Below are 144,179 nucleotides of genomic sequence, written 5' to 3'. Positions count from 1 at the left end.
GGATTTATGGAGAGATTAGTGCTGCCACCCCACCCTTTTCAGCACAATACAAACAATAAAAAGAGTTAGGCCTCACTCATATGGGTAGTGGGCTTTATATACTATTAAGAGACCAATGTGAAAACTTATGTGCCTTAAAACACACTACAGAGAGCACTTGGGCATCTTTTCTGGCGTCTTTATCGCCGCACTCGTAGACGCAGAAGCGGTTGTACAATGTACCTGGGTCCCTTTATTCCTGTTCTTCTTCTGCACTTACATGCAAGTAGAGGGCCTGTAAGTACCCACTCTCCATCCGTATGATGCTTGTAATGATACAAATACAACTTGAAGGAGAAGGAAAGGCTTTGTGCACCAAATGTTAGGCACCCCCGAGTGATAGTATTGACTTGCCTGAAACCCCCGGGCTGGTGTTTTTATCAGCAGAAAACTGCACCAGCCCCGGGTTATACCAGTGAGCACCACAAAATGATTCTCCTTTGTCTTCCACTTTCTTTGCGCGGCTGCACAGTAGACCGAAAAGCCGAACTTTAAAAAGTCGCCTATTTCGTTCAACTACGCATGCGTCTGCCCCGGGAAATTTGAAGAAAGAAGGAGCAGGAGGATCGCTCCGTGGTGCACCCTCCAAGTGCAGAAATTTGCCCCAAAGTTGGAAGTAGTATAAGAGTAGGGAATAGGGGCTCCATGCAACAAGAACTTTGAACAATGGAAATACTCTCTACAGAGTCTACACCATACTCAGAATCACCTCTGATGACTTGAAATAGAGATGTGCTCTTTTTGAACATGCAGTTGGTGTGGTTCCTTTATTTATACAGGTATGGGATCTATTATACGGAAACGCATTATCCAAAGACTCTGAAGTACAGAAAGGCCGCCTCCCATAGAGTCCATTTTATCCAAATAATCCATATTTTAAAAAATATTTTCCTTTTTTCTCTGTAACAATAAAACAGTTGCTTGTACTTGATCCCAACTAAGATATAATTAATCCTTGTTGGAAGCAAAACCAGCCTATTGGGTTTATTTAATGTTTATATGATTTTCTAGTAGACTTAAGGAATGAAGATCCAAATTAAGAAAAAATCCGTTAACCGGAAAACCCCAGGTCCCGAGCATTCTGGATAACAGATCCCATACCTGTCTATTGTCATTTTCATGATAAATGTGGCCCCGTGAAACGGGGACGAATGGTAAGCTGGCCATAGATGCAAAGATCCGATCGTACGAATCCTTGTTTTGTATGATTTTCGGACCGTGTGTGGAGAGTCCCGACATTTTTCGTCCCATGGAGATCGGTCGTTTGGTCGGACAGGTTAAAAGATTTCTGTCGGCTGCCGATAATATCTAAACTAAATTCTGGGATAAATCACTGATTTCCTACACATTCTCTCTCTGCCTCCGTCTGCTGCTTTGTTACAATCACACGTGTGATAAAATATACAGCTCTCAGGTCGCTTAGTCAGAAGTGTGGGTGTTTATGGCACGGAATAAGGGATTGTTCGTTCTGGCCAAAGAAAATATATTTTCACATTTTTCCCCAAACACTCCCTATCTGCTGAAGGTGAAAAAGACAACGTGTCTGCTCCCATGGATGTTGCACTCAGTGTCAGCCAATTGGATTGCTTTAACAGTGCTGAGATGGAATTCCTCAAATATATATCTCTCCATATAAGCTCTGTCTCTACAGACAACAATCAGCTATTGTCCCGTGTGTTTACTGTATGTTCTGTGTATTAGGACTGGATTTCTTGCTCCACTGTCACAGACGAACATCTGACTATTTCCAAATTTAAACATGTGCAGGTGCTGCTTTACTGATTTATATATATAGAAGCCTGACCTGAGTGATCACAAATATATGGTACCCATAGTCTAGCTGGCTGCTATCTCCCATAGTCCTTCTATTGTTCTTTGAATCCCAGGAAATGAGCAGGTTTATGGCATTTCTGTCAAGGGGCATAGATGGGCATTGGAATTATAGAAGTATATCAAAAATACCCTCAAATATGTTCATACAGCTCTTGCAAGTTACTTTTTCCAAATGGAGCTTACAATCTAATTATTCCTATGAGGTATAGTTCATTTTCAGGTATGCATAGGAATGGTCAGAAATGTTTCTGACATGATATGAGGTGAGAACCGACATGGCACGCCGCTAGACAGAGTCAGAAGGGTATTGGCTTGCGTAAGGCCAGTTTAATTTATTATTAAACAAATGTGTCCCTTAGGGCAGAGACACGCTCAGATTCGGGGAGATTAGTCGCATGGCAACAAATCTCCTCTTCTTTGGGGTGACTAACCCCCCAAACTGCCTCTTCTGCCGCCTAGAATGTAAATCGTCGGCAGGGTGGCACTCGGAGCACTTCATTTTCTGAAGTTGCCTCACGTGGAAACTTCGGGCGACTTCGGAAAATGAAGCGCTCCGAGTGCCATCCCGCAGGTGATTTACTTTCTAGCTGGTGGGAAGGCAGGGGAAGGTAGTTTGGGGAGATTAGTCGCCCCTGAAGAAGAGGAGATTTGTTGCCGGGCAACTAATATCCCCAAATCCGAGCGTGTGTCTCTGCCCTTAAAGCTGCATGCGCTTTCTGTGAGTACAGGGAACATTCTTGGGGGGCTGCTATTTGCTGCCTCTGCTCGAAGGCCACTATGTAATGCTATTTTGGGCTAAAATAGGCTATGTTCAGCTAATCAGTACAGCAAGGGTTACACTTGACTTTAACACACCAGGCAGGGCCTTCACCACGTGGAAGGTGTGAATAAATGGTGTAGTTGGACTTACTGCACCACAAGCCTAATCAAACAAATGATTTATGCTTTCAAAGTTGGCTACAGGGGGTCACCATCCTGTAACTTTGTTAAACATCTTTGCAAGACTAAGACTGTGCACATGCTCAGTGTGGTCTGGGCTGCTTAGGGATCGTCATAAACAAAGCTGCTTGAGTTCTGCATGGCTGGGAAGTAAGACGGGGGCTCCCCCTGCTGTTCATAAGTATGATTGTTTCCCTGCTCAGCAGTTAGGGACCGTCTGACAATTCCTATCCACAGCAGTAAATGAAGGGAGAATTTCACTGCATACAGTCAGGTTTCTTATAAAAACGGTACACATTTTTTAATCAAAGTGTATTGGAGATAAGTTTCTTTTTCATTAAAGAAAGTAAAAATGGGATTTTATTTTTATTATCCTAGTCTCTTTTCTCTGCATACTATACTCTAGTATTCCATTATTAAGCCTCTTTGTTCCCATAAAGAAATAGTGAATGACCAGTCCAACACTGGGTGTAAAAACCATCAAAACTGGATAGGTGGCAAACCTAGTTTGGGGATCTACCCCCTTTCTCAAGTGCTCTTGAAGGTGCACCTCTAGGATGGAATGCCCAGGCATGGTCCGGATCCATACAGGGAATAATCACTCAGAGCCTAGGGGAGAGCTACTCCCTACTACAATCCTTGTAGGAACACAGGCTGCTCATGCTATTTAACCTCTCTATCTCAGTCTCCTAGACAGTACTATGAACGGGAAAGCCGTTTGGGGAGATTAGTCTCCTGAAGAAGAGCCTATTTGTCGACGGGCGACTAAATCTCCCCCAACTTCTCATCTGTCTCTGCCCTAACAAGCCACAATTGCCTTTTGCTCTCCCACTCACCCCCCTGTAAGTCCTCTGTGAATAGTGCAGCCCCCCATCAGGGTAGGACATCTGCAAGAAACATGGCCAGAACAAGCAATCGGTGCTTCCAACTCTGTGGGGTGGGAGCTGCTCCATTGCAACACACTGGGACTGAGATCCAAAATCCGTCAGCACAAGACACGTGTGGAGCACTGCAGGGGGTTGCTTGGAAAGGGACTGATAGAGGAATAAATATCTGCCTGAACTGTCATGTTCCCACCCTTATAATGTATTTCATAGTGGGAAACATACATAAACATCAGACAATAATAATCTTGTTGCTGAATATTCTGACTTGTGGATGGGAAAGTCACAGCCGTGTAGCCTTTGGCTCTTGGTAGGGTGATGGGAGTTGTAGTCCAACAAAATTGTTTACCGAACCCTGCTTCAAATCAAAAAATTGGGAAAAAAGTAAGTGCAGATAACATGATTGTCTGCATGCTGGGAGTTATAGCTTAAAGGGCATGTAAAGGCAAAAAAAAATAAAATCCCATTTTTACTTTCTTTAATGAAAAAGAAACCTATCTCCAATATACTTCAATTAAAAAATGTGTACCGTAGTATATGTATGTATGCAGTGAAATTCTCTCTTCATTTACTGCTGTGGATAGGAATTGTCAGATGGTCCCTAACTGCTCTGCAGGGAAACAATCATACTTACGAACAGCAGGGGGAGCCCCTGCCTTACTTCCCAGCCATGCAGAACTCAAGCAGCTTTGTTTATGACGATCCCTAAGCAGCCCAGACCACACTGAGCATGTGCACAGTCTTAATCTTGCAAAGATGTATAACAAAGTAACAAGATGGTGACCCCCTGTAGCCAACTTTGAAAGCATAAATTATTTGTTTGATTAGGCTTGTGGTGCAGTAAGTTCATGTTTATATTTAGTATACAAAATACAGCATTTCTAGCCTTATTCTATTTTAGACTTTACATGCCCTTTTAAGTGGAGAAATAGCAGCACTCCCATCTTATAGAAATAAAACTACCTTTATTGTTTCACACGGCAACATTAGCAACATTTCGGACATTCCGGGTCCTTTTTCAAGCTGACAATGTATCAATTCTGAACAATTACAGCTTACGGGTATATGCTGAAGCTGTAATTGCTCATAATTGATACTGTGAGTTAACTTTTAGCATGATGTAGAGAGTAAAATTGTGAGACAATGTGCATTTGGTTTTCATTTTTTATTATTTGTGGTTTTTGAGTTATTTAGCTTTTTATTCAGCAGCTCTCCAGTTTGCAATGTCAGTAATCTGGTTGCTAGGGTCCAAATTACCCTAGCAACCATGCATTGATTTGATAAAAAGTAGCAATTACAATAAATGTGTAGCTTAAAGCTTTACAGAGCATTTGTTTTTAGACAGGGTCAGTCATCCCCTTTTAAAAGCTAGAAAGAGTGAGGAGAAGAAGTCAAATAATTCATAAACTATAAAAAATAAATGATCAAAACCAATTGAAAGAATTGGCCATTCTATAACATACTAAAAGTTAGCCTGAAGGTGAACCACCCCTTTAAGTTATAAGGTATGTGAAGGTGAACACATTTTTGCGTGCACCCCTCAGAAGAATATTTATAACATGTGCTGGAAGACTGTTGCCATGTGTGCTGGAAGTTATAGTACAATAACAGCTGGTTGGACGCTCTTGATATGTACATGTGTAAAACCTAGCATTTGTTACACAACGTTATGTCATTTATATTGTGTTTCCCCAAAGGGGCTTGTGAAATTAGAAGCCCAAAGCAGACGCCCTCTGTGCCTAACCCTAAATCCCAGGGGAAGGTTACCTTCCATGTCTCCCAAACTTGGAAAATACATTATATTGTACATTATTATATTTTATAAATCTACATAACTATTTAGTCAATAGAGGCCCCTCTTCTCCTCCCTCAACCTCTATTCTCCTAGTTTCTTTTCTTTACATACTATAATTTATTTTCCCATTGATTTAGCCTCTTTGTTCTCAGAAATAGGGAATGGCCATGAAATAGGCCAAATGTTTAGCAGCATGAGGGGCCACTGATACCTGGGCCCACCGGGAGTTTTCCTGGTATCCTGGTGGGCCAGTCCAACATTGTGTAACGTGGCAATGTGTCTTAACGAAAGGGGGTGCAGTAGAGGTTATGCTAGGGAACAATTTGCTAAATTTCACCAGAGTAAACCAAAATTTACCTCAATTGGTGCACTGCAAGCAGGAACCTGCAGACCACCCATACCCGCAGGTAGATGCCCCCCACACTTTTAAAGGAACTGTAACACTAAAAAAATTTTTATTAAAAAATCTATTTTACCCCCACTAATACTAGATCTAATCTGCACAAAATTTATTAAAAAAATACTGTTTGAAAAACTGCTTCCTGTCTACTGCAAAACGGCGATAGGTCGACTCACTCTGCAGATCTGCGCTCCATATCTTCCCCCTAATCTGACTTCTGCCAAAACCGGAAGCTAAGTGATACAACTGTGACAGCGGCGGGAAGACTACTGACAGCTCAAAAAGTTCAGCAGCACTAAAAACACTTTCTGTTGCCTCCAATTTCCAAGCTCTCTCTATGTAGCGCATTCTAACACAGCCTACAAGCTGGATTTTGCGGGAAGTAGCAGGATACCCTCTTTTCCCACAGCTTTCTTCGTAGTGGCAGGACTGTGGAACACTGAGCACTGCCCAGTGCTCTTTCAAATACTAGCAGGCTGACAAGCCCGTGGTACCTGAGGAAAATAAGAAGTCGGCACCTCGGCCCAACTCCTACCCCAACTCAGACAAGAGCCCCTCAAAGCTCCTGACTGCAAAGACCAAGGCGCGGATTACAACTTTCCAGGTATCAAAGATTGGTGAACCTAAAGGTGTGGACTGTGGAGCAACAGAAGACCCATGACAAAAGAGCTGGGAGCCGTCGCTAAACACAAGGAACGCCCGTTCCACAGCCCCCCAATTCCCCTAAGAATCCAGCCTCACACCTCAGAAGAAAAAAGCATAACCAGAGCCGGCAATTGCCCCACATTCCATTCAATAGGTTGTGCTTGATAAAGAAGAAAAATAGATGATGTTTGTTCCCTGGCAGTGTTACCGGACCTCCAACCACCATCAAATCCCAGCGTTCTATGACTATTACTCAACTACTGAGCTGAGCCTCAGACAGGGGAGTTTAGTGCAAATTGGATGAATGGAAGCCTCTGAACCATGGCCACTTCAGTGCCTTAAAGGACAACTATACCCCCCAAACAATATAGGTCTCCATAAAAATATGTTGCACAAAACAGCTCATATGTAAAACCTTGCTTCATGTAAATAAACCATTTTTATAATAATATACTTCTTTAGTAGTAAGTGCCATTGGGTGATCCGAAATAGAAAATTGCCATTTTAAAAAATAAGGGCCGCCCCCTGGGATCGTAGGATTCACTGTGCACACAAACAAACCATACATGTTAGGTCACATGAGCCAATTAACAGACAGAGTTCTGTTTTTTACTTCCGCGCTTCTTCCTGTTATAGTTAGAGCTGCAGTATTTCTGGTCAGGTGATCTCTGAGGCAGCACACAGACCATCACAAAATGGTGGCTCAAGGCAAGAGATGTATAAGGGCAATATTTACTTAATTATATATTCCAGTTTGATAAGATTCTTTAATATGTCACTTAATTTGATATAAACTATCTGTTGCTTAAATATTCATTTTGTGGGTAAAGTTTTCCTTTAAAGTGGCCTTACACAGGCCATGTCTGGGGCCCTCCCATATACTCACTTCCATTTACCCAAACTAGCAGCTTACATTGGCAACAAATTCAAATGAATGAAATTGAGTGTCATGAACCTTAATGTGGACGCCTCTAAGTTCTACTTTATTATAGCATTCACAACATTGCAAGTAAGGGCCAAGCTCTGCAATAGACTCACATTCTGCTGTGTCTGTTATATTATAAGCCATGGGGTCAAACGTAAAAAAAAATGCAAATTGTGCAACGAATATAGTTCCTGTAATAGAAGAAGAATAGTGCCCCCTATCAGAACATTATTGTGCAACCATGTAGTGCCCCGCCATGCAAGAAAATAATGAATATGCTATAAAGAAAGTTACACTGCACTCCCACCACCATGCCCCCTCCTTCATCTAGTGGAGCCCAAAGAGGCCAAAGGCTTAGATCCCCTCTTATTTATGGACTAGTGTACCAGCCCAGGTCAATAGTGAATTGGCAGCTTCCCACAGAACTTGTGGGGGACGCCTTCCCCGCTCCAAAACACATGTAATAAAAGTTGCAAAGAACAAAACAATTTGTATAAATGAGTATAAAAAAATTGCATTTTGCAATGTAATACTCTCCTTTAAACTGTTATTACATTAAGAATTTTCATTGCACATTACCCACTTTTAAAGGGCATGTAAAGGCAAAAAAATAAAATCCGATTTTTACTTTCTTTAATGAAAAAGAAACCTTTCTCCAATATACTTTAATTAAAAAAGGATGTACCGTTTTTATAAGAAACCTGACTGTATGCAGTGAAATTCTCTCTTCATTTACTGCTGTGGATAGGAATTGTCAGACGGTCCCTAACTGCTGAGCAGGGAAACAATCATACTTATGAACAGCAGGGGGAGCCCCCGCCTTACTTCCTAGCCATGCAGAACTCAAGCAGCTTTGTTTAAAGGTGTAGGAATCTTTTGGAGCAAACCTTAACAACTTTTTAAGTAAAATGTTTTATTACTTTCAATGCACACTGGCGCAACCTATAAAATTTGCAAACCTTCTGCCACTGTCGGAAGTGGTCGCTAAACAGTTTCCTGGGTTCGAATTCACGCAAAGGAAAATTTGTTCGCAAAGAGGCATCATTTCTAGGGATGTAGCGAACTGTTCGCCGGCGAACTAGTTCGCGCGAACTTCGACTGTTCGCGTCCGCCGCAAGTTCGCGAACATCGTGCGACGTTCGCCAATAGGCGTTCGCGTCAAAATCGTTCGACCATTCAACCATTCGATCGCTAAAATCGAACGATTTTCGTTCGATTCGAACGAAAATCGTTCGATCGAACGATTAAAATCCTTCGATCGTTCGAATCGAACGATTTTCGGATGTTCGAAGTTCGCGAACAGTTCGCGAACTGTTCGCATTTTTTGCCGGTGTTCGCGAACGGCGTTCGCGAACACATACTCGGCGGTTCGCTACATCCCTAATCATTTCTCGCATTGCAAATATTTTTTCCTTGCTGACTTTTATTACATTCCCCCAATGGTGTTTGGACCTACAGGCCCATCAAACTTCATTGTTTATTCTAAATTGCTAGGGCCCCATGCATGGACAATGTTTGTACTTCTTACTCACCTCTTCTGGGGAATTTGTTTTGGCTCTATAAATATGTGCACTGGTTTTATTGCTGCAGGCAAATCGGTTAAACACATGTTCAGAATAAACATTACTGATATTTGCACTTTCTAATGACCGACTTAATGTCTTCCAGCAGACACCTAGATCCTATGCAGTACATTGCTATACGCCAGAAGAGATTAGGTGGTAACTCCTACAAATATTGGGATGTTGAAATGAGCAGTGGTCTAGTTTTGTTTACTAGCCAAACTGAGAAACGGGGCCTGAAGGAGTGGGGGGGGGGGCAACATTAAGGCTAGCTAGGGTGTGATTTAGATATATTGCTCCCCTAGATACACATACTTCAGGGTATTGGTTTGGGTTGGACACATTTGTCTTTCTAAATATTTTTGGATTTATTCACACATCAGTGTTTACATATATTTGAACCCTTGTCATGATCTAATTGGGTGGCCCTGGCTTAATATTGGACCTAAAACTGGGAGGGGTATGCATCAAATAATGTCTGAAAATCTTTGCTCTAGTACAGTGATCCCCAATCAGTGGCACATGAGCAACATGTAGCTCACCAACCCCTTGATGTTGCTCCCATTGGCCTCATCACAGCACTACTTTGGCACCGTCATGAGCTTTTGTCATGCTTTTATTGCCTTGGGAACCGGGGCAAAATCCTGGAACCTATATTGCCCTGTGTGGACTGGTAAAACGGACTACCCCTATGCCGAGGTAATTTTCCTGTTTATTAATGCTTTTACTGCCCCCCAACTATTTCTTACATTTTAATGTGGCTCAAAGGTAAAATAGGTTGGGGACCCTTACTCTAGAGCAGCAATTATAGATCCAAAATGCCTTTCGGTATCATACCATATGTAGCTCATGAGAAGACAAGAACATCAGGGATCAGGTCAGGCCTTTTTTCTGTATAAATGTTCCTTCTTATATTTACAAAAGTTAATTTACTAAGGCATTTTTTGTGGAAGACAAGCTACACCTCCTACTGGCACACAATTCATGATAAGGGTTGCCACTTGTCCGGATTTTTGGAAGGGCTGCCCGGTGAAAAGGAAATTCGGACAGGACATTGAAGTGATGACATGGTGATCAGCCAAATGCTGATTGCCACGTCACCCGCCCCGCCCCTATGTCACGCACCCTGCACTCTATGTCACTCACCCCACCCCTGACATCACCCAGCCAATCCCCAACATCACCCAGCCCGCCCCCTGCCCATTTTCCCCAAACAAAAAGGTGACAACCCTATTCATGATGCTAAGGGAGGATCACCTGCAAAGTGCATCAAGAGTCCCATACTTAAAGGAGAAGGAAACCCCCTGGGCGCAAAACCCCTCCCCCTCCCCTGTGTTGCTCCCCCTCCTCCCCCTTGGCCTACCTGTCCCCCTGGGCAAATGCCCCTAACTTGTTACTCACCCCTCTGCGCAGGTCCTTTCCACGGAGTTCACAGTCGCCATCTTCTCCCACGCGCATCTTCTTCCTGCTTTGACCGGCGTCTTCTGGCGCAGTAGGAACAGATACCGGTAGGGATCTACTGCGCATGCGCCGAATGTCACAAAGTTTTCCGATTTCACTTCGTGACATTCGGCGCATGCGCAGTAGATCCATACCGGTAACTGTTCCTACTGCGCATGCGCCAGAAGACGATGGGGAGGAGGGAGGCGCGCCAACACAGGGGAAGGGGGAGGGGTTTTGTGCCCAGGGGGTTTCCTTCTTCTTTAATGCCTTGATTGCACCATGTTCTCCATGCTCTGCTACATGTAAAGTTGGCAGTGGCCAGAAGATACATTATACTACCAATAGTATCCTGGCACACTACATCACCAGAAGTATTCAGATAGTTTACTGTACCATTGAGTGGAATTGGAATTCTGAGTGTGATTCAGGCCTGACCCCCAACATCACTAATGCTCTTGTGGCTGAATGGAAGCAGATCCCATCCCACCAACACTGGAAACGTTCCCAGAAGAGTGAAGGCTAATATAACGTGGTGGGGTATTATAGTGATGTCCCAAGCTATTTAAGGTAAGACACACAAACATATTTCTATAAACACAACCATTTATTATGTCGTTTACAGAACATTAATAGAACTTAAAGCAGCATAAAATGATGTGATATAAAGCCACAGAAAGATACAATCAAATCAATTTATTGCAGAGATAAGACACATAGAAAAACATGAAAAATGTCTGTAGTTTCTATTTGCTGAGAGATGTAATTCCTGGCGGTGCAGTTAACAGCATATTGGTGAAGTGTTTGTGCCATTCTGTATTAGGGAAGCTTCTAGAATAAGAGGCTGCTAAAGATCTGCCAGTGATGTAAGGTTTGCACCTCATTCTGTCAAGCGGAGGGGCTTGGTGACTTTGTGGGGCTCCCAGATTGGCCAAACTGCATCACACTTTGGCTGCTATGGGTTGTACTTCAACGACAAATGAAGGGCTACAGTTTGGCTACACTGATATAAAGCATTACTGCTGCATCTTGCCCTACTTTATATGTTGTTCCTCATCCAGTGCTCTACAGGTCTACTCCATGTGCAGGGCTCTGGGCAGCCATCTTTGCTTGTTACCCCCTACCAAGAGTTCTGTATTCTTTTTGGGACAGGGTCCTGCATATCAGAGTTAAAAGTGACGAGACCGTCGAATATCTGACACATGCCCCCGTTCCAAGCAGACCTGAAATTCATGCATATTTTAACGTACAGGTTTATTATTTATTTTAGGGATGATAAAATCATGGTTATAAATGAACAGTAATAGGAAAATATATAAATACAGTGGCAGGAACGGAGGAATCACACAGTCTTGGGCAACAATTTGCACTGAATACACTACTTCCTGGTCATGGGGTTTTGTTTATCCCGGCTCATAGCAAGGGCTGGAACTAGGGGTAGGCAGGGTAGGCATGTGCCTAGGGTACAAAGCAAGAGGGGGCACCAGACATGCACCTTCTTTGCCTCCTACCCCTAGTCCAGTACCGTCTGGTGCTCTGGCCGGCCCTCGCTTCCTTGTTGCGTTTGCGCACATGCCCTATTCTCGTGTGTGCCCTTTTTACGCATTGTAGTTTTGCATGGGCACATTTTCGTACACGCGCGTGCTTATCAGGTGCTGCCACGGCCAGGGTGCCTAGGGTGCCTGCCTGGATTGGCCCGGCGCTGCTCATAGCTTATAAATATGATACATTATTATAACCTCCAAATATTATTAGAAACTGCCTTACTCACCATTTAATTCTATATAAATGACAGCACCTTGAATTGGGTTACCACCTGACTTGTATTTTACTGGCCTGGCCGGTAAAAATGATCTTTGATTCTATAGACTTCTTGGAGTCAGACAATGGCAGGAGAATGCAGATAGGACAGATCTAACTGATGTGCTTACCTTTTCAGCAAAAAAATGGCACTTTATTCAGAATAATGGACCTACTGTATAAGGCCATGACTGTTCCATTGAATCATGGTGCAAGTGTAAACGGGAATAGGGTTGCCACTTGGCTGGTATTTTATTAGCCTGGCTGGTAAAAATTATTCTTGATCCTAATGTTATTAAAAGGGAAAAAAGATAAATATGTAGGAAGGTTGGTATTTTTTTTCCAGAAAAGGTTTCATGACATTTGTGTCCTTATAAGGAGCTACTGAGTCTGAACTTTTATTCATCTTCATGTAAAACACACTGGGGCTCATTTATAAACACTGGGCAAATTTGCACCTGGGCAGTAATCCATAGCAACCAATCAGCAACCATAGCAACCACCTGCAGGTGGCTGAAAAATGCCACTAACTGATTGGTCGCTCTGGGTTACTGCCCAGGTGCAAATTTGCCCAGTGTTTATAAATGAGCCTCGTATACAATACCATTTTGTATACATAAAGAAGAACAGAGGCAAACTGTGAGAGTAGCGGCAAGACGTCTCATTCTAAAGAAACCATGACAATTTTCTGGGATATGTTTGTGGTTTGTCCTGCGTTTCTCGGACATTTCTCTGCCCTTCACTAAGCTTTGTACTTTCTCAGAAAACACATTAACAAGATCCAGATGTGAATGTCGTGACTCAGGCCTCTGGCCAACCCTGCAACCCCCAGGTTATCTCACTCATATTCCCTTTACTTTTATCCAATGTGCTGGCTTATGGGTCTGAGAAGTGCTGCTTAATACTGGTATATCATGTCAGCTGTGAAATAGAACTCCCAGCATGCTCAGCTAGCTGATTCAAAGGATGCTGGGTGTAGTGGAACCCAGGGTAGCAGGGAAATAGAACAAGTGCAAAGCTGCCCCATATCTAGTACCAACAGCAACCAATCAGATATCAGCATTCATTATTTAAATGATGCAACACAAGAACAATTATAGGAGAAACCCTTTGCCCTGGGACTCAGCATCAGTGATGGGCGAATCTGTCCCGTTTCGCCAGAAAATTCGCGAAACTCAGACAAAAAAAAGTGACAATTTTTATACAAGCAACTCTTTTGTCCAAATGCATTAAAGTCAATGGGCTTCCAAATAATTTTGACGCACGAAAATTTTTATGCTTCTGACAATTTTAATGCAAGTCTTTTTTTTGTTGCAGCAAATTTTCGCAGCAGTTTCACAAAAACATTTGCAGACGGCGAAGTGCAGAAATTCGCAGCGAATCCGTGCCTGGCGAATAAATATGCCAATCACTACTCAGCATCACAGGGGCTCCTTGGGGTAAGAACATAAATTAAAGTGCATAGAACTTGTGTAGCCATTGTTTGCCACCGGTCACCCTATGAGCAGCATTGGTTTTCCCATAGCACCAATCATATCACCCGCTCGCTGCACTGTGGAAAGTACCACCCAAGCCAGAGGGGGATTACAGGATGGTGGGCATTAGGTGGAATCTAAGGCTTTTTCTAAATCCACCCACAGCAAGATGTCCTAGCAAACTGCCTGTTCTGGTTTCATTTCTTCCTTCCCTGAAACCCGATAGAATTAGGAATTAAAATCCACCCATCCCCATGCAGGTTTTCAGATGCCACCAGCATGGCCACTGCATCAAGGTCGCTCTGCAACCAGATCAGCAATGAATTCTGTAACAAGTCATTGCTAATTCTGGAATTCCCAAACATACTGTAGTCCTTCCGGCTCTTGTTGATCTCCCCAATTCCCAGCATCCCCTGCTGGGAGTGGCAGTTGAACATTGGGAGGTCGGCGGATTGCACTTCCCTGCCTTCCAGTTAAACTCTGTGTGCTCCCCCACATGACATCAGACGGTCACAGTTGCTCATTATTTGATATTCTCTTTGGGGGTTTGAGAAAAGCAACAGATGCTGCTCAGCATTAGGGAACGGTCAGCCAGGCCATACATTTGCCTTGTGATAATCCTGCTCAGCTGGTGGGATCCTTGCTCTCTATAGGGGAGAGCTTGCACTTCATAATCATTGTTCCATAGCCTAGCAGCCTACTTGTATTCCACAAAAATTCATAGTTAAAGGCTAATAATCTTATAGACTAGCACTGTACCAAGGAAGGAAATATTAGTGTAAAACTGTCAGCATAATCAGCCACCCAGCTAGCTGAGGATTCTGGGAGACGCAGGCCACAACTGCAAGAATGGTAATGATGGATGGTCTCCAGAAGCTGGTGGTGGCCTGGGCAAATGCCTTCAATGAAGCTAGGAAAAAGCACGGTATTGTGGGGAAAAAAAACAACCCATGGCTGTTTGCATCAGTTTAAGCACTTTGCAGCATTTATATGTGTCTGTGTAATTGTAGCCACTAATTCTATGCAATAATACTTTTGGAGCTTGGGCAAAAATGTATGGCACCGTAGCAGGCAGGAATAAGTATCTGATAATATCCCTTTAAATTCAGTTTATTATATAAGTAATAGGAAAATAGCTAAACTATATCTTCGTGTATAACGTATAGAGTTATATATATTATAGCACTGTGTCTTATGAAGGCTTTAAATACGGGATTTCACTTTGGCTGCAGTTCATATCTGGGCTATGGAAATAACGGTATAATATATATATATATATATATATATATATATATATATATATATATATATATAACGAAATCGCAGATGATACCCGCACTCCTTCACATCTCGTTTTGCCGGGTGCTTGGTCAAAATTAGTTATATAAAATTGTAGAAAGGACCAGCACTCCGTTTTCCAAAAAATTCAATGATTTATTCAAAACTCACAGTGTCTCCAACGTTTCGGCCCTCTTTGGGGCCTTTGTCATCCTTGACAAAGGCCCCAAAGAGGGCCGAAACGTTGGAGACAACGTGAGTTTTGAATAAATCATTGAATTTTTTCGAAAACGGAGTGCTGGTCCTTTCTACAATTTTATATATATATATATATATATATATATATATATATATATATATATATATATATATATATATATATATATATATATATATATATATAGGGAAACAAACAACAGAAGGATATAATGTAACATAGAAATAATAATATCTTATAATACACAAAAGCCATGAATATCCTGTAAATGATATGCTTAATGATGTCATCAGTTATAAACGTAGCTTAGTGATGTCATTTTTGTCACATGACTCACTAAAACTTCTGTATTATAATAAATTATGTACCCCTTGTTGGAAAATATGAGGATATTAGAAGTTACCTCACAGTTCCATGACCTTTATAAAAGCACTCGGCCGAATTGAATTGTAATATCCTTATATTTTACAATAGGGGGTACTTTAATCATTATATCTATATATAGATAATAATGTGGGGGGCCATGTGAAGATTAAATAAATCCACTGTTTTTCTATGCCCGTGAGTGCTTCCAGTTTCTGCTGATATATATATATATATATACTGTATAAATGTATATAATTGCCCTCTTTCTGAATTCTGATATGTTATTGTTATGTTATTAAATTATTCGGGTACTGTATAGCGTGTAGTGTAAGTAAATGTGACCTTTATATTTTTTTATATCCTTATTGTATGGATTTTGGAATTCTATCACAAAGACCTGATAAATGTTATGTTTAGCTTCTATTTCTAACTGAGCTGAAATGTGACGACACCTGGAGAACTGGAAGATGGAAGAAGGAGGGAGGGTTCCTGCCACTCTATATACAGGGGCACTCGATGGCTTATCTGGAATTGCCCAATGATGATATGTTTTGGGTTGCCCTTATTACCATCTCTTTGCCAAGGTGCCCCACTCTCTACCTATGCTGGGAAATCTTCAAAAAGGTCTGAAACATAATCCACTATTAAAACACAGTGGGGGTCATTTATTAAAACAAAGCAGATTTGTGCTCAGACAGTAACCCCATAGCAACCAGTCAGTAATTAGTTCAGACAGCTCTGCCCATATTTCTTTCCTAACTGCCCACCCCAAACACCACATCCTCTGCCTTACAGCCCCCCGTCACTGCATCACTCAGTTCTCACTCAATGAACTGCTTTATCATAGTCCCCACCTACTACACTACTTTATTTTAATGTCCACCCCTGCAGCACTTCCTTAAAGGGGTGGTTCTCCTTTAAGTGAACTTTTATTATGTTATAGAATTCCTAGCAATTTTTCAATTAGTGTTCATTATTTAAAGTTTTTTTAAATTATTTGCCTTCCTCTTCTATATCTTTCTAGCTTTTAAAGGGCATGTAAAGACAAAAAATAAAATCCCATTTTTATTTTCTTTAATGAAAAAGAACCGTATCTCCAATATACTTTAATTAAAAAATGTGTACTGTTTTTATAAGAAACCTGACTGTATGCAGTGAAATTCTCCCTTCATTTACTGCTGTGGATAGGAATTGTCAGATGGTCCCTAACTGCTGAGCAGAGAAACAATCATACTTATGAACAGCAGGGGGAGCCCCCGCCTTACTTCCCAGCCATGCAGAACTCAAGCAGCTTTGTTTATGACGATCCCTAAGCAGCCCAGACCACACTGAGCATGTGCACAGTCTTAGTCTTGCAAAGATGTATAACAAAGTTACAAGATGGTGACCCCCTGTAGCCAACTTTGAAAGCATAAATTATTTGTTTGATTAGGCTTGTGGTGCAGTAAGTTCATGTTTATATTTAGTATACAAAATACAGCATTTCTAGCCTTATTCTATTTTAGACTTTACATGCCCTTTAAATGGGGATCACTGACCCCGGCAACCAAAAAACTGTTTGTCCATGAACTTACAGTTTTATCATTATGGTTACTTTATATTCCTTATCTTTCTGTTCAGACCCTCAAACCACTGCCTGGTTGCTAAGGTAAACAATACCCTAGCAACCAGATCACAGCTGAAATGCCAAACTGGAGAACTGCTGATCAATAAGTAACTAAAAAAAACACAAAAAAATAAAATAATGATAACCAACTGCAAATTGTCTCAAAACTGTATATGCACTACTACTACTACTACACTATTACTACACAAACTGTGTGCAATGAGTCACTACAGATTCTAGTTCTGGATTTGGTATGGGAGACTGATTCTGCTGAGGTCTGAGTGAAGGGCAGCAAATTACCAGCAATTCTTCTTATGGTGGGATGCTTATGCTGCCTATAACCCAAATATAAGACACATTTTGCAGGGGTGGGGTAAGAAAGCTTAGCAAACAAACCAAATCAGAAATATAGAAACAATGCATTTTATTATTTGGGTGGAGTACCCCTTTAATTCTGAGCTTAGGTTTTTATCCTTCAAAGGGTAACTATCGCGAAAATGACAATTTAATATAAGCTTCCTCATACTGAAGCAAGAAACTTTCTAAATACAATCAATTAAAAATTCTATACCGTTTCTTAAATAATCAAGATTATGTTCACTTTTCCTCTCTCAACATCTTTTTCTCTTCATTCTGTCTTCATACAGGAGTTGGGTGTCAGATGAATGATCCAATATATCTTACAGGGGGGCTTCCTTTCCTAGCAGATGTATTAAAGATCACTCAAATAACTGATTCCAGTACAAATCTAACACAATAACTGACTTTTGCACAAATTCTGCATGTAGAGAGACATGATGTCTGGTGATTTTAATAGAGTGAGCTCCTTTTGCCTAGAAGATGTATTAGAGCTCACTCAACTGATTCCAGTACAAATCTCGAGGATGGAAAAAGTCAGAATCCGAAAATCCGGCATCTCAGACCTGCTGAGGTTGTATATAAGTAAATGGGAGAAGTCCCGAAGATATCCTAATCTGTGCTGGGTTTCGTGCAATAATCCAAAAATTCTGTGGTGTTGCGGCAAAAATCCAAGAAAATAAAATTTGAGTTTTTGGGCGGAAAATTCACATTTTTCACAATTTTTTTTCCCCACACAGGAAATTTTCGGGAAAATGTATTGATAAATAATGGGAAATAGCTTGTGCGGATTGGGTCACACCATATTTCATAAAATAATGAGATAAATTCGGATTTTGATAAATTACTCACATGCTGTCTCTTGATTTTAATAGAGGGAGCTCTAATACATCTTCTAGGCAAAAGGAGCCCCCCTATAAGATATATTGGTTCTAACTGTCAATGACTATCTGACACCCAACTGCTGCATGAAGACAGAATGAAGAGAAACAGATGCTGAGAGAGGAATAGTGAATAAAAACTCGATTATTTCAGAAACTATACAGAATGTTTAATTGATTGTATTTAGAAAGTTTAATATTTCAGTATGCTGAAACTAAAATTAAATTTTCATTTTCACAATAGTTCCCCTTTAATGACAGAGCCATCATTTTGCTTGGGATTTGATAAATGTGGCCTGTATAGGGGGCAGCGAGTAGCGTGGCTTTTCAGTTAAGGGTGTTTTCTCATCCCTCCTGGCTTGCATCAGTCTCTGGAGTCATTACTTGCGAACGACCCTGGATATGTTCTGAGCTGCCACACAATAATAATGACTAAAACTTTCATGCCTGTGGCTGAAGAAGGGAGCAGTTTAGGGACCTGGGAGAGGCGTATGATTAAAAGCAGATTACAGGACTGCCCGATTAAATGACGTTCCATGACTTGGCTTAATATACAGGATAGGATGGGATGGTGCCAATTTTTTTCTATTTTTTTTATTTTTTTTTAAAAAGGACAAAGAAGTCAAAAGTATTTGAATCATACCTCCCAACAGGGATAAAAAAGTTGGAGTGTGGAGAGCGTCAAAAAATTTCTTGACCACGCCCATTTTTGTGGCCACTCTCCCTAATTACCATGTTCATTTTGCAAAATTTGGCAGGTTATGAAAGTCTGAACATATATCTGTGTTTTTTTCCAGTTATTACAGTTTTGCTAATGAAGGTGAATTGCCCTTTAAGCGGTGAGTCTAACTTCTCCCAAGGGACCTGTTATCTAAATTGTTACAATTGCTTATCTTGAAATTGTTACAAAAGTATTTTATAAGCAGCTATGGCTGTTCTGGGCTCTCTGCCAAAAGGCAATTAAGTTACAAACTTTGTTTCTTTGTCTGGCTGTTCAGTGCAGAGAAAAAAGGGACTTTCCCGTACAAATGAGGGACTGCAGGTTGAGCTGTCAAAAGAGGGACTGTCCCTCTAAAAACGGGACAGTTGGGAGGTATGTTTGAATTGCTTAGAGACCCTAATGTGTTTAGTGCTACTACTTGTTATAATCAGGTAGGTAGCTGATGGAGAAACCACATGGCATTATATTATACTTATTTTTTATATATATGTCATTATATCATACTTATTTTATATATATATATATATGGCATTATATTATACTTAGTGACCCATGCAGGGTGAACGGAGTATTTGGGCCAAAATGTGTATTTCAACATCAAAAATATGTTAAGGGCAATGGCTTGAAAGCACCAGACCTGGCACTTTTTAAGGAAACAAAACATTGTACAGGTATGGGATTGTTATCTAGAAACCCATTATCCAGAAAGTTCCAGTTACAGAAAGACTGTCTCCCATAGACTCCATTATAATAAATTAATCCAAATTTTTTAAAAATGATTTCCTTTTTCTCCGTAGTAATAGAACAGTACCTTGTACTTGATCCCAACTAAGATATAATTAATCCTCATTGGAAACAAAACCAGCCTATTGGGTTTATTTAGTGTTTACACCATTTTCTAGTACTAAGATCCAAATTACAGAAAGATCTGCTATCCAGAAGACCCCAGGTCGCAAGCATTCTGTATAACAGATGCCATACCTGTACCTTGTACTTGATCCCAACTAAGATATAATGAATCCTTATTGGAAGCAAAACCAGCCTATTGGGTTTATTTACTATTTACATGATTTTCTAGTAGACTTAAGGTATGAAGATCCAAATTACAGATCCGTAAAACCTCAGGTCCAGAGCATTCTGGATAACAGGTCCCATACCTGTATTGGAAAAAGACAAGGAAGATTTGGGGTATTTTGACAATGTGTTTTTGAGTGCCTGAAAACATGGTGAGCAACAGAAACCCGTAAAAAAGTGCCACGGGGTTTAGGTGCCATATTACTTCCCATTCAGCTTTATTTAAAATGTGTTAATTTTGTGCTGCGATCAGACTGTAGGGATGGGGCATATTATTTATTATAAACACAAGAATGAGCACCAAATGGCAATAGGCGTAGGGCAAACTCCTTCCACTCATGGGATAAAACTTGACGAATGGTATTTATATGAATATTTATGTGTATATATTTAATACCTCCTGGTTATATCAATATATGTCATATAATATTGTGGCAAACAGTATTGTACGTCGTTTTTAACAATAAAGCTTTAGGATAATCTACAGCATGATGTTTTTATTTACTCTAGCACCCCCTGAAGGCAAGTAAACCTCCTATTAGACTACCGAAAATATTTCTTCTTCATGTGGACTACAAGGCAATGGTAGCAGCTTAGCTCAAGGATCTACAGATCCTGCTGAACTGCTATTCCCAGCATCCTCCATTAGTCTTAGAAAGTAGAAAAATAGACAGCTTGAAAGGATAACTAAACTTTAATAATAAGCGAATGCAAAAACTTTTGCAATGTACATTTATTATCATTATTTTTTTAATTCCAAGATATTAAAGGATACATGTACTGTTAACATCAATACATTTTGTTACAGCAGCGCCACCTGCTGGCCAGGCAGTTTCCCACCAGTCTGACCACCAAGAGTCAAGGAAGTTGTCAGGAGAAAGAAAGAGGCTGCTCTGATGTTCTTCTGGTTAGAGAAAAAAATAGAAACCTTTCTCAAATCTTTCCTAAGCAGAAGAACATCAGAGCAGCCTCTTTCTTTCTCCTGACAACTTCCTTGACTCTTGGTGGTCAGACTGGTGGGAAACTGCCTGGCCAGCAGGTGGCGCTGCTGTAACAAAATGTATTGATGTTAACAGTACATGAATATCTTGGAATTAAAAAAATAAATAAATAATGAATGTACATGGCAAAAGTACTCTCATCAATTTTACATTCACTTACTTAGTTTACTTATCCTTGAAGCATATCTAGAGCCTGACAAAGGGGCCCAGAGCGAGTTCAGGGATTTGCAGCCATTGACACTCCCAGCATGCTCTGTAGTTCTGTATAAAGTGGTGTGCTAACATGATGTATAGTGCTGTTGTCATGGAGATTTTAGTGATGCCAAGCACAACTGGTATCACCTCTGAAAGCTTTTTACAGGTATGGGCAGTGTTGGACTGGGCCGATGGGACACCAGGAAAAAAACCCGATGGGCCTCGGCCCTCGTGGGCCCCACTGGCCCAGACACGGTCCTTTCGCAGAAGCCAGAAGCAGCTTCTAACCTCCCTACCTTGCCCCCGGTGCGATTGAAGGAAAAAGAAGGTAGGCGCGGGGGGCTGGAGGGAATTGTGGCTTGGGGAGGGGGGCCAGAGGGAACTTTGAGTCTAGGGGGCCCAGGAGTGGTGGTGGGCCCCTGAGGCAGCAGCCCCTGTGGGCCCCGGTCCCCCCAAGCTAATGCTGGGTATAGGATCCATTATCCAGAAACCTGTAATCCAGAAATCTTCGAATTACGAAACATCTCCCATACATTTTAACCAAATAATGCAAATTTTTAAAAATTATTTCCTTCTTCGCTGTATTAATAAAACAGTAACTTGTACTTGATCCCAACTAAGATATAATTAATCCTTGTTAGAAGCAAAATCAGCCTATGGGTTTTTTTAAAAAAAATCTTTAAATGATTTTCTAGTAGACGTCAAAAAGAATAATAATAATAAAAGAAAACACAATTATAAGCAACTTTCCAATATGAATCTATTAAAATTGTTAGTGCTTTGAAAGTTATTTGTAAATGTAGTTGTTATTGAAGTCAGAATTTGCTTAACTCCTGGTGCGGGCCGGGCCGATACCCGCGGGTTAGTCGGGTTTGAGCCGACCTCGCACTCCCATTTACGGTTAGTGGCGGGTCCGTGTCGAGCTCTTCTTCCTGCTCTCTCCGCTTGCCACTTTACACTACCGGCTTCCGAATTCTGAGTTCCGGTATTATAGCCGCGCGCCTGCTTGCCCGCCCCTTTTGTGACATCATCAGCAGGGCGGGTAGGCGGGTCTATAAAAGGAACCTGGAAGACAGGTGCGTGTGGTGGGAGGGCCGATATCGGGCGGGTTCGGGTCGGGAAAAATCCCGCACATCACTACAATACATATACACATAACTTACAAAAACCATTGAAAATGTGTAATGAATGTACAGTATATTGCAAAGTTGCTTAGAGATATGTTTTCTTTTACAGGTATGAGATGCGTTATCCGGAAACCTGTTACCCAGAGAGCTCTGAATTATGGGATGGCCGTCTCCCATAGACTCCATTTTATCCAAATAATCCAAATTTTTTAAAATGATTTCCTTTTTCTCTGTAATAATAAAACAGTACCTTGTACTTCATCCTAACTAAGATATAATTAATTATTGGATTCATGATTGATTTTGTAGTAGACAACGTATGAAGACCCAAATTACAGAAAGACCCGTCATTCAGAATAACCGAGGTCCCGTGCATTCTGGATAATAGGTCCCATACCTGTATCAGGCCAAAAAATTTTTTTTGGGGGTTGACATGTCCTTTAAGGTATGAACATCCAAATTATGGAAATTTGTTATCCGGAAAACACCAGGTCCTGAGCATTCTAGATAACAGGTCCCATACCTAAAAGGGATACCGGTTGAACAACACTGATATAAACTATAAAGTGTAACTGTTGCCCTACTGTACCCCCCAACAGATATGCCCCTACACCTCATGAAGCCCGAAATAAAATCAGAGAGAACATTACAAATGGTGCTCTTTGGGGCCCCAATATGTATGGAGCTCAGAACAGCCACCCCTCCTGAGCTCTGGTATTATATGTTTTTAGCTTCCACACCAAAAGAAAAAGGAACTACACAACCCTGATCATGTAAGTGACTTGAGTGCAGTTCTTTGGCCTTTATCAGTCACTCACATAGGCTCAATATTGCACACTGCCCCTTTAAGTAGTAGAGGAAGGAATAGCAATAAATATATGAACGTGAGCTTGCCTTGTAGCAGATACACACTTCTCCATAGCTTTGTGTTTGTGGGCTGATCCAGTTCTGCAAATAAAGCAACATACAGTGAGAGGTTATGGCTTGAGCCAGAAGGAACTGAAAGAAACCAGCTGACCATGCACATGTGGGACAGTCTTGTCTTCTCCGATTCTCTTTCCAGAATAACAAGAAGGATAATGAGCGGACAGTCAGCATGGGGAGTAGGAGTCCAGGAGAAGGGGCTAAAAAAGCAGCGCTTTCTTCTTGAGGTCATTCCTTTTCCAAAGCGCTAGGCGATCAAACTCCTCGATTGTCATCCCGAAGACATGCTTGAATTCCTCCACTGATAGGTGCCTCTATAGGGACATTGGAGGGAAAACATGTGAGAAAGGACACCATTTAAAAGTATTTATATATATATACATACAAATAATCATATATATACAGTACACCATAAGGCCAAATGTATCCAGACACCTCAAAATGCCATGTACTCATTGCAGGTCCAGTGTTACAATCTCTAGTTTCTGGTAAATGCCAGAGGAGCCATTGTAAGGAGCCATAGACAGTATTTATTGGGCCTTTTGGAGGCTGTTTGGGCCTCTGTGTATAAACGCATAAACAATGGTGTATGGATCTGTTCTTTAAACAAAAAAATCATAAATCAAAATAAAGAAGAAAAAAAGTTATAAAGTGACCTCTCCCCGGGAAAACCACCAGTCCAAGGGTTCGTTTTTAGAGTATACGGAAAATATAAAATAGGAAGAGACTCACTACTAGTGAAGCAGTAGCTGAAGTATTTATAAAGTTAAAAATACTTTATTAGGACGTACATTAGCCTAACGCGTTTCGTGCTTTGGAAAATACGGAAAATTCAAAATAGGAAGAGACCCACTACTAGTGAAGCAGTAGCCCAAGTATTTATAAAGTTAAAAAGACTTTATTAGGACATACATAAGCCTATGAGTTGGGCATATGAGTAAGTGCCCATTCAGGCACGAAACGCGTTTGGCTAATGTACGTCCTAATAAAGTCTTGGGCTACTGCTTCACTAGTAGTGTGTCTCTTCCTATTTTGAATTTTGGGCCTATTTTGAATCTAAGTCTGGACCTGTGTAGAGTTCCAAACTGGTTCTGCAAACACTGTCAGCATGAGATTTATTCTAAATGAGCATTGGGATTTTATGGGTGATCAGAGGCAAACAAACCTAACATCTCCATATGCAATGCCAACCATCCAAGGGACTGATATAAAGGACATGGTGCCATTTCAATATGGTTTTTGGCAAAGACAATTGGTTCCACTGAAAGCAGAACCTGGGCACCAAGTTTTCCCAGGTGCAGTGACCCATAGTAAAGATGTTTGTTTTTGAACTGGTGGCCAGTAAACTCTACTTACTGATTGGTTGTTATGGGCAAACGTGGTGCCTTTTATTGTATTGTCCTTTTTTTTTTTAATTCCAGGCATGGAGGCAAGTTTTGGTTGTATAAAAACTAGGGATGCACTGAACTGAGTCCTAATTTGCATATGCAACAAGGAAGTTAAAAATTGTTCCCCTTCCGAACCCTAATTTGCATATGCAAATTAGGATTTGGATTCGGTTCAGTATTCGGCCGAATCTTTCGCAAAGGATTAGGGGGTTTGAGCGAATCCAAAATAGTGCATTCGGTGCATCCCTAATAAAAACCAGTTGTACTGCCAAACAGATTTAATTGAATTTAATTTAATTTACTCCATTAATTAATTAATTAACTAATTAATTAATTACTATATACTATTATGAAGTAATTTACAGAGTGCGGAAAAGGAGATTCTTTATTTATTGAACCTATGAATTTCTTATAATCTCACGCGCCGCCTAAACAGGTTAAGTCATTTAGTAGTGTGCGTGGCCATCTCGTTATGTAGTACTGCCAAACAGAGCCTCCTGTAGTCTGACAGTCCACATAGGGGCTACCACATAGCCAATCACAGCCCTTATTTGGCTCCCCCAAGAACTTTTTTCATGCTTGTGTTGCTCCCCAACTCTTTTTACAATTGAATGTGGCTGACAGGTAAAAAACATTGGGGATTTAATTGTGTGCTTTTCAAGGCAACAGGGAAAACTATGCCAGGTATATAGAGTTGCCACCCTGCCGGTATTTTATTAACATGGCCTGTAAAAATAATATTTGATGCCGCTGTTATTAATAGAAAAAAAAAACAACCTATTTAGAAATGCTGGTATTGTTTTCACAGAAAGATTGACAACATTACAGGGATAACTAGCTGCAATTACATTGGAATTGTGTAATGTTGGGGGGAAACACTATATTCTTGATATAAAATAAGTAGGGATGCAAAAAATCCACTATTTTGGATTTGGCCGAACCCCCGAATCCTTCGCGAAAGATTCAGCTGAATCCTGAACCAAATCCTAATTTGCATATGCAAATTAGGGGTGGGAAGGGGAAAACATTTTTTACTTCCTTGTTTTGTGACAAAAAGTCATGTGATTTCCCTAGATTTGGTTCGGCCGGGCAGAAGGATTTGGCCAAATCCAAATCCTGCTGAAAAAGGCCGAATCCCGAACCGAATCCTGGATTCGGTGCATCCCTAAAAATAAGTTGCCTTGGACTCGATATTGCACTTAGAGCACCTTTTCAAATGGAATTCAAAATGTAAAATGTCGATTTGAATTCATTATGTGGGCTTTGCACAGACTTTAGAGCATTTGTCTCAGCCCACATTTACTACTACATGTAAATCTACAACCTGTAGCAACCAACCAGATGAGCCAAACAACATCTGACCAATGACAGCACTCCAGGAAAAAGGAGCGTTATCACATCATGTCCAGAACAGGCTCAGCTTTAGGGAAATATTTCTGGGGAAACTACAGTGAATTTTAAATATAATATGGTCAGAGTTTTATTTCAGTTTCCAAAACATACATATAACTGCCAAAAAAAAAAAAAAATACTAAATTGTAATGGATTCGTTTTTTTATATTGTTTTGCTTTGTGCTGGGATTGTTTTTATTGTATGAATCTCTATGCGGGATCATAAATAAAAGATTTGTCATTGGCCCAGGCTGTGAATGTGGAACCTGCTCAGAGCTTTTCCCCATGACTTACCCATTGACACTCGGGGGGGGGTAATTTATCAAAATCTGATTTTTTTTCTGATTTTTTTAATTAAATGAGTCCGACCAAACCAATCTACAATTTGACCTTATTTATTTATAAAAAAAGCAAGATTTAATCAGATCAGGGACAAACTCGATAAAATCTAGCGAAAATCAGAATAGTATGTTTTTTTTCGGACTTTTTTCCCAAATCGTACGACTTTTTCCCAAAATCTTTGCCCGGAAAGTCTGAAATAGTCGGATTTTCGGGGCTAATTTCAGAGCAGACCACAGAAACTTTCAAATAGGATAGGGACCTCTACCATTGACTTATATACAACCTCGGCAGGTCTGAGATGCCAGATATTCTGATTCTTTCCATCCTCTGGGTTTAATAAATCACAAAAAAATCTAATATTTTTTCCCACTAAAAATTCGGATTTTATAGTAAAAAAAAAGCCCTCAAATTTTTAGAGTTTTTGCTTTTCGGACTTAACCCCTGTATGTACACATACATAAATATATTATCTCTAAACAAAGAGAGAGGGTTGTGATACTATAAATTCCAATCGTGCCAAAGAACTGTAACACTCCACCCAAATATTCACTTTTATTGCCTCGGCTAAGTGTCTATAAAAACTGTTAGTTGAAACCATTTGCATCCCTATAAAAATTACTTCTACCCCTATCCAAAAGCAAACCGATAATAAGTTTTGCCTGTATATGTCAATTAAGGGCAGAGTTGTTCTTATTAGTACAAAATACCAATCTCTTTCAAACTATAGACGTGCCCATTGGCTGGGGGATTGGGGGGCTCCATTTATTAATAGTAAGTGCAGCGCTAGGTACACTCAGACTTGATCATGATCATACTCCATTTTCACATTAGCAGCATATCAAAAAACTCAATGGCTACAAAAGATAGACAAATACAAGAGTCCTCTGCACTACAAAAAGATAGCAATGCTGCCATAGGTGTCTATGATCACTTAAAGGAACAGTAACATTAAAAAAAATTAAAGTGTTTTAAAGTAATACACAGGGCCGGATTTACATAGCAGATGCCCCTAGGGCCACTGTCGTTCATTCCCCCCATCCCCTCCCCCTTCCTTTTCAGCATTGAGTCCAGAGTGCATCCAAACCAATATGGGTGTGCTTGGTTGGAATGCCGCCTCCTAAAACGCTTCTGCCCTAGGCCCGAGCATTTGTGGCCTTTCCACAAATCCAGGCCTGGTAATACAAATATAATACACAAACGCCTTGACTATCCTGTAAATTATATAAATGATATATACATCACGGCGCTTAGTGATGTCATCAGTTATAAACAGAGCTTTAGTGATGTCATTATTGTCACATGACTCTCTTAAAAGTGTATATTATAACTAAAGTACTCCTTGTTGGAAAATATGAGAATATTAGAAGTAACCTCGGAGTTCCATTTTATATGGTCATAGAACTCCTTTGTGACTTATAATATCCTTATATTTTACAACAGGGGGTACTTTAGTCACTATATAATGCAGTGTTGCCCTGCACTGGTAAAACGGGTGTATTTGCTTCAGAAACACATATCCGTGTATCCAATTAGTTATAGTGATGGGCGAACTTGCGCCGTTTTGCTCGCCCAAAAATTCACAATTTTTTTTTTGACCGTTTCTCGTCCCGTTTCGCGAATTTATTCGCCAGCGGCGAATCGCGCAAATTCGCCGCAAATTTTCGCCTGGTGAATAAATTCGCCCATCACTAATTAGCTATGCTTTCACAACTTCACAAGAAGTGCAACATAAACCTGATTCATCCTTAGAAATTCCTCCTCTGCATATAAGTCAGAACTATCATTGCTGGAAAAATAATCAAAGGCACGCAAAGAGAAAATAAATCAGAATATGTCAACACCTCGTTTTGGTTAAGATCAAGGCCATAAAAGCGAAGTAAAACACAACAAAATAAATATTTACAAGAGTTTTGAAAATGTAACTGCATGTTTGGCTGCAGAATAGAGTCTGAAACAATCTGAAAGTTCTGCAGCGCCACCTATTGACCAAAGTTGTCATATTTCTCTAAGAACATGCTCCTCTGACTATGAATGTGTATATATAAATATCATTTAACTTTAATATCTATTATAGATTACTTGTGACCCTCCAGCTGTTTACACAAAAGAGCAATATACACATGCTCAATGTAAGTGCAATAAGTAGGTTATGCGGACATTCTGACTAACCCTGTATGATGAACTCCTCCTTATCTGTTAAAAGGAGACAGGTTGTCAGGGTTTTTTTAAAAGAGAACTTCCTGATTTCAAGGTGTGGGAGATAGTAAGGGTAAAACCAAGCAACGAGCAGCATTATTACTTCATAATTATTAAATAATTTATTAAAAATAATAGATAAATACATTGTACAATTAAAGCCCTATTTACAAGGTATTTTCCTTTTGCTGAACATGTGCTTGTAGTGCCTCTTTCATTGAAGCATTTCTCTGCTACACAATTTAAAGCAGTAGATCATGGGCTTGAAACATGACTATTATAATTCAGTGCTACATCAGTTCATGAAATAAATGTATCTTGAAACAAGTGACTATTACAGTTCAGGGCTACACAATCTTCTAGAAAAATGTACAGGTTACAGACTGGAAGCATGTGACTATTACAGTTCAGTGATACACAATATGTATCTAATCCCAGGTTACAGATTTAAAGCATGTTATTATTACAAGTCATGGCTACACAAGCTTCTTGATAAATGTATCTATCTGCAGGTTACAGATTTGGCTGATACATTAGATAGGTATAAGAAGGGGTTGGATGGTGTTTAGCAAGTGAGGGAATACAGGGATATGGGAGATAGCTCATAGTACAAGTTGATCCAGGGACTAGTCCCATTGCCATTTTGGAGTCAGGAAGGATTTTTTTCCCAAATTGGAGAGGCTTCAAATGGTTTTTTTTGCCTTCCTCTGGATCAACTGGCAGTTAGGCAGGTTATATATAAATATAGAAAGTTGAACTTAAAGGGCATGTAAAGGCAAAAAAATAAAATCCCATTTTTACTTTCTTTAATGAAAAAGAAACCTATCTCCAATATACTTTAATTAAAAAATGTGTACCGTTTTTATAAGAAACCTGACTGTATGCAGTGAAATTCTCCCTTCATTTACTGCTGTGGATAGGAATTGTCAGTTGGTCCCTAACTGCTGAGCAGGGAAACAATCATACTTATGAACAGCAGGGGGAGCCCCCGCCTTACTTCCCAGCCATGCAGAACTCAAGCAGCTTTGTTTATGACGATCCCTAAGCAGCCCAGACCACACTGAGCATGTGCACAGTCTTAGGGGCCCATTCACCAAGTTCGAGTGAAGGATTCGAAGTAAAAAAACTTTGAATTTCAAAGTGTTTTTTGGGCTACTTCGACCATCGTATGGGCTACTTCGACCTTCGACTACGACTTCGAATCGAAGGATTCGAACTAAAAATCGTTCGACTATTCGACCATTCGATAGTCGAAGTACAGTCTCTTTAAGAAAAAACTTCAACCCCCTAGTTCGCCACCTAAAAGCTACCGAACCCAATGTTAGCCTATGGGGAAGGTCCCCATAGGCTTGGCTACATTTTTTTGGTCGAAGGATAATCCTTCGATCGTTGGATTAAAATCCTTCGAATCGTTCGATTCGAAGGATTTAATCGTTCGATCGAAGGATTATTCCTTCGATCGTTTGATCGAACTATTTGCGCTAAAATCCTTTGACTTCTTTTTTTCAACCTAATTTAATATTTTACTAAAAAAGTGACTATTTCAGTTCAGTGCTACACAACAAATGTCATCTAACTGCAGGTTACAGACTTGAAGCATGCGACCATTACAGTTCAGCGCTACACACGCTTCTAGATAAATGTATCTATCCACAGGTTACAGACTTATAAAGTGTAGGGGCAAATTCACCAAGGGTCGAATATCGAGGGTTAATTAACCCTCGATATTCGACTGGGAATTAAAATCCTTCGACTTCGAATATCGAAGTCGGAGGATTTTAGCGCAAATAAAATAATCCTTCGATCGAACGATTAAATCCTTCGAATCGAACGAAGGATTTTAATCCAACGATCGAAGGAATATCCTTCGACCAAAAAAACTTAGGAAAGCCTATGGGGACCTTCCCCATAGGCTAACATTGAGTTCGGTAAGTTTTAGATGGCGAACTAGGGGGTCGAAGTTTTTTCTTAAAGAGACAGTACTTCGACTATTGAATAGTCGAATAGTCGAACGATTTTTAGTTCGAATCATTCAATTCAAAGTCGTAGTCGAAGTAGCCCATTCGATGGTCGAAGTAGCCCAAAAAAACACTTCGAAATTCGAAGTTTTTTTACTTCGAATCCTTCACTCGAGCTTGGTGAATTGGCCCCTTACAGTTCAGCACTACACACACTTGGATAAATGTAATTGCAGTTGAATAAAAAAAGTCCTGATATAGAGGAGGCCATTAATAATAAGACATCCCTGGCTGATGGGAGGACTCCCAGTGTACACAGGGAAGCAGCCAAGATCTCAATAAACCTTCCAAAGCAAACAGAACATGTCCCAAACAAGATGAACTTCAGCGAGACTTGTAACCAGCAATGTGGCTTAGAAATAAATGATATTTTTAATCCATGCAGTCCAGACGTAGGAGACTTTTTTCTCTCAGTTATCTTTGGGCAAAAATTGATATTTGGAAATTTGGCTCGAAAAAAAAAGTTTCCACAATAATTAATACCACTTGTCTAGAAAGTAGATGCACATGTATAAACCCCATGGCAGTGCTCAGGTATCAGTTTGATCAAAGCTTGATCCGTGGGGCGACTAATCTCCCCGAACGACCTCCCGCCGGCTAGAATGTTAATCGCCGGCAGTGCGATTCGTTTTCCAAAGTTGCCTCACGAGGAAACTTTGGGCGACTTCGGAAAACGAAGTGCCATCCAGTTTGGGGAGATTAGTCGACCTGAAGAAGAGGAGATTTGTCGTCGGGCGACTTATTTCCCCTAATCTGACCTTGTGTCTCTGCCCTAAAGTGCTGCATACAACTAAGGTGCTATATAAATAAATATATACATACCTAATTAATATTTTCTTGCAGCTGGTGGAGAAATTAATTTTTCACAAAATATGAAAGAGTCATTGTGGGTTGAAGGGGTACTTGCAGGGCCGCTTCTGCCATGAGGCAAGGTGAAACCCTTGCCTCAGTCGGCAGCGAGCGGCCAGTTACAAGGGGCGGCAAAAAGCCGCCTCTTGTAACTTTAAGAGCCGAACTTCCGGGTTTTAACCCGGAAATTCGGCTCCGCTAGTGCAAAGAGCGCTCTAGCGCTCAATGCACTAGCGATACTGCCCCCTGAAACCCGCTCCGACGCTAATTTTTAAGCACGGAGTGGGAGAGGAGGGAGGCGGCATCTGGGCTGCTGCCTCAGGCGGCAGTAGCCCCAGAATCGACGCTGGGTACTTGAATATAACACATCTCACATGTTGGGTCTCCTAAAGGAGTCTCCAATGACTTAGGGGGTCATCTCCAATGACTTAGGGGTTCACCACACACAAGCTTAACTGCCCTGGTGGGATATTAGTTATTATATTGTTGGGAGCAGCCCTTGATGAAAAAAGAGATATATAACAGCCACTTCCTGCGCATGTTATGATTGGTCATTAACTTGAGGACATCAATGACATCATAAAACTGATGCAGGAAGCAAAATGTACTACTTGCTGGTGGTGAGAAGCCATGGGAAGAGAATGGGAGGCTGTTGAAAAGCAGTGTTGTCGTAGGCTCGGTACATTAGCCAATTTAAATATTAATTAAGTGCAATAGGATTATTTCGCCTCTAGTAAGGAATAATTACATTTTAGTTGGGATCAAGTTCAAAGTATAATTGTTGATTATAATGGAGTCTATGGGCGATGTCCTTCCCATAATTCAGAGTTTTCTGGATAATGTTTTTCCAGATAACAGATTCTATAAATGTATATATATATACATATAAAGCCCTTGACAACACAATATGGCGCCTCCCAACGCACCATGTTCCCTTACTTTACCGTCTGCTCAAATAAATATACTTGACAGATTTCTGTCCAATACTAAATACATTTTCCCCTCAAGACATGGACACACTATTCATGTTTTTACCTCCAGTCTGGCCCTGTCCACGTCCTTCGGCAGCTTCACCCTCACTTGGTTGGTGACGAGGAGCATTTCATGGGGATAGACCTGGGTCCAAACAATAACACAAGGGAGAACTCAGATACATTGAGGGTATATATCTTGGCAATAGAAAATATGACCACAAAATGTACATACTTGCATCTGGATTTGTCATATACAACATTGCACATGGAAAGATCAAGAGAAAGGTAGAGACAGTATAACCTTGTAAGGAGGGGAGGAGTTGGACTCGGTGTGCACCAGGCTGACGTCTCTTACCTTGTACTCTGTCAAACAAAATGGGCAAAGTTGACATTATTTGCAAAATGGGCAAAGTTGACATTATTTGCAAAAAGAAAAGAACTGCAACTTAGAGTGGGTATACAGCAGGGGGCAGATTTACATAGGGTCGAATATCGAGGGTTAATTAAACCTCGATATTCGACTGCCGAATGTAAATCCTTCGACTTTGAATATCGAAGTCGAAGGATTTACCGCATATAGTTTGATCGTACCAACGAATGAAAAATCGTTCGATCGAAGTATTTTAATCCATCGATCGTACGATTTTTCTTCGACCAAAAAAACATTAGAAAGCCTATGGGGACCTTCCCCATAGGCTAACATTGCACTTCAGTAGGTTTTAGGTGGCGAAGTAGGGGGTCGAAGTTTTTTTTTTAAAGAGACAGTACTTCGACTATGGAATGGTCGAATAGTCGAACGATTTTTAGTTCGAATCGTTCGATTCGAAGTCGTAGTCGAAGGTTGAAGTAGCCAATTCGATGGTCAAAGTAGCCAAAAAAATCCTTCGAAATTCGAAGTTTTTTTTATTCTATTCCTTCACTCGAGCTAAGTAAATGGGCCCCTAGGTGTCCCTCCCTCATCCACCAATAGCACAAGCCTTAATACCATATACCGTGTGGCTTATAACAACGTTATTTGTAGGCTTGGGCAAATTTGACCCTTTGTTTCACAAAAAATTTGCCACTGGCGAAATGTCACCGACGCCTATTAAAGTCCACGGGCATCCAAAAAATACAAGTCTATGGGCGTCATTTTCGAGGTGAAACAAGGCGAGTTATTTGCTATTTTAGTCAAACAAAAGATATAAACATTGATGGTGTACAAAGAGACACTGTACACAGTACAGGTATGAGACCTGTTATACAGAATGCTCAGGACCTGGGGTTTTCCGGATAATGGATCTTTCTGTAATTTGGATCTTCCTACGTTCAGTCTACTAGAAAGTCATACAAACATTAAATAAACCCAATAGGCTGGTTTTGCTTCCAATAAGGATTAATTATATCTTTGTTAGGATCAAGTACAAGCTACTGTTTTATTGTTACAGAGAAAAAGGAAATATTTTTTAAAAATTTGGATTATTTGGAGTCTACGGGAGACAGTCTTCCTGTAATTCTGAGCTTTCTGGATAAAGGGTTTCCGGACAACCGATCCCATACCTGTACTCCCTTAGCAAGTTGCTCCTCTGGAACAGGACACAACTAAAGTTTATCCAGTTTGGACGTCATGTGCCAATGTGTTGCCTTTAACATGAAACACGGCTCATGTTTTATTGCATATGGCACCATTTAATAGATCAACCCTCTTGTCTGATCAGCATATAATGCAGTTCAAATGTCTCCCTAGATTATATCTCAGAGACTTCACTGAATATTGTATTATTTTTATTTGATTTCTAGATTTACACCAGGGCCATTTAAAAGGGTTGTTCACCTTTAAATACATTTTTAGTATGATGTAGAAAGTGATATTCTGAGACAATTTGGAATTAGTTTTCACATGTTATTATTTGTGGTTTTTGAGTTATTTAGCTTTTTATTCAGCAGCTCTCAAGTTTGCAATTTCAGCCATCTAGTTGCTATGGTCCCCTAGCAACTATGCACGGATTTGAATAAGATACAGGAATATGAATAGGAGAGGCCTAAATAGAAAGATGAGTAATAAAAAGTAGCAATAGCAATACATTTGTAGCCTTACAGAGCATTTGTTTTTTACATGGGGTCAGTGACCCCCATTTGAAAGCTGGAAAGAGTCAGAAGAAAAGGGCAAATAATTAAAAAAACTATAGAAAATAAATAACGACGACCAATTGGAAAGTTGCACAGAATTGACCATTCTATAATATACTAAAAATTAACTTAAAGGTGAACCACCCCTCTCTGGGTTCCCTCTGTGAAAAAAAAAAACCCAGGATGATTTGAATGAGATATTGGGAGCAGCATGGGATCAGTAATACAAACATTGCATTTTTAACTGTACCTCTCATGCCCCAGCTGGAGTCGTCATCAAGATGAAATTCCCCAAAATCGGCAGCCTATAAAAAAGAATGGTCATTAAAAAATAAAAATCACTAAATACTCATTACAATAAAACTGAGGACTTTTCATCCCTTTACTCTACAATAATCATTTATAAAGATCCCAGACGCAAGTGAAAGAGCACTAAGGGTTTAAGCACACGGGCAGATTCGGGGAGATTTAGTTGACTAATCGTCTCTTCTTCGAGGCAACAATCTTCCCGAACTGCCTTCCCATTGCCTTCCACCTGCTCAAATGAAAAAACGCCGGCGGCAATCCACTCATGGCGCTTCGATTTGCGAAGTCCCCCGAAGTTTCCTTGTGAGGCAACTTCTGGCGACTTCGGAAATCGAGGCGAGTGCACTGCCGCAGGCGTTTTTTTTTTTCATTTTAGCAGGTGGAACGCAAGGGGAGATTGTCACCCTGAAGACGAGGCGATTAGTCGACTAAATCTCCCCGAATCTGTCCGTGTGCTTAAACCCTAAGAGATGCCAAAGCACCACCAGCACCAGGAATCTGAATGACATGTGAGTTATGAGATTTGGGGGGGATGCCTAAGTGTCTCCTTCCTCCTGTCCCTTATGAATACACTGATATTAAACACAGGCAGCAACTCCCATTTATTAATCATGCTGAGCAAGGGGTTTTCTGCCCCTTTAAACCAGAATACAAAAACATTTGATATTTCTCAGAAACTGTTCTGTGCAACTGCGAATAAGAAATGAACAAGCAGATGAATGAAGGGATATAGATTAGCGTATAAAGTGCTAGGGGCGATGTACCAGATTGCAGTCATTTCTGAATATATTAATACCTCCTATACCATCTGCTGAATTATTTATTGTGAACTGAGAAAATAAAAGAGAGAACAATCAACGGCAGAAAAAAGGAAAATCTGACATAGTCTTTCTGCGTTTCATCAGTGAAAATCCAAGGCGACTCATGGAACACAGCTTATTCCAGTTCTCGCAGGGGCCTATAATAATCCTTTAGTACAAAATGCAAAAAAGGGGGTTGTGGGAGCACTCCAAAGCTAAGTAAATATTTATAAATACAGGTATGTGATCTGTTATCCAGAATGCTCGGGACCTGGGGTTTTCCGGATTCTGGATCTTTCAGCAATTTGGATCTTCATACCTTAAGTCTACTAGAAAATCATGTAAATATTAAATAAACCCAATAGGCTGATTTTGCTTCCAATAAGGATTCATTATTAGTGATGGGAAATTTGCGGATTTTGACCCCCGCATCAATTTTGACGCCGCCGGCGGTGGACGAAACACGGAAATTCAAATTTATTCGCCCATCACTATTCATTATACCTCTGATTGGATCAGGCAAAAGGTACTGTTTTATTATCACAAAGAAAAAGGAAATTATTTTAAAAAATTTGGATTATTTGGATAAAATTGAGTCTATGAGAGACAGCCTTTCCGTAATTCGGAACTTTCTGGATAATGGGTTTCCGGATAATGGAATACAATGGAAGTGCTACTTATCTGGCCTAATTAACTAAAAGGGTGGATTGATCAATGCACACTCCATGGTCCCGTTTCTATCTAGTTGAGTATCTAAGCAAGTGCATTACAAAAATGGGAGTTTTAAGTTACAAAGTTATGATCATAAGATTGGTAAGCCACTATCAGTGATGCCGGCTAAATTTGCGAAACTGTGAAAAATACGCGAAACGCGAATCAATTTTGACGCCCGCATTAAAGTCAATGGGCATCCGAATAATGTTGACACGAGCAACTATTCTGACGAGCGTCCAAATTTTTTTGATGCTTGCGAATTATCGCCAATTTATTCTCCGCCGGCGAAACATGGAAATTCGCTGCGAATTCGCAACTGCCCGAATTTATTCGCCCATCACTAGCCACTATACCACTTCAAGGTCAACCCCATATGGTGGTCCCTAACTATTTACCTTGATCATAGTATTCAAAGGCTGGCATCTCCCTGTATGGTAGTGATGTGCGGGCCGGCCCAAAACCCGCTGGTTGGGCGGGTTCTGGCCGACTCCTGCACAAAATCTAGGGTCGCGTGCGGGTACGGGTCAAACTCTTCTCCTGTTCTCCCCGCCCGCGACCTAGCAGTTCCAGATCCGGCGCCGGAATTTATAGACTTCTGTCCGCCCCTTTTGTGACATCCCTGTGGGGCGGGCAAGGGTCTATAAATAGAGGGCTGCAGCGGGCCCGGGCTGGGTGCAGATTGGGTGGGGGTGGGTTAGGGGCGGGTGCAGGTCAAGAAATTCTCGACCCGCACATCGTTACTGCACGGTAGCATCTCTTGGTGTCTCCTGACCTGGGCATTGACCTTGACGTGGTTGGTGGCTTACCAATAGATAACTTTGTAACTAAAAACCCGTTTTTGTAATGCACTTGCACACAGGGCAGCCATCAGGGGGGGACAGGGGGGAGAGTTGTAGGGGGCCCCGAGGGTAAGGGGGGCCCAGCCACTCCACACTTTCTTGATTAGCCAGGCCCCCCTGCTTTCTGAGAGCTGCTGACTTCAGGAAGGCAGGGCGGGAGAACAAGGGGAGGTATCTTCTGTCCATTACTTCCCCTTATTGGTCACTGAGTTTAAGTCATGGTTGAGCTGCTCAGGGATTGGATAGCTGAGGTTTGAACTTCTCCTCCAGCTCATCCAATCACCATCCAGCTTTACCAGGACTTGAAATTCTGTGACCAATAAGGGAAGAAAATGCTGTCACTGGAAGAAGATGCAGCCACCTGTGCTCCCCTCCTCCCTTCTGTAGTTGGCAGCTCACTGACAGCAGGTGGGCCACACTAATGAAGTAAGTGTAACATGGCAGGGCCCCCCTAAAGGTAACCCTTTGTGGTCCCTGTTGTGTGGTGCCACCAAATTGTTTTTAAACTTCTGGGGGGGCACGTTTTTTACATTGATGTTTAAGGGGGGCCCTGACCACCAATTTTCTTACAAGTGGGGGGGCCATGGCCACCAATTGTTTTTCCCCATGTGGGGTCCTAGCCACCAATATTTTTTAATGGAGGGCCCTGACCACAAATGTTTTTTTAATGGGGGGCCCTGACCACCAATATTTTTTTTTTCTTTTATTAACATGTGGGAACAATAGCCACCAATGTTTTTGGGTTTTTTTAGTGTGTGGTGGGGGTTGGACCTGTAGGTGGGGGTTGTGGTGGGTGCAGCCCAGGGGGCCCAGGAAATTTTTTCATATGGGGCCCTGCGATTTCTGATGGCAGCCCTGCTTGCACATATACCAAATTACTCATGAAACGGGGCCTGGGAATGCGCATTGTACAGTTGTACAATTGTGTTATGCACCTTGAATTGTGTTTAATACTAAGATTAACAGCACCCTGGCATGGTGGGAAAAATAAGGCACCTGAAAATGAATGGGAGCTCTGGGCAGCAGTATAGGAGGTTCTCCAGAATCCGAGCTACATTCATTTATGCCTCTCTGACTGTCCTATAACTAAGCTTACAAACCTTTTAAATTCCATCCCCCCCCACCATGTTTTGGTTCAGTCCATTTAATTAGATCAAGGAGTAACCACACCACCAAATGGCATTTCCATTTGAAATTCACCTGATCTAATAAAAAGAAGCTGCCATTATGACAGCACACAAAAAAAAACTGTGCAGAAAAAAAATCATGACTATCACATAAAGGTCTAGTTACCCACAGCGACCAATCAGCAGGTAGCGGTTACTGGTCATCAGTTGGAAAACAAACATTCGCATTGTTGTTCTGGGTTACAAGAGTTGGGAAAAAATTTAGGGGGTTATTTATCAAAATCCGAAAAGTTCTCACAATTTTCTGAAAACTACTCCAACCAAATCCGCACTGATTTTTTCCTCCTATTTATCAATAAGTTTTCCTGAAAATTTCTTGTGCGGGAAAAAACTCTATAAAATCGTGAAAAAAATTTGACTTTTCGATTTGACGCCTGAATAACGCCACTTTTTCGGATTTGATGCCCGAATACCGCGAATTTTTTGATTTTCCGCCTGAATTCCGCAACTTCTTAAGGAAACCCAGCGCAAGTCAGGATATCTTCGGGACATCTGCCATTGACTTCTACATGAACTCAGCAGGTCTGAGTTGGAGTACTTTTTAATTCGGACTTGTAACACCATCGAGGTTTAATAAATTACAAAAAAGTTTTTTTTGCCATGATTAAATTGTTTTTCCCCTTTAAAAGTACAATCAGAAAAATAAATACATAACCCCTCAATATATAAGTCCATAATTGTCATTGAATTGTCTCATACATATGGTCACTTACTCTGTTGAGTCCATTCTTCCCATAGCCAGGAAGTGATGCAGACTTGGAATAAGGCAATCCTATAGGAGGCAAACAGTTACATGGCTTATATACATTGCTTATCTACAGTGTGTGTGTAATTAATATTAATAATGACTGCCAGGCATTGGGAATAATATAATAACATAATAATGTTAACATGGTCTGAGAAGATGTTTAGATCTATCCTTTTATATATATATATATATGGCAATTGTAACATATGCTTGTGATTGGTTTTATTAAGGGGAGGGACTACATGTGCTAGTACTTAAGGAACAGAGCAAGAGAGACTAGTTGGATTCTGCCTATGACTAAGTGCTGGGTAAGCATGAAACGCGTTAGGCGTTAGAGGGGATACTATCCATGTCTTTTAACTATTGATGTGAATAAAATATATTTTTTTACCTACTAGCATGCCTTGGAGAAATTATTGAGTTTATGGTTTTACCTCTGTTTGGTCACTAGAGGTCTCCGGCATGCTTACCAGTAATATTTATTGATTCTGCTCCCAATTTGATTCTAATAGATCTATCCTTTTGCCTAGAAGATGTATTAGAGCTCACTCAACTGATTCTAGTACAAACAAAATCTAACAAAATAACTGGCTTTTTGCACAAATTCTGCATGTAGAGAGACATGGAGGGTTATTTATTAAAGTCCGAATGCCAAAAAGTCGAAAATGTTTAGTTTTTTACTATAAAAAAACAGAATTTTTCGGGATTTATGATATCTCGAGGATGGAAAAAGTCAGAATCCGAAAATCCGGCATCTCAGACCTGCTGAGGTTGTATATAAGTCAATGGAAGAAGTCCCGAAGATATCCTGATCTGCGATGAGATAAATTCGGATTTGATAAATTACTCACATGTTGCCTGGTGATTTTAATAGATTGAGCTCTAATACATCTTCTAGGCAAAAAAGAGACCCCTATAAGATATATTGGATCTAACTGTCAATTAATATCTGGCACCCGACTCCTGCATGAAGACAGAATGAAGAGATGCTGAGAGAGGAATAGTCAAGATAAACTTGATTATTTCAGAAACAGTACAGAATTTTTAATTGATTATATTTAGAAAGTTTCTTATTTCAGTATGATGAAGCGTATATTAAATTTTCATTAATGTGATAGTCCCCCTTTAACCGTTAAAGGGCATGTAAAGGCAAAAAATTAAAATCCCATTTTTACTTTCTTTAATGAAAAAGAAACCTATCTTCAATATACTTTAATTAAAAAATGTGTTTCGTTTTTATAAGAAACCTGACTGTATGCAGTGAAATTCTCCCTTCATTTACTGCTGTGGATAGGAATTGTCAGATGATCCCTAACTGCTGAGCAGGGAAACAATCATACTTATGAACAGCAGGGGGAGCCCCCGCCTTACTTCCCAGCCATGCAGAACTCAAGCAGCTTTGTTTATGACGATCCCTAAGCAGCCCAGACCACACTGAGCATGTGCACAGTCTTAGTCTTGCAAAGATGTTTAACAAAGTTACAAAATGGTGACCCCCTGTAGCCAACTTTGAAAGCATAAATTATTTGTTTGATTCGGCTTGTGGTGCAGTAAGTTCATGTTTATATTTAGTATACAAAATACAGCATTTCTAGCCTTATTCTATTTTAGACTTTACATGCCCTTTAAACCAGAGGATGGATCAGGCATCATTTATACAAGTACATTTCTGTTAAAGTTGATATAAGTTGACGTGGGCCCCTTACCTGAGTACTTAGCATCTCCCGGAATCCTCTGAGACACATCCCTGTAGTTTCTTGTACTATGGGAATCTGTATCTGTGGAATTACTATCAGCATCAATCTCCCCTTTAAGAATCAGCCAACTAGTTTTTACCTGAACAGAGAAAATAATTTAAAAATGCCTGCTGATTTAACAGAAACCAATGATATATATATAAAAATCCCAAAAGACAGCACTACCAGCATATGTATAATATTAAATCATAAAATCCGCACCAAGGGTCTTGCAAAGTGATAAAAACTGATTGTTTTATTGCATAGTATGTATCACTGACGTTTCGGTCCCCATCGGGAAATGATATATATAATATATATATATGTATACATAAACCCAACCACCCAACCCAAATGATTTCAAGTTTTCCGTAATTTAGATCTTCGTATCTTAAATCTACTAAAAAAACATATAAACATGAAATAAACCCAATAGGCTGGTTTTGCTTCCAATAAGGATTAATTGTATCTTAGTTGGGATCAAATACAAGATACTGTTTTATTATTACAGAGAATTAAAAAAAACGGAATTATTTGATTAAAATGTAGTCTATGGGAGATGGCCTTCCCGTGATTCAGAGATTTCTGTATAACAGATTCCATTCCCGCGCCATAAAGGTTTCTGCCGACTTACTGGCAAAGTGGTTTAACTGTTTTTCCCCAGTTATCTATTGGCAGCAGCACTACATTGGGGAATTTGATGCCCTTCTCCTAGTTCATAAATAACATTTTTATCCCCTAATGCTCAATGGGCTCAGCCTTACAGTTAATGGTACAATGTGAAACCTCTATCTCAGAGGATTCATGGACATACACTGTGGGGCCGATTCACTAACTTCGAGTGAAGGATTTGAAGTAAAAAAACTTCGAATTTTTGTGCTCCTCGACTATCGAATTGGCGTAAATGCGTCTGAGTAGAATGATTCGAATAGATCGAGCGCAAAAACGCTGCGACTATTCGCCATTCGATAGTCGAAGTACTGGATCGAGCACAAAAACGCTGCGACTATTCGCCATTCGATAGTCGAAGTACTGTCTCTTTTAAAAATACTTCGACGGCCTACTTCGCCACCTAAAACCTACAGAATTGCTATAAAAGCCTATGGGAAAGTCCCATAGGCTTGTTTTCCAAGTTTTTGATCGAATAAAAAGGCATTCGATCGAATGGAAATCCTTTGTGGCGAATATTCGCCAATTCGACTATTCCCCAGCGCGTAAATTCACCCGAAGTGCCTATTCGATTCTATTCCCCAGTCGAATTCCGAGGGATTTAACCCCTCGAAATTCGACCCTTGATGAATTTGCCCCTGTGTGTGTGCGGCTGCTCTCTGCACTGTTCGGTTCTGCTGCCAGTTCCGGTCCACCACTATGGGCTCAGGTCGGGAGGAGCTTTTACATTTGCCCACTTCTGAGGTCTGGCTGACATACACAACGCGGTATGTTTTTAACCCTTTTCTACACACCAGGGTGTTTACATTTTACACTTTCCCATGCACTTTTGGCACCAAACTTTGAATAGTTAAAGCGCCATCTTGTGCACTGTTTGGTTTCTGTTCCCTGAGGAAGGTTCTAGTTAGGGATGCACCAAATCCTCTATTTTGGATTCGGCCGAACCCCCGAATCCTTTGCGAAAGATTTGGCCGAATACCGAACCGAATCTGAATCCTAATTTGCATATGTAAATTGGGGTGGGAAGGGAAAAACATTTTTACTTCCTTGTTTTGTGACAAAAAGTCCCACGATTTCCCTCCCCACCCCTAATTTACATATGCAAATTAGGATTCCGATTTGGTTCGGCCAGGCAGAAGGATTCGGCCGAATCCGAATCATGCTGAAGAAGGCCAAATCCTGAATGAATCCCAAACTGAATCCTGGATTCGGTGCATCCCTAGTTCTAGTATAGAACCAAAACGTCGGATAAAATAAACCTGATTTAATCAACACAATTGCTTTTTTGTTTTTGACTTCTTCTGGGAGTGCCGACATTAGCGCATGTATAAAATTGTTCCAGATATCGTACCGGCACCAAGACTTCTACATTTTTATGGTTGTGCGTTCCATTCATCAATTATATATATATATAACACAGTGCTGTTGGTGTCCGCACTCAATTCTTTATGAGATAGAGGTGCACGATCAATATGTTTGATACAGAATGATGAAGTATTAGCACACTCTTTGATTCTTGTGAATAAAGTGTTTATTTGTAACACAGCATTGTATCCGAAGTTTCAGTCATCATGGAGGATCCCAGGAGGGATCGAAACGTCGGATACAATGCTGTGTTACAAATAAACACTTCATTCACAAGAATCAAAGAGTGTGCTAATACTTCATCATATATATATATATATATATATATATATATATATATATATATATATATATATATATATATATATATATATATATATATAACGTAGACAGAGGATCACACTCATAGGACTTAATGCAAAAATTCTGGTGTTTATTGGAGCAAAAAGCATATACCTACTATACGAGTAGTGCCGGCATCCATTGCTCTCTCTCTCTCTCTCTCTCTCTCTCTCTCTCTCTCTCTCTCTATATATATAGATATAATCGTGATATAGCCAGCGGTGCACAATCAAAAATGCATGTACAGAGTAAAGAGGATCTGCACTCACTGTATTGAAGATGAAAAAAGAATCGCTTAATACAGTGAGTGCTGACCCTCTTTACTCTGTGTATATATATATATATATATAGCCAGAAAATATGGTACAATGTTCTCAGAGGATTGCACTCACAGGATATATATATATGGGATCCGTTATCTGGAAACCTGTTATACAGAAATCTTAGAATTACGGAAAGGTCATCTCCCATAGACTCCATCCAAATAATCCGAATTTTAAAAAATGATTTCATTTTCTCTGTAATAATAAAACAGTAGCTTGTACTTGATCCCAACTAAGATATAATTAATCCTTATTGGAAGCAAAACCAGCCTATTGGGTTTATTTCATGTTTACATGATTTTCTAGTAGACTTAAGGAATGAAGATCCAAATTAAGAAAAAATCCGTTAACCGGAAAATCCCAGGTCCCGAGCATTCTGGATAACAGATCCCATACCTGTCTATGACCTGAGTTAAGTAAGTTAGGGACCGCCATATGGGGTTTACCTTAACGTGGTATGGTGGTTTCTCAACTTTATGATCATAACTTTGTAACTAAAAACCCCTGTTTTGTAAACATATGCACTTGCATTTATATTGAATTACTTATGAGACAGGGGCCCAGGGAAGTGCATTGTAAGTAGCACTTCCCTTATACTTAAATATTATATTTTATATTAGCCTTAAGAGTGCTTCCACCGCCCCCCCTAGATTTTTATGATTTTTTAGTAGACTTAAGGTATGAAGATCCAAATTACAGAAAGATCCCTTATGTGGGGGAAACCCCAGGTCCCAAGCATTCTGGATAACAGGTCTCATACCTGTATATATATATATATATATATATATATATATATATATATATATATATATATATATATATATATATATATATATACAGATATATATATATATATATGTATATATATATATATATATATATACAGATATATATATATATATATATATATATATATATATATATATATATATATATATATATATATATATATATATAAAGGTCAATTTGTATATGCATTTTGATAAAGCTCAGATTGCTAACTGAAACATCAGGTCTTTCCTCACTTAAAATAAAAACCTTTTATTTACTTTATAAGTCCTGTGTGTATATATATATATATATATATATATTCGAAGGATTTTAATCCATCAATTGAAGGATTTTCCTTCGATCAAAAAAACCTTGGAAAAGTGATGGGGAAGGTCCCCATAGGCTAACATTGTACCTCGGTAGGTGTAAACTCCCAAAGTATGTAGTCAAAGTTTTTTTTAAAGAGACAGTACTTCGACTATCGAATAGTCGAATGATTTTTAGTTTGAATCGTTCGAATCGAAGTCGAAGGTCGTAGTAGCCTATTCGATGGTCGAAGTAGCCAAAAAAATACTTCGAAATTCGAAGTTTTTTTACTTCGAATCCTTCACTCGAGCTTAGTAAATGTGCCCCAAGTCTCTCAGCAAGGTTTTTGTAATTGATGTTACGGGACTGGTCTTACTGGGAACCCGCAAGAGTAGGGTGGGACGGATTCCCAAATCCGTAGGCCAGGTTTTTCAAGAGGCCCTAGGCCTATTAGTAGATCTGATGCTGAGCAGCAGGGCTGAATGTGTGTGAGACAAATTGCTGGTGTTCTCAGCTTCAGGAGAGAAAGCAAAGCATTTATTTTGTGTTAACTAGAAGGTTGAACTATTTTTTCTTCGCTTACCTTCCGAGTGAGAGTTTTGGAACAAACGCAGGCAGGAAGCCCTAAAAAATGATCGTGGTGTGTAAAGTCGCCTCATTTGCAGCCTACCAGCGAGTGAACCCCCACAATATATATATAGTCGTATTCCAAGGAATGACGCACTCCAGGACTTCATAATGAGATCAAGCAAAGTGAGTTTTTATTTGTCAACGTTTCTGGACCTTTCTCAAGACATGTCACATGTCATTCCTTGGAATACGACTATCTACACTATATATGACACTATATAAAACTCTGCTGGATTGGAGTGCACCACAGCCTGAACTGTGTGTGTATATATATATATATATATATATATATATATATATATATATATATATATATATATATATATAGGGTTAATTACCATACGAAGGGAGAAAAAAGTTTTGCCTATAAGGTGGGACAATTTGCATGTTTCTGGCTATAATTGAGGGATATTTTAGTTTTATTACATGATGTAAGGGCTTTATGATTGTGAACTTGAGGGAATTCACTTAATAACCTATAATCTTATCTCTTTTTTTAGATACTAAATGTACAGTAACATAAACTTTTAAATGAACAGCTGCGGCTAAGGAAGCAACAAATGGCCATAGAGGGCAGCAGAACGTTACTTAGTATTTGTTTTTAGTTTTTTAACAATGTATATTGGAGGAGAGGTTGAGTTTAAATGTTAGTGTACCTCTGCAATTACTGAAAGTGACATATGGAATGAGTGTATAGTCTTAAATATTTGTATGCTGATTATGTTACGTATTCTGATGATTGTACTGACACGTCTTTTCCAATCTGACTTTTTCCTGCCATTCTCTGTATTTAAAGCATTTCTGTAGCATCTATCAGTACTTTGAGAAAGGCCTCCGAAGAGGTCGAAACGTCAGTCTCCTTGTGAATAAAAACCTTTTATATTTTTCTAAGTCCTGAGAGTGCGGACCTTATTCTGTATGATATTGTATCTATTTTTGGACACTGCACCCGGGCATATTTGAATTCTGTGACGTGAGTGCCGACTCCTCCATGAACTATATATATATATATCTCTTTCACAGCTACAAAAACATTTTCAGGTGTCATGCCATTCTGCATCTTGGAAGGGGCAGCCCTGCAACAGTATCAGCTTTTCCAAGTAATACTTGGGGTTAGAGTAATAGCATAGATACAGCAGATTGTCCTAAAATGCACAAAGTTTAGTGGGTTGAATAAGTCTGATGGGAAAGCCAGTGAATCCTCTGCAATAAAGCATCTGACAAAGACACAAAGCTAAAGAAGAATAAAGGGTGGGGGAGATGACGCTGCACTTTTATAGAAACAAGAATCAGGTCACTGTAGCAGGAAAACTCAATAAAACAATATGCCTCTCCGTGTTGTGAATATTAAGAGGAAAAAGGCAGAAAAGATTCAAACAGGATAGTCGTGGTGCAGTGATGTTACTAGAAGTTACTGGGCCCCACAGAAAATTCATTTTAGAGCCCAATACATCCAGAGTTTGTCCTGTTTTGAAATTGCCCTTTATCTGGGCCTCATGGGGCACCTATATCTCCTGGGCCCCCTACAGCCGCAGGGTCTGCTTCCTCTGCATTTACAGCTCTGTTCCGGTGATTTTTACCTTCCTGCTGTCTGGATCTAAATTGATTTGGTCTCCCTCAGATCTTCTTGATGCTGAAAGAGAACACGTAGGAAGAATGAATCAAACAACAAGCAAATAACACACGGGAAAGAAGGGTTCATTAATGAAGTTTCTCTGCAAGTGATCTAGAGCAAAATCAGATTAACGATAGGTCATTTTATTTGGGGTATCTGTCCCTCCACCTGCAGGTATATTACATGTCCTACTTCTAGTAGTGCCGAATAGTGTGGGTTTCTGACTATATTAGTAACATTTGGTCATATGTTTACAATGGTAGATATAAAGCATCACTATAATTACTTTAATTTATAAGGCTGATGGAAGTCACAAGTCCACTATCAGTAAATATTGACAATACTATACCCTCTTCCTGCTTTGGCCAACAGAATGACCATATTTTTAAAGCCAATACAACTATCAGGCTTTGGCATTCTGTTGGTAACTTTAATGTGTGTTGACACCAGATGGCAGCATTACACGTTGGATCCAAAAGTCTCTCGGAGCCCAGAGACTGAGGTGCAGAGCACAAGCCTGGGCAAATGGAGCACTCTCTCACTATCCACATACAAACTTTACTGAGGTCAAGAGCATAGATAACTATGTGCTTACTAAATGAATCATCTTTCCCCTTAAACTGACTTCACATAACATCAATTATGAAAATGTCCTTAAAGGGCATGTAAAGGCAAAAATAAATGTACTTTCTTTAATGAAAAAGAAACTTATCTCCTATATACCTTAATTAAAAAATGTGTACCGTTTTTATAAGAAACCTGACTGTATGCAGTGAAATTCTCCCTTCATTTACTGCTGTGGATAGGAATTGTCAGACGGTCCCTAACTGCTGAGCAGGGAAACAATCATACTTATGAACAGCAGGGGGAGCCCCCACCTTACTTCCCAGCCATGCAGAACTCAAGCAGCTTTGTTTGTTTCCCTGTTTTAATCATTTATGATGTTTCCTAAGCAGCCCAGACCACACTGAGCATGTGTGTAGTCTTGGTCTTGCAAAGATGTATAACAAAGTTACAAGATGGTGACCCCCTGTAGCCAACTGGAAGGGTTAAAGAGAATATTCTTTGCTTCCTTGTTTGTGAGACCAAAAGTCTAGGATTTGGTTCAGCCAGGGATTGGATTGGGACAAATCCTGGAATCGGTGCATCCCTACTATACAGTACAACACCAATTACATTTAGTACTTAAAGTAACAAAAAAAATTAAAGGGCATTAAAGTAATGAAAATTTAATGTACTGTTGCACTGTACTGGTTAAACGGGCAGCCATTCAAAACTGAAAAAGGAGAAAAAGCACAGGATACACAGCAGATAACATAAGATCTGTAGTATATAAAGGGATTCTTCAGGACTTATCTGTTATCTACTGTGTATCCTGTGCTTGAATGGCTGCCCCCATGGCTACACAGCAGCTTGTTTATATAAACTATAGTAGTACTTATCTGTTATCTACTGTGTATCCTGTGCTTGAATGGCTGCCCCCATGGCTACACAGCAGCTTGTTTATATAAACTGTAGTAGTACTTATCTGTTATCTACTGTGTATCCTGTGCTTGAATGTCTGCCCCCATGGCTACACAGCAGCTTGTTTATATAAACTATAGTAGTACTTATCTGTTATCTACTGTGTGTCCTGTGCTTGAATGGCTACCCCATGGCTACACAGCAGCTTGTTTATATAAACTATAGTAGTACTTATCTGTTATCTACTGTGTATCCTGTGCTTGAATGGCTGCCCCCATGGCTACACAGCAGCTTCTTTTCATAAACTATAATTGTTTTGCTGAAATAAACATATCAGTTTTGCCAGTGCAGGGCACCAGTACATTATATTGTCTTTCCTTTAAAACACTTTAATTTTTTGGTGTTACTGTTCCTTTAATGTTTGTGAGAGAGGGCCCTTGATTTACTTTTTTCTGGTGGGCCCTAACAATATACCAGCCCATGGCAAAGGAACCCCTATAAATAAGCAATAGAAGTATGGAAAGTGCCGACTTAGGAAGTTAAAAAGGCAAAAAGGATGATTAAGTGGCTGGATAATAAGTTAGTATCTCCCATTGTGGTTAAGCGGAAGGAAAAAGAGGAGCAAAGCAGAAAGCAGACTGTACCATGCTGTTTGTAGATAGGGGGTTTCCTATAGATGTTATCTTTAACTCCAGAGTCTATAGAAGAGAAAAGGAAAGAATAAAAGTATGAGGAAAAAAAAGGCTGCAACTAATTTTCCTACCACAGCAAAAGCAAAGGCTGGTGATACATCACATGTGAAAAATGAGATATATTTGCTAAATCCGTTAGTACATGAAGGAAGCAGCAAAACTGTTACATACATGGCAACAATCCTGAGGGGCAATTGTGGCCCCCTTCCTTCAAAATGCCCCTTCATTTTTTGTTGTACAAATGGCATTGTTGACAGGTATGTACAGGCAAATAAAAAACAGGATAAAAAATATAGGTAAATAATTATGAATATCTCTATCAAAAGCAGGGGTGCACCAAAGCCACTATTTTGGATTCGGCCAAACCCTGAATCCCCGTGAAAGATTCAGGCGAATACCGAACCAAATCCTAATTTGCATATGCAAATAGGGGTGGAAAGGGGAACATTTTCTTGTTTTGTGACAAAAAGTCACACGCTTTCCCTCCCCGCCACTAATTTGCATATGCAAATTAGGATTAGGAATCGGTTTGGCCGGGCAGAAGGAATTGGCCGAATCTGAATCCTGCTGAAAAAGGCCGAATCCTGAACCAAATCCTGGATTTGGTGCATCCCCAATCAAAAGCCATATCTGAAGATGACTGGCCGGAAGTTTAGCAATTTGCTTGAGCAGTTCCTAAAGAAGAAGTAGACCCTGCAAATGCTGGGGGGCCCAGGAGGTAGAGGAGGCCAAGTGGGTAACTGATAAGTAGATCCAATATATATTTATGAAAACCTTTTTATTTCCATTGAAATATAATTTTGATATGGGGGCTCAGTAATTCCTAGCATAGGGTGAAATATAAAAGTTATATCAGTTGGGACTCGATGTTCTGGGAGGCTTGAATTCCCTGTAACATGAGTAAATTCCCTGTAATGAGTAAAGGGGCTTCCCATTTGAGAATTTACTGTGAGACCCAAGAGAAGAGCCTACAGGGAAATCCAGAAATGTTCTTACAGCAATAATTAACCTTAGGCTATGGGCACACGGAGCTTGTAGGCTCTGCTTTTCTCAGCCTGTGTATTGCAGATCAACTCTGTGCCCCATCTTAACTGATTTGGATGAAATCACACGCAGTGGAACGGAAGTAGAGGTCACCCTAAATACAAGGCAGAGGCATCATCAGGCTGACTCCCTCTTCACTCCGCAGTACATGACTACACAAGCACAAGCAGCTTAGATGAATGGAGTAGGGACATGGAGCACATCAGCTTCTCTCACCTTGTAAAAATATGTAGAGAGCAGCGGAGCCTACAGCCCGTGTGTTCACAGCCTTAGAGCAATGCTTAGCCCCTGCTTTTACAAAAAAAGTGCTCATTCAAAAAGCCAGGGTCAAGCAGGCAAGAGCAAGCCCTTTCTCATAGGGCAGATATTCTCTAACTTGAATGATTTAGGGGACATTTGGGAGATGCCATCCCCTGTCCTTCATGAATGCAGTGCTGATGAACACAGGCAATGATGTATTCATAACATCAATGCAGCTCTAGGTACAGAGATCTGTGGACACCGTGAAAAAAACATCACTAATTACATCCATTCTTTTGCACTCTGCAACCTGCCCTGCACTGAATTTAGCAAACGAGCCCCTTATTTTGGTACGGTGTGAAAATCTCTTCTAATTCTCTTTCCTCTGGTTTCTCCTGCCATCTGTTAGAACACTTGCTTATTAATTGGATAATTAAAAAAGGTAAAAAAAATAAAAACATCAATCTTATAAGATACTTCGTTTTTTCGACATAAGTAAAACTACATTTTTTCCCTTTTCCTGGGTGGAAAATCAAAGCTGTGAATTAATGGCCTACCTGGGATATGGAAATGCCTAGGCGCTTGCTGATAGGAAGAAGATGAAGATTTGCTGTCTGAACACATGGATAGACTGGGTGTGCTCCGGCCACTTTCACTGCCTCCAGTAGAAAAAAAAGCAAAGAAAAGAGATAAAAGCAAGGAGAGAAATAAAGTGCTTAGCAACGGGACCCATATAAAGAGGAAAGACCCATGGAAGGTTTCTCCCAGTGGGTAGGGTTGCCACCTTTTCTGGAAAAAAAATACCGGCCTTCCTATATATTTATCTTTTTTCCCTATTAATAACATTGGGATCAACCATCATCTTTACCAGCCAGGTGGCAACCCTACCAGTGGGCCTTACTGAAAATAAACAGACGTCTCACCGGGGGCAACTGAACCTGAAACTGGACAGAAAGTGACTTTTTCAAGAAGTAGAAGGGAGAGAAATGTTTCAATAGCAAATGACATAGTACATTTATCTTGTCTAATAACTAACATCAGGGGAGTTATTTATTGAAGTCTGAATGGCAAAATCTCGAAAAATTCAAGTTTTTTTTACTATAAAATCTTAATTTTTTGTGGGAAAAAAAACTCTCAAATTTTTCGAGATTTATTATACCCTAAGGATGGAAAAAGTCAGAATCCGAAAATCCGGCATCTCTGCCAAGGTTGTATATAAGTCAATAGGAGAAGTCCCTATCCTATTTGGAAGTTTCTGTGGTTTGCTCTGAAATTATCCTGAAAATACAACTATTTCTGACTTTTCGGACAAAAATTGGAAAAATTCAGGCTTTTCGGTAAAAAGCATGAAAAAATTGTATGAATCGGGTTTTCGCTCGATTTGATCACGTTCGTTCCCGATCCGATTAAATCATGATTTCTTAATGACTAAAAAAGGTCCGATCGTGGATTCTAGTTTGCGCTGACTTTTTTTATTTAAATACTCAGAAAAATTTGGATTTTCATAAATAAGGCCCCAGGTGTGTAACATCTGATCTACTACTCTACCACCTGAAGGCTACTGTGGGATTGAGAGTCACAGAGCAACAGGACTTTCATGGACGATATTATGATTGTTACATTCCCCTTGATTCTGCCTATGACTAAGTGCTGGGTAAGCATGAAACGCATTAGGCGTTAGAGGGATTACTATACATGTTTTTTAACTACTGATGTGAATAAAATATTTTTTTATTGAATAGCATGCTTTGGAGAAATTATTGAGATTGTGGTTTTGCCTCTTTTTGGTCACTAGAGGTCTCCAACATGCTTACTAATAGTATTTACTACTTCTGCTCCCAATTTGATTTAAATAAGACATTCCCCTTGGTGCCTGATTTGTCTAACACCAGCAGAATACTGTTAGACTTAGAAAATGAGCTGCTAAAGACTGTATTCCAGACTTCTTGCCATGTGATAATGACCCTACAAAAGCAAAATTCTACTTCTTTTATAACAAGTACATTAACCATGCACAAATAACTATTATCCATGCATTAGACTTCAACATACAATGTAAGTAATAGACACAAGGCATCTGTCTCTGCTTAGTACAAAGATCTAGAGGAGGATTCACAAAAGTGTCCGTAAAATAAGTAACCTAGAAGTGGCGGGTGAAAAATTTCTAAAATGTCATACGAATGGCAAATTCACAAGTGAGTGTTTTGAAAAGACAATTAGGGATGGGCGAATTCGACCCGTTTCACTTCGCCAAAAATTTGCCACCGGCGAAATGTCGCCGATGCCCATTAAAGTCTATGGGCGTCGAAAAAATTGTCGCGCAACGATTTTTTTTTCTTGACGTGTGTCTTTTCTTTTGTCGCACAACGCCATACAAGTTTATGGGCGTCATTTCCACTGCGAAAAAATTCGCCCGTCCCTAAAGACAATTTGACCGACATTTTTATTTTGGAGAGTCTAATGTGTTAGTAAAATTGTCAGCAAAACAAATGAGTTTACGAGCAATTCATAAAAATGTCGGGAAAAGTGGCGCAGAAAAAAACACTTTTAATGGCACTATTTCAAAGGCAGAAATGTAGCTCAGAAAAAGTTTCAAATTTGAGGCCTCAATTACCAAACATGGGGCAAGGTGCAAAATGTTTGTGAATAAGACCGACTACTTCTCATGGTGTAGGATAAACACTATGGGGCAAATTTACTAAAGGGCATCGCTAGTGAACATTCGCCAGAAATACCATCTGCAGGGACATCGCTTATTCAGGCATAGAGGACAGTTCGCTAGTGTTAGAGTACATCGCTAACGAAGTTTCATGCCCTTTCGCCAGGTGAATTTTCTCTCTGGCGAACGATCATTAATCCGCAACTAGTGATGCGTGAATTTGCGAAAAATTTGACGCCCGCGAAAAAAGAATTTTCGTGGGCGTTTTCACGAATTTATTCGCTGGCGGTGAATCGTGCAAATTCGCCGCAAATTCGCGCCTGGCGAATAAATTCGCCCATCACTATCCGCAACTCAAGAGTCAAAGTTACATCCTCCTCAATCTTATGTCAGTGACATCATATCCTGTATGTTATAAAGAAAAGAGACAAAATGCTGGCGTTTTTTGATTTTTTAAAGTGGGATTGTGTTTAAAAGTTGTAACTGTTAAATATTTTTGTTTTAATATTTTTTTTAACCATTTGAGGGGCATGGCACATTTGTTTTAGGGTGGGCTCATGTGTAGGACATTAGAGGATCTCTTTTGTCTTTATTTTGCTTCCCTTGTAATAATAAGTGGCCACTTCAAGCATTTGCACCAACATCTCTAATAAAGACATATCTACAACCTATATGTACCTGCCCTATTTAAACTGACCCACGCGTAAGAGTACTAACGAAGTTTTGTTAGGCAGAAATTAATGCTAACGAAAATTCATTATGAAATGCTCGCGCTGAGGAATTTACACTAGCGAAACTTCGCCAGCGTTTGGCTGCCAAGACGCAACTTTGCATTTTGATGAATTAGCGAAGTGGTAGTGAATTTGTGCCTGACGAAGTGGAGCAAAGTGTGGCGAAGCCTTCCTACGAGAAAATTCGCCCTTTAGTGAATTTCCCCCTATTTATGCAGTATTTTGGATAGGATTAGTTAGTTAGGAATGCTGATCTTTACTAATGGTAACCAATCTGCAGACTGGCTTTTATAATGTCACAGAGCTGGTTCACAGCCGATGCACAACAATTAGCCAAACTATATTGAATGGAATGGTTAAGGGCATAGACACACGCTCAGATTCGGGGAGATTAGACGCCCATCGACAAATATCCTCTTCTTCGGGGCGACTTATCTCCCCAAACTGCCTCCCTCCGGCTAGATGGCAATCGCCAGCTGGATGGCAATCAGTGAGCTTCGTTTGCAGAAGTCGCCCAAAGTTGCCTCACGAGGCGACTTCGGAAAACAAAACGCTCCGAGTGCCATCCCACAGGTGATTTAGATTCTAGCCGGTGGGAGGCAGTTTGGGGAGATCAGTCGCCCCAAAGAAGAGACGATTTATCGCCGGATGACTAAATCTCCCCGAATCTGAGCGTGTGTCTCTGCCGTTAATCTATCACAGTGCTAAAAGCTTTCAGGTGCAGAAAATGATCTTATAATAAAATTAGCTCCACACGTATAAGTAATTATCCTTTTTCTTAAATACTAAGAATTACTAAAAAAAATTCTATGGTGGATGTCCATTAATACAATCGGCCCACCACAGTGAATGACGGCAGCATTCTGTTCTAACCCTATATATTTTGTTATCTAATCTTAGTTCTGGGATTTAGTTGCCTTTTAGGATCAATATTTTCTTCATTGTTCTCTGAGCCCTTTAGGGCAATTTTAGATGAAGGAGATGAGTCTCAAAAGAAAACAACAGACAACAATAATGACATTGCTTGTTGAGACCAGAGGCAGAGGCTTCCCATGTTCTCTCTTGTCTACCATAAGTAGGGTGGGACAGATATCCCACAATAACTCTGGTTAGGATTCCATATATTATTAGTGTTGTTGGATGCAGCCTCACTAGTAAAATGGTTTTAAATCTGATCCACTTATAACATGAAACTGAAATATAGTTGGAGATTATGGCTAGATCTCCACATTGAAGTGGGCGATATCGGGCTCATCCGATCGTGGGAGAATATTCACCCTTTTTTATCAGGCAATGATGGGTTAATTTATTCGCCAGGCTCGAATCTGTGGCGAATTTCCAGGGGTACCTGACTCGACTTACAGAATGATTCATTATCTTTTTATATTTTCGTCTATTGTAATTGTTGGTAGTTGGTAGAAAAATAAAATCTTAAAAAAAGTAGATTGGCTATTGATATAACTGTATTTGTATTGTCACTTAACCAGTGCTATACATTAGTATATTCTCTCCCCCAGTTAATAAGCAAAAATGTAATATACAGGTATGGGATCTGTTATCCAGAATGTTCGGGACCTGGGGTTTTCCAGATAATGGATCTTTCTGTAATTTGGATCTTCATATCTTAAGACTACTAGAAAACCATGTAAACATCAAATAAACCCAATAGGCTGGTTTTGCTTACAATAAGGATTAATTATATCTTGGTCTGGATCAAGTATAAGGAACTGTTTTATTATTATTATTACAGAGATAAAGGAAATAATTTTTTTAAATAAATTTGGATTATTTGGATAAAAAGGAGTCTATGGGAGATGGCCCCCATGTAATTCGGAGCTTTCTGGATAATGGGTTTCTAGATAATGGGATCCATACCTGTATATATTAATAAAGTTCATTGTCTTATATGCTAATAAGACATTCTAAGATGCCAGGTGAAATGAAAGCAGGATGAGTACAGTGGCACCAAACTGACTGCCACTCCAAAAGCTGGTCTTAAATATTCCACAAATCCGCGATTAACTGTAGCGCTAGTCTACACCATTTGTACAAACTGATTATATATCTATACACTTGCCCAACCTGAACCCGCTAGGTGAGAGCCGAACCCGGACTCACTGGCCCTCTATAAATCCCTCCCTTCCCGCTGCTGAAACCTTCCGGCAATGCCCCAATCTTAGGCCCAATACCCACGAAACCCACGTCACTCCGGAGCACATATTAACCAGATATGGGGAAATCCTTATAATAAACAACAGGAGGTGAGGGGGAATGTAGCCTGGAATCAGCCCAGGTATCCAGACAGGGTTCCCGCAAACAGCCCGCGTTGTCAGGGGACAACGGTCTTTCCACCCAAAACACGACAACCTTGTGGGTATTACGCGGGTACCCGACACAATGCAGGACTCTAATCTCTAATACATGTACAGTATAATGGGGGTCTTCATTTCCTAACAGACAAATAAGACACTGGAAATAAACACTATACACAACACTAGTAATGGGCGACTTTGGGCCGTTTCGCTTTGCCGAAAAATTAGCGAATTTCCTGCAAAATGGGGAAACTTTGTGAAACGGAGCCGGCGTCACATTTTTTGCTGCGGTTTCACTAATTTATTCGCTGGCGTTGAATCGCGGGAATTTGCCAGGAATTTGCACCTGGCGAATAAATTCTCCCACCACTACACAATGCAGAAAGGTTGTAAGTGGCAGTTAATTATTTGTTAGAGACATCACTCCATTACATTTAGCTGGCAATCTGAGGTCCAACATGCAAGATTAACGCAGCATTTCATGATTATAAGGAATATTTAGGATGGCACTTTAAACAGGACAGTAGTTCTCTGACAGCAGGGCTGCTACTGCAATTGGGAAATTGGGATCACAAGTCTAGTAACAAATCAGCGTTTTGCTTGTTACAGCAGGACAGTGTATATTACATTCTAAGCAACTTTTCAATTGGTTTTCATTATTGATTTTTGATATTTTTATAGTTATTTGCCTTTTTCTTCTGACTCTTTGCAGCTTTTAAATGGGCGTCGCTGACCCCTTCTAAAAAACAAATGCTCTGTAAGGCTACAAATGTATTGTTATTGTTACTTTTTATTACTGATCCTTCTATTGAGGCCTCTCCTATTCATATTCCAGTCTCTTATTCAAATCCATGCATGGTTGCTAGGGGAATTTGGCCCCTAGTTACCAGCAGGTCTGGACTGAGAATAAAAATAGGCCCTGGCATTTCAGGTACACAGAGGCCCAATCAATCAGCCCACACAGAGGCTTAATCAGCCCCCACCAGCCCACTAACTAGTAAGTTTCTATGGGACTTTATAGCAGCCCCTCTGGCATTTGCCAGAAACCGCAGATTGCCAATCCGGGCCTGGTTACCAGATTGTTTAAGATGCAAATTGAAAAACTGCTGAATAAAAAGCTAAATAACTCAAAAACCTTCAATAACAAAAAATGAAAACAAATTGCAAATAGTCTTAGAATATCACTCTGTACATCATACTACATGTTATCTCAAACATCCCCTAAATACAGTTTTACTTTCTTTTAGACATTATGCGCTAAAACTTCTAACAAGAGGTTTGCCATAGAGGATAATTTAATAACAGTTGCAAAGTTTGCCCCAGGCCTAGGAACCCACAGCAATTAATCAGCAGGTACAATTTACCTGGTTACCTGTACTAAAAGAAACATTGAACAGGTTGCTACTACTAGAAATGGCACACATTTTGCTACTCTTATTATATCAGTAGCAATATAATAAATAGTGATGGGCGATTTTCTCCCGTTTTGCCGAAAAATGGCGGAAAATGCGTGAAACTCAATTTTGCCGCTTACGTCAATTTTGACACCAATGTTAAAGTCAACAGGCGTCCGAATTGTGTTGACACGCAACGTTTTTGAAGTGAGCGACTTTTCCGACACGCATCCAAATTTTTTTGAAGCTGACGAATTTCCGGCCGCCAATTTTTGCTGGAGTTTCTCAAATGAATTCGCCGGCGGAGAAACACGGAAATTCGCTGCAAATGCGTGCCTGCCAAATTTATTTGCCCATCGCTATATTAGACCCATAAGATGTTTTGGATCATCAGCTCTTTTCATCAGATGGAATCTACGGTGGAGAAAGGAATATCCGAAGCCCTAAATTGTGAAAAGGTTTATTAACACAGGTAACTATTAAAACAAAGGAAACGTTATAATAAAGACTGAACAAAAGGGATACTGAAAGTGTAATATCCAATTTATAAAACAGAATCCAATATTTTCACTACCAAAGTTAGAGGGGGGTTTGGCTTGACAGAAGACACAGAGGCAACAAATGTTGCTGATATTTTAAGCAGTGGCTAATGGGACCTACTGAAAAACTACATATCATCCCCTTTAATGTCTTGTTTGGATGTACAATCCAAAAGTGACCAGACAATGTAGAGCCCACCAAGAACTTCACAATGAGTTAGAGCATAGTTGGGTTGCAGGGCATTCTGATATTATTCAGTGTTTCCTTTATATTAACAATGACCTGCAGATAAAGCAAGAATTTCCACCCTCTGGTCCTCCACCTACTGGTCAACTGCACCTCCAGGCTGACTAGAAAGTCCAGGTGCTGTTGTTAAACCTCAAGAAGAGTTGCAACCTTTACCCATAGGAATATATACCAAATATCAAAGGTAGCAGAAGAGTTCAGAAAAATACTTTACTGTTCTTCTGTAGGACACCATGTCATGATGAAATAATTGTCCCACTATTAATGAATGAAATGTTGCTTTAATGAAAGTGGAAGATACTTAAGACAAGCTCACAACTTAAAAAAGAAGGAAAGCCACAGAGACAGTTTGTTGCCTATAGATTAGCCACAATAGTGCAAGCTATAACACTGTATTTATTCTGCAGAATGCTTTACCATATCTTAGTTAACTGCTCTAGAAGCTCTCTCTGTTTGTTTAGGATAGCAGCTGCCATATTAGCTGGGTGTGACATCACTTCCTGCCTGATTACAGCAGGAGAGGAAGGGAGGGAGAGGGAGCAAACTGAGCATGCTCAAGCCCTAGCCCTGGAGGTTTAAGCTGAAAACAGGAAGTCTGATACAGAAGCCCATGAGTACACAATAGAAGGAAAGAAATGTGGTGTTTCTTTTGACAAAGGACTCAGAGCAGCATTACTTTGAGGGTTTACTGGTGTATTTATATAGACCTTTCTGATAAAGATTACTTACTTTTAATCTTTCCTTCTCCTTTAAATGAAACACAATGGAGTAAAAAAAGGTGCAAAATCCAAGAGCCATGCAGCCACATAAATAAAAAAAAAGTCCAAACAGTGACAGGTTTACTACAGGAATGACATGCCAGGTAGCAATCCTGTCCTTACCTTTGAAGAAAGGGATGTAATGATGCCTGAATGTAGATGTAGGGCTTGTGTGTTGGGACAAGGAGATGCAGCTGCTGGTACCAAAAGGCAGGGTACCAGCTGATAAGGCAACAGAGAGTAAATGAAGAGAAAGGGTTTAGTTTCTTTGGGTGGAACCCATGCAGCACAGCTAGCAGAAGTATGTTCTACAGCAGGTAAAGGCAACCTTCCAGCTCTAGCTGTGGGGAGAACTGTTTCTGCAGCAGCCGGAGAGTGGATTATTGCCTGTTCTACAGCACTGGAAACAATATGGTGAGCAAAGGGTTCATCCAATCAAAATACATGGGAACATGCAGTATTTGCCAATGCCTTTTTAGCAAAATACCAGCATAATGTGATGACTAAGCTACAACATTGTGATATTTGATTAGTAACAAACTTTTTCCCTACACCTTGCAAAATTTCAAAATGTAAACCCCAACATAGGACACGAGATTTGGAGATAACGTCTACATTATCAATTGTTAATACATAGGAGTACTTCTTCGGCCCCTGGCTTAAGGCATAGAATATCCCCCTAAGAAGGAGGACCTAAGAAGACCTCAACGTTTATTATTAGAATCCTTTAGGTTATCAGTAAATTGCATTGAGTTAATTCTACTTCTTCCTGCCTTTACAATGTAGGTGGAACTAAAATATTCAAGTTTTTAACTCATAGATTGCATCTCCAAAGAGGCATCACCTGAAAATTGTTCTCTGTGTACCTTATTCAATCAGTGTGCTCATAAGTGCATCGTCTCTCTCTAGCTCAAAGCAACTTTCTTAGCCTTTCTTAAGGTGGCCATACACGGGCCGATAAAAGCTGCCGACAGACCAAGTCGGCAGCTTATTGGCCCGTGTATTGGGCCCCCCGACAGCTTCCCCGATCGAGACCTGGCCGAAAGTCGGCCAGATCTCGATCGGATGGGACAAAGAATCCCGTCGGATCGCGGCCACATCTGTTTGTTGATGCGGTCCCGCAATCCGACCCCCATTCCCATTCGTTAGGATCCGATTGTTGGACCCTAGGGCCCACGATCAGATCAGCCGATATTGCCCACCTCAAGGTGGGCATATCGGAGAGAGATCCGCTCGTTGGTCGACATTGCCAAACGAGCGGATCTCTCCGTGTATGGCCACCTTTAGACACACTGTTTACCCTAGGAATAAGTGCTTTTCTCCAGGTTAATGATCAGTATCAGGTCCATGACAAATGTACTTGATGGTACTCACTTTCGGCCAGAGACACACTCTCAGATTTGGGGAGATTAGTCACCCAGTGACAAATCTCCTCTTCTTCGGGGCAACTAATCTCCCCAAACTGCCTCCCACCGGCTAGAATGAAAATCGCCGGCGGGATGGCAATCGTTGCGCTTTGTTTTTCCGAAGTCGCCCAAAGTTGCCTCACGAGGAAAGTTCTGGTGACTTCTGAATCTAAAATCTAAATCGCCGGTGAGAGGCAGTTCGGGGAGATTAGTCCCCGAAGAAGATGCGATTTATCGTTGGGCGACTAAATCTCCCCCGAATCTGAGCGTGTGTCTCTGCCCTAAATCTCCCCAAATCTGAGTGTGTGTCTCTGCCCTAAGGGTCATTTTATAGCAGGCAAGTGAGAGCATTAGTTTATTACATATACTTATACATCACATAATCCAGTTATGATCCAGACAATATTTTTCAGCTCTCTGCTGTATGTGTGTCAGTAACAGAGATTGCATCAGGAGAGTTACATTCGTGAAGAGACAAATTAAATAAAGAGATTTAGGTGTTAGCAGTGCAATCTAATAGCCGGCAGGGACGGAGATTTATGTTTCTGCAGAATTTTATGGCGTGGAGAGCTTAATGCACCAATAAGACAACAAAAACATTAAAGGAAAAGTTTAGTAAAGTTACATTTTTTTAAAGCAGTACATTTTAAAGCAGCGGTAGCTGATATTAGTTTCTGCTAGCCTGAATACCATTGCTTTTCAAGGAATATTATAAACACAGTCTTACATTAATATTAATGGCCAACTCCATTTGCGCATTCTTTGTCGTGAAGGTGGCCATACACATAGAGATTCGGCTTGTTTGGCGATTTCACCAAATGAGGGGATGTCTCCCCAATATGGCCACATATAGGCGATATCAGGCTGATCCGATTGCGGGCCCTAGGGCCCAACGATCGGATCATTATGCAGGCAATATGGTCAGTCAGATCGTGGGACCGCTTCAACGAACAGATGCGGCCGTGATCCAATGGAATATTTAACCCTGCCCGATCGACATCTGGCTGACTTTCGGCCAAATATCAATCGGGGACGTCCGTCGGAGGGCCCCACACTAAAGTCCTGCGTGGGACCATTTTTTGGAACCCGACCCGTACCCGCAACCTGCAATCCGCAACCCGGACCCGCAACCCACATTCTTACCCGCTTGGACACAGTACCCGACCCGCAAGTACATTATCCGCAACCCGGACCCGCTGACTATCAAGAATCAGGAAGTGCTGTCATTGTAAACTGGAAGTGACATCATCAGAAGAAGGCGTCTCAGGAAAAAGGAGTCAAAATCGCTATTGAGAAGACCCGCGACCTGCAAACCCGCAGAACCGCGACCCGCGTCTATACCCACACCTGGAACTTCTACCCACAACCCGCAGGGTACCGCAGGTTTTTGCAGGTATCCCGCGGGTACCCAACCCGCTGCAGGACTCTGCCCCACACACGGGCCAATAAGCTGCCGGCTCGGTCTGTCAGCAGCTTTTATCGGCCCGTGTATGGCCAGTTTTAAGATCCCACACATTCCTAATGACATTTTAAGTGCAGCCATAGACAGGCCAAATGGAGTGCATGGATGGTGCATGGTCAGATAACTGTACAGGTATGGGACCTGTTATCCAGAATGCTCGGGACCTGGGGTTTTTCGGATAACGGATCTTCAGTAATTTGGATCTTCATAGACAGGTCTACTAGAAAATCATGTAAACATTAAATAAACCCAATTTGCTGGTTTTGCTTCCAATAAGGATTAATTATATCGTAGTTGGGATCAAGTAAAAGGTACTTTTTTATTACTACAGAGAAAAAGGAAATCATTTTAATTTTAGATTATTTCATTATAATGGGGTCTATGGGAGACAGCCATTCCATAATTCGGAGCTTTGTGGATAAAGGGTTTCTGGATAACGGATCCCATACCTGTATTTTAATTAGACCATTCACATGAAAGACCATAGAGCACTGATCAGTCCTTTTTGGCCCAAATTCATGGATTCTCTTCCTCCTCATCTGCCAATAATATATTTATGCAGCTCTACTCACCCCCATGGTGCTCTATAGGACCAGATGATCAGGAAGACTGAAATCAATCAAACTGGCCAACCCAAGTTGTGTATATGTGGCCATCTTTAACATTTTGTGTGTGCTAATCCTCTGATGTTATAGCAGCCTCCCAATGTTCATATGCTTAGGATGTGTCCGTTGGATACAGAGATTGTTTGCACAGGTTTGGCATGTGTTTTATAGACAAGGATTTCTGATGCATAAAGCAGACCTATCCAAGAATAGACAGCAAGGAAACACAAATGATATGAAATACCTGTTCTGCTGTAATGCTGCGGAGAATGAGAGGTGGGGGTGTAAGGACCACACCCCAAAGATCCGGTCGAGCTGGGGCTGGAAGCTCTGTACTGTTTAAGTGACCGATCATCTTGGTCTCCCTAATGACAACAAAGAAAATAATTCCACCTGGATTAGAAGGAATTCATTTGCTTTCTTTATGATTTATTTAGCTATGACTGTAAAAAGTATTTATACACTGCCATATTGCCTGCCTGAGGGATTCTGTATAGACTGCAAATAACAGGACATAAGGCTGTCATTATGTAGGTCTATGGAGAACACCAAGCATGTGGGCCACCATAATAGAAGTTAATATATAACAGCATGAACCATATTTACTCACAAACGTATCTGTTATTATTATTATTGTATGGAATAAAAATATGGAAACCCTAATAACCCTAAATAAATATCCATTTTTTTCAGAAGGCCTTCACTAGACAAAAGCAATGGTTGCTGGGGCAACAAAAATGTCAGGGCAAAATAATAGGGATAAATCAAAATGTAATCCATGATAGAAAAAAAACCTGCAACACATGGAGGAAGACAGTGTGAATCGTGATGAGAAACAGTTACAGGTATGGAACCTGTTATCCAGAATGCTCAGGACCTGGGATATTCTGGGTAATGTTTCTATAATTTGGATTGTCATTCCTTAAATCTACTAGGAAATTATGTAATCATTAAATAAACCCAATAGGCCGGTTTTGCTTCCAATAAGGATTAATTATATCTTAGTTGGGATCAAGTACAAGCTACTGTTTTATTATTACAGAGAAAAAGGGAATCATTTTTAAAATTTTGTAACATTTTATTATATCTATCTATCTATCTATCATCTATCTTTCCATCCATCCATCCATCTATAGTAAAAAGTGTCTGCACTCTTTTGTCCAAGGTGCATGGTTAAAATATGTACAGTTTTACATTTAGGACCAGCACACGCTGGATAAGTAAAACAAAAATATTCATATACCAATTGTGCCCAACGTGCAATTTTTGGGCACATCAGTGTGGTTTTTTTTTTCAATTAATACAAAGTTTTTAACCCAAATTCAATTGTCATTGTGGCCAAGATCTGAGTTTCACCAACTATTTTTGTGCCCAGTACATCAGAGTTAACGCTATGGCGCTTGCTCATTTTCACAAATTGGGTGCATCTATGAATTCTGGGCCCTATCTACCTTGAAATAAAAGGGACATTTCCTCTGTATCTTCTACCCTGAGGATGGGTCACTTGGTATGACAAGCAATACATGTATTCAGCAATCCAGTGTATTTCACTTTGCAGTAATGAACAAAAGCAAATTACCTCTGTAGGTGTTGGAGAGAACAACTGAGGTGACTGCAAACAGCAACATAAAATAAGAAATTAGTGACTGGAAACCATGCATTGCGTTATCTGATGGAAATACAGTAGGCTGTGGCATCTGGAATGGAAAGCAATTCAAATTAAAATGTATGACATATCTAGTTTTTCAGTAAGTAAACCCATTGGGTTGCAGGTAGTTGCTCAATACAACACACAAGGGCTCAATGTAGCCACGGACAGTGTCGGACTGGCCCACAGGTGTCAGTGGAACCTCATGCTGCTAAACATTTGGCTTATTTCATGGCCATTACCTACAGTATTTCTATGAGAAAAAGAGGCTAACTAGATGGAATAATGGATTATAGTAAGTAAAGAAAAGAGACTAGGAGAATAGAGGCTGAGTGAGGAAAGGAAGAATAATAGTACTGAGAGTAGGCCCCTGGTCTAAGGTTTTTTGGGGGGCCCCTGGTCTAAGGTTTTTGGGTGGGCCCCTGGTGTCCCAGTCCGACACTGGGCACTCCAATACTTGAACAACAAAGAGAAGGAGCTGCATCCATGGGGGGTCTTCATCAAAGTATAGTTTATTTATTCAACTGTTATTGCAAAAATATTGCCATTGTGAGCCCATGCTTTTATGAAGACCCCATTGATCTGGCTCCTTCTCTTCATTGTTCTGTTATTATACAGACCATTCAGTCTGGTGTATATTTAAGAGTTCTTTTATAATATAATCAAAAGTACTTCTACTCTCTAATTCTAGAAGCCCTAACCAAACAATCCCTGCTAGCAGAACTAAGGCCAGCCCCACAGTACAAGCTTTGCACATTTTTCCCCTGGGGTCATTGATGTACTTTATGAATTGGTTCCACAACCGTAATTTGCTCTGCTTTAAGAAGAACTTCAAAAGTAACAGTTTTAGCTGGACAAAGAGAAGACAATCAGTCTGAAGCAGTATTTTTTTCCCATTTGTAGCACGTTAGGTAAGAAGACACCGGCTCATGTCCTGTGATCTGTTCAGCTTGTTGTGCGCTTTCTTCTGTTTGTGCTTTGTAAAGGCTGAGCTCAGGAAAGACTCGTGTGGTTCACAGACAGATCCAGTTGCATGTTATTAAAATTTACTAAGGGCAAAAGCAGACACAAGGCAGGACAATCTCTCATATTTCTATCTGTTGGAGTCAAACAATGGCATACTGTTGCAGAATGTAAATGTGCAAAGATTGCTAGCTCAGGGAATCCCTGGAGAGACAAGAATGGCCTACAGCCGACATTGTTACTTTCACAGTACTGATATGTTAAAGGGCAGGAATCACTATTGAAATGTGCCCCTGTGGTGCTCTGTAGGCTATATAAATCCTCTTCCCCAGACGGCTACAGAGCAGAAGTGCACAATATTATATTCATCTCGTACAAACTCTGCCATAGGCATGGGGCAAAGTGTTGCACAATTATAAACTGCGATAAATCCTTTTTCATAGAGACATTATGCATAAGGGCTCTTTATTAACTCCATAGAATTATATTTGTGTGCACTAGTAGTGTTTCTATTACTTATTTAAAGGGGTGGTTCACCTATAAAGGGCACCTGTTGGGTAAAAATGTTATCCCCAACCAATATGTCCCCCCGCCAGTGCTACGCTACCCACAGCCATGTCCGGTCACTCGCAAACGCATTATGAAAAGCTGCCTGGAATTGCTCATTATGTGCAAGCTGTTATCCCCAACCGGAATACGGGCTCTATTAGCCCGCACCTTTGGTTGGGGATAACATTTTTACCCAACAGGTGCCCTTTAAGTTAACTTTTAGTATGTTTTAAAATGACTAATTCTAAGTAACAATTGATCCTCACTTTTTCTTTTTTTTATTGTTTTTGAAATATTTCCCTTCTTCTTCTTACTCTTTCCAGATTTCAAATGGGGGTCACTGACCCCATCTAAAAACAAATGCTCTGCAAGGCTACACATTTATTGATATTGCTACTTTTTATTACTCAACTTTCTATTCAGGGCTCTCCTATTCATAGTTCAGTCTCGTATGTTTAATAATAATTTGACCCTAGCAACTAGATTGCTGAAATTGGAGAGCTGCTAAATAACTCAAAAACCATAAATAATTAAAAGATGAAAACCAGTTGCAAATTGTCTCCAAATATCACTTTCTACAACTTACTATAAGTCAATTTAGAGATGAACAGCCCCTTAAGGGTGGTGGCACACGGGGAGATTAGTCGCCAAGCGATAAATCTTTCCTTCTGCGGGCAACTAATCTACCCAAAATGCCTTCATGCCGAAATGCAAGAATGAGAATCACCAGTGGTATGGCTTCAGCATCGCTTCGGTTTTCTGAAGTCGCCCAAAGTTTCCTTGTGAGGCAACTTTGGGTGACTTCGGGAGAAATGAAACGGTGGCAGGATGAAGTAGAGGCTGATCAGAGGAAACTCAGAGTGAGATTATGGAGGAACAAGGCACAAAATAGAGAACAATGGGGCAGGATCATTAAGGAGGCCAAGGCTCTTCAAGGGCTGTAGTGCCATTGGGTAAGGTAAATCAATATAAGCCTACTAAATAATCCCAAATAAAAATAAAAGCTAAGCCAGAAAACTGGGTTTATATAAGCACTCCACAGTGGTTTCTAAAAATTATCTGTAGAAGGTCTAAGGTCAGGAATGATGACTACTCACTGAAATGAAGTTGTTGCCTAAGATTGTGGACTGGGTCGAAATGCGCCAGGCCTTCATGGTGCTGTGTCAAATAGATATGGAGTGCCATATTGGTCAGTAAAGACACAAACACTACACCAACAGCAGATAAACTGCTGAAATACCAAACTGGTCCCTGACACTATGATAAGTGGTCTTTAGACAAACGGATATACAGTGTAACCACTTGGACCCAACAGGAATCCTTGGTCATTTTAGGTCTACATGCAACAATATCAAATCATTTTAGCTTGTGTGTGTAATGGAATCTACCTCAGGTCGTCAAGATGGCGTCCAAGATGGCGTCCAAGATGGCGACCACCTGCCTCACCACATGGCTCCTGCTGGGCACAGGTCTATGACCTCACCTTCTTCCCACTCCAGGATTGGTCGTCGGCGACGGAACGGACGCCGGCGTCAGAATCGGGCGCCGGCGTCGAGACGTCAGCGTGAGGACGCTGGCGTCTGCGTCTGACGCAAGCGCGTCAAAATTTGGCGCCAACCCAGAGACTATTTAAACCTACTTCCCCTTCCAGTCCTTGCCCAACTATAGGTTCCTGCTACTGAGTTCCTGGGTGTTATTATCTATATTTGATTCTTGTGTACCGATTCCTGCCTGTTCTTCGATTCTGCTTGTCTTCTGCCTGGTCTGACCTATTTGCCTGTATTTTGACGATTCTTTGGATAAACCCTCTTGTACCTCGAACCTGGTCTGGTCTCCTCTTTGGTCTACACTATTACTGTGCCTTCGGGCCCGTTACAGTGTGATACAAGAGTTGGTTTGTCAGAATTTGTTATTAGCAGAAGTTTTATTTGGTCTTGAACATTATAAAAAGTTGCAGTGGTGATAAATTTAGTGTAGAATGTTTAGTTGCAATCTCATATATTTGGAAGGATACAGAGGACTGTTCAATGACTGCTCAACGAGAAATAAATTCAAAATCAATGAACTGTTTCTGGGCAGTCTAGGTACCATCTGTAACCAGATCTATACTAGCATTCCTTGCTCCTGTATGGTCCGGACACTAAATACCCCTCTCTAGCAAATGTAACTGAACACTGAAGATCTGTGTCGAAGTCCAAGCCTGCTATAGATTCCTTAATCCAAAAGACTAGGTAGGATCCCCGTATGCTAATTGAAAGTTTTAAAGAAAAAAAAAACGATTGGCAAAAATATGGTTGTATATATTAATGTGGGGTTGACATAATGAAGATGATGGGGGGAGGGGTTACATTATACAAATTATTTGTGATAGGAAGCATAGTCCAGGGCCAGTACGAATTAGAAGACTGTGCCATGCACTTGACTATGGCTGAATAGATATTTTTTTAAAAGCTGTGTTGTTTTCGCACAATGAAGGGAAAGGCACACAGTCTCACAGCCCACAATAACACTAACATCTCTGTTAAAAATGAATCATTCATGGGTTAGATTCAAATTTTATGGAAAAAGAAAGGCCTCTGTTTCCAGTACCTCCCCAAAACTATGTCTGTCATCGGCAGAGTAACTGATATATGGAGAGTAGGAGATCATATCGGGACGGTCAATATTATAGATGGCTTTATTTTTAGGCAGGGCCGCCAAATCCTTGTAGTCAAGAATTTCATCCCCGAGTTTGGCCTAGAGAAGAAAGGGAATAAAGGGGTGAAAGACAGGCAAGAGAAAAGGAACAGCTCAAAGCACAAGGAGACGGGACAAAGAGCAATATAAAAATCACAAAATACACCATGGAAACCTTACAGATAACAGCAGGGATACTATTAATGGGGCTCATGCTGTTGCAATACAATTATTCCTAAAGCTCTCAGAGGATTCTGGGAGCTGGAGTTCTGAACAGCGGGAGACCACACATTTAAAATCCCTGAATTACATACAGAAGTAAAGGAATTGAGAATTTACAGAATGTTGGACAGGAAGTGGGAAGAATAATGGAGGATAAGACATTGTTTGGTAAAGGGGGCGCAACCACCAGATACCACCCTCTGATTTTTTTGGGCTGATTACTGAGCACTGGTTCAAACCCTGCACTGATAGGTCAATTAGCAAGCATAATCATTTGTAATAGCATAGTAAACCCTTGAACTGTCACAGCCAAGTTGGAAAGATTTGGCATTTTTTATAGCTTGTACAACTTTAAAGGTATTGTATTAAGGCAATGTAACATCTCTTGCAAAATATAGCTAGTGAAGGAAAGTTATCTGAAGTGCTTCCACGAGTTAAGGTGGCCATAGACATTACAATTACGCTCTTTCGTGGCAAAGATCTTTCCAGGAAAGATTGTTCGTTTCAATACATGTGTAGAGCTGAATGGTCAGATTTACAGGTGGAAACAATAGAATTCTACCTGTATCTGATGATTCAACACTAACATTGGACGATATTTGGGTGCCTTCAAAGGCGCCCAATCAAAATTTTCCGGCCAGCCTGATTGACGAGCTGATATTGATCAGCTCATCTCCCAACATACAAGCACCGATACGAAATACGAAAATGTTTTTAGCACAATATTATCGGTGCGTCTATGGCGACCTTTAGTCTTTATTCCAACCCATATGTAGACTTGTATCTTGCCTGACGGATCCAGCCACTTTAATATGGACTGCAAGTCCTGGCCTACAGTGCAGTTTGTTAAAGGAAAAAGTGGTTAACATCTCAAGATGTTTCTTCAAGCTACAGAAAGTGCTGGAAAGTCTCATTTGTTAACTTTGGCTAAAGATGATGAACATTGTAGTTCACATAAACTGCAGAGCCACGAGGTCCTTGTATAGTATCATGTGGAGTCTCTGTTGTTATTTGGACTACAGGAAGTCATGTAAGAAGAGTAAACATGGCCGCTTGCTGATTTCAGTGGTTATCCCAGGCCTTACAAATACAATTCTTTCATGTAAATATATATATTTTATATAATATATATTATATAAATATATTTTATTATTAATGTCAGAATAAGAATAAAAGAGTTAAGGTGGCCTTACACAGACACAATTAAAGGGCATGTAAAGGCAAAAAAATGAAATCCCATTTTTACTTTCTTTAATGAAAAAGAAACCTATCTCCAATATACCTTAATTAAAAAATGTGTACCGTTTTTATAAGAAACCTGACTGTATGCAGTGAACTTCTCCCTTCATTTAGTGCTGTGGATAGGAATTGTCAGACGGTCCCTAACTGCTGAGCAGGGAAACAATCATACTTATGAACAGCAGGGGGAGCCCCGCCTTACTTCCCAGCCATGCAGAACTCAAGCAGCTTTGTTTATGATGATCCCTAAGCAGCCCAGACCACACTGAGCATGTGCACAGTCTTAGTCTTGCAAAGATGTTTAACAAAGTTACAAGATGGAGACCCCCTGTAGCCAACTTTGAAAGCATAAATTATTTGTTTGATTAGGCTTGTGGTGCAGTAAGTTCATGTTTATATTTAGTATACAAAATACAGCATTTCTAGCATTATTCTATTTTAGACTTTACATGCCCTTTAAGATGCCGTTCAGGTCCTTTAGACCAATTCAGTGCTTATCAGCCCTCTGACAGGCCCATCTGATTTCTGGCCAAATATATAGGCACTTTATACTGTATTCAATCAGAAAAAGACAGATACTATCTAGACCGGATCTCCCATCACAAACTAGCAGCACAGTTGTTCTGTTATAATAATGTAGGTGAATTGCATCAAATAGAGACAACATATATTGCCTATTGTTCTGACTTAATAACCACCATCCGTCATTAATTCACTTTAAAGAAAAATAACCATCGATTTTATGGAGTTCTTTGAGGGCAGCTCTGTTACATTCTACTAGCTAGCTTAAGATCTAAAAGTATCAAAAATTCTGAAAAATCCCAAGAGCATGCATATTGTAGTAAAAATAGTTTATTAATACATATTAAAAAATAACAAAAAAGTATCAAAGTCCCCACAAGGATCTAAAAGTAGTCATAAAACAGCTGAGGATCTAAAGGTGACATTACATGTGCCAACATTTGCTGCTGACTTGCCAGACTATTGTCCTGTAAATTTAGCCTATTCATAGTAGTTCCGAACTACAAAACAAGAACAATAATATCTGTAATTCTTCATAGTGCCATAATAATACAAAAAGAGAAAATAAAAAATAGGGTGTAGAGCCCTTTAGGAGATGTGAAATATTTTGTTTGGGTTGAATTCATGTTGAAACAGACAAATACAGGTATGGGCTTATTATCCAGAATGCTTGGGAACAGATCTTCATATCTTACTAGAAAATCATGTAAATATTTAATAAACCCAATAGGCTGGTTTTGCTTCCAATAAGGATTAATTATATCTTAGTTGGGATCAAGTACAAGCGACTGTTTTATTATTACAGAGAAAAAGGAAATTATTTTTAAAAATCTGGATTATTTGATTATAATGGAGTCTATGGGAGACGGGCTTTCTGTATAACGGGTTTTCAGATAACAGATACCATATCTGTAGTAGTTTTAATGAAAGTCCTTTTGATTCACATATGTTTACTTGTTAAACTAGTTGCTGTACTACTAGGCAGTTATCTATACAACTTACATAAATGACTCTGCTCGGTGATCCGGATGTGCTTGATGCAGGTACTGAAATAATGCTCTCCGAGGACGTTCTTGTCTCCTAGGGGAGAATACATAAACATATACAATTGTCCAATAAACAGTTAATAGTCCCTTGTTTAGGTTTCAGTGCTAAAGTTGGAATAAACAAGAAGAAAAGAACAGGATTAAGTATATTTCCTTTCTGTGTCTCCTGTAGGAAGTGCCGTGTGTCGCCCTAGAATTTATAGCAGCTCATCCGCATTTTCACCATTGCTATCATTGGTGAGGCCACCCCTTTAGACTAGAAGAAAAGAACTTTCATTTGAAGCAACGTAGAGGGTTCTTCACAGTCAGGACAGTGAGGTTGTGGAATGCACTGCCGGGTGATGTTGTGATGGCTGATTCAGTTAATGCCTTTAAGAATGGCTTGGATGATTTTTTGGACAGACATAATATCCAAGGCTATTGTGATACTAAGCTCTATAGTTAGTATAGATATGGGTATATAGAATTTTAATTAAAAGTAGGGAGGGGTGTGTGTATGGATGCTGGGTTTTCATTTGGAGGGGTTGAACTTGATGGACTTTGTCTTTTTTCAACCCAATTTAACTATGTAACTATGTAACTATGTAATTTTGCTGAAATCATGTAAGAAGAAAGACATGAGCTCTTGACCTATCCCACAGTCAAGAAACTGCTAAAATCAAAGGCCAAATTTTGTCAATCCGTGAATATATTCTTTTATTAACGCAATACATCTACGTCAGCTTCTGAAATACAGTCTGAAGGACTGATGAGTAAATCTAATCTGTTGACTGAAGTCTTGAACAGCTCAATCATTCTAATTCAATTCAGCTGCAAAATAAACAAGTTAAAGGTAGAAAAACATACATGTAAATTAATACAGTGGAATATTTTTACCTTATTTCTTTCTTCTGTTTTGGCGGCCTGCCTACATATGGGATGCCATATTGAGTTTCCTGCATAAAAAAACAAAAAAACTTGTGAAATTGCTATAGTTATTTCTCATTTATTCACTTTTTCTAACATTACTGATATTAGAAATATGTAGCAGTGGGATACTAGTCTCTGGGAAGGGACAGAGGCTGTGGGATAGCAGGTATAGTAGGGAGAGATGTTGCCTATAGTAACAGTGGATAATAGTCTCTGGGAAGGGAGTGTGACTGTGGGATAGCAGGTATAGTAGGGAGAGATGGTGCCTATAGTAACAGTGGGATAATAGACTCAGGGAAGGGAGTGTGACTGTGGGATAGCAGGTATAGTAGGGAGAGATGGTACCTATAGTAACAGTGGGATAATAGTCTCTGGGAAGGGAGTGTGACTGTGGGATAGCAGGTATAGTAGGGAGAGATGGTGTCTATAGTAACAGTGGATAATAGTCTCTGGGAAGGGAGTGTGACTGTGGGATAGCAGGTATAGTAGGGAGAGATGGTGTCTATAGTAACAGTGGATAATAGTCTCTGGGAAGGGAGTGTGACTGTGGGATAGCAGGTATAGTAGGGAGAGATGGTGCCTATAGTAACAGTGGATAATAGTCTCTGGGAAGGGACTGGGGCTGTGGGATAGCAGGTATAGTAGGGAGAGATGGTGTCTATAGTAAAAGTGGATAATAGTCTCTGGGAAGGGAGTGTGACTGTGGGATAGCAGGTATAGTAGGGAGAGATGGTGCCTATAGTAACAGTGGGATAATAGTCTCTGGGAAGGGAGCGTGGCTGTGGGATAGCAGGTATAGTAGGGAGAGATGGTGCCTATAGTAACAGTGGGATAATAGTCTCTGGGAAGGGAGTGTGACTGTGGGATAGCAGGTATAGTAGGGAGAGATGGTGCCTATAGTAACAGTGGGATAATAGTCTCTGGGAAGGGAGTGTGACTGTGGGATAGCAGGTATAGTAGGGAGAGATGGTGCCTATAGTAACAGTGGATAATAGTCTCTGGGAAGGAAGGGAGTGTGACTGTGGGATAGCAGGTATAGTAGGGAGAGATGGTGCCTATAGTAACAGTGGATAATAGCCCTGGGAAGGGAGTGTGACTGTGGGATAGCAGGTATAGTAGGGAGAGATGTGTCTATAGTAACAGTGGGATAATAGTCTCTGGGAAGGGAGTGTGACTGTGGGATAGCAGGTATAGTAGGGAGAGATGGTGTCTATAGTAACAGTGGATAATAGTCTCTGGGAAGGGAGTGTGACTGTGGGATAGCAGGTATAGTAGGGAGAGATGGTGCCTATAGTAACAGTGGATAATAGTCTCTGGGAAGGGAGTGTGACTGTGGGATAGCAGGTATAGTAGGGAGAGATAATGCCACCGTCCTTCCCCATCATAGCCATCATAGATTTTCAACTTGCTGAAGTTAGATCACCCTAAGCACTTGAACTGAGGACCACTACTTGTGTCCCACTTACAGGCTCCATATGTGCTGACATGTCTCATTCATAACTCGGCAATACTTACAGTGCTGTTAAGCAATAATAATGAAATCATGTTTATTTAGAGGACTCCCAATATATGTTTTTATAAAATAAATATATCCGCTAAGGGCTTGCATGCTGAGATAGATATTCCTCTTTAATCAACCCCACCCCTACTCTCAATGAATGCCATCATGTCTTTGGAGTGGGAATCTCAGATGGATATTTATTCCTTGTAATCCTGACACAATGAACTCATTTCCATTGTTCTCTGCGTGACATGGACCAGGGACATTGTCCAAGCATCTATCTAAGGGCCCTGGTCAGATCCCTACATTATGGATATCCAAATATTTTTCATTCTCAGCTTTTATATTTCATTGTTTATATTTTGCTGGGCATGTGTTACAGAACAGCTGCTCCGTGGGGCTCTGAACAAATAATATTATTTGTTGTTCCGTCTTCTGCTGTGAGGAAGTTGCTTTGCCAGCACAAGTGACCTCTGGAGAGCAGCAATTTTCTCAAAAACAGACGGCAGCAACATTGATCGATTGATCAGCTATAGATACAATCAGGGCCGCCATCAGGGGAGCACAGGGGGTACAACTGTACCGGGCCTGGGGCTAAAGAGGGGCCCTGCTGTCATCCAAAGTTCCTGCACCGCCGAAGACCTGAAGCTGCGCCAAAGACCCAAAGCCACTCCAAAAAGACCCGAAGCTGCTCCGAAAAGACCCAAAGCCACGAAAAGTTACGAGGAGCCGAAGAAGCTAAAGAAGGTAAGCTCCACTGAACCAATGTTTTTCTTTTCTTTTAACTGAACCCCAGGCCACCCATAATTTTTTAAAGTATTCTATGGGGCCCCTGACCACCAATGTTTTTGAAAACTTTTATGGTGGGCGACCTGGCACAATTTTTTTTATTTATATATACATTTAAACTTGTAGGGGGGCCCTAACCACCAATGTTTTTGTAAAAACTTTTATGGGGGACCCTAGTGCAATTTTTTATTTTATTTGTAGGTGCGGGGGCTAACCACCAATGATTTTCTTTTTTAACTTGTAGGGGGCCCTGACCACCAATGTTTTTTTAAAAAAAACTTTGTGGGGGCCCTGGCGCCAATTGGTTTTTTTTTAATTATAAGGGGGCCCTGATCACCAATGGCTTTTTATAGTTTGCGTGTGTGTGTGTGTGTGTGGGGGGGGGGTTATCATATTTAGTGCTGGTGTCTGTGTTTAATGTGGTGTGTGGTGGGATCTGCGGTGGGGCTTGAGGGTGGGATCTGGGGTTGGTCGAGACCAGGGGGCCCAGAAAATTTTGCTGTACAGGGCCCCGTGATTTCTGATGGCAGCCCTGGTTACAATTCATACAAAAACTAACATAACAGGGAAAGCGATGATCTCTAGACTAAAGGAGATTTCCAGTGGCTTCTTTCCTAATGAATATTGGCAGCACCCAACTGCACTCTGTCCATGTCACCTATTGATTCCTACAATGAAATATTAGATTCCCCTCAAGTATAACAAGCCACAATATAGCCGGTTACATCTTGTTCCAGTGTGCCCTATAAGGACAGTGACACGCGCTCAAGTTCGGGGAGATTTAGTCGCACTTGATAAATCGCCTTTACTTAGTGATGACTATTCTCTTCGAACTGCCTCCCGCCGGCTAGAATATAAATCGCCAGCGGGATGGCACTCGGGAGTGCTTCATTTTCTGAAGTCACCCGATGTTTCCTCGTACGGCAACATCGGAAAACGAAACGCACCGATTGCCGTCCCGCCGGCAATTTACATTCTACCCGGCGGGAGGTAGTTCATGGAAATGATTTGCCCCGAAGAAGAGGAGATTTGTCGCTGGGCGACTACATCTCCCCGAATCTTAGCGTGTGTCTCTGCCATAATTGCCAATACCATTTGTCCACAACAAAAGCTCTGCTGGGACAGTGACTGATGTTTATGATGAACAATCTCTGGAAAGTGCTGCGTAAATATTTTGACGCTACTGTATATAAATAAAGTATACGGTAATAATAACTGGTACCGAATACAATAGCCTAAAAGGTATATCTGTTATTAGGTGTTTTTTTTAGATGAACGACTTGCTTGCATTTCCCTCTTAAAATAGAAGTAAAACCTAAAAATTAATGTGGCTAAAAATGCCATATATTTTATACTGAACTTATTGCACGAGGCTAAAGTTTGAGCTTGTCAATAGCAGCAATGATCCAGGACTTCAAACTTGTCACAGGGGGTCACCATCTTGGAAAGTGTCTGTGACACTCACATGCTCAGTGGGCTCTGATTGGCTGTTGAGAAGCTAAGCTTAGGGCTCGTCACTAATTATCCAGCAGAAAATGAGCTTCCCCTGTAATATAAGCTGATGCTACAGGTTTGCTGATTATTCAATTCTGATGCTAATTGCACTGGTTTCTGTGCTGCCATGTAGTAATTATCTGTAATTACTAATCAGCCTTATATTGTGACATTTCTATTCTATGTGTACTGTATATTGTGAGTGGGTCCCTAAGCTCAGTAAGTAACAGCAGCACAGAGCATGTGCAGTGAATCAGCAGAAAAGAAGATGGGGAGCTACTGGGGCATCTTTGGAGACACAGATCTTTACTGCTAAAGGGCTGTGGTTGCCTTGGGCTGGTACAGAAGCATAAAACATAATGTACAACATTTCTAGCTACTTCTTTAGTTAAGCTTTAGTTCTCCTTTAATAAAGGGAAACATATTAAGCAGCCTCATACCTTGCAGGTACATCTCCTCGCCTTCTGCAAACATCTGGCTGCAGCGGACGCACCGGGCGCACGTTGGGTGATAGTGCTTTTCTCCAGCCTGCATACACACATCAGGATTATATTTCATTCATTGTCACCATTCTGTTTTAATATCCTAATTACTGTACACACCACATTAGCTATAATTATTATTGATGCGTGGGTCAGGAAAAACCCTTACCTTCAAAACCTTGGAAATGTCAACCCCAAAAAACGATTTTTTGCCTAATAAAAAGGAAACTTAATTCTAAGCAACTTTGCAATATACATTCATTACCCATTTTCTCATGTGTATGTGTATTGCTATTGAAAGCAGTGTTTGTCCCTTTCTATTCTCTGCCCTGGTGGATCAGACAGTTAATACAATGTAAGACAAGGCGGCTGATTAACAGACCCCTTTGCTGCTGGGGAACTAAGACCTTTGTCTTAAAAATTGTTCAAAAAGCAACAACTGGGAGTAAAGCAAATGCTGCTTTCGATAACAAACATCTTTAAAAGCACTGAAAATTAGCGATGGGCGAATTGGTCCCATTTCGATTCGCTGTGAAATTCACAAAACAGGTAAAAAAAATGTGAAAAGTCAAAATTGACGCCGGCGTCAACTCCGTCACCATTGGAATTGGGATTTTTTGCACCAATTTCGCAAATTTATTCGCCCGGCAGCGAGCCGCAGAAATTTGCCATGGACTTGCGCCTGGTGAATAAATTCTCCCATCACTTCTGAAAATGTTAAATACATGTACATTGGAAAGTAGAATTATGCTTTCTTTTATTTTGGGGTTGACTTGTCCTTTAACTTGCAACCTACCCAAACCCACAAAATGCTGCCATTGTAGGACCCATGTAATGATGTCTGGGTCAGCCCCAAGCCTGCAAGACCGAGCTGGTTCGGCCCGACTTTCACACAAAATATTCAGGTGCTCCACTTCCGTGTCTGGAAGTCTATTTATAGTCTAAAGTCTATTTATAGATGCTCGCTGCTCCGCCCCCTCTGTGACATCAGAGCAGGGGTAACACTGCTGACGGGCGGTATGAAGATCCAAATTATGGAAAGATTAGTTATCCGGAAAGCCTCAGGTCCAGATCACTCTGGATAACAGGTCCCCATACCTGTATAAGTAAATGTGGAATGGCAGGCCAGGTCGGGTGCGGGTCCTAAAGACATGGGTTAGGGTCAAGAATTTGTCAACCCACAATGCTCTAGACCCAAAATCTATTAAAATATCGATTAAATATCTATAAAAAGCTGAGCTATAAGGGTAAGGGCAGACAAGAAGATTCAGGGAGATTTCGTTTCCTTGTGAGGCAACTTCGGGCGACTTCGAAAAACGAATTGCACCGATTGTCATCCGGCCAGCGATTTACATTCTAGCTGGCGGGAGGCAGTCCGGGGAGATTAGTCACCCAAAGAAGAGGTGATTTATTTGTCGCTGGGCGACTAATCTCCCCAAAATCTGAGCGCGTCTCTGCCCTGAATGTGAATGAAGCCCAAGGCTTGGGGGTAAGGGAGCCCTGTAGTTTACGGCTGCTGTATTACAACCTATATGAGCTTCACACAACCCCACAAGCCACCAGCCTCCAAATAATTAGGTATAGAAGGGCTATAGGAATGCAAGGATTCTGCACTTGTCTCATGGGGTGCAACAAAGAGCAAATGATCAGACAATGAGCAGACAAAAGGGGCAGTCAACTCGCTTGGGTTTGTTTATAAACACTGGAGAACACTGGGCAGTAATTTACGACAACCAATGAGATGTTCAGGCTGAAAAAAGCTAATCACTGATTGGTTTCTCTGTGTTATTTCCCTGACGCAACTTTGCCCGCTGTTTATAAATGAGCCCCACTTACTTCACTCATATCAGTCAGATAATGAAGAAGCTGGTAAATAAGAAATCTAATTATCACTTTAATTGACTTCCAGTACCATTCAGGGACACTCTTTCTGCTGCAAAGCATTAGGGTTGCAGCTTAATGACACGTTCTATTATAAGCACACTAAATATAAAATTCTGTGCCCCTGAGCCCAACATGTCAGCAATCTTAAACAATGTCACACTCAAAAATAAAGGCTATTTGTCGAGAGGGTATTAATAGAAATAAGGAGCTATTTCCAGCAGGACAGTGATGCACGGCTGATTCATCTCTATTCATTATTCAACATGAGGAAATGCTATAGCAGTGTCACGTTTGGCACCCTGAATCTAGAACCAATGCCAAGCACCCTGGTCTCGACTCGTGCTTCCGCCTGTAGCAGCCGCATTTGGCCTCGGGAGGAGCCCTCAGCTACTCAGATGCCGCCAGGTCTTAAAACGAGAGGTGCAAGGCGAAAGGTTCTAAACAAGATGAGGGGTACAACTGTAGGCAGAGTCTTTGCCCAGAGCAATGAGTGAGCAGGGAGAGACTCAGGCAGGAAGTGATGTCACAGCAAGCTAATATGACAGCTGCTATCCTAAACAAACAGAGAGAGCTTCTAGAGCTGTTTACTCAGGTATGGTAATGCATTCTGCAGAATAAATATAGAGTTATAGCTTGCACTATTGTGGCAAATCTATTGGCAATAAACTGCTTTGTTATCTTTCCTTCTTCTTTAAAGCAAGGGTGCCCCCTGTTTATTCTGACACAACCAAATGCAGGTGATGCTCAACTATAACTCGCCGCTTGTTGTAGCACTGGGTGAAAGCTGCTGGTCCTCCTGCCAGGGACCCACATATAACTCCAAGAAACACATGTTGCTTGAGAAAGGGCCCAAAACGTTTCCTAGTTTGTTGGCACCATACACCACTTTCACAGGATTCGGAGTGCTGCAGCGTGTGTTTCTTGGAGTTACCCTGTTTATTCTGACATTACTCCTTCATATATTGTAAATTAAAGTCACCAGTCTACTGTTTCCTCATAGAACGATGGCCAACAGAGGTCACTGTTTGACTGAGGCTGCAATCATGGCTGCTCCCACTGATATCATAAACTTTAACATCCAGATAAATAAAGATCCTAGTGCATGTTTTACTGATTGCCTATAAGCAGGGTATATTTACCTGATATTTTTGGCAAATTAATAAATGTGTTGAATGTTATGTAAAGCTGAACAATTAATTGCTGTACTTGAGTCGGCCGCTTTCCTCCCTTTAAATCATTTAGAACAGGACAAGCTTACTGGAGGCTCATGACTAAGGACTCCATTAACTTCCATTAAACAACATCCTCATTTTATAATCTGACCCCTGAAACAATGGCACAGCAGAATGTTGACCCTCTGCATGGACCAAATTAACTAAAAGATCACATGAAGGGCTGAACTTGCTCTATGTACATCCTATTTCAGTCTCAACCAGTGCCGGGCCAAGCCGACTGGGCACCCTAGGCAACCCGGCCAGCCAGCCCGCTCCACCCCCCCTCCTCACATGTCTATACATGAGTGCGTCTGGACACGACTGCGCCTGAACGCCACTGCACGAGACCGCAACTTGTGTGCGCATGCGCCTGACCTCAACCCTAGCACGCGTGTGCATCAGCACCGATTAGAGTGTCTGATGGGCGGGCAGAGAGGAGAGCGCAACACAGGCCAGTGAACAGGGACTAGAGGTAAGCAAAGGATTGTTTTCGAGGTATGTGCCTGGCGCCCCTCTGTTGTTGCGCCCTAGGCAGGTGCCTCTTCTGCCTACCCCTAGTTCCGGCCCTGGTCTCAACTACATTGCTATAGTAAGACTAGGGTTGCCACCTGTCCAGTTTTGGCCCGTTTTTTTCAAAACTGCCTGCCCGGTTTTCCAAATTAGGAAAACCAGACATGATTCCCTATGAATAACGCAGAAATCGCCCAATGACCAATTGTGGAGTCATAGCCCTGCCCCTGACATCATGGCCCGCCCCCCCACAGCATCACAACCCCGCCCCCATTGCATCACGGTCCCGCTCCCTGCCCAGATTCAACCGGGCCAAAAGGTGCTAACCCTAAGTAAAATGCTGATTATGTAAATAAAATTGTAATAACAATTATTTTACCTCCAACACTCGGCCAGTGATGAATTTCTCACAGTGGTCACATTTTATGCCAAAATTAGCGTGATAGTCCGTTTCACAATATGGAATTCCATCTCTGTAACAACAATATACAGAATATCAGTTCAGAAAAACTACCCTAATAACGCAATGCAATATGCCTCAGAATCCATCACTTTTCAATGGAACAAGGTGACGGATGGGTTGGCTTCTTTCTAGTGATAGGAGAATCTGATCTGTTTTGACAGCAGAAAAAAATTGCCAAATTCATTGCCAAAGTCAATGGGCGTTTGTTTTCCTGCAACAAATCGCAACGTCTTTTTAAAAATCGAGGTACATTTTTTTTTACTATCCAGTTTATAGTAATGGGCAAATCTGTCCCGTTTCCCTTTGCCGAAAAACTCTGAATAATCCACAATACGGCAAAAAATTTGCAAATTGCAAGTCAATGGGCGTCAAAATAATTTTGATGTGCGACAATTTTGACACGAACTACCATTTTTTTTAAGCGCCACTCTTTTGTCCAAATCCAAAAATTTTCGCCTCTGTTTCGCAGTAACATTCACAGGGGGCGAAATGCGGGAAGTTCTAGGTGAATCCATGCCTGCTGAATAAATTCGCCAATCACTACCAGTTTATGGTCATTTTTCGGGGGTTAATCGTGGCAAAATATTTCACTTTGAAATTCAGATATCCGGTAATTTAATTCTGTATTAATTAGTTTTACTGGGCAATGAACAATAATGGTTTGCAGCTCAGCAAAGGGGCACATGCTGCTTCCCATTATTGCAGGTAATGGTGTGCTAAATATAAACCCAATTAACTTTGGGATTTGGCCAAATTATAAATGCTCTGCCAAAAGATTTGGTTGAGCAGAAGCAAAATTCTATTGTCCCAATTCAGATTAAAGGGCAGTTGATGCAAAGCCATTATCTAGGAGTAATAAATTATTTCAAATGCTTCACTTCCTCGTGACATTTTGCAAGGTATATTGAGGTTTGACTAAATCCCCAGTTTAAAGGGGACCTGTCACCCAGACATAAAAGCTGTATCATAAAAGTCCTTTTCAAATTAAACATGAAACCCAAATTCTTTTTTTTTGTTTAAAACATCTATACCTATTATAAACTCGTTTAAAAGTCTCAGCTGTCAATCAAATATTGCCTGCCCCTCCTCTATGCCTTAGGCATAAAGTCAGGGCAGGCAATTACTTTCACTTTCCATTCAGCACTTCCTCTGTGTCATTACACTCCCGACATTCCCCTCCCTCATTGTGTAAGTCACGTATGGTCAGCTTTAGAGTGGGTAGAAAAAGAGATCTGGAACCAGGTCTAGTAATCCAAACAGGTGGCCTCTAAAAGCTACCTGCTGATTGGTTGTTACTTAACAACACTAGGTTAAAATGGTAATGATTGTTGCAATGCCAGGATATCTTAGGAGAAAAAGGCAAAGTATAGTAGTGTCTTTCTGACACTCTCTGTGCTTTGTGATATTTTTTGTACCATTTTTCATGAGAAAAAAAATGGAAAAAACTCCAAAAAAAAAAAAAGCACAAATTTTTAGAGGATAGAAACCTTGAATTTTTGTGACTTATTATACTTCGAGGCTGCAAAAAGTCCGAATCTGCAAATACTCCAAAAATATCTCCAAGCTGTCCGGGTCCTGTAGAAGTCAATGGCAAAGGTCCCATTTCAAATTTGAAGATATCATGGTCTGCGCTGAGTTTCGGCCAAAAAACATAAGATTCGAGGGTTTTCATCAATTTCACTAAAAATTCAAGTGTTTCAGGCATAAAAAACAGAATTTTTCATGTTTTTTTGTTTTTTGTAAAAACTCTAATTTTTGGTGGGTTTTTCCAAACCTATTTTATTGAGTTTTGTCAAGGATAAATAAGGTCAAATAGTGGATTCTAGTTTGGTCAGACTTTTTTTATTTAAAAAATTTGAAAAAAATTGGATTTTGATAAATAAGCCCCTTAGTAACATCCCCCATGGCCCAGTATAGTGTCAATGATGCATATATAGGGGGTTATTTATCAAAGTCCGAATTTCTCAATATTTTCCGCTAAGCATTTTTTACTCTTATTTATTACATTTTCTCGAAAAATTTGCTTTGCACGAATAAAAAACTGATTTTCACGGATTTTTCATCTGATTTTCACGATTTTTTTTTCTTTTCACGATTTTCACCTGAAAACTCGGGGTATTGCCTGAAACCCAGCGCACATCAAAAAATCATTGGGACTTCTCCCATTGACTTATATGCAACCTCGACAGGTCTGAGATGCAGGACTTTCAGATTCTGACTTTTCCATCCTCAGGATTTAATAAATTCCCGAAAAATTTGCGATTTTTGCATTCAGAGTTTAGTAAATAACCCCCATAATATCCATGTAACATACAAGTGAAATGTCTATTAAAGAGAATGGGGTTAAAGTCTTAACAGGAAAGATACCTACCGTAGGTAAAATCTTCATTTCCTCCCAGAAGTTATGGATTCTCAGGAGGGACATGTTGCAAGATATTCAGCCCAGACAGGTTTTTATTTAATAGCTAAATGGTACATGTTGGCCAGTCCTCTACTGGATTTATTAACCTGGCCCTGCCAAGTCTGTTTTGCCCCAAGCACCCTCACCACTATAGACATAAGACATTCCATGAGTGTAACTGCTCCTGAAAAGTTTTGCTGTGATTCCTAAAATTGTCTGTATTCCCTTGAATGCAATCTGTCTCAATTTCTCTCTAGTGAGAGTCCAAAGGGGGTATATACTAAGTATTACTTACTTGCTGATATACTCTGCTTTCAGAGGTGTGCCACAGGTTTTGCATTTAAAACATCCCAAATGCCAGTGTTTTTCCAGAGCTACCAGTGACTGTCCGTTCTTTATTTCCAAGCCGCAACCGCCGCAATCTGTAAGAAAATAAAGTTTATCAATGCCAGTGAGAAGATCTCCAGGTAAAATCACTGTTTTTTATAGGCGCCAGTAACAGAAATATTAATTGGTCCAATGGGGTCAGGCATAAGGATTCAGCCGAATGTGAATCCTGAATAAGGCCAAATCCTGGCCGAATCCTGAACCGAATCCTGGATTGGGTGCATCCCTATTTTGGATTACTTCATCCAGACAATGGGGCAGATTTACTAAAGGGCGAAGTGGCTAACGCTTGCGACTTTTCATCAGAAATCACATCTGCAGGGACATTGTCAATTCACTAACAGGCGCAGACGACAATTCATTAATGCATTAAATGCCGTTTCGCGAATTTTTCAGCGAAGCAAAACACCCAAGTTCGCCCATCACTAGGTGCGAAGTGTGTGAAGCAGCCGCTGGCGACAATTCACTCTTTAGTAAATCTGCCCCAATGAAACATATAATATAAGTACAAGCAACCACTGCTACCCCATCTCCAAGTACGCTTATCAAGGGAGAAATATAATGTATCATCCCCATGTCAATATTACTGCATTTTTGTCATTCGAATTACAAGGGACAGAACAGACAGCCCTCAAATTCCAAATGAACACTCCTCTATGACTACGGTAATATTTTTTTTAAATTGGCATCTATTTATATAGGTCTTGTGCCTAGGGAAGAAGCTTTATCGGGTCTTAGGTGACAGTACAGAAAAAAAAGTGGCAGCTAAATCCAATTGAAAAGCTGAAAAGAGCACAAATAGCTTGGGATTTGTTTTAAAGAGATTTTAGGATCATCCTGCTTTCCCTCTGTTTAATATGTTACATGATTCTAGAGGTAATATTTATTGTTTTTTTGACAGCTCAGTGTGAGTCTAATTGGTTCTCAATAAGGAGGCTGCTGCTTAGAGGAGCAGTATAAACCATTGTACAACATGATTTCAATGAATAGCACTTGTTCTGAACATACTTTTTGCTTGTTGTGTTAATCATAAATAATCTGTGATTTTTGTTCTTTCTTTAGCCAAACAAGACAAACATGGAAAGTGAAGCTACTCCATGTTTGGTCCTTGCGACGTAGATCATTGGAGATCTTATATACAGTAGAACCCCTCCCTTTCCTCCTTTGTTGTGACTGTTGTCTTAGCATATGCCCATTATACAGGGGGGTTATCTGTCTACTGTAAATTTAATTATGTACCTTGAAAGAATCAATTTAATTTCCCTGTTTAGGGCAGAGACACACGCTGCTATTTTGGGAGATTAGTCGCCCAGCACAATCACTTCTTCTTCGGGCAACTTATCTCCCGGAACGCCCTTCCCGCCGGCTAGAATGCAAATCGCTGGTGGGATGACACCCAGAAAGCTTAGTTTTCTAAACTCGCCCGAAGTTGCCTCCTCAGGCGACTTCTGAAAGACGAAGCAATCTTAGTGCCATCCCGCTTGCTATTTACTTCTAGCCGGTGGGAAGGCAGTTTGGGGAGATTAGTCGCCCGAAGAAGAAGAAGCGATTTGTCAATGGGCGACTAATCTCCAGCAATAGCAGCCTGTGTCTCTGCCCTTATGGAGGGTGGAACTCATTATTCTCCATTGCACTGGGACAAAGGGTAGGGCCAAACTGTCCCATCTCCTCCTGTCCTAGTTCTACAGACTGAAGAGAGACGATAGGGTTGTAAAAACAACCATACTTCATTTATACGGTTTAATTCAAAATTAAACCAATCTTTCATTATTATTCTTATTCTGAGATTAGAAAGACGGAAAACATTTTCATCACAAGTCCTATTTTTTGGGCTGAGAACAATTGCCTTCTCTAATGGATATTCCCTTTATTAGATACTCTACATTTGGAGTAGTTTGGGTTCTTTATTACCTCAGTGTATTCTGTGAAAATGAAAAACAAACAAAAAATAATAAAAATGAAATTGTCTGGGGTGCAGTACAGTAAAGAAAACAAAATATAACATTTATAAGAAGGACCTACTTCGAAGCGCCTGGATGCAGAAGTTGCCGCTTCCAACTGTCGGAGACATGGTACATTTTTGGCAGATGCACTCCTTGCCGTTGAAAGTGACACGGTCACCAGGGGGGAAAGGGCTCCTGAATCAGAATTTAAAGTATCATTATTCCAGTGTCATTGGACATTGTGAAATTCTACATTCAACAGGCATCATTGAGTTTAATTCAGTAGAGGCTCAGTAATTGTTAGATGCCATTCTGCATGAAAACCACTTTGTGAATCCATGGCCAGATTGGGCCGCTTGCTCTGATTCCACCCCCGGCGGTACAAGATGGTGGAGGGTTTTTGTTGGGTGGAGGGTAGGCTCTTGACGTGGTGTTCTCTGTGGACACTGGACCTTCAATCCGAATCTCTCCAGTTCAACTGTGGATTCTCTGTCTCTATTGTCTGTATGAAGCAGTCACCCTCATTCTAGCGAGACTATGAGACTAATGGCCTCTAACTTAACTGAAATATATTCTAAGTAAAGCCTTGCTAAAACTGAGATTGGCTGCCTTCAATCCATTCCATTTATTTCAATAAACCTTAAATTCTGTTAGTTGGATCACTATACCTTAAGTCTACTAAAAAAAGAGACCATTATTAATTATAAATGTCTCCATGGTGACAAGTCTGGACTGAGAATTAAAATAGGCCCTGGCATTTCAGGTACATAGAGGCCCAATCAGCCCACATAGAGGCCCAAAGAGCCCCCACCAGCCCACTAAATAGTGACTTTCTATGGGACCTTATAGTAGCCCCTCTGGCATTTGCCAGAACCCACAGATTGCCAGTCCGGGCCTGCATGGTGGCTAATATCAACCCAAAGTTGCACCTGCAACCCAAAATGTCGTGCTGATGGCATTAGTCCTGTCAATCTGACGCCAGGCCCCCTAACTTGTCCCTCAACATTATCCCTGTGTCTTCCGTGTGTTCTGATTCAAAGCAGAAATGAGCCTATTTATATGCAGTTGCCAGTGCCTCAAGAGCTGATGGGTAATTTCCAGTAAAGCTGGCCATAGACGCAAAGATGCGCTCGTACGAAACGACTATTCGTACGAACTTCGACATAGGCTTGACTTGACTTGCCTATGACTAAAGCTCCCCATAGACGCGACGATTCTTCTTGCTGAACGACCGATTTTAGGGAAGTCCGACCAATCCTTCGAAATTATCGTGCGGTTAGTGGTATTCAAACGATCGTACATCTTACGATTTTTCGCCCGACATCTGTCAGGAAATTGATCGGCCAGGTTAAAAAATCTTTGTCGGTCCCAGTGCAATCTATCTATGTTTGCAGGGCCAAGCAGGCAGCTCCCCTTTGTTTTCCTGGCAAATTGGTCTTTTTAGTTGATGGTAAATTCATATGATCGTTCCGAGAAAATCGTGGTCTCACGATCAGGATCTGATCTTTTAAAAATCTCAACATCTATGGCCAGCTTAAGTGTCCTAGTGACACAAAACGCATCAGGCGACAGATGTTTGTATAAATAAAGGTTTTAAATTTTTATCTACCCCTTTGGTCTGATCTATATGTGGCCTTGCACCAACATTTGTTTGTTTGCATATGGATTATTCACTCCCTTAAGCTGAGGGCCTGGGCCTCTGGTCTACTTTGGGGAGTTATCCTACAAAGATTGGTCATGTTTTGTGCTTAAATGTTTTTGGTCTGGTCAAATCACAATATACTGAGCAGAAAATGATGTAACATCTGTTTCAATTCTGGTAAGTGAAGAGTTGCTATCAATTCCATTTCTAAACAGCAGCCCTTACATGCAATGGAAAAACATACATACTGCATATATGGTCATCTACTCACCTACACACCGCACATACAAAACAGCCGGGGTGGTAGGTTTTTCCTAGTGCAGAAACAACTTCTCCCTCAATGAATTCATCACAACTGAAGCAGCGGGTTCCGTACAGTCGCTGGTAGTCCTGAGTACAAACGTAATCTCCTTGTCTGACAAAGAAGCCCCCCTGGGCAAGGTCACAGCCACACACTGCGATTGAATGGCAGAAGTTACAGGGAGATTAATACAGGCGGTGAGGGATACATGCTTCTTTTTGGCAGTGATATTCATGGATATGTAAAGGTTTTCATATATGAACAGAAAATATTATTAGTTATATTTCCCTCAGCATGATATTGTAAGACTTGCATTGAAATCGACTACAATATACATTTGAAAGATAATAAGGTCATTAAGGCTAAAGACTTTTTCCCCACTGAAATAAACCAACTGCATGCTTTGGGGTCCGTTTACTAAAGTGCGTTAAAAATATTCGCACAATATATAGACAGAATTTTCACCAAATATGTTATCGCCAGTTTACTAACCTGCGGTAAATATAAATTTGCGAATTTTCTTGCGCAAGAATAATTGTCCGCCACTTATCGCATTCGCTGAAAATAACGCTACGTACACATTAACACATGGTTTACTAAACAGCGAAATGTGCTAAAGACAAAATTAACGCCAGAATATTCGCAAACTTTTACCGCCACCTATGTAGTGGCGTAAAAGTATTTTTTTCGCCAGAAAATTCTCAAGGGGCAGGAAATATCCCATAATACTGTTTTTTTTTACCCATCATTCTTTGCTGAAAGGAGAGAGATCTGTAGCTATTGCTGACAGGATATTTTGGCTTCTGCTTCTATCTGTTGCAACAGCAGCAGTTTCAGCTCAGAGTCGTATTATTGGCAGCGGCATCACAGTCCAAGGATTCGTCAGCCTCTACGCTTTTTTGGTTTTAAAGAGATTGACTGGTATGATTTCTTGTTCCTATGATTCTATTGGCAGAAGGGTTTATATGATGCATACATGTTTGATTGGTGTTACTCTGGTGATGTTGTTGGATGGTATAATCATCAGTCAATAAAGTTTATGAGTTTTGAAGATGCATTTCTGGCCATAAGTGTCACAGTAAAAATTACTAACGTAACGCTAACGTAAGCTAATTCCTTAACGTAGTTACCGCAAGTGATCGCAATGACTTCTGAGCGTATCGATGTTTAGTAAACTTAGTCGCTGCGAATATTCTGGCGTAAAAATATTCTCAGCGATAACATGCGGAAACTTAAAGTCAGATTTACCGCACTTTAGTAAATGGACCCCTTAGCTTGGATGGCATAATATCAGCAATGGTATGAAACGTCTTTAATGTTAAAAAAGTTGTCCTTACAAATGTAATGATATCTTTAAAATAACAGCAGCAATGAATTCTTCACATAAAAAGGAGAGATAAATGGCAGGGGGAGCAGAAGAGAAGTGGATATGGGCAGAGACAGTACAGTAGAGGGATTAAGAAGTGTGGAATATAAAGGGAAAGAGAATACATTGGTAAAAAGAGCAAACGTGAAAGAAGTGATAACGTCAGCTGGGGAGAAAAGGAGATACAGTAACTGGTAGAAGGAGAAGAAGGAAGAAAGGAGAAAAGGAGAAAAGGAGAAAAGTAGAAGAAGGAGAAAGGACATACATTGACAATAAGGAGGACATAGAAACATGGTACAGGTATAGGACCTGTTATCAAGAATGCTCGGGACCTGGGGTTTTCCAGATAATGGCTATATCTGTAATTTGATCTTCATTATTTTCTATTAGAAAATTATGTAGATGTTAAATAAACCCAATAGGCTGGTTTTGCTTCCAATGAGGATTAATTATATCTTAGTTGGGATCAAGTACAAGTTACTGTTTTATTATTACAGAGGAAAAGAAAAATTATTAAAATAAAATTGGATTATTATTATTATTAGACAGGCTTTCTGTAATTTGGGGCTTTCTGGATAATGGGTTTCCAGATAACGGATCCCATACCTGTACAATGTGACTGTAAGCAAATAAAAGGCAAAGTCAAAGAACACAAAAAAGGGAGCAGAGTAGAGTTAGGAACTATAGCAGAAGGCACCAGGCACTTACAAACACCACTAACTGTATACCTGTATAGCTGAGATGTGATAGTGTAGCAATGCTTTGGATTTGGGCTAGGGATGCACCGAATCCACTATATTGGATTCGGCCAAATAACGAACTGAATCCCAATTTGCATATGCAAATTAGGGGTGGGAAGGGAAAAACATTTTTTACTTCCTTGTTTTGTGACCAAAAAGTCACGTGATTTTCCCTCTCCGCCCCTAATTTGCATATGCAAATCAGGATTCGGTTCGGCCGGACAGAAGGATTCGGCCAAATCCGAATCCTGCTGAAAAAGGCCGAATCCTGGATTCGATGCATCCCTAATTTGGGCTGAGTGCTTCTTAGTTGCTGCCCTGGACAGCCTGTTAATATTAACTAACTACAGTTCTGGGATGGAGTACAATGGACATGGTCCATATAAGTGGTTTCGCTAAGCATTTTGGCCTGTCATATTGATGGCTTATTCCTTGAGGCAGAGAGGTTGGGAGCCCTGACCATTAATATGTATGGAATCCCATTATTTCTCATGGTGCCTTACTGGCAGATGGCGTTTGTAGCAGTAGCATTCCTGCATGGCTCACACAGCTCTGAAATTGAACCTTGTTAAAGGAATTGTTCAGTGTGAAAATAAAAACTGGGTAAATAGATAGGCTGTGCAAAATAAAAAATGTTTTTAATATAGTTAGTTAGCCAAAAATGTAATGTATAAAGGCTGGAGTGACTGGATGTCTAACATAATAGCCAGAACACTACTTCCTGCTTTGCAGCTCTCTTGCTTTCCACTGATTGGTTACCAATGAGTAACCAATCAGAGACTTGAGGGGGAGCCACATGGGTCATAACTGTTGCTTTTGAATCTGAGCTGAATGCTGAGGATCAATTGCAAAATCACTGAACAATTATGTCCCATGTGGCCCCCCTTCAAGTCACTGACTAACTCAGAGTTAGAGAGCTGAAAAGCAGGAAGTATCATTACCCAAAGGAAATAAACAGAACAGGAAGTGGAGTGGAAACAATTTGTGATTTTTGTTTTCTATTACAGAACAGTGACCAAAACAGAATTATCTAGCGGGGACAAAGACAGCACTGTAGGAAAGGTCAGGCTCTATTTGCAGATGGATCCTGTTTTGGAGCATTAATTTAGCTCTCGCTTCAGTACAAGAAGTTTCCATTGTGCAGCTGTAAGACCGGCAGGAATGTGGAGCAGGTTGCTCAGTTATGGCTCATGGACACTATCACTGCTTCATTTAATAATATGCACCTGCTTTGTGCCCACTGAGAACAACAAGCAAGAGGTTGGGGAGCAACATGTTGGGGATCACTGGTTTATTACAGGAACATTAAACTTCCCAGTGTTGCTGCTTATCTTACATAGTCACCATTTACATTTTGGTAGTCAGTTAAAAGAAAAAAGAAGCTGCACAGAAGATGCATTCAAAAATACAGATATCCGTGCAGAGGATCTACACTCATTTTCATCCAGCCATGTCATTATAATAAAGAAGAAGAAATTAGGGTAAAGCCGTGCGTTTATTCTTCTTCCCTCTAGGGCAGTCAACATAAGGCTGGGATAACTAATTAAAAAGCATCTGGATGGACAATGGTTGTTCATTGCCAGTGTATTGCAATATCCTATATTCACTGTAGAGTTATGGGACCTGTTATCCAGAATGCTCGGGACCTGGGGGTTTCCAGATAATGGATCTTTCTGTAATTTGGATCTTCATACCTTAAAGGGGTGGTTCACCTTTAAATCAACTTTTAGTATGTTATAGAATGGCCTATTCTAAGTAACCTTTAAATCTGTTTCCATTATTTATTTTTTATAGTTTTTTTTTAATTATTTGCCTTTTTCTTCTGACTCTTTCCAGCTTTCAAATGGGGGTCACTGACTCCTTCTAAAAACAAATGCTCCGTAAGGCTACACAAGTATTGTTATTGCTACTTTTTATTACTCATTTTTCTATTCAGGTCCACTATTATTCATATAACAACCTTTGATATAACTTTTTATTACTCATTATTCTATTCAGGTCCACTCTTATTCATATACCAGGCTCTAAATCAAACCAGTGCATGGTTGCTAGGGTAATTTGGACCCTAGCCACCAGTTTGCTGAAACTGGAGAGCTGCTGAATCAAAAGCTAAATAACTCAAAAACCACAAATAATAAATGAAAACCAATAGCAAATTGTCTTTGATTATCACTCTCTACATCATACTAAAAGTTATATCAAAGGTGAACAACCCCTTTAAGTCTACTAGAAAATCCTGTAAACATTAAATAAACCCAATAGGCTGGTTGTGCCTCCAATAAGGATTAATTATATCTTAGTTGGGATCAAGTACAAGTTACTGTTTTATTATTACAGAGAAAAAGGAAATCATTTATAAATGTTCTAATACAAATTAACCAGTCTAGCCTGATATGTGCATTTGGAAATACAAGGGGGCAAATTCACTAAGATTCGTAGTTGCGCCAGGCGCAACTTCGCCGCGCTTCGCCGCACTTCGCCGCACTTCGCCAGGCGTAGTTTCGCCAGCGCTCCACAAATTCACTAAAATCCGAAGTTGCGCACAGGGGTAGCGTAAGGTTGCGAAGTTGCGCTAGCGTTGATTCGCTAAGTGAAGCGAAGTTTCGCTAGCGAAGGTTAATTTCAAATTTCAGTGGAGGAATACGTATCAGCACTACAAATGCCTAGAAAACCTTCAAAACATCAAATAAAAATTTTATTTTGCCCTACACATGTGCCCACTGTATAGGTAAGTTGCCATGAGTCAGGAAATGTAGGGGGGAAGGAGGGGAGCCCTAAAAAATTTTTCGATCTTTTTCAGCCTATCACCCATAATGTAGAAAACACGCCAGCGTTTTTTTGGGACTTAGAAAAAATTTTGACTTTTTTTGAAGCAATCCCTATCTACTCTATTGCGCTTCGCCTGGTCTGAGGTGGCGAAGGAAGTCTAGCGTAAAAGGTAGCGTTCAGTACACTGCGCGCGTTAGTGAATTTGCGTAGTTAAGTCCATAGCGAAAATTCTCCAGGCGTAAGGGTGCGAAGTAACACTAGCGAATCTACGCCAGCGTTCGTTAGTGAATTTGCGAAGTAACGAAAATGCCCAATGCTAGCGAATTGACACTAGCGTTCGGCGCTTCGGCGCTTAGTGAATTTGCCCCATGGAGTGGACAGTACCTTACCAGTTGCAGCTTATGATTAGGTTCTTACCTTTACACACGAAGCATTTAATATGGAAATATTTGCTTTGCACCCGCAGCACCTCTCCCTTACAGGGATTCCCACAGTTGTGGCAGAGGATGGCATTTCCCGAGGGCTTATTCAGTGGGCTCTGAACAGCTTGGTGCTGGGATACTGATATGGAGAGAAAAGCAATAGTTTAGCAAGGACAGCATTACAAAATATTTGCCCTGTGGCCCCAGCATCACCGAAGGCCTTTGAGAAGACAAGCTGATAAATGTGCAAATGGCGATATGTTGGTTCAAAATAAGATATTTTATATGTTCATTCCTGTGATATCTGAACTACATCTGTGAACAACCCGTCACCAGATACTGAATATACAGGATGATATTGATACATGAGTTGCTGGTGTGAGGGTGGAAAAATCCATCAAAACAACCAAATTGGTGACCTCACCAGTGGCGTTACTAGATATTACTGAGCCCCACAGCAAATTATCTTTCAGGCCCCAAAAAATGTCTAGCGGTTTACCTGTATTACCAATATTTATTGAAATTGCTTATGAATTGGGGCCCCTATATCTCCTGGGCTCCCCTGCAGCCGCAGGGTCTGTTTTCTCTATAGTTACACCCCTGGACCTCGCCAATCAAGCAGATGTGTCCCTGTATGGTCAGTTTCATTTGTGGTGTACTATATGACAACAGCACTATGTAGCTAAGGCATATACATCCAAAAGAACAATTCAGCCCTACAGGTGCACTTCTGCTATTATGTAAGAACCTCGCTTTAAGGGCCCTCCTGCAGGGGGGCAGCAACAAGCGAGAGTTGGAGAGGAAAGGTGGGGCAAAGAATGGAGGAAGGTAAACAGGGGTGGGGTTGAAGGGATCATGGCTACAGTCACATTACTACTGTAATCATATATTGCATATACATGAATTGCTGTGGCAAAACCTTTGATTTTATGCTCCTTAATTTTAAGTTTTTAAGTAAATAACCTGTGTCTTTAGTAGGAATGCACCGAATCGAGGATTCAGTTCGGGATTCAGCCTTTTGCAGTAGAATTGGGATTTGGCCGAATCCTTGTGCTTGGCCGAACCCAAATCCAAATTTGCATATGCAAATTAGAGTTGGGAAGGGAAGTCACATGACATTTCGTCACAAAACAAGGAAGTAAAACATTTTTTCCCCATCTTCCTTTCCACTGGTTCGGCCCAGTTATCGGCCAAATCTTCAACGAAGGATTCGGCCAAATCCCAAATAGTGGATTCGGTGCATCCCCAGTGATTACGGTGATAATGACTTCACGTCAGGAAATTATTTCTTGTAACCATTACAGTAAGTACAAACAGGGCCGGATATATATATTGGGTGCCCCTAGGCCCACTGCTGTTAGTCGCTCCCCTTGAAAGGGATTGGTGCACGGGAAATTAAAAAAATGATTGTATCTCCAGCACATTCCCAGTGTTTCTGAACCAATGTGGGTGTGGTTGGGCAGCATATCACCCCCTAAAATCCTGCCGCCCTAGGCCCGGGTCTTGGTGGCCTTTCCACAAATCCAGGCCTGAGTACAAAGAGGAATTAGGTTGAAGAAAATTTCAGCAGCAAATCCCAGTGGGCCGTTTCCGCTGATGTAAGCCTGTAGTTACACTACTCCTCCTTGCCAACACTGTATGAGCACAAGCAGAGACAATGCATGAACAGTGCCCTCCACAATGTTATTATCAGATAGTAGGCAAATACACCCCCGTCCTCCCCCCAGCCCCTTCCCTGGAGCTCTTCCATACATTCATTTTATGCAGCGGTGTAATTAGTGAGTAGGATGCAGAGCGCAGGTGTGTTGTGACAATGCCTCCCTCCTCCGTGTGACTCACACACATTGACTTATTCTGGAGAATACTAGTTAAGCGATCCTAATTTGCACTCCCACGCACATGTCAGGGAACCTTTTTTTTTTCATTTCTTCTGTTAAAAATTAAACCGTGCTGTAATATGTTTCTTTTATCTGATCTTCGTCTGAATTTGTTATTCACTCCTCTGATGCCACCTTGGTGCAGACCACTGGGCAATGGCACACGGGGCACTTTAAGTATCTGCTACTGATCTCAGTCTGAGCACCACGGGGGCGATCCAGTCCTGTGGCCAATCATTATCCCACTCCTAGTGTGCCACACACCTCAATTTTACTCTTAAAGGAAAACTATACCCCAAAGAATGTAGGTCTCTATATAAATACTGTATATTGCATTAAACAGCTCATATGTAAAACCCTGCTTCATCTAAATAAACCATTTTCATAATATACTTTTGTAGTACAGGTAGTGCTAGAAAATTGCCATTTAAGGAATAGGGGCAGCCCATTGGGATCCTAGGATTCACGGTGCACACAAACAAACCAAAAAAAAAAAAAACAAACAGGTTAGGTCACATGAGCCAATTAACAGACAGAGTTCTGTCTTTTGCTCCAACACTTCCTGTCACCGTTAAGAGCTGCAGTATTTCTGGTAAGGTGATCTTTGAGGCAGCACAGTGAATATCATAAAACGGCTCAAGGCAACCCCCCACCTGAGCTGCTTTAGAAGGTGAAAAATGACACTTTACACTTCAATATTAGAAAAATGGTCAGAAATCTAAAGTGATTGGGAAAAGTCTTTATTTCTTCCTATCTGAAACCAACTGAACTGAAAAAAGTGCTGGAAGGTGAACAACCTCTTTAAAGGGATTCTTCACCTTTGCGTTAACTTTTAGTATGATGTAGAGAGTGATATTTTCAGACTATTTGCAATTTTAATTTTAATTTAGCTTTTTATTCAGCAGCATTTCAGTTTGCAATGTCAGTAATCTGGTTGCTAGGGTCCAAATTACCCGAGCAACCATGCATTGATTTGAATGAGAATAGGGAATATTAATATGGGAGGGTCAGAATAGAAAGATGAGTAATAAAACGTAGCAATAACAATAAATTTGTAGCTTTACATAGCATTTGTTTTTAGATGGGGTCAGTGACCCCCTTTTGAAAGCTGGAAAGAGTCAGAAGAAGTCAAATAATTCATAAACTATAAAAAAATAAATAATGAAGACCAATTGGAAAATTGCTTAGAAGTGGCCATTCTATAACATACTAAAAGTTAACCTAAAGGTGAACCACCCCTTTAACTGTTTTAAATGGATACATTTATTTGATTGATCTTTGTCCCTGCTGAGCAGAATCCCAGAGTTTAATTAAATTTTAGGCAGCTGTTAGAATTGATACAATATTCCAAAGATATGGCTGACAAATGTATCAACCAATTGTTCAAACTAAATGTAGCAAATTATAACAGTTCAGAATCTGCTCCTGGGTCACTGAGACACCAGAGACACAAACATTCAACTTTAATTAATTTTAACAAAATTTTAAACATAAATTTTTGAAAAAACTGTAAAAAATAAAAAATGCAAAGCAATTGAAAAAAGTCTTTATTTCTGATGAACAATCTGAAAACAACTCAACTGAAAAAAAAAAGTGTTTGGAAGGTGAACAAACTGTGTGCTCTCTCTACCCGGTGGGTGCATTCTGGGTCCTCTGCGGACGCACTCCAGTCAGCGCCAGATTTCATTGATGGCCGCCCCTAGGCCGCGCGGTCCGACCAGGCGGCCGCACGGTCCTAGCACCCACCTACACCTCCCCTTCCCAGCGCGCTGGCAAAAAAACGCCGGCGCAGCTGCTGTAATTGAATGGGGACGCACACGTCCCCATAATGCGGGTGGGCGGCATGCCATCCCTATTTTTTTGCCGCCCTAGGCACGGGCCTATGCGGCCTTGCCGCAAATCCGGGCCTGACTCCAGTAGACTATGACATGCAATTGTACATTAGCGGTGACATCACTGCAGGTGTTCACCGCATTCTGAGGCCATAGGCACCATCTTTCTTTAGGGTTTTGTGTCTCCTTCTGCTCCATCACTTCCTTCTCCTCTTCTACTGCTTATTTCCAGTCTAGTCTCTGAAGTTAGTAGGATCCCAGCTAGAACTGCAGCAGAAAGTTCTGGGGCCCCAAAAGAGCGTAGATTAAAACCGGGACTAGTTGGGCTCTCCAACACAAGAGTCAGATTTGTGTCAGCAGCCTTTCTCCCTGGATCCTGTCTAACTGGTAAAATACATGAACCCTTTAAATATGCATTTTTGGGGTATATCTTTCCTTTAAGATCAATTAAAGCCAAGTTCACTGGGTGCCAATAAACTAACATTTTCCCCCAATTTCTCAATACGTTTTTGCAATTGATCCCTATGGGGTACTGGACCCCTTTTTGTCTCCTCTAGTTCCTCGTGCAGCAGGGAAGGCAGTTGCTTATTTATACTTGATGTTTAGTAACAGAGACTTATGTATAAACAAGCTCTGGGATGGAGCCACATACACATGCCATTCCTAGCCTACGTGGGATTAATTTACTGCTGGTGCCACTCAGTCAGTTGTAGGTATGTGAATAAGCAATTTGCTTCTGGCTTATTTATTTTGTGACACTGCTACAGCTGCATGTGCCTTGGTAACTTGGATTCATCCCCAGTGACTCATGGAGGGTGATATTTAATCCCGTTATCATCCTGTACACAACTGAGCCAAAAAAGGAATCTCGTCTTGCCATGGATACAGAAGTTTCTTACTGATTGCCAGCATTGTTCAGTGTTTTGCTCCACTCAGAATATATTTCTCATGTATCATCGTCCCACTTATCTCCTCAGCTACGGGAAGGGGGAGTATAAACATGAAACACTGAATTCTCATTGCACTGTTCCACATGAAGGTTCAAGAGCCACATTTTCTAACGGGGGGCAAATTAACCTTATCTTTTTCCACAATGTAACTTTGTGCCCAGCGTAATTGCCCCTCCAGCAGCAGCCACTACTGTAGGTGCACCTGGGTAATTATGGGCAAGGCTGTCCATTTACATGTGTGAATACACTTACACAAATTATGCAGTTGGGCACAATGTGAGTGTGTGGGCTCCGTGTATTCAGATGCTTTGGGACCAAGCCAGGTCAGCGGATAGCCAGCACCACCAGTGCTGGGTCTGAAACTACAGTTGTGCGGCGGATCTTTTACATGTCCACTTATATGCCCATCAACTTAGTGCAATGTCATAGATGTAAACCACTGCATGCTTGTAAGCAATGTGCACTATAGTCATGAACCCTCCAAAAAGCTGTCAATGGCAAATGTAGAGTACAGGGCTCCCCTGTTACTGGATTTCCAAAGAATGCAACCTTAGATGCCAATGTCATCTCCACTCACATAATGAGCCAGCCAGAGCACAACCCCATTCCACTCTTCCCCGCCATACACTCTTCATTTGGACATACTACCGACATCATTCCTATCGCCAGTGTTTGCACTGGGCCAGCAAATGATTTTGAAAGCTGTTTAAATCTCCCTCCCAGTCACACGCGATGATGCTGGTAGACAGGACCCTAAAATTGTGCCACCTTAGGACTGAGCCTATTGTGGTTTCCCCATAAATCTAGGCCTGCTTAAGGGAATTACTAGGGACCAGTTCTAAAATTTTAGGTTGGTGGATATCACCATGGAACTAACCCAATTATCTCTCCTTGGTGGAGGATAGGCTGCTGATCTACTTAAATGGCATGTAAAGGCAAAAAAATAAAATCCCATTTTTACTTTCTTTAATGAAAAAGAAACCTATCTCCAATATACTTTTATTAAAAAATATGTACCGTTTTTATAAGAAACCTGACTGTATGCAGTGAAATTCTCCCTTCATTTACTGCTGTGGATAGGAATTGTCAGACGGTCCCTAACTGCTGAGCAGGGAAACAATCATACTTATGAACAGCAGGGGGAGCCCCCGCCTTACTTCCCAGCCATGCAGAACTCAAGCAGCTTTGTTTATGACGATCCCTAAGCAGCCCAGACTACACTGAGCATGTGCACAGTCTTAAGGTGCCCATACACTGAGAGATCCGCTCATTTGGAAATGTCGCCAAACAAGCGGATCTCCCTCCGATATGCCCACCTTGAGGTGGGCAATATCGGGCTGATCCGATCGTGGGCCCTAGGGCCCAACGATCGGATTCTAACGAGGCCTTAACGGGCGGTCGGATCGCAGGACCGCATCAACGAATAGATGCGGCCGCGATCCGACGGGATTTTCTGTCCCATCCGATCGGTGAAGCCCGTCAAGGGGCCCCATACATGGGCCAATAAGCTGCCGACACGGTCTGTCGGCAGCTTTTATCGGCCCGTGTATGGCCACCTTTAGTCTTGCAAAGATTTATAACATAGTTACAAGATGGTGACCCCCTGTAGCCAACTTTGAAAGCATAAATTATTTGTTTGATTAGGCTTGTGGTGCAGTAAGTTCATGTTTATGTTTAGTATACAAAATACAGCATTTCTAGCCTTATTCTATTTTAGACTTTACATGCCATTTAAGAGTGGCTAACCTGTTTTACTGAGCTTATTTTGGGATTTAGCCCTAAACTGATCCAATTCACGCTCCACTGAACCTTAAACTCCATGCATAGGACCTACATCCTCTCCCTTCCTTTGGAGAAATCTTAAAGAGAATGAATTAGACCGCAAAACTGATTTTTACAAATACTAAGGAAGTCAACTGATCGCAACATTACTACTGCTCCCAAACATGACCTGCATCATCAGTGGAGCTTCACTAAGCATTCAAACTTATCTACCTTGGAGAAACACTGAGCTGAAAGATAGGTCCTACATGCCATATTTTCCATGAGGAACTTAATATAAAGGGGACAAACCTTTTAGAGACATTCCATCATATTCTTTCATATTAGGACACACCCAATGGCACTAGGGAGGTGGCTGTTACACAAAACATCTGCAACAAGTGACCTTTGAGAACTCCTATTTTATTTCTTTCCCCTTCTAAATGCCAAAATTAAATCAGATTTAGTTGCCCTGTAGGAACAATACTGCACATTACATCTCAGCAGGAAATATTCCCCCATAAGTATTCTTTCAGCACATATCAATGTCTTCTTTGCTATTCCAGCAATACATGAGATTGTGACCGGATTAATAATTCAGAGAAAGCAGCCGCAGGAATAGTCGGAGAGCATTATGAATACTTTCTGATATCTGAGCCCTTACCATCTTTAAAAAGCAGGATGATTTAAACAAGGAACCTACTGAATAGCTTTAATAGAGAGAGCTTCCTCTCCAGAAGAATAGAAGGTACTGGAAAACAAAGAGAAGAACCCCGAGTGGCCCTGATTGAAAAGACGGAACGGAATAAGAGCCGACATGAGAATAGAGCAGGCAAGGAGTCGCTCAGTCTGCAACAGAAATAGCTGCAGTGTAACTCAGCCAACACCACGCAGAATGCTAAGGGGCCTGTAAATCTGTCATCTCTTTGGGGGACAAAGCATTTGTAAGCATATAACTCCCACACCTTTGTTACCCATATGTAAAGAACATTTTAGAATCTGACATCTAGGAAGTATTATATACTGCTCCTCAAAATTATATAACAAAAACTCGAAAGGCAGACGGCACTTCTGAAAATAGGGTTTATTGGAATTCCTGCTGGAAAAACCTAACGCGTTTCGGGAGTTATCCCTTAGTCATAGGTTAGCTAACCTATGACTAAAGGGATAACTCCCGAAACGCGTTAGGTTTTTCCAGCAGGAATTCCAATAAACCCTATTTTCAGAAGTGCCGTCTGCCTTTCGAGTTTTTGTCGTGTTTACAGTGGGGACACTGTTTGACGGAGCATCTGACCTGAGGGGAGAGCGGTGAGCATGTGCGGTCCTTTTTTGCCTTTCTACCTCAAAATTATATACCCTTCCTAATTTTATGGGATCATAAAATACTGTAAAAGGGAGGAGGAATAGCTTACTCACACTTACTACCCAGCAATTATTATTATTATTATTATTAATAATAATAATAAAAATAACAACATGTATTTTAGAGCGCCAACATATTTCAGAATGAGGGTAGGCTTCTCTAAATAAGTGTGTTTTAAGAGATCTTTTGAAAGCAGAAAGGTTCAGAAAAAGTCAGACAGACCGTGGGAGAAAGTGAGTATGAGTGAGGTGTGAGCCCCATAGGTCAGGGCAGTAGGTGAATCAGGTTTTAGTAATTGCAAATACTGTATGTTGAAGGAGTTAGTGATGAAATGATCATGAATAGCGGTGAGTTTGTTGCAAACAGAGCAGACGTTCCAGAGAGCACAGGAAAGATCTGAGAATAAATATTAAAGGAGAAGGAAAGGCCTATTAATTTGGGGTGCCAAGTGATTATATATAATTACTTCACACCCTGGGCCAGTGCTCCTATTAGGAGGAAACTGCACCGGTCCGGAGGTTCTTCCAGTGAGCACCATGGATTGAATGGCTTCTTTCTTCAAATTTCCCAGGGCAGATGCATGCGCAGTAGAACAACTTCTTCGCTAAAGTTCGGCTTTTCGCTCTATTGCGCATGCACACCCGAGCCAGGAAAGAATAAGCTGGAAGCCAATCGATCCCTGGTGCTCCCTGGAATAACCCCGGGCCTGTAAAGTTTTCTGCTGATAGGAGCACTGGCCTGGGGTTTCAGTTAACTATATACAATCACTTGGGGGTGCCTAACTTTTGGCACCCCCAAGTCATACCTCCCAAATGTCCCGTTTTGAGCGGGACGGTCCCTCTTTTGACAGCTCAACCCGCAGTCTTGCGTTTGTACTGGAAAGTCCCTATTTCTCTGCAATGAACAGCCAAACCCAGATAAAATCTTTCTACCTTAATTGGCTCTGGGCAGAATAGATACTTAAGATACATGTGTAACAGTTTTCTCCCATGGAAGAAGTTAGACAGCTTAAAGGGCAATTCACCATCATTAGTAAAACTGTAATAAAACATAAAACCAACAGAAATGTGTTCAAACTTTCATAACCTGCCAAATTTTGTAAAACAGCATTGTAGTTAGAAGGTGTGGCTGCAAAAAAAGGGCATGGACAAAAAAATTTGCTGCAGCAAATTGTTTTGTCCCTCTTTCCGTTTCCAGAATGTTGGGAGGTATGCCCCAAGTAATAGCCCTCAGCCCTTTCTTTTTCTGGCTGTTCAGTGCAGGAATTCAAAGAGAAAGTCAGGGCATTTCAGTAACAATCCGGGACTGAGCTGTCAAAATCGGGACTGTCCGGGGATTAAAGGGGACAGTTGGATGGTATGCTTTTGTGTTCTAAATTGTAGGTGACTGTTCAACTCTTATTGCTGATTGGTTGCTGTGGGCAACATCACTGGTTATGTTTGTCTCCAATGTTAACAATACACATCTTTACTGCAGGTCTCTATAAACATATCTAACTCATAACACAGCTTTAAGCTCGCTGTTTATTCGAATAGTAGCATGTGCCAATGGATAATAATCCCATATAGAAAAACTGTCACTTTAAGTACTAAAGTCAGCCCTCTGGCTCTGGGGCATTGTTCTCTCACACAAACCAAGGATATACATACATGCTGGATTACATTAGCCAATAAGGAAGGAGATTACTTCTTCCTGTTACAGGTAAGACCATATATATATATATATATATATATATATATATATAGTGAATAAAGTACCCCCTCTTGTAAATTATAAGGATATTATAAGTTGCCGAGGAGTTTCATGACCATATAAAAACACGAGGCCAAAGGCCGAGTGTTTTTATACAGGTCATGGAACTCCGAGGTAACTTCTAATATCCTCATATTTTGCAACAGGGGGTACTATATTTATTATAATACACAAGTTTCAGTGAGTCATGTGACAGAAATGACATCAGAACTCACCGTTTATAACTGATGACATCAGAAATCACCATTTATAAAGATATAATTTACAGGCTATTCATGGCTTTTGTGAATTTTATGTATATACATATATATATAGATATAGATATATATAGATATATAGATATATGCTAAGCTCTGCATTCCCCTAGCAACCATGCATTGCTTTGAATAAGAGGCTGGAATATGAATAGGAGAGGCCTGAATAGAAAGATGAGTAATAAAAAGTAACAATACATTTGTAGCCTTACAGAGCATTTGTGTTTAGATGGGGTCAGTGACCCCCTTTCGAAGATAGAAAGAGAATGGCAAAATAACACAGCCCACACACTGTGATGTGTATATTGTTCCGCACGCTACTTTTGGATTCTAGAACAATGATTGTGCTTCCAGCCTTGGTTACTTCATCGTGTATTGCCCACCTGCCTGCAAACGTTATTGGAAAATCAATGTCAGTTAAGAAGGGCCAATAGTCTGTTAATATAAATGAGAGGGACCTTGAAAGCAGAGGGAGAGCAGGTCATCTCATTTACTGGAGAACATTTACTAAGCAGCTATAAAAGCTAAACAAAATTAGGAGCTCTTAAAAATCCTTTGATGGGGGGGGTATTTTAAGGAAAAGGCAGTAGAGTGGAAACAGGGGTGTCTTCTATAAACACTGGGCACCTTTGCATCAGGACAATTAGTCAGTTGTTTGCTTTCATTGTTCTATGTGCTGTAAGACATGTGTTAAAAACAATTATTATTTTGTGTATTTTCACCAGTGGAATACAGTTGAAAACTGTGTATTGCTGCAGTAAGCAAGGCTATTTCATTCGCCATCTTGGGAAAAGCCGCATAAATGGGTCCCTCCATTTAGAATTCTGTAACTGCCCAGTTAGAGGTGGCTAATCTGATTATACTGAAGGTGAGCTGCAGATAAAAGGAGTGTGGGATTACACCTCAGAGTCGTGGGATACCTCCTTGTGCCGGAGGAGGGTGTGGCTCACTGAAGACCTTCTTGTGCTGGAGGGAGGTATGGTGCTGCCAGAGGCTGGTGTGTTCATATCCCTGGAGGGGAGGCACACGCTCAGAAAAGTTACTAGTGCAAATCAACAGCTTGTCACAGCGCATACAGTATGTTCAGCTGGCTGAAAAAAAGCCAATTAGGCTAGGACTACACAGACTTTTCCGTCGGTGACAAATAGGGTTGCCACCTGGCCGGTAAAAATTATGGTTGATCCCAATGTTATTAATTGGGGAAAAAGATAAATATATTGGAAGGACGGTATTTTTTTCCAGAAAAGGTGGCAACCCTAGCGACAAAACGCCTGCGGCTGCTACATCTGTGTCCGACTGTCGCGTCGGACGAACGATGCAACACCAGGCGACTTTTGTATTAATTACCCTGTTTCCTGTCGCATCAGTCTTCCCGCGGGAAACGTCTGTGTAGTCCTAGCCTTAGTGATTGGTTGCCATGGGTTACTGCCCAGGTGCAAATTTGTTCAGTGTTTATAAATGATCCCCAGGGGGTCTTGAAGAGGTTATGTGGGTTACCAAGGCTCCGTACCTTGACCATACAGCCCTAATACCTATTAAACCCAACGTTAGTTTGCTGTAAAGTTCTCTGATTATTGTGACTTTTGCATCAGTTTTTAGCTCGGATGGGAGGCATCTATAACTGGGAGCCAGGTAGAGTTGACCTGTATGGGCCCCTAAAAATCGTACACAAGTTAACAGAGAGCTGAGGTTGCCCTTTAGTGATCTGTGGTGAACGTTATTTTCACTCTTTAATCAATTTTTAATGCACTGTTCCAGGCAGGGCCATCCATTGATCACACGGGCCTCATTGCAGTGGATCCTTGCAAAAAGTACTGTAAAATGGGGTTCGCCTCCAATGAAAAAGAAAAGCCCCACACATGTGGTAACATCCAATTATAGCAAATTCCACCCACTTCACCACAAGTCCTGCCCATTGCCAATATGAACCTTGGGGTCTCTTAGGGCCCCTCTGCCATGGTGGCCTTGAATGAAGTAACCCCCTTTTCCCCCTAATGGTGATTCTCGTTCCTAGTGTACTAATTGGCAGCAACACTTGATATATGATATAGGATTGCTTAGCTAGAATTCTGTGGTCCTGAGGTTTAACAGAAAATAAATCTTTTCGTTATGTAGAGGGAAATATATTAAGATATGCAACATTAAAAATTCTAGGGGCCTCATATATGGCGCCTGACTAACAGAAAAGGATGCCCATTAGCTATCATTTTGAAGATGGGGCAAAATAATACATTTTAATTAGAAGAATCACAATCCGGCACCCAGAATCCAGAACCAATGCTTGGCTCCCTGGTCTCAGCTCTTGCTTCCGCCTTTAACAGCCGCCTTTCACCTCGGGAGGAGCCCTCGGCTAATCGGATGCCGCCAGATCTTATAAAGAGAGGAGCCAAGCTAAGGGTTCTGGACGAGCAGAGGGGCAGGATCGTTAAACAAAGTCTTTTTGGGCAGAAGGTCAAGGAACAGATGAAAGCGTAGTCAAAACAGGCCGGGTCGGAAGTCGGACAGGCAAGGGTCAAAACCAGAAGATCAATCAGAAGAGTCAAACAGGCACGGGTCGGATTACGGATTTCAGAATAATCGGGTAACAGGCCAAGGTCAGGATCACAGATTTCAGGAAAGTCAGGCAAGCAGGGGTCAAACACAGGAATCAGAATATCACAAAAGCACCCAGGAACTCACTAAGACGAACCAAACAACGGGTGAACATTAATATTACAAGGTCCCTTTAATACCATTTGAATTTGGCGCATTTGCACAATGACATCATGACGCCAGCGTCAAATGTGCATATAACACTGAAGTGTGCGCCACACGCACCATAGAGGATCAGTGAGGCAGGAAGAAAGATCAACGCGGCGGGCGTCCCCGCCGAAGGCACGGCGGCCATTCCTGCTGGCCCACTAGACCACCAGGGTGAGTACTTATTACAGAATCATAAACACATGTTCATTTCACAGTGAGTTATTACAATAAGTCAACGGGAGAGGTCCCGAAGATATCCTGATCTGCGCTGGGTTTCATGCAAAAATCCGAAAAATCCATACAATTCTTATTTTTAGTAACATTTTCACCATATATATTACTTTTTTTCTGCGCTGGAATTTTTCAGGAAAATTTTTTGATAAATAAGGGGAAATAACCCGTGTGGATTTGGTTGGAGTATATTATAGAAAATAATGAGATAAATTTGGGTTTTGAGAAATAACCCCCCTAAACTTTTATTTCATTAAATAATAAAGCCTAGAAAGGTCAACCTTTTTTCTTGGCAAAGTAATTGTTTTCTGGAACAGCCGCATTACACTGAAATGAACTCTGTGCTTCTTCCTAATCAACTCCAAGTAGGTCACTGGCATGAAACTTAATTGAAATCCAAAATATTGCTCTGACTAATTGTATTGTGACCCTGTTATGAATCCAGCAGCTTCCAATACAAATGTATGAAATTCCTCACCAGCTAATTAAATAATAAAGTCATAAACAAGGCTTTTATTAAATCATTTTATTAAAGTCACGTACTTGTGGGTTTTATTTTATTTCTGTGCCTACACGAATAGAATTTTTTTTGCAAAGCTTTAAAGGGAAAGTACACTTACAACGAACTTCTATTTTGATGCTGGGCAACCGATTATCCAAAAAGCTCCAAATTACGGGAAATTATTTCCCTTTTCCGCTGTAATAATAAAAAGTACCTTGCACTTAATCACAACTAAGATCGAATTAATCAAAACTGTTGGCAAAACTGGGTTTTAATTAATGTTTGAATAATTTTTAGTACAGGTCAAGTATGGCAATCCAAATACCAGTCTGGATAACAGGTGCCATTGTGGTATTGTGCCTGTTTTAATGTGTCTTTTTAAATATTGAACTAGCTCCTTAACTTTTCTTCTTCTGTTCAGATTATTTAATTAAAAGCAACAAGACGACTGGGAAAATCCCACCCTTTTCAGTTGCACAGCAAACCATGTAAATAAAATTAAATTAAATGGAATTAAGTTTAATTTAATTAAATTTAACGGAGAACTAAAGCTAAACAAAGAATAAAGTTAGAAAAGCTGCACATTATTTTTTGAAACCTCATTTTTCCAAATTAGGAAATCCAGACAGGACATTTAAGTGAATGACATGGCGACCAGTCATTTGCTGATCACCATGTCATCAGTCCCGCCCCCTACAGCACACGCCCCCGACATCACATGTTCCACCCACTGACATCACCGTCCCATTCCTGACAGCACCCACCCCTGACGTCACTGGGCCCACCCATTTTCCCAACACAATAAAGGTGGCAACCCTAAACACACAATATACTGTATATATTGAATATAAATCACAATATAAAACTGGTTTATTATTAATACAGATTCCCATTACATGGCAGCTCAAAAATCAGTGCATTCTGCATTAGATAATGTACTAATCAGCCCTGTAGCATCAGCTTTTATGACATATGATGCTCATTTTTTGCTGATTTGCAGCAACTCCTAAGCTTAGCTTCTCAATAGTTGCCCAGACCACACTGAGCATGTGCAGTGCCACTGACCCTTCTAACAAAATCCAAGATGGTGACCCCCCTTGGGCACAACATTTAAGGCCTGAATCATTCTTCTTTGTAGCACTGCTTTTAAACGAATGTGCTGCTGCCTGTATGTGACTGCAATAGGATGTATCCTCTGATTCCCAATTAGGAAATTCTGTGATCAGGTCTGGTTGTACATGCAGAAAGTCTAACGTGGTACAGGGTATATTCATGTAGGTACTTTATAAAAAATGTGCTGCTTGGAGGCACAAATGTAGTTTCCCCATAAAGCTTTTTTTTTAAACTCACTTAATCAGGTCATTATTATAATAACACTCAGCATGCAAAAAGAATTAAAAAAAAAATACATATAAAATGATCCCTGTAATTACAACTACCATTGTACATTACTTGAATAAGAAATAAATCTGTACGTGTGGTGATAATTATAGTTCAACTGGAGGGCTGACAGTTGCCTACCTCTTTGCACGTGTATGATCCACACATCTAAACAATATCTGCGCAGTGCCACAACATATGTAACTGAGATCTTTTAATCGGTGTAACCCTATTCAAGATTTTGTTAGATCCTAACAAGCATCAACATTTACCAATTTCCTTTGAGAAGAATATAGCAAGACCCTCATTGCACTTCCACATTAAAGGGGATCTGTGACCTTATCAAATAATTTCAAATCCTATTTTATGAGGTTAGCCAAGCAACATAAACTTTACTTGCACTATAAAAATTATTTAAATCTTGGTTTTTTTAAGTCTTGGAATTCACAATCACAGCATGCAGGCAGCAGCCATTTTTCAAGTTTTGCATCATGTCAAAATCATTTTTATATGCCAGAATGGGTTCATGATGCTCATGCCCATGCAATGGCTACACAATTAGATGGTGACAAGGGAGGGGGGATGGGAGGAGGACACTGACATCTAGTGCAGACTGGAAAGTGAAAGTAATTCCTTGCCCCACAACTATGCCTAAGGCATAGAGGAGGGACAGGCAAAATATGATTGACAGCTGAGACTTTAAATGAGTTTATAACAGGTATGGATGTTCTGATAAAAAAATAATTTAGGTTTTATGTTTGATTGATTTGAAAAGGACTTTTATTATGCAGATTTTTATGTCTGGGTGGCAGGTTTCCTTTAAAAAATGGTTAGTGCTGAACAGTATCTAGTAGTCAAAGGCAACTGGACATCTATGGACAGATTTATCAAAGGTCGAATCTTCAATTTATGTGAATTATTTTTTACTCTAATAAATTCGAATATACTCACAACTCGAATGGGAGATTATTTACGAAAAAATGCTAACGTCTAATATTAGAGAGCTGATAAATTCAAATCGAGTTTTCCCTCCGAACAAAACTCAAATGTCAGGAATCTTCAAATGGTTCAATAGACCTCTGCCATTGACTTGTAAATGAATTTGGCAGGTTTTAGGTGGAGAACATTCAAATTAGATTCCATGGTCGAGGTGTGATAAATCTCACATTCGAATTTACATTCGAATTGCAAGATTATGATTCGGATGTGTGAATTTTTACACCAAAAAATGATTCGAAAATTCTAATTCAAATTTGAATTATCTATTCGACCTTTAATAAATCTGCCCCTTAGAGTTTTTCTTGAAAACATTTCACCACTTCAAATGGTTCTGCAGTTGAAGAAGCCACTCGGATGAGTGATGAAACATTTTCAAGAAAAACTCAAAATATCCAGTTGCCTTTGACTTAATTCTACTAGATACTGGATATCATGATGCAATTTTGTTATAGGGGTGTATGTCATCTCACAGTGAGAGCTGTGCATGGGTACAATATGACATATTGCATATCCATTAAAGACTTTGGATGTGCAGTCCTTGTACTCACGAATAAATCATGTGGATGGCTTAAAGGCAGTGAAGATGTTTTTTAACAGATTCTTGCCGTCAAGAACACAAATTGATTTTCTGCTGGAAGCCATTGAATTTATTCTGTCACACAACATTATGTCCTTTAATGGACAAATATATTGCCAAATTACAGGCACGGCTATGGGGACAAAGTTTGCACCCTCATATGCCGGCAATGTGGGAGGAGGAGTACATCTTTGGTTTAGATAACCCCTACAACGATGACATCATGGGATGGCATTGATACTTCGATGATGTCATCATGGTATGGAGTGGCCCTATGGATGAGTTGAACCATTTTCTTGACTATGTTAACGATAACCCATATGACATTAAGTTCTCTATGCAATACCATACAGAACACATAGATTTTCTAGATTTAACTTTTTATGCAGAAAATAATAGAGTTATGTCCACATTATACAGAAAAGAAATAGCTGGAAATACTATTCTGAGAAAAGATTAGTTTCATCCTACACATACAGTAAAATCTATACCTTATGCTCAATTGGTGAGAAATACCGTAACTGCACAGAGGATAACGTTTTTTACCAGCAAGCGAAAGAAGAATGCGAAAGATTGAAATGCAGATGTTATAGTAAAAGAGGATTGGCAGATGCAATGAAGAAAGCAGAGAAATTAAAGGGCAAACAAGGTAAAAATGAGAATAAAATAGGAAAATCAGAAATGGATAGAGAACAGACAAAAAAAATTAAGATAGATTCTAGAATATGGACTACAATATGCAGTTAGGAATAGCATAATAAAAAATACTGATTCAGATATACGGGCGCTAAATTCAACTCCGATGGTTATTAGCAGAAAGAACAAGTCTATAGCAAGCCAAGTTGCCCACAATAGGCTAAAGAAAGATCTTAAAAAGAAAAATACATGGTTGGAGCTAAAAGGATTCTTCCCTTGCAAAAGTTGCGTAGTATGCAAAAGCAATAGTTTTAAAAAGGTGAACAAATTTTGTAATAAAGATAGCAGTCAAAGATAAAGACAACCCAATATATAGACAATTTGAGGGCGTACATGGGGGATCACTTCAGGAGTTTAAGATGTTTTGTATCAACAATATAAACGAAAAAAGTGGAGGTAGCCTAACCACAAAGCAATTAAGATTAGAATCAAACTGGATTTTTAGATTGGGAACAATTATACCCGAGGGAATGAATAGTCACTTTTTCTTACATCACTGTGGCACTAAAATGTTGGTTTTAAAACTAAGATTTTAAACATTAAAGTAATTATTAACTCACTAAAACATTTTTTATATACAGGTATGGGACCTGTTATCCAGAATGCTTGGGACCTGGGGTTTTCTGGATAACGGATCTTGTCGTAATTTGGGTCTTCATGCCTTAAGTCTACTAGAAATTCATTTAAACATTAAGGGGCACATTTACTTAGGGTCGAATATCGAGGGTTAATTAACCCTCGATATTCGACTGTCGAAGTTAAATCCTTTGACTTCGAATTTCGAAGTACTTGATCCAAACTAAGATATTATTAATATTTATTGGAAGCAAAACCAGCCTATTTGGGTTTATTTAATGTTTACAAGATTTTATAGTAGACTTAAGGTATGAAGATCCAAATTACAGAAAGATACCTTATACGGAAAACCCCAGGTCCTGAGCATTCTGGATAACAGGTTCCATACCTGTACTAGCACTAGGGTACTAGGGTATCTAGCCAAAAAATTGGCGGGTTCAAAATTCCTGTCATGGCAAGGACTGTGTTGACTTGTGACGCAGTCTTCACCCCAATGGCCTGTATTTACAGTTGTCGTGGTCAGGTCAATATCACCCTCCTCAATGTGGGAATATCTTGGAAGGATGGTGTAAGGTCAGTGTGGGAAGATTACATTTAAATGGTAGGCAAGAAGGTTTCCTGTACAGAGAAGAGACAGGGACACCAACATTCCAGGAAAATAGAACTTTGCCTTTACTTAAAGGCAAACAAAAAAATATATTAACAAGATGCTTGTCTTCATATAGCATCAAACATCTCTCTCTCTCTCTCTCTCTCTCTCTCTCTCTCTCTCTCTCTCTCTCTCTCTCTCTCTCTCTCTCTCTCTCTCTCACACACAGATGAGTTTGTAGTCTTCTTGACTACCACAGATCCTACCTAGACTCTGGACCACAAGATTAGCAGCCTGTTACTCACAGTTCAGCTATAGCTTCTCTCAGCCAGGCCACACAGCCTATTTCCAAGTCATGGCTGTATTTTTCCTAAACACTCCCTTGGAAATTGCTTTGTCTCTCAAGCTCAGGTTCAGGCACTTTCTCTCTCTCTATCTCTCTCTCTTTGTCTCAGGCTCCACAGGTCACTTGGTTCCTCTCCCACACTGGGAACAATCAAACCCCCAGGTACTAGAGCAAATCCCTTTTACCTCTACCAACAGCTCCCCACTAGGCTGCCACCAATCTCCACCAGGCATCCCCATTCAGGCAATATCATGCACTATAAATAAACACTTCCCTGTACATTTTCATGCCAAACATATGTGTATTCTGAACAATTCTCAGTTCATCAACAATCTTCAATAGTATCTCATCTAGGATAACCAGTTTTCAACATCTCCTAATTCTGAAGAATCAAGGTTCTACATTACTTCTGATAGACACTATTTTCAGGATCACTCTTTATTCTTAATTGTGAGTAACATTCTTCAATACTCTTCTAGATCTGAAGATGCATCACTCTTTCATAATCTCTTATATTGACTATCAATCTTTAATAAACTCCTACATCTGTACAATCCCATCTTATATCCGATAAGTACCAATCTTCAATACTCTTCAATACTCCCATACAATTATCATTCTTCTATACTCTATTACAAACGTGTATCAGTTTTCACATTGTTCATCTGCTACTTGTGTTATATCTCCCCTTATAAAATGATTCAAATGATTATTTGGCTCAGTCAGTGCATTTTCTTGATGTATTTGAAAGAGCAGCTGTGTGGGTCTGTAAAGTTCGCTTCCTCTGTACTCCCTGCGGATTATCTGTGTTTCATTTGTAAGGAATTCCAGGTCTGGGATCAACATGATGTTTGTTTTAAGACTAATATGTTGTCTATTTCAAGCTCTGCTACAAACATTAAAAACAAAATAGTGTGATGTGTTGAAAAAGGAGCCAATGTAAATAGTCGACTCGTCCAGAGGAGCTGAGGCTGAAAGGTGTGGATCGGGCAGAGATGCATTCTGAGACTTTGCAGTCAGGAAAACTTTTTATGGGGTGAAAGTCTTTGTGAACTAGGAGTAAATCAACTCTAAAGTTAAAAAAAACCCTACCCCCCTACCCTACATAGACCCCCCCCCCCAGTGTTACCCCAGGCAAATACCCCTAACGTTTTACTTACCCCTTGGTGCAGATTCAGGCATCGGAGTTCACGGGCACCATCTTCTTCTGTTCAGAAATCTTCGGAATGAGACAGATGTGGCGGCCCATGCACAATTGGAGCAATTTTCTGTCTCACGACAACTGCGCATGCGCCGAAACTATTGAAAATTTTCAAATCGCCGGCCTCATTCTGAAGATTACTGAAGCGACTAAAGATGGCGCCCGTGAACTCCGATGCCTGAATCTGCACCGAGGGGTAAGTAAAACGTTAGGGTCATTTTGGCGGGGTAACACTTAGGCTGGGGGGAGAAGGCGAGGGGGGGGGTCTAGGTAGGGGAGGGGGTAGGGGTTTTTTAACTTTAGGGTTTAGTACTCCTTTAAAGAAAAACTATACCCCTCCAACAATGTAGGTCTCTATAAAAAAGATATTGCATAAAACAGCTCATATGTAAAACCCTGCTTCATGTAAATAAACCATTCTCATAATAATATACTTTTTTAGTAGTATGTGCCATTGGGTAATTGCCAGTTCTAAAACTGGCATTTTAACAAATAAGGGCCATCCCCTGGGATCCTATGACTCACGGTGCACACAAACAAACCATACATGTTAGGTCACATGAGCCAATTAACAGACAGAGTTCTGTCTTTTGCTTCCACACTTCTTCCTGTTACAGTTAGAGCTGCAGTATTTCTGGTCAGGTGATCTCTTCCTGTTACAGTTAGAGTTGAAGTATTTCTGGTCAGGTGATCGCTGAGGCAGCACACAGACACACGAAATGGTGGTTCAAGAGATGTAAAAGGGCAATATTTACTTAAATATATATTCCAGTTGGTAAGATTCTTTAATATGCAACTTAATTTGATATAAATTATCTGTTGCTTAAGTATTCATTTTGGGGTATAGTTTTCCATTAACTAGTTTTGAGTGGGAGAAGCCATGATTGCTCTGATGAGGTTCCATCATCCACAAAATCCCTCTAGTGGCTACATTGTAGATAGTTTTAGTGGAATGCTTAATTATCGTTTCAAAACAATACCTTTTCACTAAAACATGTGTAATATTAAAAAAAAAGAAAAGAGCAGCCATACAAGGCAAGTATTGTTCCCAAAGTGCTGTGGTTATTCTTGTAAGGAAAACATACAGAGAATCACAGTTGGTCAGGTTGTATGTCATTATCAAAGCTTATAAACACTGATTATAATAAAACTTGTTTTTAAACCACACAGTTATAACCCAGCCTTTCTAGGGAATACATTTAATTCTGGAAGGAATTAAATTATCATTTTATATAACTAGGTGGGATAAGAGTCCATCCCTTTGTAAAAGCAATCTAAAATTAAATCAGGTGTAACCTGTTGCTTTGAACACCACACACCCAGTTAATTGCCCTCCGTCTGCATTATATAATGATTTCCATGATTGCAGCAGAGATTAGGCAGTTCCTGGTATGTGGTTTATTTCAAGACACAGACTCAACTGTGAGAGGCAAGGAACATTGAAAGAGCAGTTGTTGGATGCTGCAGATACATAAAAATGTACCAATGGCATAGCAACACTGCACCCTGAAACCAACATAATGGGGCTAAACTCGTCTGGCACTATAGTTTACAAAAAATTCAAACTGCTCACGCACACCCAGTAGAATACTAACCCTGGTGCTCGGGAAAAGGGCTTCAGCAAACCCACAACAATATGAAGAAAAGAATTCACCGGCACACAGGTATTGCTGGCAGGGTGAAAACCCTTGCTTTAAAGTTTAATAGTGCGACTATAGTTTACAAAACCATGCTATAATATGCAGTCCCAGATACAGAAAATGTAACCCGAATTAGTTGCTTACAGGTTCATTGGCTCCTGATAAAACTGACCATGCTGAGTGAATGTGATAGGGACTTTAGATTGTAAGCTCCACTGGGACAGGGACCGATGGGTAATCTCTGCAATGACCTGAAGTCTATGTTGTCTTTCTCTCTAATATATATATTTATATATATATATATATATATATATATATATATATATATATATATATATATATATATAGCTTTGCAAAATAGCGGCACTCACAGGGTCTTTTTAATGCAAATAAAAGGTTTTTATTGAACTCGACGTTTCGAGCCCACACAGGGCTCTTCGTCAGAAGAAAACAAATGAACAAAAAAAATGAAAAAATTAATTTGTTTTCTCCTGACGAATAGCCCTCTGTGGGCTCGAAACGTCGAGTTCAATAAAAACCTTTTATTTGCATTAAAAAGACCCTGTGAGTGCCGCTATTTTGCAAAGCTTTATCTACCCTCATTGCTGAGCACCCAGGTACTGCCTTTGTCTACGGAGTGCACTTTTGGACTTGGCTATATATATATATATATATCTATATATATATATATATATATATATATATATATATATATACATACAGTATATATATATATATATATATATATATATATATATATATATATATATATATATATATATAAATATATATATATATAGATAATAAGGGCTCTTACAGACGAGTGTTTTTAGCTGCACTACCCTGCATTCTGGTTTCATGCGTTCAGCCGCAGGAAGGGCAGGAGTAGACGCACTGAATTCTTTTCTCACACAGACGCATGTAAGCGATGAACGCAGGAAAAATGCAACATGCTGCGTCCCAACCTGCGTTCGGCGCTTACATGCGGCTGTGTGAGAAAAGAATTCAGTGCGTCTACTCCTGCATTCCTCTGCGGCTGAACACATGAAACCGAAATGCAGGGGAGCGCAGCTAAAAACGCTCGTCTGAAAAAGCCCTTTCTGAACTGAACAGTTGAAGCTTTAGGGCTCTTACTGACGAGTGGTTGAAGCTGCGCTCCCCTGCGTTCCGTTTTTCTGTGTTCAGCCGCAGGGGAGCGCAGGAATAGATGCATTTAGCTTTTTTCAATGGGGCTGTACTCACACAGGCGAGTGTAGGCGCCGAACGCAGGTTGAGACGCAACATGCTGCATTTTTCCTGCGTTCGGCGCCTACACGCGCCTGTGTGAGTACAGCCCCATTGAAAAAAGTTAAATGCGTCTATTCCGGCGCTCCCCTGCAGAACGCAGAAAAAGGAACGCAGGGGAGCGCAGAACACAGAAACCCCCCCACTCTGTTATTTATACAAGTGAAACATATGAGATATAAAAATAAATAAAGGACAAACAGAATATCAGAAACATATGAGTTCCTGGTCTGTGATCAATTAGAGTTGTTTTTCGAATACACTCTGGTGCAAAGTAGACAGCTGCAGTCCCATTAAACATCAAACCCCCAGCTATAAAGGAGCGTCCTCCCTTCCCACAGATACTCAACATCTTGATGCTTTGCCTGGAGTTGGATTTATAGGAAAGTGTTAGGGTTTAGCACTAATGTTAACTCTTACATGTCAAAATAACTACTAATTAAAGTCTGGTATTTCCTCCTTTTCTTTACTATAAAAATATTCTAAATACAAAACAAGTGCGCATAAAGTAATAGGGGTTATTTAATATCCATGCAGGGTCGTACTGGGTCGGTGGGACACCGGGAAAAACCCCGGTGGGTCCTGGTTTTCATGGGCCCCCGGCGGCCCAGACCTGCTCCCCCGGTTGCCCAATAAAGACAAGCTGTTGCTCCCTGGGGTGCGGTGGCTTTCGCGTACTGCCTGGAGGGCCCTTCGTTTTGCAGCCCCAGTGGCCCCCCAGTCCTACCCTGCACCCATAGGGCAAGGTACAAAAAAAAAACTGGTGAAAGTATAGGTTTCAGACTTTGCACCTTGCCCCATGTGTGATGCCAAAAGGCTTCCCAAATGAAGAAGAATTAAAGCACTCAGATGACCACTCTCTTGCTCCCTATAAGTTAGAGACAGGCTGCAAAGGAGCCCAGATGTAAATTTATGCAATGTACCTACCAGCATCACTGACCCAACCAATTCAACCCGTAAGTGCATCTTCCAGCATCACTGACCCAACCAATTCAACCCGTAAGTGCATCTTCCAGCATCACTGACCCATCAAATTCAACACTTCAGTAGCAGTGCATCTTCCACCATCACCATCAAAGCTTCAGTGCATCTCCCACCATCACTGACCAATCAAGTACAACCTTTCCGAATATTATTACAATCACAGTTAAAATCCCAAAACAGTTGCACATACATTTACATTGTACAGAAGCCGATATGCGCTGTAGCATTAAAGGAAAACCAAAAAAATGTAGGTCTCAGTAAAAAGATATTGCATAAAACAGCTCATATGTAAAACCCTGCTTCATGTAAATAAACCATTTTCATAATAATATACTTTTTAGCAGTAAGTGCATTTGGGTAATCCTAAATAGAAAATTGCCAGTTCAAGAAAAAAGGGCCGCCCCCTGGGATCCTACAATTCACGGTGCACACAAACAAACCATACATGTTAGGTCACATGAGCCAATTAACAGACAGAGTTCTGTCTTTTGCTTCCACACTTCTTCCTGTTACAGTTAGAGCTGCAGTATTTCTGGTCAGGTGATCTCTTCCTGTTACAGTTAGAGCTGCAGTATTTCTGGTCAGGTGATCTCTTCCTGTTACAGTTAGAGCTGCACTATTTTTGGTCAGGTGATCTCTGAGGCAGCACAGACAATATCATAAGATGGGGCTCACTGGCTTATTCCAGTTAGGTAAGATTATGTAATATGCCACTTAATATGATATAAACTGTCTGTTGCTTAAGTATTCATTTGGTCTCTGCTCAAGGATTTCAGATTCTGCTGCTCTTAAAGGAGAACTAAATCTTAACTAAAGAAGTAGCTAGAACTGTACATTATATTTTGTGCTTCTGTACCAGCCCAAGGCAACCACAGCCCTTGAGCTGTGTCTCCAAAGATACCCCAGTAGCTCCCCATCTTTTTTTCTGCTGATTGTACTTCGACCATTCACCATCTAAAACCTGCCGAATCGCTGTTTTAGCCTATGGGGGACCCCCTAGAACCCACTTGGAGTCAATTGGAAAAAACTTCGAATCGAATGCGCTATTCCTTCGTTTCGAACAATCGAAAACTGACCTATTCGCCCAAAAAAAAACTTTGACTTAATTTCGGTTGGTCTGCTTGAATTCGAATTTCAAAGTTTTTTTCAATTCGAAATTCGACCCTTGATTAATATGCCCCCCCCACAATATAAGGCTGATTAGTAATTAATACAGATAATTACTACATGCCAGCACAGAAACCAGTGCAATTAGCATCAGAATTTAATAATCAGCAAACCTGTAGCATCAGTTTATATTACAGCCAGGGAAGCTCATTTTCTGCTGGATAATTAGTGACAAGCCCTAAGCTTAGCTTCTCAACAGCCAATCAGAGCCCACTGAGCATGTGAGTGTCACAGACACTTTCCAAGATGGTGACCCCCTGTGACAAGTTTGAAGTCCTGGATCATTGCTGCTATTGACAAGCTGAAACTTTAGCCTCGTGCAATAAGTTCACTATATAAAATATGGCATTTTTAGCAGTAATTGTTTGATTATCTACCGTATATACTCGCGTATAAGCCGAGTTTTTCAGCACCCAAAATGTGCTGAAAAAGTCTACCTCGGCTTATACGCGAGAGATACTAAAAAGTATACCGGTATGTTAAAGTTGCTGCTTACCGACGCATGCAGTGTCTCCTCCGTGCTGTGTGGGCGTATTAAGGTACTACAGAAAAGCGACGCTTGCACTGTCCGTGCTGATACGGGGGACAGACTGCCGATTACCGCATCATAGAGCACTGGGCGGGACAAGGTGTGCGTATTGTTCCCTGCTGTGGATTTTGTAAGGTGAGTGACGTGTCATACTCGTGGCCCTGCCGAGGTGCGCTGCCGAGCCGGGCCCCTGGATGGAGCGACACTGCCACTGCTAGGAGAGGGCTGTGGACGTTGCAGACGTCGCACTCTTCTGCAAACAGCTAGCGTCTAAGGAAGGCAGGTAATGTGCTGCTGCTGCTCAAACCGGTCAGACCGGTACAGGAGCGCAGCACACTTGTTGACACTGTTATATCTGCAGCACGCATACTCGCTCCAGTTCCTGCTGTATTTATTCTCTTCCACTTTCTTCTTGGCATTTTGTGAGTACAGAGAGTGGGCCCCGTACCCCAAGGGATGAATTAGGACGCCCCCAGAGGATAATTTTGCTGTCCGGCATTTAATGCTCATTCACTTGGGTGAGGGCAGGGGGGGTGGCAGTGAGTGGGAAAGTTCAGGAGGCACCCGCAAGGTGAAAGTAGTCTAGTCCGTGGTGGGCTCAGCACCCTGTCACCAGTCACCATGCCTAGAGCCTTCCTAGTAAATTGAAGGAGTCCCCCACCCGTGACTCAGCTCTGTTAATACATGACTCTGTGGAAACAAATGCACTTACAACCCCCCCCACAGCTGCTTTCTATTATAGAGCACTGGGACGCATATGCTTATAGCTAAATATAGCAGAGGGAACTCTGTATTCGAGCAGGTATTCACATTTATTCAACACATTTATTCACATTTTATGCAAACTGGCCATGTCCTAAAATGCATTTCTCACCCCTAGGCTTATACGCGAGTCAATTAATTTTTCCAGTTCTCTTAGGTAAATTTAGGTACCTCGGCTTATACACGGGTCGGCTTATACACGAGTATATACATCAGTCAAGTCCAGGCCCTGGCCCTCCAATTATTATTGCCCAGGATCTCATGACAGCCAAGGGTGAGTTGTAGTTCAATTACAGCTTGACGTCACACATTTTACAACTGGTTCTTGGCACTAGACACACACTGCCCCGTGGCATGTAGTCATGCAGCATTTAATTAAAGCAGAGTAATTAAATGTCTGTCGGCATTTCTGATTGTTGCGCCAACTGATTTGTTTTGCTAGATCTTAGCCAGGCATGACCGCAAGCACAGCCATTTCTATGTCGGTAACACGGTCCAAAAGTGACTAAGCAAAGTGCCAACTAGAAAACTCAAGGCTTATTTATCAAACAGTTGCCATAATTTGAGGAGAACATGTACATGCCTGTAATTACACCCCTAATCCTGCTAATTGCCTGGTTAACAGGTAGTTGGAGAAGCTTCAAAGAGAAGAATTAAAATCTGTTAAATAACCATTGGCATACAATTTCCCAGAATCCTCAATCAATCCTTTTCCATATCAAAATGCATTTATGTGCCCCCTCAAATGTTGGGGAAGATACACTGCCGACCCCACCAACCTCAATACGGTCTCTATTGTTACCACCTCACTATCCGGTAGGATCTTGCACAGCAGGGCTCTGAGCTGATTGAAAGGGCACACCCTATATTATGACTGTATTATTTTGGGATGCCTTTCAGCAATGACATTAAAATATTCTTTTAGAGTCTGTCTGCTACAAAAGGATTTCCTAACGGGAAGCACTGAAGATCGTGAGTAGCTACAGCTACAGAATATATTTAAGACACATGGGTTTCTAAAAAAGAAATAACAGTATGACTAATAACTCCATGTCTAATTGGGATAAAGTCTGTCCGTTCTCTCAATTATCTAAAATCTATTTGGCTTGGTTTTGGTTGACGCTTAGTGGTGGAGATGGAATGGAGCATCTGGGGTTAAAGGAACAGTAACAACAAAAAATCAAAGTGTATTAAAGAAATGACAATATAATGTAGTGTTGACCTGTAGTGGCAAAACTGATGTGTTTGCTTTAAGAAAACAATTATAGTTTATATAAACAGGCTGCTGTGTAGCCATGGGGGAAGCCATTCAAGCACAGGATACACAGTAGATAACAGATAAGTACTACTATAGTTTATATAAACAATCTGCTGTGTAGCCATGGGGGCAGCCATTCAAGCACAGGATACACAGTAGATAACAGATAAGTACTACTATAGTTTATATAAACAAGCTGCTGTGTAGCCATGGGGGCAGCCATTCAAGCACAGGATACACAGTAGATAACAGATAAGTACTACTATAGTTTATATAAACAAGCTGCTGTGTAGCCATGGGGGCAGCCATTCAAGCACAGGATACACAGTAGATATCAGATAAGTACTACTATAGTTTATATAAACAATCTGCTGTGTAGCCATGGGGGCAGCCATTCAAGCACAGGATACACAGTAGATAACAGATAAGTACTACTATAGTTTACTGTATATAAACAATCTGCTGTGTGGCCATGGGGGCAGCCATTCAAGCACAGGATACACAGTAGATAACAGATAAGTACTACTATAGTTTATATAAACAAGCTGCTGTGTAGCCATGGGGGCAGCCATTCAAGCACAGGATACACAGTAGATATCAGATAAGTACTACTATAGTTTATATAAACAAGCTGCTGTGTAGCCATGGGGGCAGCCATTCAAGCACAGGATACACAGTAGATAACAGATAAGTACTACTATAGTTTACTGTATATAAACAAGCTGCTGTGTAGCCATGTGGGGCAGCCATTCAAGCACAGGATACACAGTAGATAACAGATAAGTACTATTATAGTTTATATAAACAAGCTGATGTGTAGCCATGGGGGCAGCCATTCAAGCACAGGATACACAGTAGATAACAGATAAGTACTACTATAGTTTATATAAACAAGCTGCTGTGTAGCCATGGGGGCAGCCATTCAAGCACAGGATACACAGTAGATAACAGATAAGTACTACTATAGTTTATATAAACAAGCTGCTGTGTAGCCATGGGGGCAGCCATTCAAGCACAGGATACACAGTAGATAACAGATAAGTACTACTATAGTTTATATAAACAAGCTACTGTGTAGCCATGGGGGCAGCCATTCAAGCACAGGATACACAGTAGATAACAGATAAGTACTACTATAGTTTATATAAACAGGCTGCTGTGTAGCCATGGGGGCAGCCATTCAAACACAGGACACACAGTAGATAAACTAGTGATGATCCATAAAATCATTCTCTTCCGTGGAAACTATTACTTAAATATTATATTGATTTTTAAGAAAATGTATATTGCTAGATTTAACAAACAACTATTTCTTATGTAACTTTAACAGAATAACTATCTGAATTATACAGGAGGGTGATATAGACAAGCTGTTTGTTAAAAGAGTGTCTTGAGGTCTACTGATCACTAGCTAAAGGTCTACTGGTAGATCCCAATATACTTTTTGGGCACCCTGGTTTAGAGTCCTGCAGCGGGTCGGGTACCCGCAAAAAAAGCGGGCACCCTGCGAAATGAGAGGATTTTCAGGATCGGGTATAGATGCGGGTCTGCAGAATGCAGGTCTGTGGGTTGCGGGTCTCATCTAAATTTCTTATCTTATGTATTATTGTCTATGTTTTACTCCTTTTAACGTTTTACAAAACTTGTTTCTGTCCCCGCCCACTTTTGATGACGTCATTTCTGGTTTGCAGCACCATCACTTCCTGTTTGATGGTGGTCGACTGGTTGCGGGTCGGGTTGTGGATAAGTCAGTTGTGAGTAGGGTTGCCACCCGGCCGGTATTTTACCGGCCTAGCCGGTAAAACACCTGCCAAGGCCGGGGCCGGTATTACAAATTTACCAGCAATGCAGTTGCCGGTAATTTGTAATATCCTTTAAAAAAGCCCTCGGCCTGCCCCTTACCTTTTTTGTAGTCTTCTTCGCGTCGCCGCAATGTTGCCCCGCCCCTTTTTGTGGGGCGCTGCGTAGCTCCGCCCCTTTTTGCGTCATGGTCCACCTTCTTTTTGTACCCGCCCCCCACCGGCTGGTTATTTTTTTCATTAAAGGTGGCAACCCTAGTTGTGGGTCCAGGTCAAGTAGCGGATCAAAGTGGGTAAATATGCGGTTCGGGTCGCGGGCTGCGGGTTCGGGTCGTGACGGGGTCTTAGAAATTGGTTCCGTTTACATGAATATAGTGGCTATTTACAGAGCGTAAAATGGTGAAATCTGCATTGTTTTTGTCCTGCATTCCCAATGAATTGCTGCAGCTCTCTCTGCTCTGTATTTCAGCTGCAGATAATTGTACTGCTGAGCCTCCTAATGCACCAAGATGTAACTAACGATGTTTTTTCTTTTAGCACATTTCCTAATCCAGAAACCATTTTCAAAAAGTATGTTTTTTTTTGTCATATTCCCTTGGTTGTTTATATTCCCGACATATGTATAATATGTAACACTTGGGTTGGTATGATTTAACCACTGGGAACTGCAAAATGTTACTGTTCCTCCGTACACAAAGATTTGCATAATTTTGCAGCAATAAATCATGCAAATTATAGATTAATCGCTGCCCTGTTAAACCTATTGTACGTCCAATGTAGGTCACACTGGAAAAGATAATTCCACACTTCAAAGAAAGCCCGTTGCTACCGTGGGAATTGGGGATGTCTATTTTGTAACAGTCCCAAATACAGAAGCTATAACCTGATTTTCACATGAGAACTCATTTAGACTAGAGCAGTGCTTCTCTGAATTTTTCAGTTCAAATCTTTAAGGTACAATATTTGGTCAGGTCCCCCCTTAGTTAACAACATAGTTACAGATAAGGGAACATTCAAAATGTATCCAGGACAACAAACTAGTATTCACCGCAAAGCTAACATAATAGTCAGAACACTAATTCCTGCTTTTCAGCTCTCTTGCTTTCCACTGATTGGTTACCAGGCAGTAACCAATCAGTGACTTGAGGGGGTGGGGGGCACATGGGTCATATCTGTTGCTTTTGAATCTGAGCTGAATGGTGAGGATCAATTGCAAACTCACTGAACAGAAATGTCCCATGTCGCTGACTAACTCAGAGTTAGAGAGCTGCAAAGCAAGAAGTACTGTTCTGTTCTGTTAGACATCCACTCGCTCCAGCCTTTATACATTACATTTTTGGCTAACTAATAGTGATGGGTGAATAAATTCGTCAGGCACGGATTTGCGGTGAATTTTCACGTTTCGACGCCCACAAATTGTCGTGCATCAGAATAAGCGCATGCATAAAATCAAAATTATTCAGACGCCCATTGACTTTAATGTATTTGGACAAAATAGTCGGCGTATAACAATTGACGCTCGCGTCAAATCAATCAATTCTTGACGACATGTTGATGACGCCTCCAAGCCAGCTCACACATAATGAAGGTAAGTTTGACATCCACCATCTTTTATCACCATACCTCCCAACTGTCCCATTTTTCATGGGACACTCCTGATTTTGACAGCTCAGCCTGCAGTTTGGGGTTTGTTACCAAAATGTCCCGACTTTCTCTTTTATCTCCTGCACTGAACAGCCAGAAAAATATACAAAGTTTCTAACTTAATTGGCTTTTGGCAGAGAGTCCAGAATAGATTCTTAGATACTTTTGTAACAATCTAAGATAAGCAGGTCTCTTGGGTGAATTTAGACTTACAGTTTAAGGGTAAGGGCACGCGGGCAGATTCGGGGAGATTAGTCGCCCCGGCGACACATCTCCTCTTCTTCAGGGCGACAATCTCCCTGATCTGCCTTCCCCTACTTCCCCGCCGGCTATAATGAAAAATCGCCAGCAAGATGGCACTGGCGGCACTTCATTTTCTGAAGTCAGTTGCCTCACGAGGAAACTTCGGGCGACTTCGGAAAACGAAGCACCACAATGTGGGGGAAGGCAGTTCAGGGAGATTGTCGATCCGAAGAAGAGGCGATTTGTCGCTCTTCTTGTCCTGAGTACATAGGCAACCACACATGTACACTTAATAAACTAAAGCAACAAAGCATTGGAAAAAGTGACATTTTTTGCAAACATTTTTACAGGTTTCCCCCACTAGTTAACCTTAACGACTCAGAGTGAGTCAGCGCAGGACTCAATGGCCTAAGGGCTTGACTGTGCCAAAAGCTCCCAAAGAAGTCGTGTCTCCCCGGTGACTTCAATTTGAGATTAAAAATAATGTTCTCAATGATTTTCCTGCTGTGCCTCCCAAAATCCTCCAGATATAAAGCCCAGCAGAGCCCATACGACAAAATGGAAACACACAGATACATTGTATTTGTCTGTGAATATGATGAAGCACGGGTTATAGATTCCGCTGTCAACTTTGCCTTCAGTTCCAACAAAGCAATGTTCCCTCTAATTTCTTCTCGGCTATGTAGGCAAAAACGTTATTCTGTGCACACATAGGGGTTTGCTGAAAGATGCCAGTAGAACAGCGCTGGCACAGAAGAAGGAGATCTCATTGTGATTCGAGATTAATGGGATATTCCCTGGTATTGAAGCCGTTCAGACCTTGGCAGTACAGAGTAGGGTTTTCTTTCCAATACAATAACAGACGACGTGCCTAAAGTGCAGTACACTAAAGCATTGGGATTATTTGACTGGCACTAGGCTTTTTACTGATCAGGCTATAGATAGACATGGAAATGTATATTCTTCCACTAAATAACATCCCAGATTTACAAAACTGGACCAATTCCAGTGACTAGTGATGCACAGAATCCAGAATTCGGTTCAGGATTCGGGCAGGATTCAGCCTTTTTCAGCAGGATTGCTGAATCTTTCTGCCAGGCCAAAGCGAAACCGAATAGTAATTTGCATTTGCAAATTAGGGGTGGGGAGGGAAATTACGTGACTTTTTGTCAAAAAACAAGGAAGTAAAAAAAACTTTGCCCTTCCCACCCCTAATTTGCATATGCAAATTAGGATTCGGATTTGGTTCGGTATTCGGCCGAATCTTTTGCGAAAGGTTTCGACTGAATCCAAAATAGTGGATTCGGTGCATCCCCACTAGTGACAAAGGGATATCTCTATATTTATGATCAAATGGCTTTTTATCCACATCTACAGGACGTTTCCTTGAGCTAAACAAACAATGTTTCCCTTTGTCTTGGTAATTAGACTTTTCACAGGTCTGCTAGGCATGAAAAACAACAAGTCAACTCCACAAATTGGGGTCAGATTCCATCAGAACAATACATACACGGTGATCAGGATGGCACCCTCAACATGATACTGATACATGAGCTCCTGTCATCAATATTACAGTGCCCTGCAAGGCTGGCAGAGAAAGCTTTGGATCAGAGGCGGCTAAAACATTTGTAACACTCCGACACTTGCATTATAAAAGGACAACTAAACCCTAAAAATGAAAGTGGCTAAAAATGCCATATTTTATATACTGAACGTATTGCACCAGTTTAAAGTTTCAGCTTGTCAATAGCAGCAATGATCCAGGACTTCAAACTTGTCACAGGGGGTCACCATCTTGGAAAGTGTCTGTGACACTCACATGCTCAGTGGGCTCTGATTGGCTGTTGAGAAGCTAAGCTTAGGGCTCGTCACTAATTATCCAGCAGAAAATGAGCTTCCCCTGTAATATAAGCTGATGCTACAGGTTTGCTGATTATTCAATTCTGATGCTAATTGCACTGGTTTCTGTGCTGCCATGTAGTAATTATGTGTATTAATTACTAATCAGCCTTATATTGTGACATTTCTATTCTATGTGTACTGTATATTGTGAGTGGGTCCCTAAGCTCAGTAAGTGACAGCAGCACAGAGCATGTGCAGTGAATCAGCAGAAAAGAAGATGGGGAGCTACTGGGGCATCTTTGGAGACACAGATCTTTACTGCTAAAGGGCTGTGGTTGCCTTGGGCTGGTACAGAAGCACAACACAAAATGTACAACATTTCTACCTACTCCTTGAGTTTAGCTTTAGTTCTCCTTTAATGGATAAAGATAAGGCACAGCCATGATGCATGTAACACAACATACAATGTCCTGACTTGCACATTTATCCAGACCTCAATGCAGAACAAATAGGAATAAACAGAACAGAAAGTAATTCAGCATCTTTTTTTTAATCTTTTTTAATTTAGGTAAGAGTTTATTGAACAGAATTTGCAGCATAACTCAACATTTGGTATACATCTCATTGGTGGTAAAAAGCGGTACATTAACAGTCATAGATGGGGTGTGGATGTATTACATGACAATATTATACTGTGCATATTAAACCATCAGCAGTAATGTGTTATAAGTTTATTGCACCCAGTGGCGTAACTATAAAGGAAGCAGACCCCACAATTGCGGGGGAGGGGGGAACTGTGGGGTCTGCTTCCTCTATAGCTAATGATAAAACCCCCTCCTCCCGAGCTGCTCTTTACCGGCAAGGAAGGGAACGCAAGTCAGGGTGGGGCATGGGCGGAGTCAGAAAGGAATGTGGGCAGAGTCGGTAGGACATGGGTGGGGCATGGGCAGGAGGATGGGGATAGGAGTGAAGTTTTTTTTTGCAGTATTTTTTTTAATGCAGCAATTTTCTAATAATGCAAGCACCCTTCTGAGAATGTGGGAGGACTGACAGATTTCCTCCTTACCCTGCACAAAAAGTTTATAAAACAACACTAACAGCTCGGGGCAAACTTGCACCTGGGAAAGTACCCGCAGCAACCAATCAGTGATTAGCTTTGTTCAGCCCATGCAAGTAAAACAATGAGAGCAAAAACTTGATTGGCAGCGAGAGTTACTGCCCGAGTGCAAATGTGCCTGTTGTTAGTAAATGGGTTTTGCTCCAGGTTTAGTAACCCATTGCCCAGCGCCGGATTTCTTTGCTGGCCGCCCCTAGGCCGCGCGGTCCGACAAGGCGGCCGCACAGTCCTAGCGCCCGCCTACACTTCCCCTTCCCAGCGCGCCGGCAAAAAAACGCTGGCGCAGCTGGTGTAATTGAATGGGTACGCACACGTCCCCATAATGCGGCTGGGCGGCATGCCGCCCCTATTTTTTGCCGCCCTAGGCCCGGGCCTATGTGGCCTTGCCACAAATCCGGGCCTGCCATTGCCGATTCGACCTGAAGCCGCAAATGGAGCCAAAGCCGCTAAAAGTAGGGATGCACCGAATCCAGGATTTGGCCTTTTTGAGCAGGATTCGGCCGAATCCTTGTGCCTGGCAGAACCGAATCCGAATCCTAATTTGCATATGTAAATGAGGGGCGGGTAGGGAAAATCATATGATTTTTTGCCACTTTTTCCTTTCCTGCCCCTTATTTGCATATGCAGATTAGGATTCGGATTCGGTTCAGTATTCGGCCGAATCTTTCACCAAGGATTCGGGGATTCGGGCGAATCCCAAATAGTGGATTCGATGCATCCCTGGCTAAAAGACCCTAAATTGAAGTCCTGGAGACACAAAAAGACCCAAAGTCACGAAAGAAGACTAAAGTAAGTTCCACTGGCCACCAATTTATTGTTTTAACACTATATAGACCACTGGACACCAATGTTTTTTAAAAATATTCTATGACCACCAATATTTCTTTTTAACTTGTAAGAAGGGGGCGGCCATGGCCATCAATGTTTTTTTAAAAAAAAACTTTTATGGGGGCCCTGGAGCCATTTCTTTTTAAATTTACAAGGGGAGCCCTGACCGCCAATGTTTTTTCTTTAACTTATAATGGGGTTCTGACCGCCAATGGCTTTTTATAACTTGGGGGGGGGTTACTGTTTTTAGTGCTGTCTGTATGGCCTTTTTACTTTCGTGTGGAGTGGGGTTGGGGCTTGGGGTAGGCTGGAACCAGGGAGCCCAGAAAATTTTGTTGTACGGGGCCCCTGATTTCTGATGGCGGCTCTAGGTACTCTAAGGGGAACAACTTTGTTCCCTATGGGGCTCCATCATTTGTTCTGTGTTTTAAATGTCCTGGCACCTAACGGCAGACTGAGATAAAATAGTACCTGGCATTTCAAAGCCCAGCCCACTAAATAGAGACTGTCTCTGGCATCTTACAGCAGCCCCAGAATCCATAAGTTGCCAGTCCAGGCCTGCCTAAAGGACAAAAACAAGGTCCGTACCCTAGAAAAATGTTTAATATGAAAATGGTATTTCACACAATTATGAATACGGCCATAGCGGGGCGCGTGAGCAGCTGTTAACATAAGCACTCTAACCTTCCCTGATTCACATGTCTGCTAGAGATTGCACACATTACTCTACAATACACAGGATAAATAATTCAGCTCAATGACACGTTCTCCTCCGAGTGTGACAAACAACACAACATCATGGGTTCTGGCAAATGAAATTCCGCTGTGCTTAATAATAAGATCAGACTGATAAACAGGGACGGGAGAGAAAATTCAAAGGGAGTAATTGCACCCTACGCACGCCCATCACTCAACATATTGTCACTGCCCTGAACTGCCGTGTAATTATGTAACAGATTAGAACCTGTATCTGTTTAGCAACTGTGGCTCAGGCAGTAACAATGTGGTTTAAAGGAGCAATGAACACTTGGAAGGATTTCATAGCATAAAACTGATGTGTATGGGGACATGTACAGCAGCCAAGTGCAATAAGAAGGCCCAACCCGCTTCCACCATTGGAAAACCAATTAATAATAACCAAACTGCAAACTAGATAGTGGTCTTAGAAGCCACCGTCTTTGGCCACATTACTTCCAGCCATATGTGGGCCAACTAGGGTTGCCACCTTTTCTGAAAAAAAACACCAGCTTTCCTATATATTTATCTTTTTTCCCTATTAATAACATTGGGATCAGCCATCATTTTTACCGGCCAGGTGGCAACCCAAGGGCCAACCCATATGTAGGGTTGCCACCTTTTTAAAAAAAAATTACCGGCCAGTGATGGGGGGCGGTAACGCCGTGACATAAAAAGGGGCGGGCCACGGGTAAATGGGCGGGCTGTGACGTAAAAAGGGGCGGAGCCGCGTGCAGTGTGATGCGAAAGGGGGCGGGCCCCTTCGCAAGAGGGGCAGAAGACGAGGAAGGGGTAAGTTTCAACCGGAGGGCCAAGGGCTTTTGTTATAGGTATTACAAATTACCGACAGCTACATTGCCGGTAAATTTGTAATACCGGCCCCGGCCCTGGCAGGGTGGCAACCCTACCCATATGATACTCACCGGCTGTCCCCAGACCATATGGACGGATAGAAAACCAGGGACAATTCGCATGTGTGGCCACCTATGTACTTTATCTCCTGCTTTACTTACTGTTGCCCAACCAATAGTGATTTTTTTCGTCAGATAACCTGAGTCTGAACAGCCACTTCCCCTGACTGGAAACCCATGCCCAGATGATTGGCCAGTATGTCTGTACAGTTCAGAACTCACTATGAGGGCACAGTTAAAGGACCAGTAACATCAACATTTTTTTTAAAAAAAATTGTTAGTATACATCGAAAGAAAAACACAAAGACAAATGAAACTTAAAAAAAAGCAAATTCTTTATTAAGAAATAACTTTTTTTAAAACCCGACTTGCGCTCATCTTCAGAAAAGGCGACACAGCAACAATCCATCGCGCGGCACTCAGTTTCTGATTCCTGGCTACCTCCTATATGAAAGGCAGGGAGGAGAAATTGAGCGCTGCACAATGGATCGCCTGATAGATTTCTGAACAGGAGAGCAGGCAGAGTTTTGGTGTTATTTCTTAATAAAGACTTTGCGATTTTAAAGTTTAGTTTGTCTTTTTGGGGGTTTTTTCCGCTGTATACTTGCGAATTTTTTTATTTAAAAAAAAACATCTCCCAATTGTTCCGTTTTTAGAGGGACAGTCCCTCTTTTGACAGCTCAAGCTACAGTCCCTCGTTTGTACTGGAAAGTCCAGTTTTTCTCTGCACTGAACAGCCAGAAAAAGAAAAAAGTTTCTAACTTAATTGGCTTTTGGCAGAGAGCCCAGAACAGCCACAGCTGCAGATAAGATACTTTTGTAACAATTTCGAGATAAGCGAATAAGTAATTGTAACAATATCAGATAACAGGTCCCTTGGGAAAAGTTAGACTCACAGTTTAAAGGGCAATTCATCTTTACTAAATGAAAAAAAAAACACACAACACACACAATGTGTTCAAACTTTCAAACTTTTGTAGTGTTCATTATGTTTGACATCCAGTCACTCCAGCCTTTATACATTACATTTTTGGATAACTAACTACTGTATATTAGAAACATTTTTTATTTTGCACAGCCACATCTATTTACCCAGTTTTTATTTTTATACTGAACTGTTCCTTTAATCCCTGCAATGCCCTGCTAAAAATAAATAAAGCCAGGGTCGGACTGGGCCAGCGGACACCGGGAAAAAACCCAGACCCACTACCTGCCTCCTGAGCCCCTCCCCTCGGTCCTTAGAGCGGGCACACTAGGGGTGCCACCGCGCCAGGGAGGTTTGCCGCTGGGGCAGGAGCAGATGAGGTTGTGGAAGCCCTTGATGCAGAAGCCCTATGGGCCCCCGACCCCCAGTCCAAAGCTGTATAAAATACAGGTATGGGACCTGTTATCCAGAATGCTCGGGACCTGAGGTATTCCGGATAACGTATCTTTCCGTAATTTGGATTTTGATACCTTAAGTCTAGTAAAAATTAAGTAAACAATAAATAAACCCAATAGGCTGGTTTTGCTTCCAATAAGGATTAATTATATCTTAGTTGGGATCAAGTACAAGCTACTGTTTTATTATTACAGAGAAAAAGGAAATCATTTTTTGGTTTATTTGGCTAGAATGGAGTCTACAGGAGATAGCCTTTCCGTAGTTCGAGCTTTCTGGATAAGGGGTTTCCAGATAATGGATCGCATACCTATATATTATTTTTTTGGAAATAGAAAGAGGGACAAAAAGATTTGCAGCATGGCAAAAAAAATTTTGACCACGCAATTTTTGTGCCACCCCGTAATTGCCCTTTAAGCTGCAAGTCACAGTTTCCCCAAGAGACCTGCTTATCTTAAATGGTTAGAATGTCTTATTTGCTTATATTAAATTGTTACAAATGTATCCAAGTGTACCTGCTGAATGTTTTGGGCTCTCTGCCAAAAGCCAATTAAGTTGCAGGAGATCAAAGAGAATGTTGGGGGATTTCAGTAACAATCCTGGACTGCGAGTTGAGCTGTCAAAATCAGGACTGTCCCGCGAAAAAAGGAACAGTTGAAAGATATGCAATAACAGCGTACTGTCCCGGCACCACTACTCTGATCATAACGATCCCGCAGCAATTACTGAACTACAATGACCGTTCATAAATCCATCTGACAACAAAGTGAATTAAACCAGAGTGCCAAACTAATGAATAGAGTACACATGTAATTATGAATAGCATTTCTTAGCGCCGTGCCTAATATTCTGAGCACAGAGCGTCATTTATTATCCAGCGCCACGTCGGCCCATGAATTAGCATCAGACGTACAAAGGTAGTGGTTACCATTATCCAGAGCAGAAAGATGTGACTAATAAAGCAGGCAGATGTGAACAAGCACATAAATATAGATTCACTATGCATCTTGCTGAGTTTAAAGGAGAACTAAAGCTTAAGCAGTAGCTAGAAATGTTGTACATTATGTTTTGTGCTTCTGTGCCAGCCCAAGGCAACCACAGCCCTTTAGCAGTAAAGATCTGTGTCTCCAAAGATGCCCCAGTAGCTCCCCATCTTCTTTTCTGCTGATTCACTGCACATGCTCTGTGCTGCTGTCACTTACTGAGCTTAGGGACCCACTCACAATATACAGTACACATAGAATAGAAATGTCACAATATAAGGCTGATTAGTAATTAATAAAGATAATTACTACATGGCAGCACAGAAACCAGTGCAATTAGCATCAGAATTTAATAATCAGCAAACCTGTAGCATCAGCTTATATTAAAGGGGAAGCTCATTTTCTGCTGGATAATTAGTGACGAGCCCTAAGCTTAGCTTCTCAACAGCCAATCAGAGCCCACTGAGCATGTGAGTGTCACAGACACTTTCCAAGATGGTGACCCCCTGTGACAAGTTTGAAGTCCTGGATCATTGCTGCTATTGACAAGCTGAAACTTTAGCCTCGTGCAATAAGTTCACTATATAAAATATGCCAGTTTTAGCCACATTCATTTTAAGGGATTAGTTCTCCTATAAAGCTGCAGCCATTCTGCTGCCAGATGTGAGCAAGGCTCTAATGCTGCTCTCAGCAATGGCTCCTTGCTCTGTGATCAACCTCAGCACCTTGGCTGCCCAGAAGCACTGGCATTGAAAAGGTTAAAAGTTTAGTCTGCCTTCAAGAAATAATATGGCTTAACTAGGAACTTGGAAATGCCTGGTTGTTACAACCCCTCTAACCCTAGCAACCAGGAAGTGGTTTGAATACCAAAATGGAGAATAAATATGAGAGGGGTTTGAACAAGAAGATTTCACAGTAAATACAAAATTTTAAAAGCAATAAACACGTAGCCTCTGGATTTATGTGGTTTCTGGTTCCTGGGGTACAGAATAAAAGTGATGTACGGGGCTTAAAGGGGTGGTTCCCCTTTAAGTTAACTTTTAGTATGTTATAGAATGTCCAATTCTAAGCAACTTTTGGCCTTCGTTTTTTTTATTATAGTTTTTGCATTATTTGCTTCTGATTGTTTCCAGCTTTCAAATGGGGGTCACTGACCTCATCTAAAAACAAATTATCTTTAGCTCTACAAATGTATTATTGTTGCTACTCTTTATTACTCATCTTTATAGTCAGTCCCTTTCCTATTCATATTACAGTCTCTCATTTAGAGCAATGTATGGTTGCTAGGATAATTGGGGTCCTAGCAACCAGAACTGCAAGCTGACGAGCTGCTGAATAAAAAGCTGAATAACTTAAAAAAACACAAATGAAAAAAAAAATTAAAACCAATTGCAAATGTTGCTAGAATATCATTCTCAACATCATACTAAAAATAATTTAAAGGTGAACAAACGTTTTGATGTAACTTTTAGTATGTTATAGAACATCAAATTTCTAGCAACATTGCAATTGGTCTTCATTATTTATATTTTATAGTTTTTTTCAAATAGGGGTCACTGACCCCATCTAAAAAACAAATGCTTTTTAAGTGGCAGATTTATCAACGGTCGAGGTGAATTTTCGAAATTTCGAGTTATTTTTGTGTACCTCAACTAGCGAATAGTCCAAATTCGATTCGAATTTGCAAAAAACTTGAATTTCAGATTTATCATGTACTGTCTGTTTAAAAATTCGAATTTGACCATTCGCTATCTAAAACCTACCAAATTGCTGTTTTAGCCTATGAGGGACCTCCTAGAACCTATCTGGAATCAATTGGTGGACTTTGAAAAATCTAAGTTTTTTTGGGGAAAAACATTGAATCGAATGCGCTATTACTTTGATTTGTACGATTTGGACCTATTGGTTTAAAGATGGACCTATTCGATCAAAAACGGACCTATTCGACCAAAAAAAAACCAACTTAATTTCGGTTGGTCTTTTTGAATTTGAATTTCGAAGTTTTTTCAAATCGAAATTCGACCCTTGATAAATATGCCCCTTATTGTTATTGTTACTTTTTATTACTCATCTTTCTATTCAGGTCCTCTCTTATTAGTATTCCACTCTCCATATTCAAATCAGTGCATGGTTGCTAGGGTAATATGGACCCTAGCAACCAGAGTGCTGAAATTGCCAATTGGAGAGGTGCTGAATAAAAAGCTAAATAAAGATGGCCATAGACGGAGAGATCCCCTCGTTTGGCGATTTCGCCAAACGAGCAGATCTCTCTCCGATATGCCCACCTTGAGGTGGGCAATATCGGGCTGATCCAATCGTGGGCTTGCGGGACCGCATCAACAAACAGATGCGGCCGCGATCCGACGGGATTTTTAGTCCCATCCGATCGAGATCTGGCCGACTTTCGGCCAGATCACGATCGGGGAAGCCTGTCAGGGGGCCCCATACACAGGCCAATAAACTGTAGCCCGTGTATGGCCACCTTAACTCAAACACCACAAATTATACAAAAGGAAAACCAATTGCAAATTATCTCAGAATATCACTCTCTACGTCATACTTAAAGTTAATTTAAAGGTGAACATCCCCTTTAATAACTGGATCAAATAGATCATTCAATATCAGTGGGTCATGTGCCTGCTTATCCTTTCTACAAACAAAGAATAAAACCATAATATTTAATTAAATGTTGCATTAGCATTGACCTCAGCAACCAAAAAGCATTTTCAACTGCAGTTTAGAGAAAAGCAAAACAGAAAGGGAAATGTTAAAAAAAACTCCAAAAAAACAAAGGTATATTTAAACACCTGCTCATAGGTAACATAAATATTTATGAAAGGGTGACAGATTTATAGCGCAGGCTCCCAGCAGGTGAGATGGGATCAGTACAGTAAATAAACACAAAAGAACACTGGGCAGCTTTAAAGTGTAGATTAGAGTAACCTGATGCCTCCAGAGGTCTCTGGACTAAACCTTCTACAAACTCCTAGAGAACATGGACCTACTGCTTCTTTCCAAACCCCCAGTTCATGTGCCAAATGGATCAAAAGTTCAGGTGCCCACGCACAGTACCTAATATAACTAGAGGTTGCCCTTCTATGCAATGTCTTATGCTGCCTTATATTAACTCATGTATTCCTACTACCTGCACAGAACATTGAGCTACAAATATCCATATCTACTCCAGACAGGAGTATGAACTATAGGCACCGTCTCTCCCTACTATACCTGCTATCCCACAGTCACACTCCCTTCAAAGAGACTATTATCCCACTGTTACTATAGACACCATCTCTCCCTACTATACCTGCTATCCCACAGTCACACTCCCTTCCCAGAGAATATTATCCCACTGTTACTATAGGCACCATCTCTCCCTACTATACCTGCTATCCCACAGTCACACTCCCTTCCCAGAGAATATTATCCCACTGTTACTATAGGCACCATCTCTCCCTACTATACCTGCTATCCCACAGTCACACTCCCTTCCCAGAGACTATTATCCACTGTTACTATAGACACCATCTCTCCCTACTATACCTGCTATCCCACAGTTACACTCCCTTCCCAGAGACTATTATCCACTGTTACTATAGACACCATCTCTCCCTACTATACCTGCTATCCCACAGTTACACTCCCTTCCCAGAGACTATTATCCACTGTTACTATAGGCACCATCTCTCCCTACTATATCCTGCTATTCCACAGTCACACTCCCTTCCCAGAGACTATTATCCATGTTACTATAGGCACCATCTCTCCCTACTATACCTGCTATTCCACAGTCACACTCCCTTCCCAGAGACTATTATCCACTGTTACTATAGACACCATCTCTCCTACTATACCTGCTATCCACAGTTACACTCCCCTTCCCAGAGACTATTATCCACTGTTACTATAGGCACCATCTCTCCCTACTATACCTGCTATTCCACAGTCACACTCCCTTCCTAGAGACTATTATCCACTGTTACTATAGACACCATCTCTCCCTACTATACCTGCTATCCCACAGTCACACTCCCTTCCCAGAGACTATTATCCACTGTTACTATAGGCACCATCTCTCCCTACTATACCTGCTATCCCACAGTCACACTCCCTTCCCAGAGACTATTATCCCACTGTTACTATAGCACCATCTCTCCCTACTATACCTGCTATCCCACAGTCACACTCCCTTCCCAGAGACTATTATCCACTGTTACTATAGGCACCATCTCTCCCTACTATACCTGCTATCCCACAGTCACAGTCCCTTCCCAGAGACTATTATCCACTGTTACTATAGGCCCCATCTCTACCTACTATACCTGCTATCCCACAGTCACAGTCCCTTCCCAGAGACTATTATCCACTGTTACTATAGGCACCATCTCTCCCTACTATACCTGCTATCCCACAGTCACACTCCCTTCCCAGAGACTATTATCCCACTGTTACTATAGGCACCATCTCTCCCTACTATACCTGCTATCCCACAGCCACAGTTATTTTTCGAAGTGCTATGGTGCATAAATATTGTACCCATGCTCTGCTGTAATTTAACCATCAACCCAGCATCTGAAGTGACGCAGATTAACAGTGCCCAATTTAGTACATTGCAACTGCATTGCCTGTTCTCATCACCTGCAAATGAAGGCACATCCCAATCCTTCTGGCGGCATGTACACAGCACAGCATGGGTGATACTGAAAGGCACACACACACACACACACACACATACTGTGAGCTAAAATCCAAGGCTTGTCATTTACTGCTCATGCCCTGCTGCTGCTACTAGGGATTAACCTTTCCAGTGTAAGACGGACCTGTGTAGTATATACAGTATATACATATATACTGTATATACACACACATACGAATACACACACACACATAATAAATAGGTGCATAGATGTTGCACTGCATATGGAAGTGATGTAACCAAACCCAACCCGAGCTAAAGCCAAGGATCCCACCTGAACCCTCTGTCTGCCAAGGAATTGTGGTAGTTTTAAGGTGAAGGGGCATGTTACTGACATCTCTGAAACTGATATACATGAATAATGACTACATACTGTATATAACATCTGTGCATGTATTAGCCACTTGTCTGCTACCAATCATATGTGACCGATCTATCATTTTTTGCATCTAAGTACATAGTATCTAAATAAATAAAAACACAGATAGTTGATATATAGAGATGCATAACAGAAGGGCTGAGCTGTGCAATGTGCTTATGCTACACAAGTACTACAGATGGAGATAGATGATAGACATACAGCAGATATTAGTATTGTGACTGCTACACATAGTTTGCAGATGGAGATACTATTGCTACTTGGGTAGTATAGGTAGTAAATGGGATGGGCTATATCTGAATATTGCACATGGAGAAGTTCTTATATAGCTAGAGAGATGTTGGGGGTGGGCTATGAAATGCAGCCAGGTTTACTTATAGCACATGAGCATTTCGACTGGCTATACATATATATATATAAGTTAAGCATGTGCTGCTATACAGTATGTCCATGTATGTCTGCATGCACAAAGTAGATAGGGCAAGTATTATTATATATATATATATGTGTGTGTGTGTGTGTGTGTGTGTGTACTGTATATACATATATATGTATGAAGTAGTAGAAGTACAATATATACAGAATATGGAGCCAGCTTTGCCGTGTATGCACACACACTATATAGATATCACTATACCCAAGCAATATACACACATACATAGACAGACAGATGTTCTTGCTCTAGAGACAGACAGACAGATGTTCTTGCTCTAGAGACAGACAGACAGATGTTCTTGCTCTAGAGACAGACAGACAGATGTTCTTGCTCTAGAGACAGAGATACAGATGTTCTTGCTCTAGAGACAGACAGACAGATGTTCTTGCTCTAGAGACAGACAGACAGATGTTCTTGCTCTAGAGACAGACAGACAGATGTTCTTGCTCTAGAGACAGACAGACAGATGTTCTTGCTCTAGAGACAGACAGACACATGTTCTTGCTCTAGAGACAGACAGACAGATGTTCTTGCTCTAGAGACAGAGATACAGATGTTCTTGCTCTAGAGACAGACATACAGATGTTCTTGCTCTAGAGACAGACAGACAGATGTTCTTGCTCTAGAGACAGACAGACAGATGTTCTTGCTCTAGAGACAGACAGACAGATGTTCTTGCCGTAGAGACAGACATGCAGCTGTTCTTGCTCTAAAGACAGACATACAGATGTTCTTGCTCTAGAGACAGAGATACAGATGTTCTTGCTCTAGAGACAGACAGACAGATGTTCTTGCTCTAGAGACAGACAGACAGATGTTCTTGCTCTAGAGACAGACAGACACATGTTCTTGCTCTAGAGACAGACAGACAGATGTTCTTGCTCTAGAGACAGACAGACAGATGTTCTTGCTCTAGAGACAGACAGACAGATGTTCTTGCCGTAGAGACAGACAGATGTTCTTGCTATAGAGACAGACATGCAGCTGTACTTGCTCTAAAGACAGACATACAGATGTTCTTGCTCTAGAGACAGACAGACAGATGTTCTTGCTCTAGAGACAGACAGACAGATGTTCTTGCTCTAGAGACAGACAGATGTTCTTGCTCTAGAGACAGACAGACAAATGTTCTTGCGCTAGAGACAGACAGACAGATGTTCTTGCTCTAGAGACAGACAGATGTTCTTGCTCTAGAGACAGACAGACAAATGTTCTTGCGCTAGAGACAGACAGATGTTCTTGCTCTAGAGACAGACATACAGCTGTACTTGCTCTAGACACAGACAGACAAATGTTCTTGCTCTAGAGACAGACAGACAGTAGAAATAGGAAGGGATGAACAGGCTACTCACCCGCACTCATTCTGACAGCTCCACTATCCCCGGGCGCACATCCAGCTGTAGTTAAATCCAGCGCCCCAATATACGGCTGATCCCTCTGTACCTGTTACACAGCAAGCTGGCAGCTCCCGCAATACGAGACCCTCCTTACCATGAAGGACTCCCCTCCCTCAGGCCAATGCAAGTGCGTCGCTGCTACAACAGCCCGATACTCCTTCCTCCTCCTTCGCTGCTTCAGCACCCAACTGATCAATGATCCAGGGACAGCTATAGCGCAGGCAAAGTAGCCGAGGTGCTTCTCGGGCCTTGTAGTCTCCATACGTCACTTCGCCTATTTCCGCTACCATTTGCGTCCTCGCCGAAACTACAATACCCAGAAGGAGCCGCTCAAGAGCGACTACAGCCGGCCGCTAGGTGGCGCTGTGGGACATGCTTCAGCTTAATGAATTTGCCTCTGACTTTTATAGGATTTATTTATATTTTTTAATTTAGTTGAAGTCATAGTTAATAAATCATAAAGGTAATGTGCAGTGGAACAGCTGAGGTGAATAGCGCTGCGCTGATGAGTTTGCCATTTACACGGGCACTGACTGAAACGTATTTACACAAACTTGGAGAATAATAACTGCTATTCCTTTCGATTTTCATGTTAAGTAACGTCTTATCATGGGAGAAATAGAGAGAGAGAGATGTTTTGGCTCTGTAAAGCTATTTTGAGCTATATTGAGTCGAAAGGGTTAAAGGAACAGTAACACCAAAAAATTAAAGTGTTATTATGGAATGACAATATAATGTACTGGTAAAACTGGTGTATTGGCTTCAGTATCCTGTGCTTGAATGGCTGCCCCCATGGCTACACAGCAGCTTGTTTATATAAACTATAGTAGTACTTATCTGTTATCTACTATGTATCCTGTGCTTGAATGGCTGCCCCCATGGCTACACAGCAGCTTGTTTATATGAACTATAGTAGTACTTATCTGTTATCTACTGTGTATCCTGTGCTTGAATGGCTGCCCCCATGGCTACACAGCAGCTTGTTTATATAAACTATAGTAGTACTTATCTGTTATCTACTGTGTATCCTGTGCTTGAATGGCTGCCCCCATGGCTACACAGCAGCTTGTTTATATGAACTATAGTAGTACTTATCTGTTATCTACTGTGTATCCTGTGCTTGAATGGCTGCCCCCATGGCTACACAGCAGCTTGTTTATATAAACTATAGTAGTACTTATCTGTTATCTACTGTGTATCCTGTGCTTGAATGGCTGCCCCCATGGCTACACAGCAGCTTGTTTATATGAACTATAGTAGTACTTATCTGTTATCTACTGTGTATCCTGTGCTTGAATGGCTGCCCCCATGGCTACACAGCAGCTTGTTTATATAAACTATAGTAGTACTTATCAGTTATCTACTGTGTATCCTGTGCTTGAATGGCTGCCCCCATGGCTACACAGCAGCTTGTTTATATAAACTATAGTAGAGTGTCTGAAGCAAATACACCAGTTTTACCAGTACATTATATTATCATTCCTTAAAAACACTTTAATTGTAGGTGTTACTGTTCCTTTAACCCTTTTGACTCAATATAGCCCAAAATAGCGTTCTATTTCTACATTTCTACACTATCCTAAAATTGTCTCTACTGTTTTGCCACGTACAGTAGGTGAAGCACCCAAAAGCCCACCCCTGTATATCTGCCTCTTTAATAAAATTCAGAAATATGGACCCTGCTGTGTTCCTCCGTCGGTTCTGTTGCTGATCTCCAAGGGCCTATTTTTACTCGGATGACCTATGTTATTTGGGATAGAGTGCAAGCTCCCAGCCCAGCGGTGGCATCTAACACTTGGCTGCTTCACATACTCGCCCATGTGGTGACAAATTCACCCCCTGAAGCCAAAGCCCCCGCTAGGAGGGACGCTGGAATGCAGAGCAACTTGACACTGGGAGGATTTACATCATTAGATGCCGCTCCACAGTTACGGATTTACATGGGCTAATTTTAATAATGTCGTGTAGGTGCCAGTGGACAGAGTATTCCAGCTTGGTATAAAGGCCACTTACAGAACAGATAATAACTACACCTCTGCTTTTGTATTTTGCTCAAAAGTAACCCAGGATATCCACCGGTGGCTCTACAACTCCCAGCAGTTCCTGAGAGTACAATTTACTGAATTTCTTCTTTGCACCACTGACTGACGAACCTGCCACTGAGCAATATTGGTTTTGGTGCAACATCAGTATCCCATGTATAATATTAAAGGGGAAGTATCCTGTCTGTCCTGCTATGCTGTCTGAAGCTTCCCTTTAAGCTGTGTCCCATGTCTGCTGTTGGGAGCTCAGCTATCTGTCTTTATGCTAATGGCTGTAAGGTTATAAATATACTATAGGTTTCTAATATAAGTATCTGATAACATGATGTGAAGTAATAGCTGCTTGCTTATAGTAGAGGAACACATGAAGGCAGTTTCTACTAACAAGATTAATGATTAAGGAGCACTCACCTGCACTGATCCAGCAGTTCCCCAGTTATCCTTTTGGTTCTGGGCCTCTTTGTTTTGTTTCAAACAGCCATTGTCATATTTTTACTTTCCTTGGACTCCCTGCAAAAAATAATTTGCCTCCACTCACCCCATGTTTTGTTACCAAGTTACTTAATTCTCTTCAAACCAGTCAAGGTCCATTGACTACATTGATTGAGGACCCTAAACTATTGAGATGCCTCAGAGCTGTGGATAGGGGTTTCCAGTTTTCTGTTATGTTCCTTGCAGCCCCATAGCCAAGTAACTATTTTCGTCATTGATCTGTGCCTTATTATGTTATGCCGTGGGATATTACAAGGGCCATGGATCACATTTATGGCTATTTTTTGACTGACCGTATTTTTTTGCCCAGTGCTATCACTATGTGACTAAGTTCCGATCAGATGTTGATATTTTGGGCCCATATACCTGCTGTACTTGTGGTGGCCAAACAAGGGAGGATTTCAGCAGCTGATTTGGCCCCTTCAGAGTTGGCAGCTTATCTGCTCATGTATGGAGACTCCCCGACAGGGGTCTAGCAGAAATTTATTGGGCAGTTTTGAATATCCAGTTGGGTAAAGACTGCATGTCTTATTGATGAGGTCTCTCCAGATGGGCAGTGTCAGACTGGGGTGTCTGGGAACCACCGGACCTTGTGATCCCCAGTGACCATGTGATCCAATGGCCATTAAAATGCTGTTGACGCACTTCAAAGCCAGTAGAAGGAAAATGATTGTCAGGGTGGCATTTTGAGTATAACCCTGTGGATCATTTGCCTCTGAAAAATAAACTTCTGTTATATTGTGCGTTGCGCTGATGAGTTTGCCATTTACAGGGGTGCATCGCCTCTGACCGGAATGTATTTACGCAAACTTGGAGAACAACTACAATTCCTTTCGATTTTCATGTGAAGAAAAGTCTTATTATGGGAGAAATAGTGAGAATGATGTGTAGGCTCTGTAACGCTATTTTGGGTTATTCATCAAAAGGGTTAAAGGAACAGTAACACCCCGGCTCCCATGGGCTCCGCTGGCCCAGACATGCTTGCTGCCATGATGTGTCTCTGGCCCAGATCGGTGCAGGGGGGGGACATGCCAAAAGTGCTCGGGATACGGACGGGAATATGCGGCAAGTCGGCACTTGGTGGGGGGGGGGGGCTGAGACTGCAGCACCAATGGGCCCTGGCCTGGTGTCCTTTATTTTTAAACACAGTAGTCTATGTTGGTTGCAGTTCAACTTTCCTACACCGTTCCTTCATAACTCCCACTTAGTTAAGGCCCTGACTGTTGTGTTAGAGTCCAATGGAATCCTTGCTCTATTGCTATAACTGGACATTTGCTTCACAAACTCTACTATAGTTTATATAAACAAGCTGCTGTGTAGCCATGGGGACAGCCATTCAAGCACAGGATACACAGTAGATAACAGATAAGTACTACTATAGTTTATATAAACAAGCTGCTGTGTAGCCATGGGGGCAGCCATTCAAGCACATGATACACAGTAGATAACAGATAAGTACTACTATAGTTTATATAAACAAGCTGCTGTGTAGCCATGGGGGCAGCCATTCAAGCACAGGATACACAGTAGATAACAGATAAGTACTACTATAGTTTATATAAACAAACTGCTGTGTGGCCATGGGGGCAGCCATTCAAGCACAGGATACACAGTAGATAACAGATAAGTACTACTATAGTTTATATAAACAAGCTTCTTTGTAGCCATGGGGGCAGCCATTCAAGCACAGGATACACAGTAGATAACAGATAAGTACTACTATAGTTTAGTATTTATAGTATAGTATTTATTTCCAGTTATCATTATCATCAGAGAATCACAGGGAAAAAACCGACAAATGTAAAGCTGACAGGTTTAGGGCTCCAAGCTGGTGGAGTTGTACTGCATTAGGGATTTTACTTACAGTGGACACGCTTACTGTATAGCTCTGACCTTAAAGGATAAGTAAACCTTAAAAATAAGTGAATGTATAATTTACGAAAGTGCTATTCTAAAAACTTTTGCAATGTGCATTCATATTTTTTTTTAATTCCAAGATATTAAGCGATACATGTACTGTTAACATTAATGAATTTTGTTACAGCAACACATTGGGGCATTGCAAATGACCCCTTCTGCCTCCCAGGTAAGATTCTGTTGTCTTTACCTCTGCATCCTCATCCCAGACCACAAGCCCTAAGGGATCATATAATTAAAGGCACCCATAGCAACCGGTATTTACCGGTCACCTGTTTCAAAGTAAACATCTTAATAGTGGCATATGGGGGCTTGGCGCAAAAGGAACTGCACTAACTTTGCCTTGGCCACATTATACATATCTTTTCTGGAATCATTTATTATTCACAAAGCTTTTTGGTGTCTCTCCTATGCTGCCCACTAGAGGGCTCATCTTGGAAGACATTCACAGATTACCCATGATCCATTTTCAATAAGATTTTGCCAAGCTTGAAATCAAACTGTTTAGCATGTGAACCGGATAATAACCAAGAAAAATAGGTTTCTGTAGGATGATGACAGATGTGCCAGAACTCCCCCCACGTCAGTGCAGGTTCAGAATTCAGTATGCATAGACCTTTCTACATGCAGAATGTACTTTCTGCTGTGCAGTGTGACAATCTAGATCACTATCAACATTATAATGGCAGCATTATTATTACTGGCACTCAGTAATGAATAATGAGCATTGCTGGAGGACCTTAGATTGTAAGCTCCACTGGGGCAGGGACTGATGTGACGTGTAATGTTACAGTGATGCATAATCTCTTTTAATTAATGTGTAAACTATTTAACGGGGTGGTTCAACTTCAACTTTCAACCTTCACCTTCAACTTTTAGTATGTTACAGAATGTGTAATTCTTTGCAACTTTGCAATTGGTCTTCATTATTTATTTTCAGCGTCTTCTTCTTCTGATTCTTGCCAGCTTTCAAACGGGGGCCACTGACCCCAGAAGCCAAAAGACTATTGCTCTATGAGGCTGCAATTTTATTGTAATTTCTACTTTTTGTTACTTAACTTCCTGTGCCTATTATTCCGATTCCAATTTTTTATTGAATAATGAGCCATAAGAACCTAAGCAACAATATAGCAGCTGAAATATCAAACTGGACAGCTGCTGAACAGGAATCTAAATAACTGGAAAATGAAAAAAAAAAATGAAAAATGAAGTGCAACTGAAAACTATCCTTTAAAACCTTTAAAATTTGAATACAAATAATTTGGAAGATGTTTGAAGCTTCCACTAGGGGACACTACTGTAATGAAAAATGCAATGCCAGGAACTGAAACTAGTGCACCAAGGCCCAGC

General features: G+C 40.9%; 1 protein-coding gene across 6 annotated transcripts; it reads right to left on the bottom strand.

The window, feature by feature from the left end:
- Nucleotides 1-23,011: 23,011 nt before the first annotated feature.
- LOC108704157 (actin-binding LIM protein 2-like) lies at nucleotides 23,012-138,559 on the bottom strand. Of its 6 annotated transcripts, XM_041579384.1 has the most exons (22): nucleotides 138,334-138,559; nucleotides 92,734-92,877; nucleotides 87,412-87,595; nucleotides 85,578-85,693; nucleotides 83,464-83,590; nucleotides 80,684-80,777; nucleotides 76,655-76,742; nucleotides 72,398-72,456; nucleotides 71,478-71,555; nucleotides 68,406-68,552; nucleotides 64,236-64,268; nucleotides 62,901-63,021; nucleotides 59,307-59,405; nucleotides 51,101-51,202; nucleotides 49,212-49,265; nucleotides 47,069-47,121; nucleotides 41,053-41,182; nucleotides 39,312-39,370; nucleotides 35,003-35,057; nucleotides 32,999-33,006; nucleotides 32,705-32,785; nucleotides 23,012-23,798 (listed from the first exon to the last, which is right to left on the bottom strand). In XM_041579384.1, the coding sequence occupies exons 1-22, from the start codon at nucleotides 138,341-138,343 to the stop codon at nucleotides 23,685-23,687; spliced, it is 1,956 nt and encodes a 651-aa protein (XP_041435318.1). In that variant the 5' UTR covers nucleotides 138,344-138,559; the 3' UTR covers nucleotides 23,012-23,684. The 6 variants fall into 6 exon arrangements, with proteins under 6 accessions (XP_041435318.1, XP_041435320.1, XP_041435321.1 ...); XM_041579386.1 differs by lacking the exon at nucleotides 49,212-49,265; XM_041579387.1 differs by lacking the exon at nucleotides 59,307-59,405.
- Between the last annotated feature and the right edge of the window lie 5,620 nt (nucleotides 138,560-144,179).

Source organism: Xenopus laevis, chromosome 1S, assembly GCF_017654675.1.
Source record: "Xenopus laevis strain J_2021 chromosome 1S, Xenopus_laevis_v10.1, whole genome shotgun sequence".
Lineage (NCBI taxonomy): Eukaryota > Metazoa > Chordata > Amphibia > Anura > Pipidae > Xenopus > Xenopus laevis.
The sequence above is the reverse complement of the archived record's forward strand: the minus strand, read 5'-3'. Positions and strand labels throughout refer to the sequence as shown.

Excerpts from the sequence above, each read along its gene's own strand:
- LOC108704157 (XM_041579384.1), bottom strand. Across the intron at positions 47,122-49,211 it reads CCCTATCTACAAACAGCATG|CATCAAGAAGATCTGAGGGA; the intron begins GTACAGTCTGCT and ends GTTCTCTTTCAG. Across the intron at positions 39,371-41,052 it reads GGGAGATGCTAAGTACTCAG|GATTGCCTTATTCCAAGTCT; the intron begins GTAAGGGGCCCA and ends TGCCTCCTATAG.